Raw genomic sequence first — 121,896 nt, 5'->3', positions numbered from 1 at the left:
TTGTGACTATAAAATTTGGTCAAAATAGTAAGCAAATTAATCAGAACCGTGAACAGAGAATCCTGTCATATGCAGTGAATACAAACAACACATTTTCCAAAGTAATAAAAAGTGAGGATAAATATGATCACCAATAAATTATGACAATTTAATCCACAGATGTTTTGTATGTGTGCAGGACTAAAATAAATGTGGCAGTATTTCTCTAAGCTCCCAGCAAAAGGTACAGCTTACATCAATGTCTTTCTTGAGTTTCTGCAAATAATTATTTGTTGATTAAAAAACAACAACAACCTGTGAAGCGTTTTAAATGATATCGACGGATCTATTTTTCTGTGCGGCAGCTCCTCGATAGTTACGTCACAACCTCTGATGACGTTTGTGGCGCCAGAAATCAGTTTAGAGAGGAGCTTGTGTGTGTCAAGCTGGAGGATATTTGCCGTTATCTTTGCTGTGCTGGCGGCACTGTGAGCGTTAGGACACTTTTTTAAGGGGGGATAGTGGCTGATTATCCGTCGTTCATGCTTGTATAAGGTCAGTTTGGAGTCAAGATGGTGATACTACGCAGCAGCGGCACTGTCGGAGCTGAGTCGGTGGCGACAACTCCGAAGCGGAGGTCGATGGAGTTGGACACAAGCTCGGAGTTTCTGTCGCTGCTTCCCGCCTCCCAGAGAAAGTCCGCCCGGCTGACCCGGTCCTCCCGGCCCTTGGATGATAGCTTCAGCAGCCCGGAAAACAACACGACGAATGTAAGCGTGTACACATAGACAGCTGGTGTTAGATCACCACTTGTTTTGGTGGATAAAGTAGCTTCAAACGCAAACTTTGCTGTCATATATCTGCTAGCGTGCTAAGCTAACTACCCTAGCTACCTTGTCAGCTTGTCACTGACTGATAGAGTAGTAATCATCACTCAAAGTTTCCTAACATTTGACTCAACTCGTGTCTCTCTTTGACATAGATTTTTTCGTGTCATGTATAACGCTCACTTCTGAACTCTCCAGTTAAAATAAACAAATCCTCTAAATATTAATGTTTTGTTCAGTGTTGTTGTGCGTCATGGTCCTATAATAATAACGTTTGTAAGTTGTTAGACCAGGCTGTAAATTAAAAATGTCAGTACGCTAGATGTTATAAATGTCTAAGGTGGTGTGTTTTGGTATTTCTGTAAGGCAGTGGTTCTCAAAGTGGGGTCCGGGGACCCCCTTGGGTCCTTGAGGGGATTCCAGGAGGTCCCCAGCAAAAAAGGGAATAATTTATATTCACTATAATTCCATCCATCAGTAACACAATGACAGGATGTATAACTATTGTGGTCATGGGTTTCATACATTTTCTGTAATGAAACATCTAAAAGAAAAAATCTTATCAAATGGGGGTCCGTGGTCTAATTTATTTGTGTCAGTTTAGGGGTCCTTGAAGTGAAAAAGTTTGAGAACCACTGCTCTAAGTTGCAGTTGTAGGGATTTGATTGGTCGGCAGGGGGATGTGTTCATTCATGAATTCATTCTTTCGTTGAGTCATTCAGCTGGGAAACAAAACAAAACAAAATGTGCTTAATAGACTGTAACCAAACTTTTCACAGAGTCACTATTTTGTGAAACCGCACTGCAGCTTTAGCATGATTAACCTCTATTCTACAAACATATACTTTATCTAGTATATGTGCGTGTGCACGCTTGACATGAATGTTCAGTTATATGGGTCATTAACTGATAGTTGCATGACCTTCTGAGAACAAACTAGTTTTGAGTAATGTGTTGCTTGAGTCTTAGGACATTATTCTTATTCTAAAAACAACACACTCCCTCACAGACAGAGACGGATAACAAGAACCTTTATCAGATTGAGTGCAGAGGCAGTGGTCAGTAGCAGCACCCATGGGGCAGATAGTGTGGTAGTGACTCAAAAGTCAGATATTACCGCATTTGCTGCTATGAGGAGCTGGTCTTTAGCTTCCAGTCATTCCAGTCATGGGACAGTGACTGCTACCCAGCAGCCCTATCTTTGCGGTTTACTACAGATAGAAAAACTCATTGATTTATTTTAAACGACTAATCCACCTACTTATACATAGCTCATGTTTGAAATGTATGGAGTTAACATGTTGTAGGAACATTTACAGATTGTAAAATAGAATTTCAAATCCAAGATGCTAAAGCTGAAGCAAGTTAACTGAAGTAAATGTGGTTACTCATAATTTCACGTGTAAACTGACCTGTTGACTCAGTAAACATAGCAAAGTAGGGAACCTCCTACAAAGACCTGGAAGTTAGGCAATAAATATACTTTATGTTATGATTAACTTGATTTCCTTATTCAATATAGTAGACGCTCTTGAACTTCTGCTGTTTATACTGTAAATTATAAACCCATAATGTGACCGTGCCAGGGACACGCTGATATGAAGCAGCAGGAGGGAAGTGGTCTCCATCACACTCCGAAGACCCGAGAACAAAGAGTTAAACTGGAGGTCTCCTTTGCGGACATGGAACCAAAGACCAGCAGCCCTGTGAATGAAGACAAGGCTGGAGGCTGCTGCACCAGGTAATACAGTCAGTTTAATAACTGTTTGATTATTAGCAATACTTTTAACAACCACTCCTTAAGGGGTCATGGTAGGGGTGTTTGTCCGCAAAGTAGCGAGGATTTTCAGGTTAGATATTACAAGTGGAAAACTTATCACCCACATAAAGTGATCAATGGCCATCACAGAGGGGTGCAGAAATAAAGGCAAACATGTTTTGTCTGTAACTTTGTAACACTTGCATCAAACATTAAATAACATTTAATATCTCTGTTCTTTACAGTCAGCTGGATTTCCTCATATAGGACAGTTTCCACTGATTATATATGTATTCTTCCCCTGCAAATTTACCTCACAGCCTACTTTTGTAAACAAGTCTTATTATGTTTTATTTTATTTATTTATTTTTTTGGACAGTGTTGATGTCAAAGAAAGCAATACATTCTCCAAATTAGGCATGCAACTAACAATTATTATTGATTAATCTGCTAATTATTTTGTCAGTTAATCATTCGGTCTGCAAAATGTCAGAAAACAAAGCCACAAGAAGCAGGAATTTTTTGCTTAAAACTGACTTAAACGATTCAGTTATTATCAAAGTATTCAATTATTTTTTTGTTGATCAACTTATTTTTGATTTGTATTTGTCCTTTCTCTCTTCAGGAAATCCTCCAGGCTGCAGAGAGAGGGGAATGCGTCCAGCAGCAAGCAGCAAGCAGGTGCGGTATGCTACCATATCTTTCTATAGTTACACAGCACATGAAGCACGTTAAACAGAAATGAGTATTTAGGAGGGCCTGTACTACTAACAGGCTAACAAAAAGTGTTTCTGTTCATGCTCAAGATGTTCCAGATGAAGTGGAGGGGTCCTCCACTCCCAAGAGGAGCCGCTTTAACCTGCAGAGCCGAGAAGTGGAAGAAGAGGAGGAGGAGGAGGATCGCTCCGTACGACGTAGTTCCCGAATCACCAGATACAAACTTGATTCCCGAAATCAGTCAGTGCTCTACGACCGCCTCATCACCAAGTGAGTTCAATAACATTCACTGCAGTGTCTTTAGTCTCCCTCCAACACTGTGTCAGTTTTGTATCACCATAAGTAGTATCCAGCTCACATACGCAAAGCTAATGAGTAATCTCAGTGATGAATTTTGATAAAATCTGATGAATTCTTCCTCCTCCCTTAGCACTGCTGAAGCTGTTCTCCAGAAGATGGACGACATGCAGAAGATGAGACGCAGACTGAGGAGCAGAGACACTGAAGAAGAGGTAATAATCCACACTCCTTATTCAAACATGGCATTATGTAACGGAGGGGATTTTGCTGTTTACTGTGCAACATGTTACAAACCTCTGTAATCATAACGTTAATCGGAATTTAACTTGTTTTCTGTGAGCAGCTGGGAGTGTACACCAGGGGCAGAATGGGAAGGTCTCTGAGGACAGACGTGGAGAGTAAAGACACACAGGAGGAGAACCAAGGTGAGACAGATTAGATTTAACAGCCACTTCATGCAGGCAGCTTGGGATCGAGATCAAAATATGCTTTATTTGTTTTGGGGAATATAAAGGCATGTTGTTCCTGCTCCATTCAGTGCTGGAGAGAATTCATTCAGCTTCATTCATCTCAAGCCCCCAAGTTGCTACTAAACGTCTAACAGCCAAGTGTGTTTTCTTCATCTTAACTTCGATGGGCTATCATATCATCAAAAGCAGAATTGTTCACATTTTGTTTTAAAAATGGCAATCAGCAATATATTTTGTATAATCATTGTGAGGCTGATGTCATTTTTATTCACTGGCAACGATGTGATCTGTTGTTGAGTGGTTTAATTATTCGTAGTGTCTCTACACTACTGCCTGGACCTCAATGTGTTCAAACTTTTAGCTTAAACTTTGTATGTAGATCACATCTTAATATCTCTTTTCTTTTCTTTTCTTTTTTAATTTAAATTCACAGCAGGGGATGAGGATGATCATGATGAAGAGGAGGAGGAAGATAGAGAGGATGATGATGATGAGGAGGAGGAAGAAGATGACGACGACGACGACGATGATGATGAAGATGGCGAGGAAGAGGAAAACCAGAAGCGTTACGACTTCAGACAGCGAAAGACTGTGGTTCGCTATCAGGCCCCACAGGATGGTACTGCTTCTGTTCAGCTCGATCAATGAAACAATAGACATTTTGATGTGTAACAGGTGTGAATAATAAAATTTAACGATGGCTGCCTCAGTTTCAGGGTCCTGGTACCGTGTAACGTGCTGTCATGGGACACTGGAATAGAACCGAGCCATCGTTAATGTTATTAGTAACACTTGTGCTTTTCCTACTATGACTAAGCCTGCTGTGAAAAAGCCCTATTGATCATTAGATGGATCGATTCAACTTTATTGCCATTACACACAGAAGGCACCAGTACAAATCCAACCAGACCAGCAAACAATAGCAAATTTGGCACAGGAGAAAAAAAAGATTATTGACATTTACAGCTTAGTCTTTCTCTGTCCTCTCATACTCGTTACATAGTTGAATATTTTTGCTAAGTTATAAGCATGCCCTATTAAATACATTCACCTGAATATCTGCTAGCTTTCCACTAAATTTGACATTTTGATTAAAATGTTTTGTCAGAACCCAGAGAGCCCAGGAAGCGCAGCATGTACTTCAAGGACCACTCGTCTCCTACCAGACGCAGGTTCAGATTCAGCTCCACGGCCCCCAGGAGCCCCTACAACAGAAGAAGAACCAGCCTGTTAGTATGACAACTCAGCCACCAACCATTAAATATGAAAGTATGAATGTGAGAAGTAAAACATCCGCTAATAAGGGATTTGTTTTCTCAGTAACCCTTGATGGTCCGCTTAATACCACATAAAATAGTCTTTCAACTTACTGTAGGACACATTTGACTTATTATCTTGAAACGTGACTCACAGTTAGGTTTATCAAAGTTTATTCTGCAAGAAAAAAACATTTACGCAATCACTTCTGAATGGCCTGATAGCTGTTACGCTTACTCATATCTCAAACACACACACACACAGAAAGAACATGGGCCAAACATTAAAAAAGTTATTTCTTTGATCTGTCCTGGTGTCATAGTGCTGTCTCTAATAGGCTTTAGTATCATCATTGCATGTTAAATCCATCCCAAAATTCCCTTTTTTCCTCTTTTTTTTCTGATTCTCTTCCTCCCACCCTCAGGAGTAGTTCTGAGAGGTAAGATCCCAACTACTTATCTTTTGTTGGTGTTTATTAGTCTGTAGTTTGTTTTTTGGGATGCTGTCTGTTTCTGCTAACACCGTGGTTGTGGTGGGGGTGGGGGGGGCACTATGGTTGAAGTATTGGGACGGCGAACAATGAATACATTTGTTTTAATGCTTAAATGAAAAGTCTTTCAATTAGTTGACATGATAGATTGCAATGTCTCTGTTGCAAATCTGAAAATGTGGAATTGGCAGCCTTTCAAAAGTTTAAAAAGGGGACGCTCTTGATTTTGTTGTCATCTGTTGATCTTCTTTGAATCATCAAACAGCAAATATTACTAACACTGTATTCCTATATTTCCATTTTTGACTGGACACCACCTTTTCATCATTTTGTGTTAATTGATATCTTCCTTTTTTGAGTTTTTATTTTTTTATTTTTATGTGCATCTAATTAGAAGTTTCCCTCACATTTAAAAAAAAAAAGTTGATTTGTCAAAATAACCATTTAAAATCACTTCTGTAAATCAAGCACCCCTTACGTGTTGTTCAGATAGTATGTCAGTGTGGTGTCATGAATGGTGACGGTGTCATTCGAAGTGGTTGGATGAGTTGCCCCTGTGTTATTGTTGCACATCATACATAATCAAATACTGCCTTTCTACTAAATCCATGCATTGTTACTATTGTTTCAACAATGTGTATGTTTGTGTGTATTTGTGTATTCATGAAAAACAGTGATACTTTCTAATCAGTGAGTAGTAATTGTGGTGTGTTTGTGTGTGGAATATGAGTGTCTTGGCTTACTAGCATTGATTCCTGTGTTGTTGCAGAGAGTGACATCTGTTTATGATAAACTGATAGTCACCATGGTACAGATTGGATTAGAGCTAATGGGTCTTTTGGGTGGGGGGGGGGTTTTGCATCTTTTGCCATTACAGACGGAGACACGCCATCCACAGTAGCGACTCCACGTCCTCCTCTTCAGACGATGAGAAATTCCAGAGGCGGAGAAGTAAGAACAGGAGCAGGTCGGTCAACAGGTGAGAGCAGCAGCAGCTGTCATAAACACAAGTACAGGTAGACAACAGCGGTGTTTTGAACACAAAGGTGGGCGACAGATGAATTCGCATGATAATTCCAATCGGTCAAAAAACTAATGTGACAGCAAACTTTTTCCCAAAAAGTTTACTTTCACAATTTTATTAAATTATATCTTAATTACTGCACTGCAGAAAGTGGGTGAATAAAACACATAAAGCTTGCAGATTTGTATCTTAAAGATAACTTTTATAGAAGTAAATTACACTTAATTACCGTTGTGACCTCTTGAGTCCCTCAGTAATAATATTTTACATATTTCCACTACCCATCTTTTCAGTTGACCAATGATTTTCTACAGTAATATATACAGATAGATCAGTGGGATCACTGTCTTAATGTGTTTCATACAGTATATTCTTATTTTTGTACAAATCTCTCAGGACAATCCATAAGCTTTTGCTGTAACAAATCAAAACTGCCGTATAATGAGTTGTGATTCTCATGTGTTCCCTTTTTCTCGTGCAGATGTCTGCCTATGAACCTTGTGAAAGAAGACCTGCTGGGGATCCACAAGGACAGAATGAAGATTGGAGCCAGCCTCGCTGATGTGGACCCCATGCAAATAGACAAGACGGTAAGCTGCATGGACACAGACAAAGATGAAAGATTAGTTGGACAGAGAGAATAATGAGAAAACAATCTGACATAACAATCTTTGCGACCTCAGGTGCGCTTTGACAGCATCGGAGGTTTAAGTAGACACATTTCTGCGCTGAAGGAGATGGTGGTATTCCCTCTGCTCTACCCAGAAGTCTTTGAGAGGTTCAAGATACAGCCACCCAGGTAAACTATTTGTGTTAGTCAACAGGAGGAAGTGTTGATGCTTTGCAAATTAAAAATGTCACCAGTATGGGCTTATAGTTTTATGTGTTAACATCTGTATATTTTACATGCCTGCTATTTATGTCTTTTCTGTATTTCTCTCGGTTTTTAGGGGCTGTCTATTTTACGGTCCTCCAGGCACAGGGAAAACCCTCGTAGCCAGAGCGCTGGCCAACGAGTGCAGTCAGGGGGAAAGAAAGGTGTCGTTCTTCATGAGGAAAGGAGCTGATTGTCTCAGTAAGTGGGTGGGAGAATCTGAGAGACAGCTACGCCTGCTGTTTGACCAGGTAAACCAAAGTGGTGGTTTCGATGTTCTCAGTCAAATCCAGTCAGAGATTTTCACATTTTATTTGAATGTTTTTGTATCTCTTAACCATACAAAACCAAAAGAAAGAATTTCATAAAGCAGATACTTTGAAACCAACACACTATACTGTATTTGGACACTTTATTAACAGAATAAATCAAGTTAATGTCTGTTCCTTTTTAGGTATGAGGTCTGAAAATAAACCAAATTCTAACTGATTGAATCTGTACTGAATTCCTCCCAGGCATACCAGATGCGTCCGTCTATCATCTTCTTTGATGAAATTGATGGTTTGGCTCCAGTCAGGTCCAGCCGACAGGACCAGATCCACAGGTGAGCAGCTGTTCTTAGCTTATGCAATCCGTGTGTGTTACTGAATAGACCAACTGCATGTGTAATGTTGTTAAATGTCGTGCTCCAGCAGGGATTTGAAACAACTTTGATGCAGCTGCAGCTCAACAAATTCCTTTTAGAACTAAAAGTCACTACTTCACCCTGTATTAAACCTTAATTTGGCTCAGTGTATTGCAGTCATATCCTCTCTGTTGCGGTGAGTGAGAAAAACTTAATCACAGTCCGCTTCTGTCTCTGTAGTTCCATTGTGTCGACCCTCCTGGCTCTTATGGATGGATTAGACAGTAGAGGAGAGGTCGTAGTGATAGGAGCCACAAACAGACTGGACTCCATCGATCCAGCTCTCAGACGACCAGGACGCTTCGACAGAGAGTTCCTCTTCGGCCTGCCGGACAGAGAGGTGAGATACTGTAGAAGGATTGCGATGCTTGGCAGAGGCCATAAAAGAGAGAAATGACATGTAGGTTATAGTCAAATCATCAATCTTCAGACACACATTATGTTATGGCAAATGCAGTTTCTGTGAAGTTGCACCTATTACTCCTGCTTATGAGTAAGTATTTTTTCTATGTAGTATTTTTGATGTCATATTTTTATGGCAGGCGAGAAAGGACATTCTGAAGATCCACACCAGACAGTGGACTCCTCCACCTACTGACACTTTTCTGGAGGAACTGGCGGATAAATGTGTTGGTACGTTTGCACATTCACATCTGAGTTTGTCGCTAAGCTTCCTCTACAAATAACACATTAGGTTGCAATTGTTCATACTGTATAATAACATCTAAGAAGCCATTTTTATTTTCTAAGAACATACCCCATGTTACCATAGAGTACCATTTACCAGAAATGATTATCTACTTCAGCTCCATTCAGAGAAATTCTACAGGGAACACTGCAAAAAGCTTTGTACACTCAAGACTACAGATAAAAGTTTGCTAATAGTCTTAGTGCCGTTACCAGCAAGCTGATTGTCTTTGCTTGGTAGGTTATTGCGGAGCAGACATCAAGGCAGTGTGTTCAGAAGCAGCCCTGTGTGCATTACGGCGCCGCTACCCACAAATCTACTCCTCATCTCAGAAACTTGTGCTTGATGTCAACTCTATCGCCATCACAAACAAAGACTTTATGTCTGCCATGTCCAAAATGGTGCCCGCTGCCCAGAGGTATGTCCAAGATAACTTACTTATTATTTTGCTTTCCTTTTTTATTTTTGAGTGTTAATATTCTTACAGCCCCAGGGTTGGTTTCTTGCATATGGTTGTTGAATGAACATGCTGATTGTGATTCACAGAGCTGTAGTGTCACCAGCCAAGGCCCTGATACCTGCCATCCGTCCTTTGCTGAGCGCCTCCCTGCAGAACATCCTCGACACAGTCAGCAGAGTGTTCCCGCACGCTGAACAGGGCTTAAAGAGGAGGAGAGAACAAGGTGCAGTCCTGCTTCATTTTCTTCTCTAGTTCTGTCTTGCATATATTTATACTGGCCCTCATCTGCCCTGGTGTTCATGTTCATGCATTCTTTCATTTCATTTAACAAATTCATTGTCCCCCTATCTCCATAATTAATTACAGACTAGATCACACCTTAAATTGTTCATTTGCCAACCACCTTTGGTGCTTCAGTCAGACATCAGGAGTCACTGCTGGAGTGTGTGTGTGTATTTTCAGATCAGCCCTGTGGTTTGTCTGAGGATGATCTGATGTTCAGTGAAGATGAGGACTGCACCAGTGGACAGACCTCTCACTCTCAACTCAAAACACCTGCTGCTAAGGGACTCCTCAACCTCAACAGGTGCGTTAGAGATGATGCAGGAAGGAAATTTTGTGCAATTTGTTTACTTATTGTTTCACATTTTTGTTAAGTATCGTTATACATAATTTCTAAATTAATTCATTTTTTTTCTTACTGTTTTTTTTCCTTTACCGTTTTCAAAATGTTTAAGGTGTAAGAAACAGCTAAGAGGAAGTAAATATTAAAATAATGTATTGGCCCGAGTATAAGACAGGGTTTTTTTTCCTGGAAATACATCTGAAAAAAGTGAGGTAAATTTTTAAATATCAATATATGTTCACAACAACAGATGGTGCTAAAAATCTGTAAAACGAGTGTTCCCTTCCTGACTGAAGCGAGCCACCATCCCTCACAACTAGCCTACATTGCCGGGGATTTTAAAGATGAAGAGACACAGTGATCGTCTCGAACAAAGTGGCTCAATAGTAGCCCAAGTTAATCAACAACTGAGTAACAGTAATGTAATGAATGTTGCCGTCAACTTCACCACTTCACTGTCTCTCCTCTGCTCTGTGTATGTGGAGCGGAGAGAGGAGACAAACTCAGCGCGACCATAAGTGACAGCAAAGCGCATCGAAGTCACACACTGAGCTGAAATGAAACGAGTGCACATAAATTTGGTAAATAACATGAATGAACATAGTCTCTACTGCGTTTTGCTGTCAGTTATGGTCGCGCTGAGTCTCTCTCCTTAATCCAAGTTGTAAGTCTTTTTCCAAAAATGAGTCTTATAATCAGGGTCGTCTTATCTTTAGGTGAATACGCTAATTTAAAAAATCTTAAGTTGGGGCAAAAGCTACATTGGGAAAGATTAGTCATCTATGGAGGCTAACCCAGTGTAATCCTGGACCCTTTACATGTCTTACTTCATCTCCTTTTTTCTTTATCTTAACTTGACATCACAAGTTCTGTGAGCCATTCGTTGTCCCAGCGACCCAGATCCTTTTGAAGATCATTTAGGCAACTTAATTAGCCCTTGACTTCAGTTCAGTGAAAATAAATCTGAACTCCCCATCCACCTCACACATCTCTCTGCCATCTCTCCTTTTTCAGAAGTGTGTTGAGCCAGCCAACCTCTTACCGTCCCAGGATGCTTTTAGAGGGCCGACCAGGTTCAGGTCAGAGCTCTCATCTGGCTCCTGCTGTCCTCCACACTCTGGAGAAATTCACTGTGTACACACTGGACATGGCTGTACTGTTTGGAGCCAGTGCAACTGCACCAGAAGAGACCTGTGCTCAGGTAGACAATATACTACTGTTCTAAATAAGATAAAATATTGTAGTAACATAAAACAATTAATCAGATTTGAGTGGAATGCAATCCAAATGGATATTTACAATTCATACACCCAAGATCCATAAAATTAGACCTGACACACAACCAATTTAGACTAAAAACGCTGGAGTTTGCTTCTTCACGTCTCTTCTCTTGCAGCCTTGTCAAATTCAGTGTGTTCTTTTCAGTGGACCTCACTGGCCAAAGTGGCTGCCACAGAGAATGTAGTTCATGGGCCCCACTTCCTTCTGTCATGGATACTGGGGATAAATATGTACTACAGACAAATACTAGTATGAAAAAGCCATGATAATAGCAGGGATGAATGAGAATCAGTGTTACCAGAGCTTGAAGCTACGTCTTGAAATTACTTTTTTTTTTTTTTTTTTACCAGCAGTTAAACTACCCAAAGGCATTTAATTTATGATGATATTTCCACAGAAAAGCAAACAAATCCTCACTTTTAAGAAGCTGTCACCAGCAAATGTTTATAATTGTTACTTAACTTATATAACTGCAACAATCAAATTGATCCTGAAATCTACAGGACGTCTTTCAGCCTGTACCATCTTATGTTTCATTAAAGTATTATTCTACTACCCTTTGTAGATTTATGTAAATATCTTTATTATTTGTAAATATCTATTCCATAAGTTAATGTTTCCATGTAACATGTTCTGCAGATTTTTGTGGAAGCCAAGCGAACCTCTCCCAGTATCCTGTACATCCCTCACATCGGACAGTGGTGGGAAACAGTGGGTCCGGCCTTAAGAGCGACCTTCCTCAGCCTGCTCAGCTCCATCCCTGCCTTTGCTCCCATTCTGCTGCTGGCTACCTGCAATCTGCGATACGCCCAACTCAGTGCGGAGGTATGGAAATAAGAGTGATACACTGTTGGCTTGGCACAGCATTAAAAAAAAAAGTAGTAGTGGAGTCACACACTCATCTGCAAGAATGTCTTCTCTCACCTCTCACTTTTTCTTGCCACAGGTTCAGGAGTTGTTTCGGGTGGAGTATGGGGAGGTTTTCCTTGTCCCCGTCCCCACCAGCAGAGAGAGAAGAAACTTCTTTGAGGACCTGATCTTAAACCAGGCTGCTAAGGCCCCTGCCTCTAAAAGGAAAGCTGGTGAGAAATAGATGAGTTTGGAAACAAAATCCAAAGTAATTAATTTTTACTTAATAAATGATCTTGTGTGTCACATGACACCAGCATGGTTTGGTAACAGAGAAGGGTAGTGGTGATGTGTCATGTGATACACCCAGCACAACCATTACCTACAACACAGAACAGCACTCGGTGTGGTTAATGTGACTGTTATTAAAATGCCTGGCAAATGTTACTGAAACTGGCTGTGGGAAGAAGGAAAATATAAAGAGGAGTTACATTTCTTTTTAAGAAAGCAAGATAATGTGTTTATTAGACGGGAAGAACAAAAAGATTAAATAGTGCACAATACAGGACATTTCAGGTGCAGGATGTTGGAGAGTAAATACAGAGGACAGTGGAAAGTCTGCACAATGAAAGTCAATGTGATCTTAATGTTGTGAGAATAAATATGACTTTATTTTCAGTGTGTGTATCATGTCAAATTCCCAGTGTGAGTAGACAGCGAGAACATCTTCATCCTTAAAAAGAACCATAGTCTAATAAAATCATCGTCTGTGAGCAAAAAGTGTGTGTGTGTATACACTTATAAAGGTATTGAATAAACACAAATGTAGTGTGCAGGGTTGGAATTTCACAGCGGCCATGGCAGCCACGGCCGTCGTTGCCACTCACTCTGGCCACGATGCCCCGAAAATCATCGTACACCCTACGGCCACCATGGCATTTGTGCCCCTGCTACTGTCAAAATCTCAAGATTGCTTTAAAAGTGTTAGTGGTCTTTTGGAACTGCAGCAGTCCTTGCAGCTTGGATTGGTTGCACACCTCCTTTCCAAAACAAACAGTCATGGTGATTAAACCGGTAAAAACACTGAATAAAGCAGTTACACATTAAAAATCACACAAGACGTCCTTGGGGGCTGTGAGACAAGTTGCTGCTATTATTTGCTCAGCTTGTTCTTCCAGACGTCTGATCTGGTTAAAAGATACAGTTAAAATGACCAAGATCCAAAAGGTTTATCGTAAAAATGTGTCTTAAAACTTAAAAACACTTAAAAAGTTAATTTATGACAGAGTTTCTGGCAGACAACCACAACACAGACGTATTATCTTGTAGGTTTATACTCTTTGTTAGACGCCATTGTGGCAGACAACCACAATGCTGACGCATGCACACAAGATGATTATCATCTTGTGTGCGCATACTCTTTGGTTGAGGGAGTATGACGCCATTGACAGGCGACCAAATGAAACTGACTGTTACCTTGATTAAAATGACTGATTTCTCTGGGTTTGAAAATTGTAAACATTTGGGATAATGTAAGATGATGAGTCAGATTAAAGACTCTCTCTCACACACAGTATTGCACTCTGTTTATCGGACTCTGTTGGTCCCAACAAGATCCCTCCTGCTGTTCGGTTTCATTCCCTTATTTGACACACACCCTCCCTCCCTTCCTAGAAGAACAGGAATGGCAATTGAGAGTGGTCAGAGAACAAGTGGAGGAGTGCTTTACTTCCTGTTTTTTACTGTAGGTTTTAGTAAGAGGCATAACTTTAAAGAGACATATAATATGACGAATTCAAATGTTTGTTTTTTATTGATATTTATAAAGTGAATAATTTATGTTTTTTATGTCACTCATGTTTTTTTCTAATCAGAAAGTCAAGTTATTTATTTGTAGGCTCCAAATCCTCTTATTTCACTCAGTGGCCTTTGTGCCCTAAAAAAATTTGTGACACCAAAGGCCAAATTGCCCCTAAAATGAAGAAGTTCCAAGCCTTGTAGCGTGTACAAAGTGTAAGTTTGTGTGTGAGGTTCGAGTGCATCTGTTAACTCTTCTCTCTCCACAGTGCTCCATGCGTTAGAGGTGCTCCCCGTCGCCCCTCCGCCTCCCCCACGTCAGCTGACAAAAGAGGAGGTCCAACGATTGGAGGAGCAGGAGGAAAACACCCTAAGGGAGCTCCGCCTCTTCTTGCGTGACGTCACCAACCGCCTGTCCCAAGATAAACGCTTCAAGGCTTTCACAAAGCCTGTGGATTTAGAGGAGGTAGCTGTTCTATTATATTCTGTTCTCTCCTAATCTAACAATGCCTCACTTGAAGCTGACTCACTGTCGGCCAAGCTGAGAATAATATCGTTGTTGTACTGTCCTCCATCAGGCAAGCAAGTAGGTTTGTATTCAGTCTGCCAGTGTCTTCTTTTATGCTTCCACCGGGGGGCGCCAAAGTCAAGACATTTTAAAATCCTACAAATAAGGATTTTTAGAAAAAGTAAAATAAATGACTGATCTACAACACAGTGAGCAATTTATACTCACTCTGTTGCTCATATCAACAGATTTTATGCACTAAAAATTCAGTTTTATCCCTTTCCCCCTACAGTTGTACTCACAGCAGCCTCTTGGTCACGTATTTTAGGTTCCAGATTATGCTGAGGTGATCAAGAAGCCCATGGACCTGTCAACAGTTCTCACTAACATCGACCTTCATAAGTATTGGACGGTCAAAGAGTTCCTTCAAGATGTGGATCTCATCTGGCAGAATGCCCTCGAATACAACCCAGACAGGGACCCATCAGGTACACACACACACATACTCCCCATGCTCATGCAGAACATAGTGTATTATTATTTACAATAACTGATTAGATGATGTAACTGTTCTAATTTATTTTTGTTACATCTATATTTAGTCTGATGAAAGAAATGATTGTGTGTGTGTGTGTGTGTGTGTGTGTGTGTGTGTGTGTGTGTGTGTGTTTCTTCCAGACCGCCAGATCCGCCACAGGGCATGTGCACTGAAGGACACTGTCCATGCCATCATTACAGAAGAACTGGATGAAAATTTTGAGAAGATTTGTGAAGAGATCAAAGTGTCACGCAGCAGCAGAGGTGAATGCTGTGTGTGTCCTAGTTAAAAGGCAAACGTCACATGATTAACTTTGCCCTAGCCTCGGGGATAATTTATTTTATCACTGACATTCTGTGTTCAGTTTTAAAATATCAACCAGTGAAGATAATTTTAGTTACTGAGGGCTGACTTCACTCAGTGACTTATTTAGTAGTTTGAAATACTGTTATGAAGTATTTTACCAAGCTTATGTTTTTAATGTGGTACTACCATATTTGCCTTTTTTATGTCACTCAAATTATTATAGCAATAACTTAAGCTTGTACTTTTTCTCACCCCTCTCTCTTTAAATACAATTCAACTGTGATTTAAACAAAGGCTGCACAACTGCATCTACTGGTTAAATCAGGTCATCAGTTTCAGGATGTTTATGGTTTATTTGAGGTGGATGAAAACTGTTTCATAAAGCTTTTTTTTTTTTTTTTTTGACCACCACAGGATGCTCCACTGGGCAATTTGCTCCCACCTTCTACCATGTTCTTCCTAAACAGCCCAATGCTCCTGCAGAGGCCAAGCTCAATGACATGACCCCACAAAGCGAGCCAGCCGGAGCCACAGCTGCAGTTACTCCCAATGCAACTGCCTCAACTGTTACAACACCTAAACCCTCAGGTAAAAAGTCCCGTAGATAACAAAAAACTAATAATTTAGGTACAAGAATTACAACAAACAAATGTCAATATCTTTCCGTCCCTCCAGCCCAGAAGAAGAAACGTAGGAGGAGTCGCTGGGCCACTGGCGTCTACGCAAAGAAGAAGTCTTCCTCCTCTCCTCACGTGTCCAGAGATGATATTCAGTTAGGTTCCGATGAGGAAGAGGAAGATGGGGATGATGAGGAGGAGGTTGAGAAGGGAGGAGCAGCAGAGCATGATGAGGGGAATGGAGGAGAGGAGGTTGTTGATGTAGAGTCGGTGCCTGCAGCAGCTCACAAAGGTAGTTCTGAGTCCACTGCGAAGGAGCAGGACAGCCAGGAGGAATGCGAGGAGGAAGGGAGAGAGGAGAGGAGTCAAGCTGCTGAAGATGAGCTTATTGTGTGTGCAAACCAAAAACCAGAAAGTGACGAGCAGAGACAGAACGAAAAAGAAAAGGCGGACGAAGCTGTCACAGATCAGTCAGGGGAAAACCACCAGCACAGAGAGGAGGGAGGAGATGAGAGCAGTGAAATTACTGCAGTGAACACTAACAAGCACAGCCACGCTGAAATAGGAGAAAACCAGGGACAATCCTACACAGAGGATTGTGGTGAAACTCACAGTGAAAAGCAGACAGAAACTGAGGCTGAGAAATGTCAAACTGTAACACAGGAAGATGATAGGAGCAGCGAGGTAGCTACAGCAGAGGAGGCAGAGCAGAACAGCGAGGCTGAACCAATGGAGGTGGACGCAACAGAAACGTCTACCACAGAGCCCTCTGCAGCTGTCAGAGGAGAAGACGACACTAGCACAGGTTGGATATTAACATTGTTGTACACTCAAGGATATAGGAATTTATGAGTGGCTTGTATTTGTATGTCAAATGACAGACCTCTAAAAATGTAGAGAAAATATCAGGGGAAATGCTTCATTCAGTAAATCCATATTGTAACTAATAAAAATCATTAGTGTGATGACGACTCTTCAAGGCATAGCATAGTGCAATCACAGTGACTGTGTCGGCAGTCATTTATTATAGTGGGCTAAACATTATATGTCTTCCTGCGTGTATTTTGTGTCTCAGAGCGCAGCGGGAGGCGAATGACTCGGGCTCTAAAGAACGCTGTGTTGCAGCAGCAGGTGATTGATGTGGGGAAGGCTCTGCAGATCCTGGATCAGGAACCTCCTCCTCTGGTGGTGGACAGAGACAAATTAAAGGTGTTTGAATTTTTTCTGTTCTTCTTTCATCCTGTACTTTTGGGTTTTTCTTCAGATTAGAGTATGAAATGTGATGTTGTAATCTTCCTTTAATCTTTCTCTCCGTCATGTTTTCCTTTGCTTTCTCTAGGAGCTGTTGGAGAGCGTTGTGACCAAGACTGACGGCTACGAAGTCTACAAGCTGGAGAAACTCTACGCTCTGCTCTGCCAGAGCATCTATAGACACAGACGAGACTACAACAAAACTGCACTAATACAGGTTAGTATTACACTGTATTGCAGAGCAGATGTGATCTGGAGGCCTTTTTCAACGCAGACATTTGACTTGTCATAGCAGGAAAAGCACAAGTGTAACTAATGACCTTAACGATGGCTCAGTATTCAGTATTGGTTACATTTCTATTTCATGTTATTAACATGGAAGGTTATTTTTGCCTAAAGTACTTTCATGTTTCTAATCTATTGTCCTTTCCTCATCTTTTCATTGGATCAGGAGTTGGAACAAGAGATTGAAGACTTCTGTTGACTTTTCTACAGCCCATCCAGCCTTTCAGCTGTGTAAATATACAAACATTAGTTATATTTTGGTAGAAATACACAGGCACATCTTTTTGTGCACTAACTAAATCTTTGTATTACCTCTTTTGTTTATATTTAAATAAATAATTTTCCTCTGAAATGGTGCTGTGTGCCTTTTTGTGTGCTCAAGATGAACATCACACTACAACTGTAAGATTAGCAAATGTATGACCTTTGCCATGAATTTTAGCAAACCCTGACTCATTTGTCCACTGCAGTGATAATATCTTTGTACTATCTTTTTAGCCACTGGGTAGTTTACACTCAGGTAATAAGTTATTCTGATACTCCTGTGGTAGAAGTTGTTTTTAACCACGTGAAACTGAATGATATAAATATATTTTTACTGCAAAACTATCATGCATCTACAAAATATTTAAAGTCCCCTTTCACTCAAAAATGTGTTCTGCTTATTGTTATGTCTGTATGATGTTGGATGAACTTCACTGTGCAGAATGATGTATGTGCAGAGCTTGACACTGGAAGGCTGTTTTCACAGCTATCTGCTGGAAGTGGAAAGTTTCTATGCGCTCATTTAAAATCAGATTTTAAGGTGTGGGCCTACAGCAGGATTTGTGACATCATAAATAGTTTTGGAAGCCAATCCTGGTCAAATATTAAATTTATACAAGTGTGATGTGGAAACTTGAAGCCTCCAGTGCACAAACACTGAGAACGGACTTTACAGTTAAGTAGGATACATCTTGTGTCCAGCAGGAGAATTTCTGAAATGAAATATATTTGCATATTTATAAATTCTTGAATTTATAATGAGGAAGGAAAAGATTTTTTAGGGATTTTAACAAGATAATTGAACTTTTAGGGGGTGGAAAAAAACAGACATTATTCAAACGAGTATTTTATACAGATTTTAAAACATGTCTGGAGGGGCTCTTTAAACTGCTTACAATTACTTAAATTAATTTTCCCACAGGTATGGCGTATAATACAGCAATAAACGGCACTGCAGTGTAGCCTTATTAAAAAGTAAAGTAAAAACGGTCGATATGATGAACAGAAAAGCTAAACAGCCTTAACACCAGGTGTAGTGATGCAGGGAGAGTTTGCAGAGTTGTCCTCAAGTAGCTTCATGCTGCCCTGACAGGTCATGTAAGGACATATTGGCAGACAGCCTGCTCGGGAAACGCAGAGTTTACGGCCTTCTTTACACTATGTTACGCGCCATATTTGTTTCTAGACACTGTAATAACATTTCTTTCTAGACCACAGTAACATATTCTCCGAAAATACGTTTTTGCTTTAATTTCCTAAAAAATTTGAGAGCACACACAGCGAGAGTCGCCGAGGAATGACGTCAGGACGTATCACATAGAATGATGACGCCGTTTGATCATTATTATTAAAAAAAAATCAGCCGTTAAAAATATCAGAGAATTAGGTCAGCAAACTAAAACAGCACCAGCGGACAGGTTATCAATGTAACAGCTGTGCTTTTGTTCAGGTAGCTTTGTAAAAGACGTGACCGGGGCATGAAATAACCTGTTTCCAGAAGAGGAGAGAGAGGTGTCCGGTGTTTTCAGCATCTGCAGCCGGGAGCCGGAGCCGTTAGACCGGTCCGTCCGTCTGTCTGCCTCCGCTGCGGGGTTCTTAGGAGACCCGTAAGCCCAAATAACGTAAACGCTGCTCGGGCTGGGGCTGAATGGTTTAACCGGGGGAGAAGGAGAAACCTCGACAGATACTACCAGAGGCAGGAAATTACTCCTCGCCTCGTTTCGTCTCGTCTCGACAGCCTGGTAGCAGCACAGTCACATTTCTGTACTTCCAGTAAGTTTACCGCCAGACATGATCAATAGTAATGACCGGCCCGGCTAACACTGGCTAGTTGGCCCCAGCTCATACACATGCTAGATGCTGTAGAGCTATGTTAGATGTCCTTAGATGTGTTAATTTATTGCTTTAACGATACTTTGATGATAATAATGATAATAATAAATCACCGTAGCTAGCTCACACCTCCAAATGATTGAGCTGCCGACTGTTAATGATCTCATGATGGCAGTGCAGCATAGCATACTACTGTACAGAGTCACTGTTATTGTTAACAGGTTTAACCAGCAGTAATGAGAAGTTGACCACACACATATTACACTGTCATACAAGTGGATATTTTGGGCCTTTGTTGTAGCACCTGTGTCACAGTAAATGTTATAAATAAGGCGGTTAGCCATCAAGTTAAACAGTGACCGTCACTGATTTCCTTTAAGACACAAATGCAAATTAAAATCAAATATTTTCATTAACCAGACAGTGTATGTAATGGTGTAGAACAACATTATTATATGATAATGATTAAATTATGTTGGTGGTATTACAATTTGAGCTCCACTAACATTGCTGGATGAACCTGCTGGGCCCCTACCAACCCCCCAATTCACTCATTTGTTCATTATGTACAGTATTCCTGTGCTGGACTTGTACCTGGGCCTGTAGGTTTCTTGTTTGATTAAACAGGGATTTATTCAGGGATATGCATAATGTATGCACAGTATCATCTAAAATCATTAATGTCTTTAAACCAGATTTTGACACAGGACTACTTAACAAGACAGGGCCATGGACATCAAGGGCCTAATTATGTCACTTGATATTGTGTTTTAGTAGTACACCTTCCCAAGCAAATTACCACAATCAAATTACTTTAAACCAGTTAACACACAGTGAGCCTTGGGCCTTCCTCAGAGTGTCTGGAGGTTTTGCCTTCTTTGCCTGGCTTGCCAATGTAACAGGTCTCTATGTGGGGTTACCCTGTGATACACTGAAGTGCATGGTTGACAAGAGGGGATTAGGACATTGAGGGCTGCGACAAACAATTATTGTTATTATCAATTAATCTGCCGGTTATTTTTGTGATTAATTGACGAATCATTTGGTCAAGAAAACATCAAAAAATGTGAAAAACACCCATCACAACATCCTGATGATGTCCTTAAATGTCTTATTTTGTCCAAACAACAGTCCAAAACCCCAAAATATTAGATTTACAGTAATGTAAGACCAAGAAAAGCAACACATTCTAAAATTTGAGATCCTTGACCTAACAAATGTTAAACTTACTACTTAAACATATGTATGATTATTAAAATAGTTGTCAATTGATTTTCTGTCAATCGACTAATCATTACAGCTCTAAAGACGTGCATCAATGTAGGGTTGGGCGCTAATTCAATATTATTGTTTACTTTAGTCTTTTAGTAAATTCGTATTTTCTCATGGTTTAAGAAACTTTTGTAATTTCAGGGATGCAGCTAATAGGATTTTTTATTATCAATTAATTGATTCATCATTTAGTCCGTAAAATGACAAAAAACACAAATTTCCAGAATCTAAGGTGACAACGTCAGATTACTTGTTGATTTAAGATTAATTGATTATTAAAGTTGTCGATTAATTTTCTATCAACCGACTAATTAATTGCATTGCATTGACCTTAAAGTTAATGTCAGTATTAATAACCTTTCATTTTGCATTCAGTTGCCATATCATGTGCTGTACTTAATCAAAGTTGGGGGGGAATCCTTGTCATATATCTTGTAATGTCACCCATCACAATGTAAAACTATATTTATCAAAGTTTTTATGTGATGATTACAAATCTCGTACCACTTGTTAAATCTGTTTACAGACCCACATGACTCATTCTGTTAGTCATCATACTGAAGTATATAATTACATTTCATCCCCCCGAGCACTTCATTTAATCCAGTCTTTTGTTTACTCTGCAGTATGTGTTTGTTTAGCTATATGAACGCCAGGCATTACACATGACATGTGGCTCTTATATGACAGTTGAATTGTGAAATACAGTATTATGCATTTGAGTAGGAACAAGATGCAATTTGTTGCGTTTTATATTAATCCTTTGTGGACTTGGTATGTGCAATATTTGTTGAAGTACAGAAATAATTATATACATACTGTATGCGAATGTGGTGTTGTCATTCTGTATTATGGTTATAAGTAGGGCTGCAACTAACTTTAATTTTTATTTAATATATATATGTCTACGACAGAAGTATTTAAGAATAAAATGTTTTTGTACAGTTTACTCTTTTTTTGACAAATTACTTGTATGACATTTGCATATTTGTTCTGTTTCTTCCACCAGAAATTCCTAATTCAAGGACTCTATCATGTAAGCACAACCACCTAAGACATGTGAGCCTCGACACTTCTGTCACAGATCTTCTTTTGACCTGAGTAGAAGTTACCAGAGTTGGGTTGACAATGTCGAGCCGTCGGAAGTCAACCACACCTTGTATGGTGCTGCCCTCTGATGTGGTGGAGCAGGAGGAGGTGGAAGAGAAAATAGAAAGGACAAAGGAGGAAGAGGCGGAGGGGGAGGAGGGTAAGGTGAAGGAGGGAGCAGAGGAGGGGCCAACTGCTGAGGAGCTGGGTCAGGCGGTGGTGGTTGTCCCCACCCCACCAGACACAGGTAAGATTCTTTTTGTCCCATTCTCCCATCGCACAGTCACACCTGATAAGCATGAAATAAACATCAGCTTAGTCATAAATTCACTGTAAATTTCAATTAACGTGAAGGAAATGAGAAATATCTGTCACAATGAATGTTGTATTATTATTACAGATGAGCCCAGTGTGTCCACCATAGAAGACAGTGAAGTCCTTGCTCCCTCGCTGAAGCGCAGCGCCACAAACCCTCCTGAGGATCCGAACAGTGACCAGTCGACCCAGGACCAGCAGTGTGATACCCCCGAGGAGGGAGGAGCAGACCCCGCAACTGTAGCCGCCATCTCTCTCAGCAAGACCCCCATCATGAGGATGAAGACCAAATCTGAGCCCAAGAGGATCGCCGTGTCCTTGAAATCAGCAGATGAGGTGGCGGAAGGTTTTGGAGGAGGCGGTGAGGGAGAGGTGGGAGGAGAGCAGGAACCCATTGAAGCTCCTCTGGGGCCGATGACGCCTGTGGAGATGCTGCTGCATGATTCCATGAAGCTCGGAGGAGGCGGCTTGCTGGTCAGCCAGCCCTCGGAGCAGCAGAGGAAGTCATCCATTTTAAACCCCACAGTTCTGCCTGCTGGCCTGGCACAGGTAGAGAGGCTCGATCGTAATGTGAAATTTCCTCAACAGAGACGTTAGATGTCAAATTCAGCTACAGAACAGCAGCCTCGCAGCTTATAGATATTCACTGTCTTGTTCTGGGACACCTGAGCAGGACAGCAGCTTGCCAAATAGAGCTTTTGCCACAGTGTACGTATTAACAGTCTTTCTCATCTCTCTCCATCTCCTCCTCTATTCCAGGTGCTTTCTGCTTTTCAGGCCCAGCAGACTGCAGCAGCAGCTCAGCCCCAGCTGCTGATCCCTCTCAGTAGCATCCCGTCTTACAGTGCAGCTATGGACACCAACCCTCTGCTGGGCAGCATGTACAAGAAGTTTCCCTACCCCTCCATGGCCGAGATCAGCAGCCTGGCAGCACAGACGCAGTTCACGGAGGAGCAGATCAAGGTAGATGAAAGTGGGCTGAAGTAGGGATGGATTACCTCAGCTGACGGAGGATGTTGTGGTTTCACCCGTCTGTCTGTTTGTTATAAAATATCTCAAAAAGTAGAAGCTCCTTACTCTATATATTTTATTGGATAAAAAGCCCTTCAATCTTATTTTAGAATCTAAGTCTGAAGTGTACTAAAGAAAGACTTTCTCCTAATTGTTAGATACAGTCAAACATCTGTGATCTATGCCCAGGTATGGTTCTCTGCCCAGCGGCTGAAACATGGCGTCAGCTGGACTCCAGAAGAAGTGGAGGAGGCCAGGAGGAAACAGTTCAACGGCACAGTGCACACGGTGCCTCAAACCATCACTGTCATACCTGCTCACCAACTCTCAGCAGCTGCCAATGGTCTGCAGTCAATTCTTCAGACCTGCCAGATAGTGGGCCAGCCTGGCCTGGTGTTCACACAGGTAGGTAAGGAAAGAATATGTGTTATGTTTGGCAAGTATCGGCTTTGACTTGCCTCACTTTGAACCCAGTCAACTTAAAACTAGTTGACGTCGACAATAAATCAACTAGCATTGCCTGCCTTGGTTTGATTAATGACTGAAGTCAGCTTGGCTTAAATTTAAGTGACTTTTATTTAATAAACTTGAAACAATTTGATTGTATTTATTGGACATGGACATGATTTTGACTGTCAGAATGTTAACTAGGCACAGTGCTGGAAGATAACTCTAACTTTGATTATGGGCCCCACTTATACCTGGTCTTAGCATCTATTCAGTATCTGGAGACCTTATTTTGATAATGACATCCAATCCCTGGACCGTTGCATTTACACCTGATATTAATAAGTGTTCTCGTTATCTCGATCCTGCCCAGATTGTGGTCGGATTTAAATATGCAAATTAGTTGGGTGGGGCAGGCTGACTTGTCAAAAAACATGGCCTGTGCATTTATGATTTACACCTCCATCAACACATGTTTTCCTTATCAAGATAAAATATTATAAGTGTAAAAAGGGTCTTAATTATTCTGCAGTAGAGCCGGATGAAAGAAACAAATAGTTAATCACCTGCAGTGTACCAGGTAATTTAACATAGGTAATATATTGATATTTGCTATATGGTAAAAAGAAGCTTCTCTTTTGAATTTCATTTCAGTTTATTTTTAATACCAATGCTGATAATATTATTGTACATGGTAAATATTTTCATTCAACAATCTCTCAGACCATGCCATAAATACTGGATATGTCTCTCTCTCACTCTCTCTCTCTCTTTCTCTGTCTTTGTCTCACTCTTTGTCACTCTCTCTCACACATACACACACACACACACACACACACATAAAATCGCATCTACTCTCCCTCATTGAAAAATCCAGAATATTCAACTATTTTCAGTTTCAGAAGTTTAACTACTTGACACAAGATCTCTCTTTCTCCAATGTAAAGTCCATTCTCAGTGTATGTGCATTGGAGGCTTCAGGTTTCTACATGTAAGTAGCATACTTGACCACAATTGGCTTCCATACTAGTTATGATGTCACAAATCATGCTCGTAGGTGCACGCCTTAAACCCAAATTTAAGGTGAGCACAGAGAAACTTTTCTACTTTAGCAGAAAAATGTGAAAACAGCCTTCCAGTGTCCAAGTCTGCACATACATCATTCTGCACAGTGAAGCTCAAACATCCAACTAAAGTAACAATGAGCAGATTTTGAAAAACACGCTTTGAGAGGAGGTGGACTTTAAGCTTGCCAAGAAAGTATACAGTGACACAAGTTCAGTTATGCACCTGAAGCCAGTTTTAGTTCCCTACCCATAGATTAAAGCATTTAAAATAAAAACTACAGTTGGCCCGGTATTTGTCTGATCTACACACTCTATCTATTGTTCCTAGGTTGGCCCAGGAGGGAACCTTCCAGTTACCAGTCCCATCACCCTGACAGTGGCAGGGCTGCCCAGCCAGTCCCAGAGCTCCAGCAGAGTTTCCTGCCAGCCCACCCCGACAAACAGTGAGCTCAAACGGGCTACCACTGTCCAGCCTCCCTCCCTCTCTCCACAGGTGGGAAAAAATCTAATTTATGCCTTTCAGACAGATTATTGTTTGATGTTGTGCTCTTGTTGCTGTCAAGAAGCAAGTTAAAGATATCTTGTGTTCAGTTTGTGCACAAAGGTAGCACATGGTGTGTCTCTCTACGCATTCAAACACAGAAAAGTTTCACATGTCTCATCTCTAGCCATTTTGTCTTCCTCCTGGCAGGTATTTGGTACTGGCACTGTGAAACCCATGTTTAATGTATAACTCACCCCTTCTCTCTCTAAGGAGAACTCAGCCCTGAGCGCTGACACATTCAGTATGCGGCCTAAGAAGTCCAAAGAGCAGCTAGCAGAGCTGAAAGCCAGCTACCTTAAAAACCACTTTGTCAGTGATGCCGAGATCGCCCGTTTGATGAAGCTCACCAACCTGACAAAGGGAGAAATCAAGAAATGGTTCAGTGACACGAGGTACAACCAGCGCAACTCCAAAAACAGCCATGTCATCGTTTTCCATGACGGAGGGGGCAGAGGAGGCGGCAGCTGTAGTAGCACTGCTACCACCACCATTGTCATTGACTCAAGCGACGAGACACCCACATCTCCTCATCCTCCCCGCACGCCTCCCGTGAAGGAGAAGGAGACGCGACCCAAAACATGGAATCCATTCCCAGACTTCACTCTGCAGAAGTTTAAGGAGAAGACGCCGGAGCAGCTGGTGGTTCTGGAGGAGAGTTTTGAGAAGAGCAGCACCCCATCAGATGAAGAATTGAGCCGCCTGAGGACAGAGACTAAACTGACACGCAGGGAGATCGATGCCTGGTTCACCGAGAGACGAAAAATGCCATCTGTGAGCACCTCCTCCCCAGATTCTGAGGGAGGAAAGATGGAGACAGACGGAGGAAAAGCAGGAGAAGGTGGAGGGAAAGGAGGAGTTGCCTCTTCTTCTCCCTCTGCTTCCTCTTCTCGTAAAGGCAGTCAAACTCCTCCCGGTGGGCGCAGTAAGCAGCTGCCCACCACGAGCAGTACCAACAGAGACTTAAAAGATAAGAGTAAAAAGTCTCCGGAGCAGCTTCATATTCTGAAAAGTGCCTTCGTGCGGACCCAGTGGCCCACTCCAGAGGAGTACGACCAGCTGGCAGAGGAGAGCGGCCTTACTCGGTCCTACATTGTCAGCTGGTTTGGGGACTCTCGGTACTCCTGGAAAAACGGGAACCTGAAATGGTTCTTCCAGTACCAAAGCGGCAATGTTGAGGGGCCAAATGGTGGAGGAGGCAATAAAATGGGAAGCAGCGGCGCTCGAAAAAGACGGGGCCGTAATCGTGGTTGGGGGCGGTCCCGAACCCGGAAGCAGCCAAGGAGGTCTGCCTCCTCCTGTGCAGATGTAGACAAATCTCCCCTGTCGAAGAAATTCAAGACTGGGCGGGAGTTCCTGAAGGAGTACTACCTGAAGCACCGCTTTCTCAATGAGCAGGACCTGGATGAGCTTGTCACTAAGACCAACATGAGCTATGAACAGGTAATGGAATTATTTTTATCCACATGTGAGAAAAAACATATACATATATCATTGTGTCATGTTACAATCCACGACTCAAAAGCTTATAAGGGCGAAGAAGTAAAATCCATTTAACGTACCTTCTATGTTTCCCAAAAGCATCGTAACTAGCAAGTTGGCTGCAGGAGTAACCTCAAACTACATTTTCATTCAAGTTTATATCGTTAACCTTTAAGTTTAACCGTTATCATGACCAACGAAGCTCTCTGTGAAGTGACTTGGATGAATAAATAAAACCCACACAGGAACAATTGATTTGTGCAGTTTATCTGCCACTTTCTGCTGGAACCATCCTCCTCTCCCTCTTTTTAGCTAATACACCGTTCTGGCCTGAAATGCCAATTTCTTAATGCCTTGATGCCTTTATTTGATAGTACTTGTGGAAAGATGACAAGAAACACAAACCGTGTATTCATGTATTTTTTTGAGATGTTGAACAGCTTACAGATAGAACGCGTGTTCAGCAGTCTTTTCAGCGCCAACAAAAGTCGACAATAAGAAGCCCTTAACGCTATGCGAGTGCACTCGCTCTTAAGTGTTACTTTGGAAAACGTGTAAGAGTGTTTGCAAATAGGTTCTTAGAAGCTGGACCCAGGAGTGTAACTAGGATTTTAGAAATGCTGAGTGCAAATTCCCCTAGTAGAACCTCACCCACCCAACAAAATTTCACATTTTATGTGTTTAACCATTCATTCATCTCCTTGCATTATGGTCTAAATGTTGTGTCAAAGTCATCTCTACAATGTCAGGTGTGTACTTCAGGTGGCAAAAACATTTTTTGCCTAATTAAAACCTTTTAATTTTAAGACATTTAGTCCAAACAATGTCAGAATTTGCCCCAAAGAATCCATGAAGTATATATGTGTGTAATCGTAGAATGTAAACTCATCTTCATGTCATTAAAACCACAAAATATTCCAAAGGACGTGACCTTGGTGTCCTCAGTGGCAGCTACAGCCCTGCTGTCAACACGTAGTTAAGGTGTCTCTCTCTCTTTAATAAGGTGAGGGAGTGGTTTGCCGAGGTCCAGCGACGCTTGGACATGGGGTCAGATCCCTTCCTGGAGCCGACTGTAGGGAGGACGGACGGAGAGGAGGGAGGTGAGGAGGAGAGAGAGGAGACGCAGGGAGAGGCGTCGACGGCCACCGAGGAACAGACCGGCACCGGGATGGGAGATGAGGATGATGACGAAGAAGATGAGGAGAATGACGGCGATGATACAGATGACAGTGAGGTTTGGGAGCCGTCACGCAGCGTCAGGAAATCCTTGTCGGTATCTGAAGACTAGTGAATGTGGAAAGCGCAGAATGTTACACGAGAAATACTGTTGTGATTAATGCTGGAAGAGCTGTAACAGTTAGCTGAACCAAGTCTTTGTTGCCACTGATTTGCATGTGTACTCATCTGTAACATTAATTCACTTTATTTTTAATATTTCTAAATCATGTCTACATGAGAATAACAGATGGATTATTAGCTTCAGCTCCCTGTCTAAATACTTACCTAACTGACGGTATGTAAGGTGTAACATTTGAGAAGGAATCATGGTAAAAAGGGAGTTTTTAGCAACCCCTGCGAATCATAAATTACACATCAAACATAAACAAAATAGCAGTTCACCATATTTTGTCAAAAGGAATACCATGAAGTGCAGTCCTCATCCACACACATCCATACATCCTTCTTTAGAAGCAATTGATGAATGCTGACTGTTGTTAAGGGGAGACCTTTCGGAGGAATTGACAGTTTACATGTCCGCCAAGCCCCTTGTTAAATTTGCACTCATTTTTCACACAGTGATGCTGCATTTCCTTGAGAAAAAAAGTGTTTGTTAAATGTATGTTGTTGTGAGCAAAGGCCTAAATTCAAACTCATATCTCCAACGTTACAAACGTTTCATCCCTGCTCCCAAACTGAAAAAGTGATCACAGGAAGATGTCACTGCCGAGCGACGTCCCCAGTGAAACACTTTGTCCACGTCTAGCGTACATCTGTTGTGGAACTGTTTTTTTCTAGCACCTGTGAAGATCATCACAGTTGTTGAAAGCCACATTCACCCAACAGGTTGTTTTAGCTGACATGGATGCATAATGACGTTGAAAGTTTTTATCTCTGAGATAAACTGTGATATAAGACAAAGTACCTTAATGCAGAATGAATGCCAATGATGTGATACTTTTAAATAACGCAGGATGTCTACTCAAGTCTTCCCTTCATAGCCTACAAATGAAACACCTACAAATGAAAAAAACTGATGGAAAAAGTCCACGGTATGTGTTAAATATGCACTGAAAGTGATGTTTTTAAACCAATTTCACACCTTTTTGATAGAACACATCCTGTGTTATTGTCACCTTTTTAAAGGAGGTTATGTAGATTCAGACAGTTTGAGACTGTTGTGCCAAAGTTGAATGTGTTGTCTCCTGAGCAGTGAGCTACAGTCTGAGGCAGAGGCGCCGTTCGTGAACTTAATAATGGCCACTGTGAGGCAGACTTCGGTCCACTGAAACGATAACAGAGAAAGAAATACAGTATTTCGCTGCAGTGATTTTGCTTCAAATGTGCTCTTGGTGGGCTTCTGATGGGTTGAATGGATGAATTTAATTATGGGGAAGCAACAATAGAGTTTTCCCCAAACCATGTAAATGCTACTGTAAGCACCAGCTGCAGCTCCGATGTAAATTTAGAGCAAATCAATCCACAAGTTCATTACCAAATCACCAACACCTTGCCTTCAGGCTCAGTGGAACCCAACAGTTCATGTAAAAACTGAGGCCTGTGAATCATTTTGGGTCCTGACCTGTACTTAAAGAAACGCTGTTAAACAGTATTTCAAATATTTCAATGATTTGACTCCAGTCTGCACTGAAGAGAAAAATCGTGAAGCACCTAAACTAAACTTTTTTTTAAAAAAATGCACTTTGTCCACTACATGGTGGACTGATTAGGCACCTTAATCTCTTATTATACCCTTAAATGGCTCTGAGAGACCAAATCTGTTTTATATGACTACAAACTGAACCAGTATTTTGCCTTTTTAAAAATCCTTAGTGTGTTTTCAGGAGGAGGAATCTTACCAGTTTATCCACTTTTCTAATAATGTCTTGTTCGAGAGTTGGATGTTTATATGGCTCGAAAAAACAGAACAATCACCCACCGCTTTCTTTTGCTAAATTGCACAATTTGAGCCCCATTTTTAATCTCTTCTCCTTTTGAAAGTGCGCATGTGTTATGTTTTGTATTGTTGCTTTAAATCATGGTCTCCCATCTCTTCTTCTCTGCTTCCACATGATCCTGTTTGATTCTTCCCCTCTCCTCCAGTCCACTGTTGTAAAATGAATGCCTAGATTCATGATGTGCACTTCCCAAGACATGTTTCTGTGTCCTGTTGGTTTCTCTGTCTCAAGCAGACAGACAGACAGAGCTATAAGGACATCTTCAAAAGACTGAAACTATATGTGTTCAGACAGTCTTTGGATATTTAGCTTCCTGTCGTTGAAGGAATTGTTGTGATGCCTGAAGAAACAGCACAGCATTCCCTCTGTGGTGGGAAGTCTACCAAATAACGTTCCTCTTTCCAACTGTTCTCTTCACGCTTTACCGCATTAAGATGGCAAGGACAAAACTGTCTCAACTACAGTTCCTCACCGATAGGAGACTTTGATGAAGCTTTGCAGATAAACCTATGTGCCTACATGGCTCGTACACTTGTTTGAACAGAATTTCACCAACTCTTGACAGATAATGACGAGAGAGAATATGTGAAAGCTTTGGAAATCACATACTGTCGAGTGATTCTTAAGGAAGGCTTGTTCAAACCAAGTTGTGACGCATGACCGAGCTCTGCTTTCCGCTGATGCTAAAAGATACTTAGATACTCTGAAGTTGACATTGGAAACTTCTGTTCTAAGTCCTCAAACAAATACCTTGGTGTTTCGAATTTTATTGTATTTTGTCACCAGGCACTTGTCACAGTACATGTTGGCATCTTTAGCTATCTGAAAGAGCAGTTTCAGTTACCATCTTTGAAACAAATATTGTCTGCTAGCTGTAAGCTAACTAAGCAAGCTAGTTGATAGCAACTGAAGGAGAGCTGAAACCTTTACACATTTTGCCGTAACGTGACATATGCCTGGCCATGAAAAATAACAAATTCAAAGATATTAAGGTATACCTTTTGTCTAATACTGCATGCAATAACCAAGACGAACAACTGCTCATTTTGTACATACAATATTTGGGTTGGTATACTAGTTGCCTAATCTGGGCTAAACAAGTTTTCTTGGTGTAGCTTTGATAATACCAGTTAGTAGTCAGTACCAAGGTGACTGCAACCATGGACCTGTATTGTTTTGTTAATGTTTTTCAAACTTTTCCAAATCATGGACTCATTTATTTAAGCCTTGCGTCACCTTTATCCTGGAGAGGCTTACTTCAATTAGCGAGCTCCATTTTAGTCGGAGGTCTTTGCTCTGAACTTATCGCTACCAACTGCAGTCATTCTGCGGCAGCCACTTTGAACCCCTCAGTAACCGTTTGGTTTGAGGTGTTTCATGTGTTAATTTCAATACATGCTACAAAGTGGCTGTCCACGATTAGCTTGTTTTAGTCCACAGGTTAGGCTTAATCCTGCCCCTGAGTATCCAGCCCACAGTCTTTTACAGTGTGCTCTTTCTTTACTATAGTCGGTCTGTTTTGAATGGTTTTATATGTTTCTATCTATGAAAACTGTGTCTTTACAACTGTGTCCAAACATCAGTGGATTGCTTCTTAACAAGACAGACTCATACAATATGTACTATAGAGTAGTGTTTTTGAAATAGAATCAGTTTTAGAGTTCAGCCAGTGTTTGGTTGCAAAAAATATAGAATCAGAACTCAATAGAAAAGACATGCACTTTGTTGAAGGAAATACAAAAACTAAATGCCTGCTAGAACCTTAGAAATATTTTTCCTTGCTAATAATGTATCCATGCTTGAGGCTCAACACCAAATTTGTTTTGAAAAGATACATTAAATGCCACTGACAAATTATTTAAAACCTTATGAGCAACACTTTTAGTTGTTTAAAGGGGCACAAGTACGATACTACTTTGAAAACGGTTGTATAATGTCTTCTGTGGCTCTGGTGGGAACTTTCTAAAGTTTGAGAAAACAACCCCAATGACGTCATCAGTTAATATTGTCCCCATATTAGGTGAATGATAGGGATAAAAATACCATTCTGTTTTAAATATTTATCCTCTAATTAAATAGTTTTCCCAGGTCCGCTGAAGTGCCACGTCTGCTCCATGAGTTGTGATTTTATATCCAACACTCATCATGTATCCCAGTTAACGTTGTGCAGTAGAGCTAAGAGCTAACATTGTGATCTAAGTAGTTTACCTGCTGTCTATTATTGCACATACTGTATGTCATAACTGTATCCTTCGCTATACTTCTGCTATAGTCCTCACTTGTTGTCTGTATTTAGACAGGTAGTGGTTGAATGTTTCTTACAGCAGTCAGAGATTCAAATGTTTTCACTATACAGCAGCCAGCTTTTTTTTTCGGCAAAAAAATACACCATGTCAGAATTGTAATATATAAATGTGATTTTATTTACAGTGGAATTTTCACTTTCCAGTTTTTCTGATCTAATCCTTGTCTGTTGACAGTTTTAACCCAAGGTTGTTGCTTCTTATGGGCGTGCTTTGCTTTTAACTGTAAACTGAACAGCTTTCCCTTTGTTCCTGCTTCAATACAATTTACATTGCCAGACACGTTCCACTGAATGATGACCGTGATCTCTCAGCTCTTGCGTTACATTACAGTCGGGGCCCTGTGGAAAGCAGACACTGTGGAAAGAATACCACGATCCAGCTGTGACTTTCTACCTTAAATAAGAGGTTCAGTGTTAAAGATATAAAGTTGAGAAGGATGACACTATCATTTCAAAACTCCAACAAATATTTACTGTGTCATTGTAAAAATGTCATCCCTGACTTTCAGCCTTCAATCTGAACTGTCTGAGTGGTTTTACTTTAAGTGTCTGCCTCTACAGCCCCCTCTGGAAGACAGTTTCTGCCCCTTAGTCCCAGTTTTGTTTTTGTCTGTTTGTTTGTTTGTTTTTTAAATAAGCTGTGATATCAGCCCTGTAAAAATCCACCATCAGCTGGTACACCCGGTGAATGAAACTGACTTACTAGAGGTTGGACTTTTTCGTAGGCTGAAGACGATATTTCCATCTCCAAACTCCACAACAAAACAGCTGAAATCGGTGTTATACTGTGTCTACGGAAAAATTCCTTTTGTGGCCCCTGCAATCGTCAGCTTGTAGCTACCAGCTGTGAGGCAGACAATTTGTGCAATGTTAATTTAAATCCCAGCTGTTATTGAGGCTCTGGCTTGATTTCTAGCTTGATTTAGAAAAGATTTATATTTTATACTTGTTTGACGACAAAACCCAATAAATCTTGGTCACAAGATGTGCACTTGCGAGCAGAATGATGAGTGTTTTGTTTTGAAGAAATGTCATATGGACCAGTATGCCAGTATGGATATGAAAACAAAATTTAGATATTAGATAGATATTTAGATATTAAAGTTCTCCTGTTGAAGAGATATTGAGGAAATGCAGGAATATTTGCATGCATAGCAACACTCACACTCTTACTGTTCAATATCCTATCTTTGTAGTTCAACCCCAGAGATGGTATCGCAGTCATTAAATGTTGACAGATGCAAATAGTAGTCTAGGTGTTTTGACTATTGAAAGAACTGCTGAACTTTGAGCGGCAACCAGGAGAGATGACGCTGCTTGGGGTCAGTGTATTTTCATACAGGCAGCTGTAAAGCAAGGTAGCTACGTATAAATGTACAAATATAGCTGTACCTGCGAGAGGGCATCATATCAAAACAGAGACAAAGGTTTGGACGGAGACAAAGGCCGACAAGGTGAGTGATACCAGTTCAGCCTAAATTGTTCTCACAAATTCTGTTCTTTAGATGTAGGATGATACATTTGTGCAATTTTAGAGGAACTGAAAGCTTTATTCCTGATCTTCATTCACTGGCCTGCGGGCAGTTGTTTAAAACATCTTAACTTGTCTCTAGTCAACTGATACCATGTTTTTTTCTTCCAGAGTAAAGATGCTGTGTAATCTATTTTTCATCTCTCTGATCTCTCTAGGTAAGTGGGTCATTTTATGCATGTGCACGTCTGTCCCTGCCTGACATTGTGATCTATTAAAAGATTGATTTTGATTTAATTTTGTCATCCTGTTTTTCCCATATACTACTTTTGCTATCTTGGTCTATTCTGACAAAATCTATTGTATGTCTGTCTGTCCTGGAAGAGGAATCCCTCCTTGGTCGCTCTTCCTGTGGTTTCTTCCATTTTTTCCCCATGAGTTGAATTTTTCCTTATTTGAATTGAGGGTAAAACAGAGGAGAGATAGAGGATGTTGGATGCTGTACAGATTGTAAAGCCCCTTGAGACAAATTTGATTTCTGACATTGGGCTATATAAATAAAATCAAGTTGAGTCAAACTTGATTGATTGAGATGTAGAACACATCCACAAAAATGTGAATCATGGATAAAATAATAAAAAGTATATAATACTATTACTTACTGTATTTTGCTCCTCACTCCCCAGTCAAGTTCTCACTCAAATTCCATATAAGCTACTAATTATTGATGGATGGGTAACAGAAAATTAAAATAATTACACCATACCAGTTTTTGCATGTTCTAATGAATTCAGTACAAATCTTGAATACTTAACATTACTGCCTGTTGCCCACATTTTCCACATAGTGTTGTAGATATATGAATATATTGTTTATACCTTCCTGTTATTTTTGATTCATCTCAACACAGTATGAGAATAAACTTGTAGAAACCTTATAATAATCCATCACGTCAACTTTTATTCTGTTATGTTGTGTTGTGTTAACGCAGTACAGACTTTTCAGAGTATTGTGTGCATTCATCAGACAATTCTTCCTGACTATAAAATTAAAAACGGGAAATCTTATGTAATCCTTTGGGTTTTTTTTTTTTTACATTTCACAGGAAGGTTACACTTACATGCAACAGGTAGGACTAAGTGCTTTCAAAATGTTTAAATTATTCATAACTTTCATTTGTCTTTCAAAGGCATAAATAGATATTTCTACGCTAAATATGTAAGAGACAATATTTTGAATTGAATTGTTCTGCAATATTTTTCTGTTTTCAGCTATAGATACCTGCAACACACAAAATGAGATCCCGTTAAGAGAACTTAACACCTCTCAGTCATCAAACTACACCGATGGAGTCCCATACGTTTCTGGAAGAGCTATTGATGGGAATGAGACACAGTGTTCTCACACAAAAACAAAGAAAAAATCCTGGTGGACAATTGACCTGGGTCGTGTCTACAACATTTCCTGTATTTCTATCTACAACATACAACAAAACAATATTGTTATGAATGATGTTCAGATCCGCATCGGGAACTCGTCGGTGAAAAACGGCACTGAAAACAAAGTGTAATACCTTCATATTATTTTGAAATGCTTTATTTCACATTTTCAAGCTTCAGCATGTCCAGTATTTTTTAGAATTTTTAGAATTGACAAATAAATTAGAAGACGGTTTTGCTCATAATACACTTAGATTTTCATGCTCCCTGTGACATTTCTAACTCAGCTCCAATGTCAAGGTGTCTGTAGAACAGACACAGGCATCCTCTCAGAACCACAAACATCACACTTCCCATCCTTTCTTCCCCTCTCTGAATTTCTGTCTGTCCATTTTTTTTTTCTTTCTTCCAGGAGGAAAAACATCACATCCTTCGAATTAGACAAGTACAATTGCTTTAAATTTGATCCAGCCGTGTCGGGGCGCTACGTCACTCTGTACTCTCCAATAAAGAAACATGTAGTCCTGTGTGAAGTGAAGATCTACGAAGCCACAGGTACAATAAATGTTCTGTTACGCAAAGTGAATTGTTTATTCAGCGCAGTGCTCACATACAGTAACAGACTGAGAGCTGCAGAAGAGTTAATACTTTACTGTAATATCTCCTTCACAGTTAAATGTGGACAAAAAGCATATTAATGCAATAGCAGAAACCTCCTTAAACTATATGCTCAGAAGAATTGAAATTGACGCCTGTAAATTGAGATTGACAATGTTGAAGCTAATCATGGCAAAGGTTCTCATTTTTCTGAATTGCGATGGCCACAGGGCTGAAGTATCAAACCACAATAAAATCATTTGATATTTCTAGTTATGTCACTCCACAAACTTCAGGCGGTTCTACAAGGCAACTGACAGGCTCTGCTGTAATTCATAAATTATGTCACATGGAGTCATTTTTATATGCAGTTGCAGAACAACAACAGGTAGTAGGGAACTGTGTTTTCTCAGATATTCTCTTTCAGAGAAATCTTCCTATTTCATAACCTGTTATTATCTATTATCTTTGTTTTATATTATGAGACTTACAAAGAGTAAGCATTGAAGTGAATAACAGCTGGAAGACTTAGTGAGTAGTCTACATCTTGAGGATGATGCCATTATCACAGAAAGTATTGTTTCTCCTAGGTGACTCAGTTCATTTGTTGGAACACACAGTTTGGATATTTTCACGTATTTGTTTTCATTTCAACTGAAACATTTCACGCTGTTTTTGTTTTCCTGGGTTTTTTTGTTTGTTTGTTGTTGGGTTGTTTTTTGTTTGTTTGTTTTTATAGATTCAAACTTTAAGCTGGTCGAGGAGAGCATGACGTGGGAAGATGCTCTGTACTACTGCAGGGATCATTACAGCGACCTGGCTTCCATCCTTAACAACAAAACCCAGACTGAGTTGGCTAAGTTGGCCAAGAACGCAACCACAGACTTCGTGTGGTTGGGCCTTCGCTACACCTGCACCCTGAATTTCTGGTTCTGGGTCGATGATAACCGCTTAGACTTCGAACACTGGGATGAAAATAATAAAACAGAAGAATGTGACATGAGTGCTGCCATGGCGAAATCAGGGAACCAAAGCTGGATCAGCAAGCCTGACTACGAAACGTATAATTTCATCTGTGCAAAGTAAGAAAAATCAATGGTTGGACAGGTGTCGGTGGTGGCATTATTGTGTTGCGACAAACTCTCCTCTAATATGTGTCATAGGGCCCAGTGCAGCAGCTTTCCAAATAAAGGTGATGGTGATACTCTGTCTTTAACCATCTCAAGCAGTATATTTAATTCACTGTTTTCACTCTATATGTTAGGCCATGAATGCACTCTAGCTCTGTGACATTTTTGTAGTATGTTTAAAGTTGTGTCAGTGTATTCTTCACTTGTAAGTCATGATTCTTGGATGTGATATTTACATGTTACTAAAATTATTGCTTGTGTTTTTTTGTGTAATGTAATCGTGTATTTTTGAATATTAGAATGACTTTGAATGGGCTGTCTACATTTTGTTGGTTACATCTGACACGAAAAAGAATTAACACATCAGAAATGTTTGGGGTGTCTCAAATTATACAGAAATTGAAAGAAGGCATTCGTGTATCATCAGATTTCCATTCGTGTTAAATACATTTTACGTGGTCACATGCTTTGTACATCTTTCCCGATATATAACACTTTCATGTTCAGCCTTCAATGTGTAGCCTATTTTTGATTGAATCTCGTGTGTTGTGTTTATATTTGCATTTTTGCAAGTGCATAGAAGAACTAGATATATTCATATAGGCCTATAGATTTTTGAGGTTTGCGGCATTATGAAGGCACTTTAACAATGTATATTTTTGTGATATCAACGGCATGTTTAAATAAAAGTTGGGATATATTTAAAACAATTTGTTCGTGTCTGTTTGATCGATAGGAACCTTTGTGTCCAGGAACTATAGTCACTGCATAGTGTAGTCGTCGTGCATTTTAAAGCAAAGGACTGTGCAACCGCGGGATATAAACAATCCACGCATGAGCCGAGCTACAGCTTGTTGGACACGTTTATACAGTGAAATTGTGTGATTTAGTGGCATTTCTCGGCCGCCTGATGGAGATATTAGGAAGCACGTTTGATGACTCGGTGTTTTCAGAGGCGAGAGACCGAGTCTCTGTGTCTTTGTCCTCTTACAAAGCCAAAGTGTGTGAGCCGGAGGTGAGTCTGTTCAAGAGCAGCTAACTTCACCACAGCTGACATGACTGACTGACGTTTTCTGGAAAGAACAACGTAAATACAGCATTAGTAGTGACTGATAATATATATTTTTCAGTTTTCCCTATAATTACACCGAATTAGGCTATACTATATATTTCCTATTTTCACGAAACTTCCAAGTAAATTATCAGGCAATTACAGACCCGTAAGATATATACACATACAGTAGCTGTTATACTTTACATGCCGGCTAGTAAAATATATTTATCTTAAGAATAAACTTAAAAACAAATCTATCCAAATTAGGGCTGGGTGATATGGACTAAATTGAATATCACGGTATTTTTGACCAAATACCTCGATATTGAAATTGCAACAATATTGTTGGGATGATTATTGGTGCTTTTACAAAATATTTACACAATGAGGTTTTTGATAAATAATCATCAGTAATGTGGATATAATAACTAAGTGGCTAAAGGCAAATAATTGAACAGCTAAAACAGTCTGGTAAATTCGGAAAATTACATCACTTTACTGTAATGCAGCCTTTGAAACCAGGAAAAGACAACACTTATGCCATATCATAATATTATGATATCCAAAATCTAAGAAAATATCAAGTGTCATATCACAATATTGATATAATACCAATATATTGCCCAGCCCTAATCCAAATGCATATTTTGTCTGCTTACATTTTCAGTAAATGATATTTCCTGGATATGTAATGTGTTTGCATCTGGTTTCAGTGAAAGTTTTTAATATTGCTTCACAGTTTACACTCACCGAGCACTTTATTAGAACACCTGTGCAGTCTAATGCAATCCAACACAACAGCTCTGCCATCAATTCTTTTTACGAAGCTTATACATTTTCAGTTTTTGTTGACATTATCAGAAAGGTGATAGATAATTCTACTTTATGTATTATTGAGGTTTAAGTGGGTGGTGGTGGTGTACTGAAGTGCATTATATTGAAAAGTGTTTTGTCCACCCCATTAACCTACATGAAACCACCCACTACAACCTCAATAATAGACATAAAGTAGAATTATCACCTTTCTGACAATGTCAACAAAAACTGAAAATGTATAAGCTTTGTAAAAGAATTTATGGCAGAGCTGTTGTGTTGGATTGCATTAGACTGCACAGGTGCTCTAATAAAGTGCTTGCTGAGTGTATATGTGGCTAAGTATCCAAAAAAAAAGTCTCCACCAGTCATTGAGTTGCTCCATGAAGGATTTTTTAAAATTGTTGTTGTCTTTTCTCCTCCTGTTTCTCTCTGCAGTGGTTTTGTGAGAGCGCCGCTCTCGATACAGACGATTCTTTGGAGAAGCAGAAAGTCCACAAGTTTAGAGGTGACTTGGCTGTGAGGCAGGGCAAATATCAGGTAATTAAACAGCAATTCAATTCAATTAATCATTGCTTGTTTAAAATATGCACCAAAGGCTATTGTGATTCTCCAGTCCCGGTTACAAATTTCCAGTGAAGTTGGTGACATAATTTCAAGATACAGAATAAAATAATGGAAGCACATTTACATTTTATTACTCGGCTTATTTATGGGACTATTATGCAAAACTGTAGCCATGAACTGGTATTTGAATGTTTCTGTAGAGTTACTGTGGAGATAAGAACAAACAGGACTTATTTATTTCCATGTACACATGAACACTTTCCAACAGAACAGAATATCTGTTGTTCAGTTTTTTTAATTTGGGTTGCCATTACTTGTTAGTACCTTCCATGTTCTTGGTGTAATATATTTATAATAGCCAGCAGTGTGTGCCACAGAGACATTTCCTGACAGCATGGAAGGGTCTCAGGAAACACATTTAGCTACATCACACCGGAAATCTTTTTGAAATTGAAACATTAAATACATCTGTAATCTGCTCTATTTGAACAACCCACTCTCTGCTATCATGGTATGTAATAATGATATGATGAAACACTTAAATAGAAATAAATTAATCAAGTTCCAGTACGTTTATATTAACAATAGCACACAACAGAGGCTGCTTGAGCTTTTACATGTCACACTTACATGTTTTTTTTTTTTTTAAGGTGTATAATGTTCAAACTCTTCATTTTCTATCCTAATGGTGTGTGTGTGTGTGGTGTAGATAGCCCTGGATGCGTACAGCAGCTGCCTGGAGTGGATTGCTGACAACAACCTGACCATCAGAAGGGATGTGCTGGAGGGAATGGCTCGATGCTGCACCAAACTGGGACAGAGAGAAAAGGCGTTGGACTTGGCTGACTTACTGGTAATTCAGTCAGTTTTTCATGCTGAACAGTGTCCCACACAGGTGACTGTACCTGGAACAACCTGCTGTCGGTGTGACACCCTTTGTATACCACTAGGTGTTCAAAAATCTAAATTAATTACACTGATTGCTAGAACCACCAGTGCATGATAACAATATCTTTTTTTTTTTTTTTTTTGTACTTGATAAATAGTCATTGCAGCCACCTTGCTTGCATAAAAAGGTTGCCATCCTACAACCATTAAAGACAATGATACACCATTGTGGACTTTATGTTGTCTGATTTAGATGAACAGTACTCAATAAGCTAGATTCCTTTTAAGAGTGAATTTTAACAAGAAGCATCGCCCAAACAAAAAAATATATGCTATAAGAAATTTAAAAAAAAGGTAAACTTCACTATTGACATTTCTTTAAGTGCACCAAGGTTTTAGACATTTAGTATCTTGACCTGTGGTTGATTTTCACTCACCTTTCATGGTGTGAAAATCAGAGTGTTGAGGCTTGAAACTTCATTGAGACAGTTTATTTCTGTCATTTAATTCAGCGTGAAGTGCTAATGAAGTTTGAAAATTTCGAATGATTCGGAAAAAAAATGTCTCTTAGTGCTTCTAACATCAAGAGTTGGCTCTCAAACAGAAACATCTTTAAAACACAAACCCACCGGAGTCCATGTTTACAGATTGTCTTAGAGGCTAGAGTTTCCCTACAGCACATGAACACACCACTCTGGAAGACTTCAAATCAATCCATGAAATAAAACCATAACTTTGATAAACTGAGAGCTGACAGGCTCCTTTATGTCTCTGTATGTGTCTCTCTCTCTCCAGAGCAAAGAAGCCTCCAACACCTGTCATCTGATCGGCCTCCTGCTGCTCAAGGTAAACATTGACCAGAACACACACAGCTGGGGATGTTTTTATATTTGTACTGCTTTTATTGGCGCTACATCGTTCTGTGGAGATATAACATATTTTAATAAGCTAACAAGCAATGCAAAGGGAGCTTTATTGATTATATGCAACATACTTTTTTTTACTAAAGGTCAGCATCTACCAGCATTTTGGAGCCATAGGATCAAAGGTGTCGTCTCTGCAGCAGCTGTGCAGCCTGCTGCCCTTTAACCCTTGGCACTGGTGCACCCTAGGACAAACGTGTCTGCAGCTGCTGGAGAGGGACAGAGCCACAGGTAGGATGGAGTTCACTACCTGTCTGATTTAAAACCAATATAATATATATTGCTTTTTTTAAAAAAAATCTGCTTCAATGACTGGACACTGATCTTTTTCTGTAAGTTGTATTAATGAAGACGTAGATGTAAATGTGATTGATTTGTCCACATGACCTGAAATGATCTCTCCTGTATTTACCCTTTACTAGGATCCTGTTCTCCACAGAGGTGTGAGTCAGCAGGAGAGCAGAGGGATGGAGAGACTGCGGAGCAACAGGAGGAGGCAGCAGAGCTCGATGAGGACAGGATCTGGCTGAAGGCCTGCACGAGCTTCATCAGGACAAGGTACAGCTCAAAAAGGAGAAGAGCACTCTGTAGAGACAGACAGACAGATCTAGAAAGACCAGTGGGCCTTGATGTGTTGTGCGTCGTTTGTACAGAGAGGAAGTATAAATAATAAAGTGTATTTGTTTCTTTGATGTCTGCCTTCAGACTCCTGTTGAGAATCCTTCGGCAGCAGCAGTCGTCCTTTGTGCTGCAGCGCAGCGAAAGTGCCCTCCAAACAACAGAAAAGGCGTTACAGTGGCTAAATCCCAAAGAGACAACTCTGCAGGCCATCACTGAGGTGAGCCAAGAGCTCCTGGTTTTGTGTATGAATGCTACGTAAAGGGTTGATTCCCAGAAAGTTTTGGGTTAGCGAAGGCGAGGGGCTGAGTCACTGGATAATTTTTACACAGCTTTCAGTGTGCCTGTTCCTTTTGTTTCACTTCCCAGGTGATGTCAGAGGACCTGATCCCAGAGAAGATGAGGGAAGACTACCAGGACGGGGAGAGTTTGGCTACCGTGTGTGTGCAGAGCTTCAGAGAACGCTGGTGGAACAAGATCTTACTGACTGGAGTGCTAGAGACTGATGGATGTCAACATCGGACAGACACAAAGTCCTGATGCTCTAGTGTTACCTGTTTACAGAGAAGTTGGTGGGAAAAAAAATCACTGTTCAGATCCCATCTAAGAGCAAAGAAAGACAGTGACGAACCAGATCCACCTCCAATGACATGACTCCCTATAAAGTACATGTCTAACTAGTGACGTTCTGTTGCATAATCAGGGAACAAGGACTGCATTTACTAAAGAGCCATTTGGTAGAACTTCACACATTGTTCCCTAAAACGTAACAGATTATTTTAATATGTGTCCCTTCATGTAAAGCACAGTGAGAACTGCACAGTGGGTACAATAATAGTTAATCCCACAGTACCAAACACTGAATGTGTCACCTATTTAATATCGTGGTATGTGTAGTTGATGACTGTGATCCTACTCTGCCTTGACAAAGGTCACAAAAGGAGACAAAGTCAGACATTTTAAATTCTTTAATGTTCTCCTGAAATCTAACTTATGTCATAACATGTTCATATCTTTAAAATCATTTTAATAAAACATACATATTTTGTTTTTACACTTCTGTTTGGTTTTGTTCTTGTTGCTGAAATATTGTCAACCATTTTACAGAAATCAAAAGTGTTTCATAGCAGATATTTGTTGGACATGTGAGATCAGGAAAAGCACAGGTGTAATTAATAGTAATAATAATGGCTGCATCCCATTTATTTGTACCAGTGTCAGGTCCCTGCTATGGTGCAAATTGGGTTACTAAATGTAACAGTAAGGCTTTTAGTTCCACCTGTGTTTCTCCTGATATGTTGTGAAACAGGCCTGTTGTTTTAGATGCAGGCACTTCTCATTTAAACATTTAACTTCACAGTTCAGAGGCAGTCTGCCTTCATTATTATCTGTACTCAGAATTGATGCTCACAGCTGGCACTCCCCCTCTTAGTAGTCAGGTGTTCTTGGGTTATGTAGCAGAATATTAAAAACGTAATTTAAGTGCAGTTGGTAAGTACTGGATTCACATGATATACCAACGCAGGTGTTTTCACCAAATTGCCTGATTAGACCTCATCAGGACTGTGGGTGTGTACAGACTGTGCTTGATTGACATCTTCTGTTCTGCTGTATCTTTTACAACGGGACACTCAACACCTTTAATCCCTCTAGTTTTGTGACATCACATACTGTATCTCCAACCTGAGCGGAGATCTAATCAGCCTAATAACTGAGAAAAAAACTGTGTATGCAGTAGACACTACAAAATCATGTGACTATTCACAAGATTAAACCAATATTATGTTTTTAACATGAAAAAATCTTTTTTTTCTAAGTACTACACACAAAACAGACAAAGGTTGATGCTCCTACACACTTACCTACTAGTTTAGTACAGTGTGATACACTATATTTCACAGGAACAACTGAATACACCATGCTCCACTGACCTGTATGATTACATCTTCTCTGTGCCTGTGCGTGAAGGTGAATTTAGATTATACCACCAGATGTAAAACCTGTTTGTCCACAGTTTGTATATTTCTGTCAGGTCTTGGTTATGTTTGGTTCAGGCCTGCTGTGCGTCAGTCACTCAGTCATGCTCTTGCTCCTTCCCAATGTTGTCATCCCGCTGCTGTGAAACGCCCTCCAGCCCAGCTGTCCACCCATCTCTTGTCCAATCCCGTAGGCGCTGCCGAATGAGTTGTGTCTAGCCACGGGTCTGGGTCTCCCAGTGTGATTCCAGTTTAGTCTTGCAGACTGCTGGGAGGTACAGTGCTGTAGGTGCAGCTTGGTTCCTGTAGCTGGTAAGAACAGCTTGGAATCTGTCTGGAGCTGAACCTTAAGATGAGTCTCCATACCTGTTGATGCTGACATTGACCCTGGTGACTCTGTGGATAAATGACGGTGCCTCTGTGGCTGATCTTGCCTCCTGGTTCCAAAGGACCAAAATTTGGTTTCTAATCCAGATGTGTGGCCTCTTGGATGGGTTAAAGGGAACTGAAGCCCTGTGTTTGTTTGCTTTTGCTGTGACATGGAGGGAGAGAAGACATTAGGATTATCAGACAGAAAGTCCACGTGTTGTTTTAAGTTAAGTGTGTAGCTCCATTGTCCTCTTTGTGTGTTTAAACCTGCAGCGATCCCTGAAGGCTGTGTCATCCTGTGTCTATGTCTTTGCTGAAAGAAAAGTGTTTCAGTACCAACATTATGGTAATCAAGATTAGAATTAGTCTTGAAAGGGGATTGATAACGGACAGTATTGTGCTGTGTGTGTGTCAGGGAGCCCAGAGTGTTTGACTCTTGAGGCTTTGCAGCATTTTCAGCTGCAGTGGTGGTGGTGGTGGTGATGGTAAGGCCGGTGAGCTCAGGCTGACTATATGAGTCGTGGGTCTGACTGAGAGGATTCGAGTGACTCTGGATCTGGTTTTGAGCTGGATCTTGTGTCTGGTTTTGATTCTTCTCCAGAGATTCCACGTTTATTTTTGCGTCATGCTGGGTTAAGACTGCTTCCACTGCATGCTTCGGCTTTTCCACGGATACACTCTGCGGTGTTTCTGCTTGAACCACAGTTTTCGAGCACAGCTGTGTTTGGATTTGGATCTGTGAAAGAGGTTTTGTCTGCGTTTGTGTACCTGCAACATGCAGAGGGTGTGTATTACCATCGCTGCACTCAAACTCTGCACTGAGTTTAGATAATCCACTACTTGGGACATCTGCGGGCATTTTTGCTTTTGTCTGCGTGTTTTGTGCATCTTCAGACCAAGCCCGGCACATTGTTTTGTTCTGGCTTGATTTCGACTGACTGAAACTGTCACTGTGAGTGTGAGGCACAGTAACGAAGCCGGGGACTGGTTTAGAGCTGCAGTACAGCCTGTGGAATTCCTGATGGAAGGGTGTGACCGCGCTGCCCTTTACAAGAACAGCAAGACTCCGATGGACCTGCCAGGACAGCCAGGAGAAACTGAGGAGACGACACACACACACACACACACACACACACACACACACACACACACACACACATATTAGAGGATTACTGAGAGCTCTAGTAAAGCTGAAAATCAAAGAAAGCAGTCTAGACATGCAAATACATACAAATATATAATTCGAGCACATTATCAGATGCGCAAACACACTCACACACAATCAAAACTCTAAATGAGGTATTCATGTATGTATGTACCTGTATGAGCCAGTCAGCGCCTCATTCCAGTCAGTGATGATGAAACTTTCAGCAATTTGGCCAGTCAGCTTCCTGCCTGTCTTGGCACAGTAAGTCTGTCCATCAACACTGCGAACTGACAGCTTCTATACACAAATATGGTGGAAAAGTAACACACACCAAGGGTTGCAGTGAAGTGCTAATCACTGGAGGTAGACTTGAGAGTAGGAAAAAAGTGCCGCACATTCTGGCTCCATATGCTTTTCTCTTTTATTCAGAAGACATTTGGGCCCTCAGGTCTTCTTCTAGATCAACAATCACAGTAGCATACAGGCATGCGGGCCACACCCTAGTAACACATCTGATGGTGATAATCATGTTCCACCATTAGGGTGAGAAAAAAACAATCAAGAGGCCTTCAGCGAATCAAAACTTTTAACAAACAGTGACAGGAACTACAACCAATCAATTCTCTTCAAATAAAGTGACCAACATGTTTCATACCATATATAGAGATTTAAATTCACTTATTTTGGTTAAGTATATTCAAATATGTTAAAATACATTTACATGAATATATTTCTAAAAGATATACAGAAAAAGTTAAACCTCAGCTCTGGATGAACATCTGGCTTGTTCTAGGAGCATCTGGATGTTCATCCAGAGCTGAGGTTTAACTTTTTCTGTACATATATTAGAAATGCATATGGAGCCAGAATGTGTGACACTTTTTTCCTACTCTCAAAGCTTCTATACAAACACACAAACATTTTATATTCATTTTTCCTTTGCTCGGCTATGCAGCCAGCTAAAAGCTAAGAAGTTGTGATGGTTTTATTTGTTAACTAGGATAAATTATGATGGACATTCTCTTCATTGCAACATAAGATTAACTGAGTGGCACTTTAGGACATGGACGAAATGTCTGTCTGAAAAAGTGATAACAAGCAGACATGAAAAAATGTCTAATACAGGTTTTTGTAGCACTGCTCATCACTTGTTGCAGTTTCTGTTGCTGTAAATAAAAAAGTACATGAATAATAGCAAATAATTATCTTACAATATACAGTAGTGTTTATCACAATTCAGTTATTTTTCAACAAAGTGTTAAAGGATAGATTCACAATTTTTCAAGTCTGTCTTAAAACAACAGTCAGGTGTCCATGTGAACACTGAAAGAGGTTTTCCTCACTGTAATCATTCCTCTTGTTCATACTGACCATTAAAAGATCCTCTTCAAATGCACTTTCAATGTAAGTGATGGGGGCCAAAATCCACACTGTGTCTACACAGTCATTTAAAAGTTGATCTGAGCTTATATGAGGCTTCAGCAGTCTGAGTTAGTCATATTAAGTTGATATCTGCCACATTTACAGTCTCTTTAGCATCAAATTCCCTCTTTGTGTTTCCTCAGACAGTGTTTTTGAACTGTGGTGGAAGTATAGTAACGAGAAGAGTTTACCTGAAGCTTCATATCAGCTTCAGGTAAACTTTTAAATATATTTTTGCACAGAAGGAGGAATGTGGATTTTGTCCACCATCACTTATAATTAAAGCACATTATGAAGGGATCTTCTAATAGTCTGTTTGAGCAGGAGGAATAATTATGGGAAGAAAAACCTATTTTAATGTTGATTTGGGTACCTGACTGTTGTTTTAAGACAGACTTGAAAAAACGTGTACCTGTACTTTAAAAATCTGGTCACTGCAGCAGCAAATTAAACAAAAGAACAAAAAAGATTTAATGTAGAGCTTTACCATGATGTTCTACTGCACTGGATCATGATAAACACATGCTTATTGTGTGTTGGATTGTCAAGTGACACATTTAGATCCCAATTCTCAATCTCATTATTCAAGAAACCCCAACTGGACTGATGAGCTCCTGACAAACTACTCCTGCTGTTCTAGGCATAATTTAGGATTATTAGGATTAGGATTTGATCCAGGACTGACTCTCCAGAAGTCCCCCGCTTTTCCAAACACTTGTAGGGTTGTGCATAAAACCCGCTGGGCCCTTGTTTACAGTCTGCCCAAGGTGCTTTCCATGTTCACTATGAGTCTAGTGTTAGCATCTGGCAGGCAGCCAGACATCTGTGCTGTGTGGTGCTGCAGGGAGAAGCTGTGGTGCTTTGGTTTATGGCTGAGTGGTTACAAGAGGAAGAAGACGACTAAATGACACTAATGACAATAATAATGATGCAGCAGGTTTTAGAAAATCAGCGAACACAAGACTTTTTCATTTTAGGTAAACAAATCTCAGGTTTATATTTGAACTTTTTTTTTTTTAGCTTTTAACTCAGTGAGGCTATAAATAATATAAAAATAACAGCAAAAACAGAAAGAGGGGGCAATGTAGACAGGCAGGCGGTGAGACAGGAAGACGGACAGACTCACTGGGAAGTTTTTGCTGTTGAGTTTGAGCTCTTGCCACATGCTGACAAACAGGTTCAGGTTGAGATGATCCAGCAGCAGATGAACGGACACATTCCTTCTGCTGGCCTCAAGAAGATCACACAGCAGCTCCACGTCACTGAAGCTGTCCATCACTATGACCAGGGCCTACACAAACACACACACACACACACACACGCTTGCTCGGTGACAGATCACTAAAGGCATCAATCACCTGCACAGACAGATATCACTCACTGTGTATCTGACCTTTCAGCACACAAGATCAAATATTGACATTTTTCAAATTCCCTCACATGTACAGCATGTCATGGTGTTTTTTTTTTCATGTAATGACACCTCAGCGTACCGTTCTGGCCTTTCTGATGAACTCCCTCACCACGTCTTTCATGCCGGCTGCCTTGCTGTCAGACTGGAAATAAACCTTGATGCTGGGCTTGTCCAGGACAGGATCACTCCACCTCACATCTGGAGAGAGTAGAAATATTTGTTGAAATTCTGATTTGCCAAGAAAAAGAGTCTATATTTCACTAGTATCAGAGTAGTATTATTTTTCTGAGAAACCTTTCAGTCTGGTCAGGTCCAAGGCAGCCACAGTAGTATCACTGTCTGTGGACACTGCAGGGCATTGTGTGGGCGACTGGGAATCAGCACATGAGCTCTCCAACTCTGTGTCATTATCAGCAGATGCACCAGGATCAACTGTTTAAAGCAACAATAAAAAAACTACTTTAACATGCTGCAAATAGCGGGACAAAAATGAGAAAGTTACGTATAAAAATGCAAAAACAAACATACCTGTGTCAGCATCCCTCACATTTTCCTTGACGTAATTCTTCTCCACATCTGACAGAAAGTCCACTTCTCCCTCTGTGTTTAACATCTCATGGTATCCCTCTAAGCCCTGGTTGAGCAGGCAGTCCACTGCCAGCCGAGCGCTCTCGTTGTGGCTCAGGTCCAACGTGGGTCTGCTGGCTATAAACTCATTGTAAGAGGAGGAAGAGATGCGGAGGTCTTGCACCCGTTGCCTCACCTTCCCTACAGGTTTTGACCTCCTGTGCCACAGCACAGAAAGAAAGCTGGCATCCATGGCAGGCGGATTCAAAATTCAAGTCCTGTTTTCTGCAGTTCAGTTAGGGGAAAATATTAAATGCCAAAATCTTGAGTCCTGCACACCCATATCTTATCAGGGAATTAGTTAAACCACAAACCGGCTGATGATACAGCTGTGCCTGCTCCTCAAAGCCTGAATGGAATAATTCTCTGAGGCAGAACTGCAGGTTAAAACACACAGTAGTAAAGAGAGTAAAGGGAAAATGGGACCCGCCCAAGCTTAAGGCAAGATAATTACTTAAAACATGATGAGAGGTGACAGGAAAGAACTGAGAGCAAAATTCCTACTATGTTTTACACAATGACCTCCAGGATTTTAAGTTAGAGAATACACAGAAAATATTGTCTATGTATAAAGATAGATAATATGCATTTGAGGCTAGATGTTAGCAGGTGAGAGGTGTGTTGTGGCAACTAATAAAGTGAATAGCAGAATGTGTGAAGGAGGTTATTCAGTAAAAACCAGCCTCAACACACGGTTCGACGTTTCTCTGAGGCACTAAGTTTGTGTTTTTGCTTGTTAATCAATTAGGTCAGCCAAGACAGAACAAAATAAGCTCTCCAAGGATCTAAGACAGGCTGATTCAGATAAATGATGGGTGGAGGGATAGAAATGAATGAGTGACAGGTATGGGGATGGCTGTCATTTCAGCTCATGTCAAACAACACCTGGATGCTTACAGGACCAGAAACAAGGACAGACAGTTACAGGCACGCCCATGCAGACACAAGTCCTGATCAGTTCTTATAGTGAACTTCTGGACTTCAGTCGTCCAACCTGATCTATCTGTCTGTCTCTTTCCCACATACATATTAGTTAAGCTGTCTTTACACAAGCAGAAACAGACCATGAGCTCCCTCAAACAAACTCCCCAAAACATGATTCATCTGATCTAACTCACCTGCAGTGATGGCTCCTTAGGAACCCAAGTTACATGTGGTCTACTTTGTGATACACTAGCTATTTGATGTATTCTGTATATATGGAATGACAGCAGGAGTGTAAATTAATATTTTCATACATACTGAACTGTGATAAATGGATATTTCAAAAAGCACAATGAGACAGCAGTTTTAAAATCAGGATTTTTTAAAAACATTTTTATCCAAAACAGGTTTTAAATAAGCGAGGTCATACAAAATTCATTACATTAAAAATTCAAAATGGAGCACTAGTGCAGGTATTGAATAAACATACTAACACTGTGTCATTGTCCATATAAATTCCAATGAAAACCATGAACCGATGTTTTCAAGAGATAGTGGTTGATGACGTACAGTTGACTTGTTTGAAAGTAATAAAGTAATAGCTGCTAGCTAGTACGCTCTTCAGTCTGAGTCATCCTTCCTGTTGTTCTAGTATAGTCGAGACAAGAATATGTTGACTGACGCTGTGAAGCACTTTGTGGTCACTGGGAGACAGAGGACAGCGTGTGGACAGACTGTGAGGAGGCAGAGCTGCTCTCTCTGGCTCTGGCTGCCAGCCTCTGTCTCAGTTCTCGGACTTCCTTCAGCAGTTCTCTCTCGCTGCTGTCCAGCTGGGCCCGGCCTCGGTCCAGAGAGACTGACAGGAGACAAAGCAAGAAGGACAAGGACAGGAACATTATTAATACAAAAACCGAGGAAAATGATCCTCATGCTATAAATGAAAAAAATATTTTTATTTCACTTTATAGAAAGAGTGGAAGAATCTTCTACATTCACTTTTTGGTCTCTGCAATTGAACAATCTTGCTGTGTGGAAATCAGGACAGCACTCTGATCACTATCTTTCCACACTGCCACTAATGACATACTAAATCTGAATGACTTGCATTTATTTGGTAAACAAATACTCCAAACCAGCATGATTGCAACAGCCAGAAACCAAACAGAAGCTGTCTTAAATGGGGAATAAATGAGGAGAAAAATACATTTTTAAGCCAGCGGTATGCAGACTTTAGTTTTCATCATGGAAACATATTTTCAGTAACTTACAGTTGGTGGAGGTGCTCTCTGAAGGTGAACTGCTGTTCAGACACACCATGTTGGTGGCAGCGTTGGATCTGACTGCTGGACCGGCAGCAGTGCTACCATCATGAACACCAGTGGTGGAACTTTGTCTATGAGGAAGTCCTCTAGTTGAACACGGTGACCTCATCTTCATCTGTTTCTGGCCATCTGACACAAAGTAAACACTTTTTTTTTACACTATTCCCATGTCTGAATAACAGGCAGATCAGCTCACAAGCCACAAACAAAACTGGTGTATGTGTGTGTATGTGTGCGTAGTGATACCTGTGTGTGCTGAACACCTGGGCTGTCTCTGCTCCTGTAACCGGGCCCTGGTACTCATCACTTCATCCCACTGCAGCACAAAACCACACACAGGTCAGACACGTGGTTTCTTAATGAATAACACAAATAGAAATTGGTTTTTTTTATTCTTAAGATCTATTTTGTGAAACTGATGGTAAATGTAATAGAAAAACCCATAAATCATGTCATAGTACTTTTACATGTAATAGTGAAGCCAACACATCCTGTAAATTGATCTGTTGGCAAACACACTTATGTTGTTCTCACCTTCCTTCCAGCCACATCTCTCATGGTGTCAGCCAGTCTCTCCTCCTCTGCCAGGGTTTGCCTGTGAAGCTCTGCCAGTCTCTCTCTTTTCCTCTCCTGCTCGGCGTCGACCTGCTGCAGGCGCTCCGCCACCTCTCTCTGCCAGTCCGACTCCAAGCCCAGCTGGCACGCCCCCGCCAGGGACTCCTCGAGGGCCTGTTTGAGTGTGTCGGGAGAAAGTGTGGCTTTGATAGTTTCTTGTAAATATAAGAAAAGTGCATCGAGATCAAGTTGCTAACATATGCCAAAATTATAACATTGGCTCTTTTCTCAGAGTGCTGTTGGTTATGTTCGCTCTGTGTGTATCGCTGACCTGCATGTTTGTCTCTGCGCTGTGTAGCAGCTCTGTGTAGCCCTCCTCCTCTCTTTCTGCCTTCCTCATCCTCAGCTCCACTTCTTCCTCAACCTCTCGTCCCATGCGCTCCTGCTCCTTCAACAGGGTCTGAAGGAAACAAGGTCAAAGAAAAAACAATTAGAAGAATAAATATCACCGCAATTGAGAAGTAGTCAGTGATGTTATAAAAAGGTGGAAATTCACTGTTAACAGTAAGAAATGATATGAACATCAATGAAATTACACATGTAAATAGAGGAAGGTGATATTATCAGCAGACAGACATTTACTTTACACAGAATATGAATGTTTTTCATTGGTTATGACAAAAAGTCAAGTCTCAGTTTTAAAAGTAAGCATTTAAATCTATTTAATGTCCAGTAAGAAAACAGTGGTAACCTTTAAAGCTTCCAGATCTTTCAATGGCAAAATGTTTTCTCTGTTGATGAACGTCATCAGTGGAGAACGACGTCACAAAAAGAGAGGAACAAAAAGTAGAAGCTGCGAGAGAGGAACGACGGTTAAATACAAAATGTTTGTCACCTGTTCAAGTCGCCTCCTCTGAACCTCCAGCTCCATCTGTCTGACTTCCAGATCCTGGACCGCTGCGGCCGTTTCTCGCTCACGGAGATCCATCTGCAGCAGAACATGGAGGTTATCATCGGGTAAGTAGTCAGACATGTAGGTTATTACACCCAAGAAAAAAATATACCAAAGATTTTTTAGTAGGGAAGCACATAAACCACCAGTGTTCACCTGCCTCAATTGGGATCACAGCCCTGTTCTCTAACATGATCAACCTCATATAGTAACCTAATAATACTACCATTGATTAATTATGACACAAACACACAGTTAAATATTTTAAACACTCAGAACAGTTATGACTGAACTCAGTTAGACAAGTCAAATTAATATCTTCCAAAGTTACTGTTTTTTTAGGATCAAATTTCCTCTTTTTGTTACTATCCCTCCTTTGCAGCTCAACAAAGAAATAATGTCTGGGAGGAACTGTGTACTACAAAGACTAACAGTGGAAGATATCCACATCATTTGACTAACTTTTTGCATGGAGCCAGAACTGGATTTTGTCCCTCAATGCATTGGTTGTATGTAGAGCTATATACATAAATAAAAGAACAAGCTGTGCTGTGTGATATATGACCAGTGAGGAATGCTGTCGTTACCTTTCTACCGATTTCCTGGTCTAGTCTTTGTATCTGCGAGGCTCTCACATCCTGCTGCTGTTTGAGGAAACGTCTTCTAGTTGCGTCTAGCAGCTGTAACTCCTTCACCTTCAGCTCCCTCTTCATGGCTGCCAGCCTGCAGAAGACAGAGCGGTGTCTGTAACTAATTCTGATAAATCCCATCGTACTTTTTTATCACTTACAACTTAACTGTGGAAGTGTGTGTGTGTTGTGCTTTTACTTTTTCCTCTGTTCTGTTAGTTTTTCCTCTTCTTGTGCCAGGATGTTTCTGCGCTGCTCCTCTGCCTTTTGCAGAAGATCCTGCGTTCAAATCAAAGTAGTAAAGGAGGGAAGTATTCAAAGACTGTGTTTCACATATGGGTGATCTCTGAAAAATCATTTCTACCTGTTGTGTATAATAGGCGTCCTCTTCAGCTTGGCGACGCACAAAATCTGCACGCAGCGCTGATACCTCCTGCCTGATGAGACGATGCATGCGCACACTTTAATCTGTTGCATCTTTTGTCCCTGCTCGCTTTTAGTTGCACTATCTGACATGAATTTTAGCTGAATAAAATTTGTTTCTGCTATTGTAACCATCGATACGTTATCTGCAATCTCACCTCTCGCGGAGGTACTCCATCTCCTGCAGCCGTATCTTCTCCCTCTCCCGGCTCTGATATTCCACTATGAATTCTGGGTAGTGGTTGAACACAGGGTACTGGCCCTTGGTCAACGGTGTGAAGTCAGAGAGCATAGTCCGGGGATGGATGTCAGCCGGCGTGCTGCTCATCAGTCGGTAGGCCTCTTTTATCATGGCTCCCACGTCCAAGTTGTTACGATGGTGAAAAAAATACTGAGGAGGGGAAACAGGAGAGAAGAGAGAGGATTTTATGAAGGTGAGGAGACGGAAATGTTTTTTGGCTGACTTTGTTTAGTTTTACAGGTAAGGAACGATGAGGAGAGTTACCTCAAAATCCTGTTTCTGGGCGCAGAGAAGCAGAGGTTCACGGCAGCAGGTGACGTAGGCCACGCAGGCCATGAGCAGGAATGACGGATGGTTGGAGAAGACGTTGTCAAAGAGTCTGAGCCACTCATCACGAGTTAAAACCTCTGAGAATAAGGTCTCCAGCAGGGGCCACACGTAGACCTGTTCCAGACAGAGATGCATAAAATGTGTAAACTTAAAAACAGTGCAAACATGCAGTCACCTAGATGTGAAACTGTGAGCCTGCAGTTCCAGGAGGACTCGTCTGACCACCTACACCTCCAGGGTGTGTGGAGCTGCTGTTACCTGTGAGGTGATGCCGCAGTCCATCAGGTGCTGCAGCAGCTCCTTGTCATGGTGAGCCAGAACGTTCTCTGCCATGCTCAGGATGTTCAGAGGAGGGTTGGGGAAGTACTCAAACCAATGCTGACACCAGTTCACTGTAACACAACAGATCTAGGTCAACAAAACTACTGCTAGAATCTTTATTAAACTGAAAATACACTGACATTACCACACTGATTTAAATCAACAAGTACCTATAACAGTGGCCACCACCTCGTAGCAGAGCATCGGATTGTTCTGGAAGAGCTTGACGAAAGGGAAGGCTACCAGTGGAAGGTACTCCACCTCTCCAAAGATGGATGCCCAGTGAGCTAACGCAGACAAAACCCTGTGGAGGAGAATAGAGCACTAAATCACTAATGTGTTGAAATTTTTGTGGTTAGAACCTCAAAATGTTGCAGTGAAACTGTGAAGTGGTGTGGTGAGCAAGTACCTCTGCAGCCCCCTCTGTAGCTTGTGACTTTTGATGGGGTACTTATCATGCAGAGTGAGGTAGGCTGAATGCAGGCCTTTATCTGTCAGACTGCTGTATGCTGCATGGTTCTCTGGGAGACACAACAAGGACCGCCACACAAACATCCTGCAATACAAACACACACACACATTCAAATGTATCATGTAAATCTTTACAATGCAGAGATAACAATACGTTTTAAAAATAAGTTTGCATACACTTATAGTCATGAGATAAATGCAGGAATCCTCCACTTGTGAAAGTAATCTTTACCTGTATTTAGCAGGATATTCTCCAAATGCTTTGAGCAGAGCCACCAGTCGCTTCTTATTCAGACCAGCAGGGAGCTCATTCTTTTGAAAGAAAGATAGAAACATCTTTATAATGTATAAATAAAACTTTACATCATTCTAAATAAAGAAAATGAAGAAAACACTCTAGTAAAAATAAAGAAAATGTATATGAACGGTGGTGTACGTTTCTGTATGTTGCTCCTACCTCTTTATCCTCAACTGTAGACCCAGCAGGGGGTCTCAGTATCTTCACTTGAGTCCGGCAGCCTGAACTTTTGGCTGGTCTCTGAACAACCTCTGACTTGACCTTGACCTTAAGGTTTGACAGTTGATCAGCTTCAGCGTCTGAGACTACTGCCACCTGGGAGGGAGGAGGCTGAGGAGGAGAGTTAGCTACATGTTAGCATAATATCCACCATATCTTACATGCAGACACATACAGAACACGCTTAACAGTGCATCATTGTAGCAACTGTTACCTTGTTTAATTCCTGTGTGAGACTCTGAACGCTGTACACATTGATGCTGCCGTTATCCATGATGGCCACGACATGTCGGCCGTTGGGGCTGACTGACACTGCGGTGATGGCGTCGTCGTGGGAACCAATGTGGAAGAGCAGCTTGCAGGTGTGAATGTTGATGAAACGCATCACGCCATCCTGGCTCAATACACCAAGTGTCTACAAAAAAACCATAAAACAAATGAGATTCTGTAACAAGAGAACAGAGGAGATAAGAGGGGAAAACAGAGGTAAACTGATCCTGCTGTGTGTGTACCTGGCTGGCTCCTCCGTCAAAGCTGTCGGGCAGGAATTCTAACTGTCTGACGGTTCGAACCTGCGTGGGCATCTGAATCACCCTGACCAGCTGCTTGTTATCCAGACACCACAGGTGCAGCAGGTTGGAGCGCCCACCAGCAGCAAGGCTCTTTCCATCGCTGTCAATGTAAACCAGTTATATTAGTGTTTTGGTAAAGTCTTGTGAAATACAGTCATGAAGAAATACAATAAAGAGCTACACAGTCACTGGTTGGGATGTAAGAGACCCACCGTGTAACAGCAAAAGCCTTGTAGGAGATTTTGGGTCCACAATCAGGGACAGGCAGCTGGTATTTGCAGAACAGTGTGTCACTCTCCCAAGCAAAGATGGAGTCATCGCTGAAACAGCTGAGGATGGTGTTACTGAGAGGCAGGAAAAACACCTGCAATGCAGCAACAGAGTGCCATGAGCACATGACCATGAACACAAAGTACAAAGCCAAAATCAGTGCATACCTTAAGTTTAATAGACAAAAATCCTTAGCTGATGAAAAAACATTTACACAAACTGTATGAAACTTTACAGTAAATTACTTTTATCTTTAATGAAACTGGCAGTTTCCTTAAGCAGCATGTTTGCATCTCTACCTTCTGTATGCCGACAGACTGTCTGATGTTGAGCTTCCTCTTCCTCTGGAAGGTGTCCAGGTCCCAGAGCTGAGCTGTGTCTGAGGACGTGGTGATGGCGTAGCGGCCTGAGCTGTGGACAGAGATCGACGAAACTGCTCCCTCGTGACCGCGCATCCAACTGACCAGCTGCTTTGTGTCTAAGCAAGTAAAGAGAAGGCAAAATAGCAGAGAACAAGTTAACGTAGTGGTGAGTGATAGACAGAAGTGAATGACACACTCTTTCTTGGCTATACAACAAACTGACCAGCTGTTTTGTGTCTGAAAGAAAGATAATACTGATTGTTGTTTGTTGTTACAATGGAGAATATGTTAGGAGTATAATTTTATCTAAACAAGAGAGCGTCAGAGAACAAAAGAAAAATAAAATACATAAAAATAGCTATTTTTATTCAAAATTAACTTGTGTAAAAAAAAAAAAAAGTCTTGAAAGCCTAACAACAGAGCACACATCTAATAATTGCAATTAAAAGAAGGAGACAAAGTTTTGTGTGGATGCGTCTATCTTACCTTTGTCAAAGCACTTGATGGTGTAGTCAACCAGAGCCACAAGGAACTCTGTGGTCCTGCGGAGGCTGAACGCCAGAGCGGTGCAGGCCTGTCCTGTCTTCTGCACCAGACGAAATCTGTCCCAAGAAAAAGGAAATGAAAAAAAAAAAAAGACAGTAAGACTTTTTATGATTAAACATTGTCACGTACATGGAGAGGAAAAGAAAAAGTTTGACAAAGTTAGAAGTGTGTGGATAATTTTTGTTTTATGTTCTCTAAACAGAAAACATTGAAATGACTTTAACTAGCATTAATAGGACATGTGGGCACAGTAATGACAGAAAGTGGACTAGAAGATTTGTGGAAACGTTCCCATGTAGCCAACTGTCATATAGTAAATCATACAAATAAAAAATAATCCAAGCATAGAGTCAATCACCTGTTTCTACTGATGTCAAAGACATAGATGTTGCCATGGTGATCGCCAGCCAGGAAGGAATCTCCTGTAGTGTCAAAGGCCACATGGAGGAAACGCACTGTCTTGGCCTGCTGAGCAGTGCGGACCACCGTCACTAACACACTGTGAAAGACAAACAGCAAACATTAAAGGAGAAGCATACACTGACACTGTACTCGGATTAAAAAATGACACATGGCTGCTCTCTAGTGGTTACCACTGACCCTGAGAGAAGTGTCAATGAAACACTGTTAATAAACCATCTGACCTCATATCCATGAAGAGATACACATAGGTGACAAATTAAAGGAACAAACAACATGAAGTGTTAAAGTAAGGTGTTCAACCAGAATGAACCTCCAAAACAGCTTCCTTGCACCAGTTCTCCAAGTCTCTTGAAATCTTCTGGAGGGATCGACACTATTCCTCTATAAAGGATATTCCCTCATGTGGTGTTTTGATGTTGGTAGCAGAGAGTGCTATCTTACACGCCAGTCTTATCTCTTATAGGTGTTAAGTCGGGTTGAGAACCTGATATTTGACTGTGTAAGCTGTGGCATTAACATTCATTTTCATACTCAGTAAACAATTTAATGACCTCCTGTGTCCTGAATGGAAGCATCTATCGGTTTTGTATTTTTTCCTTTAATTTGACACCTGTCAATTCAAATATCAAAAGTCAATATCAATTCAAATGATTTTAGGACTTTATTTGACTGGTATACCTGAGGTGCAAGAACAAAGCTGCTTGGTTATTAAAACAACCTTATTTATGATTTCATAAGGACAAAATTACCCATCACTATTTTAGACTGAATGAAGTATGAAAAGTACTAAAAACCACAACATAATACTGTCATGATGAAGAAATATTACAATATATTATTTCATTTTATTGAAACGTATTGACGAGTTCTAGGCCAACTGCTAGACAATTGGTTCTTAAAGTGGGTTATAATAACGAGGAATATTGAATTGACTGTATGAGTAGCCTAATATTTTATTGATTTAGCTACGTTAGATGGTAAGATATTTTTGCTGGACAGAACTTTGATTTACTCCACCTTCCCTTCTCAGTTGTAAGTGCTGCATGTGCTAAAGGTGAAATTTAAAAAAATAAAACAAAACAAAACAATGAATACTGTGCAGTTGTGGATCCGAGTTGATCACATGACCTGTCAGTGTTTTACATGCCAAACTCAGCTAGCACTATGGATGTAAAAATAACGATAAGAGCAACAAGTGTGACTAATCTAAATCTGAATCTAAATAAATTGCAATGCAGTTTGCCACAGTGCAAGGTTATTTTAGGCCCAGAAGTATATCATAGAGACATTTTACAACACCTCCCTGCAGCATCAGGTGCATACAACAAACTAATCAAGCAACATATACAGATGAGCTCAAACCAAGCTACCTTTTCCCCGGTGCTGGTTTTCGATGCCAGACTTTCCCTTCCTCTTTGTTCCCGATGTCCGTCACCTCCATTTTAGAGACGTTTGTGGAAACTCGGATTATAAAATTTAAAAGGTGATTCACCTTAACCAATGTAATGTTTCTGCCCCAGTTTGGAGCAACGTGGCTAGTTAAAGTGCTAGCCGGCTAATCTCTTTACTGGCGGAGCGAACAGCGCGAAATTTGAAAAGGAAAAAACGCAATATTTAGTCTACTTAGCTTAATGTACAAACACATATCCTGTAAAGAGTATCGATAAAAGCTCAGCAACGTTTACTGCTCATCACAGAAGTTCAGCAGTCCCATAAAAGTTTCACATTATACTATCAATTTTCTTCAACTTCAGTGTTTTCAAGACGGTTATTTTGACGCCCAAAGTCGACGTAAGAGGTAAACAGAGAGGTGCATCATGGGAGTTGTAGTTCACAACCTCAAACTTTCTGCGAGGGCGTCATATACGATTATATCTATGGAGGGCGTAAACTAAAATTTCCTCCATCTCTTTTCTTCACTACAGTCATTTAAAAGAAAGATAAATCAGTAATTAAGTCCTCAAGTGGACATAAACGCAACTGCTTCTGGCACACCTCTTCCTGCTGTTGGCTGCGTCTGGATGGACAAGCGGCGCTTTAACAAAGTTCACAGGAAGTACTAAAATAAACCAAAGAAGATGTTAATTTGTTAACTAATACGACTACATCCGGTTCTGGCATTTTCCTTCAAATTACGAGCATGATATAAGTCTTTCATATATATTATTTATTTATAAATAAATATATGTACAAGCCCACTACTTGTTCATTGGTGTTTCTCTAAAATCAACCAACAGTGTGTTTATCAAATCATAAAGTATTAATTTTCTAACTATTCAAAGTATTTTAATATTTGAGTGATGACATTAGTTGTTAATGACATTAAAAAAAACTTTCTTTTCTTATTTTTCCTTACAAATAGAAGTTTAGTCATCCATCTCTTCTGAGAAACATTATTTAGGCATGAATGTTCATGGCAGTGGCAATTTTATTTATATAGCACATTTCAATACAAGTAAGCTCAATGTGCTTTACATTGAAAAACAAAATATAAAAATATGGGCATAAACATGAGGTAACATAGGTAACATAGGTGACATAAGCTATACAAACATAAGAATATAAGCATGAAGCATACACCCAACGTACATTAAACACACCACACAGCAATTAAAAACCCCAAAACATCAACACAACACCCCCAAATCAACACTACACAAATAGAAACCTCTGCCCTACATATAGCTGCACATGTAACCAACTGTCAACATATCATCCATATCTTAACTAGCAATAATTCTCCTTGAAATGAAAAAAGTGTTGATCTTTCAGTTGTTCGTTCTTTGTAAATTTATTTCTTGCCTGATGTCACACATACATAAGCACATATATTTCTACATACACATATAGATATTTATTCATATATATAGGTAGGACACATACTCTTGTTGTTTATATTCTTATCTATTACTGTTGCTTTTACTATTTTAAGTTTTTTTTTACTGCATTGTTGAGGACCAAAGATTTTTACTTTTTTATACTTGTGTAATGAGACGTAACAATAAAGAATTTGAACTTGTTTGTTGGTTTCATTGTTTAGCTGGTTTATACACCTACAATCTTCTTGTATTCTGGTATTGTTTGCACCAGTATTGTTGTACTTGTGGTATGTGTTTACATAGTATGTGTAAATGTATAGATGTATATGTATGTGAATGGTTGAGTCATTTCCTGGGTCTCTTATTTTTGATCAGCTGATAACTTCTAGCAGTAGTACTGTAGTATTATATTTGGTTTTACTTTGAAAAGCTGATCCGGATGTGTGTGCTCTCCTCTCAGTAACATTTTAGTAAAACTAGCTCCTCATGATTAGCCACGTCATGTAAACTTAGCAGTGGAGCATTTCTGGTTTAAGAGCAACGAGGGGTCGCGTTTTTGGGGGGACATTAGTTAATTCTAAAGCGTATTTCAGGGTTATAATCTATCAGAAACCCTATGGAAAGATGTCAGACATCGGTGACTGGTTCAGAAGCATCCCGTTCATCACCCGGTCCTGGTTTGCTGCCTCGATCGCTATTCCCTTTATAGGGAAATTTGGGCTGGTTGATCCCAGGAACCTCTTGCTGGCGCCGGAGTTATTCTTTAACAGATTTCACGTGAGTGTCCCTTGGCCTGTGTTCGCCTGTGCGTGTCGGAGGAGCCGCTAAAAACTGCGGTTGTTGTGTTTTGAATGTGCTGGGTTAGCTAGCAGGTGGCTAAGCTTCAACAGGCCTGAGCTGACAGCCAATCAGAGAGCGAGACGCAGCAGGGTAACGTTAGGACTTTAAAATTCAACAAGACCTCCTATAAATATAACTGAATAACAAAAATAGTCATTTATCTAACAAGAAAAGGTCGTGTAGTCATAATGTTAATGTAAAATGTTAGATTGTATTATTAATAGTATTAGTATAGTAGTAATAGTAACAGTAATTGTATAGTATTTGGCCAGGCCACGAATATATTTCAAGCTACTTTATACCTCACTACATTTCAAAGGGGAATATTGTAGCAGTAACAATAACCCATAAGTATGGCCTTCAATTTATACAAGAGTGATGTGGAAACTTGAAGCCTCCAGTGCACAGACACGGAGACTGGACTTGACAGTGAAATAGGAGTCATCTTGTGCTCAGCAGGAAAACTTTTGAAATGATAAATATTTGCATATTTTTAGAATCTGGAGTTTTTAATGAAGGAGAAGATGTAGTTTTACAGATTTTAATAAGATAATTGAACTTTTTTTGTGGAAAAAACACATCAAACACAAATTATTATTCAGAGTATTTTATATACATCACATAACAGGTCTGGAGGGGATCTTTAACTAAGCCTTTGAATGCAGGACTTGTGGTATTTTTACACTTGTATTGCTGCTTTTACTTTGTCTGAATACTTCTTCTGTTACTGGTTACTTGAGCTGTTTCAGTGCACCTATTACACTCTGTGCTGTTGAATGACAAAGAGCAGTCTGCCTGTGTGCTGTTTAACCTGCCAGAGAGCAAGCTGGGGTGACAGTTACAATAGGTTACTGATCTCAGGCAGTGCTACAGCTCAATGGCGTATTATTGTATCCTATTTACCTATTGTTAAGTTTTGACATTTGGCAACAAATAAGAGACTGACTCTCGCCTTGTAATTTACTGTAGATTATCACAGTTTTTCACAATTGTTTACACATGTTTTCCGAATCTTTGGCTCATTTTCTTAAAACTCTGAACACAAAAAGACAAAAAAAAGCAAAATAATGTTCCATCCCCATCCCTTTCTTTTGGCTAGGTTAAAGCCAGCCTCGTCAATAAAAATATAAACATGCTGAATTGCAGCAGCATCCAGCTCCAAGACTCTGAAACAGATAAGACAATATGAGAAATAGCCTAGATCTAGATCAGTCAATATGGTGAAACACAAATACACTGGATTACAGTACTATAATGTGTCTACACAGTGCTGATATGATAGTAAATTCACACCATAGTACTCACTTGCACATATTCATAGTGCTGTTCGTAAACCCTGTTGTTTTGCTCAAACAGCACCCTGTAGACCTGTTTCATCTGGATGTGGTTGTGCCGTAATACACAGCCCAATGTTCACAAGCCCACCTGGTGGATGTTATTGAATATTGTGTTGTCTGCAATTACGTAGATCTGGATTTCTCATAGTCTAATTGTTTGCCACCACCATGTTCACAATAGCGGTCTTCTGTTCTGGTGTGAACAGCCGGTGTCTTCACCGTGGCTCGTCTCTCATTTCTGCAGAAGATCCAAAAATATGATGTGATTGGTTACAGTAAGCAGTATGTATATATGTATATTTTCAGTATGAAATGGCATTACTGTAACATTGACCAATAATCACTGAGTAACATGGGCCTACTGATATGTCTGACTGCAGTATAGTACAGTATACATGCATAAAGAGCAGCAGCATGATGTAGATAGTAGGTATTTCTGAATGTACGGATGACAGATGCAACCATGTAGCAGCTCAGGTTGGGCTGAACTCTTCTGTCCAGCCTCCCTGATAATCAATGGAAAAGCACATGTTCAACCAATGTAGCCCTGATCTCATCTGAGACAATTGTCCTTCCTCGTCCTCCTCTTCCTCTCACTCCTTGACCTCTAGCTCTTGCTTCACCATTGACTTCCATTTCCCACCAAAACAGGAGAGCTCATCTGTGGCCTTTTTATGTATTTCTTTACACATGTGAGTAGTGTGTGTCGCCAATTGGTTAGTAAAGGTTGGCATTTTGATCGGCGTTTCTAAAGGAACACAAGAGATTTGAAGTTTTAATGTTGTTCCTAATGTAGAGAAATGTGTATAGTGTTTTGCAAAAAGTGTGATTTAGGATTGAAAACTGAGTGTAAAGCAGACATGTGCTTGCAATTTTGCAGACTCGGTTGAGGGATTTGGTACGTGAGTTTCAGGTTTCAGTGATTGTGTTTCAAGTTCCACTTTTAGTGTGTAAGCAAATGTGAAAAACTGTAATCTGGATTTGTGGTTCCTGTTCATATTTGTGACACCTGATCTACAAGACAAGACCATGACTATTTGCATTATTATGAAATATATTACTACTGTATAACCACTTACAATATCCCTTCCAGACCCATGAGGTTTCCTCCACCATACACTGATTTTCAATAGCTGGCAAATCCTGCTATCTCTCTTGTGACAGATGAAAGTGAACCTGTCCTGTTTAATTTCAGTCAGCCCAATTAGCATCACTGTAACTGCTATACTGACTTATCATACGGGAGGAGCTGGTTGTCATAGAAGTCCATTTTTAAAAAAAAACTAACCATGGAAAATACATTCCAAATTCAAAAATCCATCTGTTGTGGAAACGTGGACAATATCAGTACATATTAATGAATACTCAGTGAACAGATGTTGATGAATCTGTTGATTATTTTTTACAGTGAACTGAGACATCGTTTAGTCTATGTAATGTTACAAACATAGCGAGGAATGCCCATCACAAGGTCTCAGCAATCAAATGTTTTGTTTTACCCAACATCCAAAGACTTTGACAGAAAAGCATTAAATCCTCATATATGAGAAGCTGGAACCAGAGAGTGTTTGGCATTTTTGCTCGATTAAACAGCTGCAACAATTAGTCGTAGTCAATTACCAAAATTGTTGCGCTGTCGAGTGACTATTTAATTAATTGACTAAAGCTGTTGCTCCCGTGCAGCATATCTAGCTACAGCCTATGCACGATTACACTTTTATTCCACTCAACTTCAGCATTGTGTTGTTATTGTGTCCTGTCATTTTCCCCTTGATTAATAGTAATTTCACACAAAAGATGCTTTTGTCCTATCATCACCCTTAAAAGTCACCTCTTAATTACTGTATTGATCTGACTTCTGTTACCACCAAACCAAATCTTTGCATCTAATCACGAGGTAACCGACAGAAGTTATCGTTTGCAATCCACACAAGATTTCGCATGTGTTACTAGCAGAGTCTTGAAAGTCTGGATCAGAAAGATGAAGAAGTAGCTGATGATGTGGTTTTTGAAAACTTGGATTGCAGTGAGCTCTTACACAACCACTAATCAGGCTCCAGCGTGACAGAAGCCGCAGTGATATGGATAATAGTTGACCTTGCATTAAAGAAATCTTTTCTGGCTGGTACATGTCCCTTCTTGAGGCTGCTTCGTGTCAGACAAGCTGAAGAAATCCTTGACTGCTAAACTCCATTTCTGTTCAATTAATCTGTCTGTGTTCTGTTTGTTTCAGCTCTGGAGACCAGTGACAGCCACCCTATATTTCCCAGTATACCCTAATACTGGGTTTCTGTACCTTGTCAACCTGTATTTCCTCTACCACTACTCCAGTCGGCTAGAGACAGGTGAGACAGCAATCCTCAGTGGTTTACACACATGCAGTCACGTGCACCGAATGCTCTTTTTGTCACGCTAAGTGTTTCCTTGCTGTTCTTGTCTTCCAGGGGCGTTCGATGGCAAACCCGCAGATTACATCTTCATGCTCGTCTTCAACTGGCTCTGCATTGTTGTATCCTTTTGACCGGCATCATAAAAATGCCAAACCCCTTCAAACCTTCTATTTAAACTGGGTACATGATAAAGTGTTATCTCTGCTGCCTTCTTTGCCCCTTTTGAATTTCTCTTTCATCTGTCTTTTCTGTACCCCACTCTCTCGCTCTGCAGCAGCGTGCCATGTCAGGGTGGCTCTGTGCCAGTGGCCCAGTGTCGGTCTACCCCTGCAGAGCAGAGAAACCTAATCTAGGTCACATGCAGCACCGGCAGTACAGCTCGGCCCACATCTCAACACTTTGCTGTTCTGTCGGGGAGCTCAGCTCTGATTGTCAGCCTGTCTGGGTTTTTAGACGTTTCTTGTTTACGTGTACAAGACAAATTTAGGCAAAATCCTATTCTGCTTAAACCTCCTTTAAAGGACCAGTGTGTAGGGATGTGCATTTCCATCACTGAGGCCGATGTGATACACATCTCGATGCATCGCCAACAATCCCATACATTAAAGATATATATGAAGCAACTACCAGTGCGATACAATATGATTCACCCCTATTGCAATGCAGTGTGATCCGATGTGATTTGATTCAACACAATGTGATTCGATGCAATGCAAAATAATGATGCAATTCAATATGGTACAGAGAATTTGATTTTATTACTTAAGCATACAGCAGATCATAAATTAACTAAAAAGGTGCATTTTTTACTTTTCTCTAATACCGCAACTCAGTAAGCATCTCATTAATGCTGTTTCTTTTTTACTTCTTAAAAAAAAACACTTGGACCTTTCACAAACAGGCCTTTTCACAAGTCCTTTGTAGTGTAGTGTTCTCTGCCTCCAGTTTACATGCATATACACTGTGACTTAAACAATTACTGTCAAAATAGTTTAATAATCCACTTACTCAGACGTGCGGAACAATAATTCTAGAGGGTCGGTTCCACCCAGAACATTTTAGCAGCACACCACTTAGCTGTAGCATGCTAGCGCTCTTGAGAAACAGTTCAGAAGAATCAATCTACTACTGTAGAAACATGGCGGTACAACATGGCGGGCTCTGTGGAAGAGGACCTGCTCTCTATGTAGATATAAATGACTCATTCTAAGGTAACAAAAACACAACAATTCCTATTTTCAGGTGATTATACACTAATTAAAACACACTTATGAATATTATATTCCATTTCTGCCAATAGATCCCCCTAAATCTTACACACTGGTCCTTTTAAACAAAATGTTCAGTTTTTTGTGGCATTGGGTGAGAAAAAAGTGTCTGCCAAGGTCAGATGCCTTGCTTAAGGGGAGGAGGCAGAAGTGGCAGGTGAGAGTCAGCTGGTGTGGGGATTTGAACTGGCCACCTTCCAGTCACCAGCTGCTCTGATGTTACGGCTCCGGCTGTGATCGCTCTGAGCCACAAGGTTTTTGTCCTTGACTCTGTAGCTGTAGATAACTGGGCTGCTGATGAACATGCAGGTGAGAATCCTCCTCTTATTTTTTATTATTTATTCCACACCATGAAATTCAGACCGCTGTATAGTATGTAAAGCATATGGCAGTTGTTTGCAATCATCACCTTTTAGATCTTAGAAGTGTTTCATGAAGCAGGATCACCAGTTAAACCAGTTCAACCAGATTTAAAAGACAAATTTGACATTTAGAGAAATACAATTGTTCGCTTTCTTGCTGAGAGTTAGATGAGAAGATCGATACCACTCTGTACGCTTAGTATGACACTACTGCTGGATAACCAGTTGCCAGGCAACCAGTTGAGACTCCAGGAACTGGTCCCAACCAAGAAATAGTCTGGTCAGCCAGCAGATGTGCCTACGTACACATGTTGGTGCGTAGAATACAAAGAAAGTTAATATTACTCATTCGAGAAAAACAAGTCAGTTTTCAGTTTATTCATGACAGGATTTTCACAATAAGCCCTGCTTTCCTTCAAACACCCCTCAGATGTTATGTGGTATTGCACTTGAAAAAATCAAGACTGGTCCTGTTGTGACCATTAATCTAAATAAACCTCAAGCTTTGAAAATGATTGGAGACTCACAGGTTGTTGTTCATGTTGTTGTTTTCAGTTGCTGATGATCCCGTTGATCATGTCAGTTCTGTACATCTGGGCTCAGTTCAACAAAGACACGATTGTGTCCTTCTGGTTTGGAACAAGATTCAAGGTACCTCATGTTTTACTGTCAACACCCATTACATTACAGAAGGAATGATTATGTAGTATACAGTGTTAGGTATCTAACATGTCACAGTGATATCAGAACAAAATAGCAGTAAGCATAAGTTTGATGGTATAGACTGTCCTTGCTCATCAAATAATTGGTGTAAAGGAAAAATTGGCTCTTTTTTATTTTTATTTGACTAGTTATCTCCTGAACTGGATGTTTTAGGTCTTGGGTATTTTCACTACCTGGATGTGAAACCTTCTTATTACTCAACATGAAGATAATCCTGATGCTCATATTAATGATAGTCTACATATTCCCTGTCTTAGGCACATTATCTACCTTGGGTCATCCTGTTCTTCAACTTCATCATCGGAGGCTCGTAAGTAACTCCTCACTCTCGTGTCTCATTTGTTGACAGCAGTTTTATTTAGTGTAACTGTTATTACAGTCAGCTGAGTCAAAATCACAGTTTATAGTGATATCTTTAACACGCTGCGCTGTAAATGTAAATTCAAAGTAGTAAATGACTCAATAAGCAGCCGTATATATGTTTAAGTGTTTGAATTGAATGTGTTACACCAGTGATGACGACGTCTCTGTGAGGTTTGATTAATCTAACTCTTCTCTGTGCCGTTGTTGTGCAGTTTTGTGGATGAACTGGTCGGGAACCTGGTGGGTCACCTGTACTTCTTTCTCATGTTCAAATACCCCATGGACCTGGGAGGACGCTCGTTCCTCACCACACCAGAGTTCTTGTAAGTCTGTGCGTTTTGTGTATATGCACTGTTTTAGTCTTGCCTTGAAATGACGCCTTTCATGGTTTGTTTTCTTTAAGGAAGTAAGAATACATTTAGAGTGAAACTGGCTTAAAAGAAATATTTGTCGAGCGACTATACTTAATAACTTAGGTCTTTTTGGGAAGTGGGGGGATTTCTGGCCTGTATTCCTATTAGTGGTATCATATTACTCACCAGCTTCATTGCTGAGATTTTGCAATGTCGAGGATTTGTTACACGCAGCTTGAGAGCGAGAGCAATAAAACACACCTTTTCTCATTTCAGTGCACTCAGGGGTTTTGCTGCTACAGTTTTACATGTTATGATATGACCAAGGTGGCTAATGTTAACTTATGATTGCTAACTTAAGATAAATGTTGCTGTTTACTGACTTTCTGACTCTTCTCTATGTTTTTGCATTTACAAAATGTTAACATAAGCTGGCTGGCTGCTGCAACTAGTTTTTACTATATTACCTAAACTAAGACAGACAGACAAATGTAAAGGCGTCTACCCAAACTGATAATGCTCATTAGATTTTGTAGAACTACTTCCTGGTTCAACTTTAACCATCTGTGCTTTGTGCTGTTATTCCAGCTTGCAGTGTTACAAGGAAATGATTTGCATTCAGTTTTGGTTTCACATTCCTGCAGATATTGGTGCAGATATTCAAATAAAACTGGGGTTTATTTTAAACCTTTCTAAGTGTGTGTGTGTGTGTGTATTTTGCACCATTTGACTATCTTATGTCATAAAGCAAGTAACTGTGGTGCCATGTGCTCAGATCTCAAGAAAAAAAAAAGCCCCAAAAACAAAATGATTTTTTCTTAGAAATGTAATTTTGTTGCTTCATCACCAGCTTGCAAACCTGGGGGATTCTTAAGGATTTGAAATGCTCCAATGTTTTTTAAGAGCATTATTTCAACCCCTCCCTTCTCATCCCTTTGCACATCTCTCTCCTCACCCTCTCCAGGTATCGGTTCTTCCCTAACAGGAGGGGAGGGGTGTCGGGCTTTGGAGCTCCTCCAAGCAGGAGACCAGCTGCCCAGGAGCAAGCGGGCGGAGGAGGAGGAGGAGGAGGAGGAGGAGGAGGACGCCACAACTGGGGCCAAGGCTTTCGTCTGGGGGGTGAATGAGAGGAGGAGAAAGCTACACCCCCACCCTGTTTGCTCCTGATACAAATGGCTGTGCAGCTGATATTTCAGGTTAAAATGCTTGCTGCTTCACATTCTTCCCTGTTTGAGGGAATTAAAAACCCTGACTTTAATTTGACTGACTTTAATTCACATTCACGTTTCGTTTTAAAGGATACAACAAGATGAAATTTGAGGAAGCATGCATTTTAACCACTAAAGCACAGCAGGACTCAAGAGTCTGGCTCAAGTCACCAAGTAAAGCCAGCTATACTATTACTACTACTGTCCATGTGAAGCAGATAGAAGGAAATATGAATAAACAGATTTTTTTTTTTTTAATGCGATGATTCTTGAGCTTTCCCCTTTTTCTTTCTGTCTTCTCCTCCAGCTACCCTTCCCCATTTTTTTCCCCGCACCCTGCCATTGGACTGTCAAGGCAGGAGATGCTGCAGCTGCACACCAGCACTCTGTTGGTTTCAGCTCTTGTGTTCCTTTCCCTCCTTTCTCTCTCTCTCTCTCTCTCTCTCTCTCTCTCTCTCTCTCTCTCTCTTTGAGGCCGTATCAGATTACTTTGTAATTACCAACGTACTGGGAGTGTGCTCTCAGACATCCCTCTGCAGAACATGGGCAAAGCTATTTAGAGAGCGCTGTTTCCAGGTCTGAATTTACATGGGTGTAAAATGTTTTCTAAGCCTCTGTGGCGCAGACCTCATCTTTCTGTCCTATGATCTGATCTTCAACAAAATGAGGTAAAGATGGGGTTTAGCTCCTTTTTGTTTTTGTAAATATAACAATTGTTTATTGAAAGGATGATGGAGTCTGACTGGTTAATTATCTCACACTGTCCACGTCCGTCCTGTCTGTCGGTTTTTGAATTCTTTTTTTTCAAGCCAATTCACAAGTGTTTGTGCTTCAGAAAGGTTAAAAATTAATGTTTTGTCACTGAAAAATTGCAACATACAATAACTGATGATGGTGGTATATACTAATATACAGACAGCTGGAGTTTCCATTTAACCTGCAATTAGCAACATACCAAAAAAAAGTGTGCAATGATCTCCAAATGTACAGTATTAAGTGTTGCACTAACATGTTTCCTGTCATCAAAATCAAGTCCTATTAGAGAGTCTTGGCCAACAAATTGTGAGATTATTTTTTGGTTTGCTTAAGTGTGTTTAATAAAAAAATGTCCTCCAATGCATCACATCATAGAAGGGGAAAAGTAACCCTCAAACAGGCCCGAATGTAAAGTTGTAAAAGAAAAAAAGTGACCTGACAAGCCAGTGTACAGTCTAGCAGTGATGTCTCTGCACTGTTTCACTTATTTTCTACAAAATCATTTTGTACTTGAGTAAATAAGAAATCATAACCAGTCTTCCTCTCCAAATCCAGCTTTATGTTTCTATTTTTGACACATGCAGTTTATACTGGAGGAACAAGACGTGCTTCTACAGTTTGGTTGTGTATTTATTGAGTTACAGCAGACCTAAAAGTAGAAAATGAAAATGCAAGCGGTATTCCATACAAGCCAACCAAATGTACAGTATCTCAGATACTTGTCTGAACATGAAACTAAAACAGCAGCAACAGACATTCAGCCAGCAAACAGCCAGAAACCTGCTCTTCAGACCAGGTCGATTCAAAATGACAGTTCAATTTCAAACTTTTAACTCTGTGCTTGCACAAAAGGATGCGAGGGGTTTGCAGTTTAACCGATAAAACACAGATATCCCTTTAAATCTTGAAAATTTGCTGTTTTAAGAAATATGAAATTGTGAAGCTCATGCAAGCAGTTAACGATTATTTGCCAAAGATTTCAAATTCTTTTGCCGTTTTCCGGAAAAAATCAGCACAGGTTTGATCATTTATCTCTGTAACCTAAGAATTCATGAACCATCTGAATTAAATGAAGGAGCTTCAGTTATTTTAACATGCGTGAAAAACATTTGCACCACAATGTTCTTGGCGAGTCCAGTCAAGAATATTTCAAGTTTTTAAAACAAAGAGCTGATGAGCTGAAACCATCATCATCATCATCATTATCAGCTTGTACTCGACCCAGTTCTGAGGCAGGCAGGACATGTCAGATAAAGAAAGCTGAAAAGGCAGCGTGGTGCAATCGAACAGACACTCTCTTCTCTATGCCATTCATCATTTCAATATCAGAAGAAAAGAACATTCTGTACTGTTTGAGCCTCTTGAACATGCGCCCGGTACTGATGCAAGAGCACACCAGCTGATTAGAAAAGACACTAGAAGTTAGGACGTACAGTGCATTAATTCATTCGTTTGTCCTAATGCGGTTTGTCTTGGTCTGCGCATGTGGCTGCTTGTGTTCATTCTCTGGCCGTCGTGCGCTCTCAGCACATTCATTCCCTCTAACTGCCCCTCTACAACTTGTGAGTGATTTCTGTTCCATCACCAGCACGTTTTTATGAGGGCGAGTCAAAGTGACGCAGCAAAAAAAAAAAAAAAAAAAAAAAAAAAAAATTAACAGTTTCTTACCAGTTTGAACAGCTAAGCTGGAGATCAAGTGGCCTAGCATGAGAATATCTATTACTACAACGCGGATATATGCAAGTGCCATCAAATACTACTCACAATGAGTAGTGACAAATTATGATTTTCAAAAAAATAGGACTGATTTTCAGCAAATAACAGACTATTATACACTTTGATCTTAAAACAACAACGAAAACATTCCAGGTTTCGGGGCACCAGTCAGACTCTTTTTTTAAAAAATGTAACAAAACTTGCCCTCCCAGTAAAACTGTACAAACCTTTTTTTTTTTTTTTTTCTTCCTTTTTTTGCAATACAGAAAAATATTTACATGGATGTTTCTTTAAAAAAAAGAAAAAAAAAAAGTGTAGTAGTAGTAAGAACAATGCATCAAGTCCAGCTTTGGCACTCCTCTTCATGTCAGCGTCTGCACCACACATCGGTGCTTTCAACAGTGGAACTTCCAAAGGGCGCTTTGCGATGACATCACAGGCAGACAGTTACATCACTGGTTCCACATTTGGTCATCTTGAGTTGTAACGTGATGGTCGGTGACTCAGCAGTCAGTGATTTATCTCATCTGGAAGAGAATCAGATACAAACAGGGACTCAAATTAACACCTGGGCTCACCAAGATGCCAAAGCACATGACAGTGAAATGTTTTTATTGTGACTGTAAAGCATGTCGATCAACCTGTTTAACAAAGAAAACACTCACCCTCCAATCACCTTGAGCTACCCACTAAATATGAAGCACTTCATGAATGTATTAGGACTAGTAAATTCAAGACAGGAAATGGTTTGTTTCCATTTTCTTAAAGTTTATTATTCAAAGTGATTCTCTTTTTTCCAGATGTAGTGTTCTTGTCATTTCTGCAAGTCACTGCTTCACTATAAATTTAAATTAGTGTCTTCTCTAAAACAAGGATTATCTCATAAGAGATGGATTTCTGTTGAAACCAATTTAACTGTCATGTTCTCAGAAGCTCCCAATAATAATTAGACTACACTTGGCATGAGCAGAAGATATGAAAGTATCCCTAGCTAGTTTTTACTTATCAATTAATATATTAACAACTTATTTCTCTTCCCATGCTTTATTTGTATCCTCTTTAGAGGGTAGGTTGAGCCTTGGTAAAGCATTGTAAATTATTATTTGACCTTGTACCAGGAATAACTCACTCATCAAGTTTATCTGGTGTAACTGTGACCGAGTTTGGCAACAAAATATTTCACATAATTCCAAACCAGTAAGCATCTACAACAACAGGCCTTTTCCACAGAAGAGATTTTGACAAGTCACAGTAGCACAGGTGTGAATAATAAAATGAATGATGTCTGAATTCCATTTAGCTGCTTCAGTTTCGGGCTCCTGGTATTGTGCACGCTGGCTCACTGCTATGTTGTTCAAAAAAAAGGTCCGTTATTTACAGGCTCTTTCTCCAACAGTTGTTGAAAAAAGGTATCGTAAAAGTTCCTCCCAAGTATAAATCAGCAGTTGTCTTAACCAGATTTCTCAACTTTAAGTGTGTTATCTGAAGTAAACAAAGAAAAGAATTTGCTGATATAGGAAGTGGAAAGGATATTTTCTGAGCTATTAAAAGTTGCTTTTAACTGTTTCCTGTGAACTATAGGATTACCTTTATCATTTGATTTTCATACAGAGGTGGGAAACAATGTACACATATAAGTACTTCTTTACAATTTAGATTAGATTAGATTAGACAACTTTATTAATCCCCAAAGGGGAAACTCATTTGCCACCAAATCAACTCATGCAGACAACAAACACTATAGACAATACATTCACGTTACACAACAAATAAATAACATCATAAATCCATTTAGACATGATAGACAGCTGAAAGGTGCTATGGATCTAAACCACATCTAAAAGTGTTCATTAAATAATTGCTGCTGGAACAAAAGACTGTCTGAGTCATTCAGTAGGACACTGAGGCGTCACTAGTCGCTCACTGAATGAGCTTCTGACATTAAAAACACTATAAAAAGTTCAAAGTACAGAACTGATTTTAGTTTGGCCCTTGTTCTCTTTTCTCCAGTGACCTCAAGTGAGTCTGGGGTAAGACTAATCACTAAGCCGGCCTTTCTGATCATCTTATTGATCCTGTTTTTATCATCCACAGTGATGCTGCCTCCCCAGCAGAGCACAGCATCAAAGATTCTCTGGTAAAAAACATGAAGAAGCTTCTTGCTGATATCAAAGGATCTAAGCTTCCTCAAGAAAAATAGTCTTGACTGAGCCTTCTTGAGTACAACCTCAGTGTCCGAGTAGACACCAAGATATTTATAAGACTGGACAATTTCTATCTGCTGACCCATAATTATCACTGGGAAGACATCCTCCTTCTTCCTCCTGAAATAAATAATTAACTCTTTGGTCTTCATAGCAAAAACACAGTTCTCCCTCATATGAGCAGAGGAAAGGAATGCCACTATTTTATTAATATTGTTTACAGATTATATTTTAAATCAACCCACCTAAATTCACTATCAAGCTTTCTTGTTTATTTCAAAACAAATAAAATTTGGAATCCATCTTAACGCTATTTTTGTTGTTGTCAAAAAATACACAGCTGCTTTCCCCCTTTTATTATATGAAACTCAGATATGAACTGCAAATGTGATTCTTATCAAGTGAAAACAAAACAATATTGGCTACACAAGTGAAATTTGTCTACATACACTTAGTTCTGCCTCCTGCGACAGTAACACTGTGTGTGTGTGTGTGTGTGTGTGCGTGTGCAAGCATCTGTCTACATCTTCGATGCTAATGATGGTGTGGTCCAAATATCATCCTGCCATCCCAGCATGCCATTGGTTTGAAGGACCAATCGGAGCTAATTACACACTAATAACTTCCTAGGTGGATGGAGGCTGCAGCTGTGGCATCTTAAAGGAACAGTTCACCATTTATTCATGTATTTATTTAAGCCAAGTCCCACAGTGAACATCATTCATCAATCTATTCTCTATAGCCAGTTATTCCTGTTTAGGGTCACAGGGACCTGGAGCCTCTCCCTGCATGCATTGAGCCTGCACAGCAGCAGCTATGTCTAACTCATCTTCTTGGTTTCACTCACAGTTAACCCTTTTGTGATCAGTACAGAAGTAATAAAATCTCTTATCCTTTACAGCTGCATGAATCATCAGAGAATAATCACCTGACTCCGCACTTCCCCTCGGCTCAAGTGAGCTTTTTAGCATCTCATTCAGCTCATTGTTTTGGTTCTATAGGCTGCAACTTTACTGTTTTGGTTCACTCTCACAGCACTCAGTGTTGTTTCAAGATGCAGCAGGCAGCTGTTTTCAGATAAAAAAAAAAATTAAAAAAAGCTCTGCTGATAAACCCTCTGGATGCTACTCTCTCTGCACCCAACCGGACATGCAGATAGATGTTAGTCAGTGACTAATCTAGAGAACATAGATAAGTATATCAAGCTGAAATGTGTTTCTCAATACATCTGTCAGCTGACCAAATGGATGCTAATGCTGCTCTGTGCCTGCTAGATGTGTTAACAAGCTATACTTTGCTAACATGCTAGCCAGATAAACTTCACAAGGTCATACTATATCAGGTACATGTAATATTTAGCTTGTTATGGAGCTCTGTCCCTACATGGCAAAAGAAAAAAAAAAGATCTCACCTACCATCAACCAGTGACCCTCCCAGGTTGCTCCAAGGTCAGAACATCAGTTTCTGTTGCCAGCCGCTGTCTTTCTAATCCTCCTTCACTCTCCTCCCCCACCGCCACGGTTACCTTTACCCACCTGCCAAACAAACAGACACAAAGTTTAAACACAAACAGATTCCTTCTAGGAACTGGAAACTAGATCAAAAGAAATATTTTTTTTTATGTTTTGCAGTAATAATATTTCTGTGAAAGATGCCATAAACCATGCATGAAAATCTATCTGATGCAACATTCAACAAGTGCAAACAATGGAGTAATTCAGCATCCACAAATCAATTTGATATTATTTCGGTCACATGTCACAATCCCTCCTGAACATTTTCTTTAAGTAAACTTGATATGTCCAAACAGTGCTGTGTTTTTAGACTGCTTTCACAAATGATCCTTTGAAAATCTAAAAATTGGCAGTGAGCTGGCCTTTATTTTGTCTGTATAACATATTTATCACACCATAAAATAAATATAAGACAAAAGATCAGTTCCTCTCCTTCTTTTCACCCACCTCCCTTTGTCAGCAGTGCTAGAACTGGTCTGGTCTGGTCTGGTACGGCTCAGGTCCGTCACGCTGTGAGCTAGTCTGTCTGTCAACCACTGGACTTTGTCTTGGTCGGACAGTTTTGAGTGCTCTGTAGCAGCTGCTGTGTTCTCACCAGCCTCCTCCACTACACCGAGGTTTGTGGGATTTAGAACAGAGAAAGCACAAGGTCAAATAAGGATAGATGTATAAAACATATGTATAAAACATATAATATGAAACATATGGTATATATAAAAAACACTATTTAATTTTCTCCTCCAAAATCTACCGTTTACAGCTTTGGCTTCCAAGGAAACGCTCTGGATTTTCTCAGAACTGTTCCCGTTCTGCTCCTGGCCTGCTTTCTGCTGCTCAACAAGGTTTTGGTTTTGGAAACCTTCCATCCAGTCCAGAGTTTCACCATTCCTCAGTGCCGAGCGGTGGTCCTTGAACCAGCGGACAATGTCAGTACGTCCCAGGCTTGTTTGGACTTCCAGCTGGCTGTACTCTTCAGGAGACGGCCACTGGGTTCGACAGAACATCTGTCAAGATAGATCATGGGACCAGACACGAAATGTTAACATCATAAAAAGAATATTTAATTAACTGATATATAAACAAAGTGATTTATTAAGACTATGGAATAAACAAACATGCAAACATCAACAATCTGGGAAAATCAAGAAGTACAATACCAGTCAAAAGTCTGGACACACTGTCTCATTCAAATGAATGGGACAGTGTGTCCAAAATTGGGCTGGTACTGGATGTCCAAATTTTGACAAAAGTGAACCCGAGGCCCACCTACTACCTTTTTTGGAGATTTCAACTACATCTCATGGTCTTCCTCACATGTGAGGAAAAATGCCAGATGCAGTTAAAAACTCCTGAAAAAAGCAAATTAGTGGACCTTGAGTTAAGATGTTTCCAGTCTCTACTGTTTTTTTTTGGAAAATATTGTTTCCAAGGTAAAGATTTAACTCTCAGACTAATGTCCACATATGCGTCTCATTTTCTATAAAAGGGCATGTATTTGCAAAGCCTTTTGATAGAGTTTATGTTTCAGACACACTTATAATTGATCAACAATATGAAACTTCATGCGTACATTTTTTAATTAATTAAAAAAGTAATTGATTAGATTAGTAAAAGGTTAAGTATATAGCAGACTTTTTTGGGGGAACTATTCACTGACAGCATGTGCTTGTGCAATATGTTACACAGTATGAAACAACTCATCTGCAGTACTCTACTGAGGCTTTTCAAGTCATCACATGAATGCACATTATGTTCCATTTAAAGGCTTTCAAGTCCTGTTGGAGCAGTATTGTGTCTAGAAAAGTATCCAACTACTTCCTTTAGTTTGTCAGATCTGACCTGGTGGTCACCTACTGTCTTATCTCACTTGTGATATTCAGGTGTCAGCCCGTCTTATCATGTTATGTCAATCACACTGCTTTTCTTCAAGCACCATTACAATACTGTCTCACAATGAATCCCTTAATTTCACACAACATCTCACTTCACATTCTATTAAAAAGGTGCCATCTCATTGACTAATCTCTTTAAAAGTTGCAACTCATTAATCTCATGATACCATTACCAACCTATTTGCAATTAAAAGAGTATTCAAGTTCTACCTTGTGGTATATTTTAAAACATTGTTATGTAATCTGCGGTGATGTTGACCTCGCCTTACCTCTCTGAGCAGGGTGAGGGAGCGGCTTGTGATGGGAGCCGGGCTGGTGGAGGCGGACAGGATGGGAGGATGGGGAGAAGAGGAGGACGACGAGGTGAGGATCGGAGGAGATGCAGAGGAGGAAAGGGTTGGGGGATGAGGAGAAGAGGCTGCGAGCACAGGGGGGGAGGAAGACGAGGAGGAAGAGGAGAGGACAGGCGGGTGAGGTGAGGAGCGGAGGGGTTTCCCGTCCTGCTCGCGATGAGAAGCCCCGTTGAGCAACGTTCCCGGTCGGTCTCCTCTGTCCTCGGTGTTCTTAGAGGCCATGGTGAGTAAAGCCTTCTCCATGTTGTCCCTCAGTGCTCTGCGCTCTGAAAACCAGCAGTCCACCTCAGTCTTGGACAGCCTGGTCTCCTGGGCCAGCTGGTCTGCAGCGGAACAGAGTTCAGTGGATCAGATGAACAGTGTTACCTATAAGTGGATGTTTTTTGGAAGCCTGGGAATTCAGTCTCCCTCTAGGGGACTTCAAATGGGCTCATTAAAAACATTTCTGCTATTCTTGTCATGCAGGCACCCTCCAGAGACAGACCAGCTCCTTTTGGGTGAAAGAAAATTAAGTCAGATGCTGTGAACTTGTATAAATAGAAAAAAAACACGACTGAATTTCCTTAAAGTAATTTAACATCTAAGTTACAAAGTGAGCATTTCAGACTTGGCAAGAACACAGCCAACTGCTAATGCGACCATTGAGTCTTACCCAATTTGTCTTACTTCAAGAAGCAAAGTTTCTGATGAGTAGTTTGAAAGTTCTGTAATAATCTCTCAGCAACTTCACAACATAAACTTTGCCTTAAAAAGAGATATGTGTGGAGAGCTGCCGGAGTGCAACACGGTTGACAGAGGCAAATATTATGCCCTCACATAGAACATCTGAATTTAGGACTAGAGAGGAGTCCATCAAGAAACTGTTAAGTAAAAAAGATATTTGTTTGAATGCACAGATAAACATCCTGTACATAAACTCCCATGAATTGTTTCTCCTCTAGTTAGTAGCAATTTACGTTACATTCATACATACATGCCAGTACTTTGCCAGTTTAGTATTTCTGAAAAGGATATTGTTTCTGATGCTGTAGTTTCACATGTTTAAGTGACTAATATTTTATTACTCCCCTCTGGCACAAATAAAAACCACAGAGCATGCACAATGAAATATTTTAAAGATTCACTATTTATCTTTTTTTTTTTAAATCCTGATCTGCTGATATCTCAAAACTGTCCCAGTCCTAGCCATCACTTTTCTTTAATGACTTCCCCGTCTCCCATCTTTCCTGCTACCAAGTGTTGTAAACAACAATCCAAGCTAGCAAAAACAATCTAGAGTACCTAGCTCTGTCTCAGTTGGAGAGCTGCTTCTCTGGAAACTCTCCTCCAGTGCTTTCAGCTGTTCCGATGACTTCCCCTTCACCCTCTCCAGCAGGGGAAACTGGCTGGGGACCGCCTTCTTTACGGAGCCATCTTTAGGTGTTGGCGTCACTTCTGCTTTCACCAGCACAGGGGGTGGAGGAACACCTTCAAGAGGTACAGAGGCAGAGGGAGACTTTAAGGACCAAGAATGCTTTTCCAAGACAATACGTGTGTGTGTGTGTGATATTATTAAAATGACACAGCAGCACAAACACAGATCTTAAAAATCATTATTAACCGACTACTGACCATGATTAAGCACAATTTGCTTTCTCAGTATGATTTGTTTGTTCTGATATATTTTGCAGAGATTTAAAATGAGCTTGTTTTTCATCGTTTTTGATGTGTAGCACTGATCACACCAAATACCTTTGAGATTAAGGAGCCTCTGTTCACTGAACCACTTCTTTATCTCTCCTCTGGACAGCCCCGTGGTCTCTATCAGCCTGTAGATCTATCACATGACAAGATGCAACATAAAATAAAACAATAACCACAGGTGTTTATCAGTGACAGTCTTGCGTTTTAAAAAAAGGCAGCAACACTAAATTAAAACATAAAAGCTGACACAAAAATAACACTGCCTAGAAACCTTCTATGTTGGACTTATATGGCAAGGCACAAAAAAATATCATTTCACTCACTTATTCTTACCTCATCTTCCTCGGGGAAAGGACACTGTGTGTAGCTGGATCTCAGCACCGATAGCTGCTCAGCTGTTTTATTGGGGTCAACTGTGAAACTCAGCACTTTAGGTGACGCCAGCTTGGATGTGGGCATGGGCGCAGAGACAGTTTGAATGATGGATGGTCGCTTGCTCTCTGTGGCGATCACAGGAGACGCCAGGGGTCTTTTGAGCGACTGCGCCACCTGTGGTAAACAGAAATTTGTGGAGAGTTGATGATGGAGTTTTGTAAGTTATAGGTCTATTAAGTTAAAGCAAGTAACTCCATGTTCTATTCAGTTTACATGAACGTTTACTGCAGGAGAACAGAGTTGTGTTCAGACTCTTTACCAGGTCAGATTAATCTAGATGGGCTGTAGATTCTAACTAACTAATCTTGGCCCACAGTTGGATAAATGCCCAAATGGTTGTTTTTTGTTCTGTTGTCTACAAGAATCAGGGTTTTGTACCTGGTTAGCCACGGTGAGTGCCAGCGGCGCACATGTGACAGTGGAGCCGTTAGCTACAGGAGTCAACACCAGGCTGGTCTGTCCCAGGAGCTGACAGGGGAGGGACTGGAGGACAGAGGCTGCAGACTGCATGTGTTTGGAGGCTGTATTGGGAGCAGACGGGTTGGTGGATGATTGGGAGTTGAGCTGAGGAGTTACGACGGTGAAGGTCTGAGGCACAGAGGAGATTGTACCGTTGAACATTTTCTTCCTGGCTTCTTCCACCTGTTATGGGAGAAAAGTATTCATTATACTTGCATGTTTAAAATGTGTGTGTATGACTGCTAAGCTGCACAATTCTGGATAAAATGATACTATGATCCTGATGATTGTTTTGCATTGTTGCTTCATGACATTCTGACAATTTTCAGTCACATTTGATAATCAAAAGGTTGCATGTTTACAAATGGACAACATGGTATAAATCATATCTTACACTGTAATCTCATATTTATTTCATTATATATTGCAGGTCTGTTGTTTGTTTTTGTTAAGTGACATGAAAAGTGAAAATGATCTATAATTTGATCAGTAATCAAACAAAAGCTTACTCCCTGATTGGTGGTTATTACAAAACAATTCATCTACTTCTGCTTTGAGCAATAAGTTGCTTTAGAGTGATGTAGTATGGCACATTTCCTCACCAACCTAATATGCAGCTCAGGATAATAATTCTCAGTGTCTGGATTCTGAATGAAGAGCATTTCAAACATAAAAAGGTGCTAGACGCACAGTTTCTATCACCATTATCATTTCTTACTTGTTTGGAAACCTGCTGATGCTCTGTTTGAGCAACTGAATGACAGAAAAAGATCTGAAAAAATACACCAAACAACACATAGGAAAAAAAAAACATTATTATTACTACAGTTCCTACCTCCTCAGGTGACCAGCTAATACCCTGTTTGAGCCTCTGTGTGGTGAACCAAACTTTGATTTGCTCCTCTGGATGTTTTGAGACAGCAGTGAGCCAGGAGAGCTCAGCCTGTGTTGGGTAGGGGAACTTGTTGAAGGAAGAGATGAGTGTCAGGTTGTCGTCCAGCGAAGGATTGTATTTGGTTGTGTTGAGGGGCACTGCAATCTTCGGCACCTGGAATAAGAAAGTCAGCAATGGCAAATGAATGGTGTTTTTTTGTGTCCCAGAGAAGATTAATGACTTCTACAGGCACTGTTTTGAGTTACTGTGTTCACAGGAATGCATTATGTCTCACATGGTACATATTAAAAAACAAATAAATAAATAAAATAAAATAAAAAGGTAGTTCTTTTTTTTTTTTTTTTTAAATAGGTTTGTAATTTCCAAAAGACATTTATTGAAAATAACTATATAATTATCTTCCAATTATGCATTTCCTACAATACATATATGCTAATTTTAGAAAATACTAAATTTTCCACTTTTAAAATCTGACTCTCAATAGAGTGCAATAATGTAAAGGAATAGTTTGACACTTTGGGAAAGACACTTATTTGCTTTATTTTTATACCACTCTTGTTTCTGTCCGTTAAATATGTAGCTAGAGCCAGGAGACGGCTAGCTTAGCTTAGCTTAGCCTAGCATAAGGATTAGGAGCAGAGGGAGAAGGCTGGCCTGGCTTTGTCCAAAGGTAACAAATCTACTACTACTACTAGCACATCTAAAGCTCACTAATTAATATGCAATGTCTTGTTTGTTTAATCTGTACAAAAAAATGGTAGGGGTATCTTTTTTTTTTTTTACCTTTGGACAGAGCCAAGCTAGACGTTCCCCTGGTTCCAGCCTTTATGCTAAGCTAAGCTAACTGCCTGCTAGCTCAAGCCTCATATTTGGAGAGTGGTATTGATCTTCTCTTGGCAAGAACACGAACAAGCACATTTCACAAAATGATTCCTTTATCTGCACAGGAATAGATGAAAGAAGAATGCCTCCATTGTGTCCCACCTGGGTGTAGTTTAGAGGCCGCTGTAGTGAAGGCATGATGTGAGAAAGGCTGTCTGCTTTGAGCAGAGTGGACTCCGGGATGATGACCGTCCCGTTCACATTGACCGCTGTGATTGGTTTCTTGGCCAGATCAGTGGTCAGTTTACCCAACTGAGACTCTGTCCGTTTATTATCCGATGACATTATTTTTGGTTTACCGATCTTGACTGTGGTGGGTTTGCTGAGTGGCAGAGTGCCCAGTTCCTCTCCTTTGCCAGAAATGTTGCTGGAAGTGTTGTAAATGACTGCATTGTTACTGCACCCCTCTATCGTCTGTTCCAAGATTGTCTGATTGTTCATTTTGATGCGTTTGAATTTAAAGTTGCTCTCCCCCGGGTGACACCTCTCGTTGTGTTCTGTCAGAGTGTCGAACTTCTTTGTGTTGAAGTTACAGACAGCACACAGGTACAGGGGGTTGAGGATGACGTTAGGGTGGTTGGCGTCTACGTGTTCTTTGAAAGTGTTCAGGTTCTGTGTGGAGAAGGGGCAGTACTTGCACTCGTAGCCCCCCTGCTGCCTCCGCTGAGGCTTGGAAATGTCTGGTGGCTCAGTCACTGGGTTGTCTGGAGCTGCAGGGGGGTCAGAGGCCTTTCCTGTCAGGTCCAGGTCCACAGATGGTTCTGCCTCTGTTGAGAGATCTGTCTCCATAGCACCCTCCTCAGTATGGTTCTCTGTTGTTGTCTGGCAAAGGAAGACGGCAGTTTTCAGATTAAAAAGGACACATCTGGAAGCATTATTCACACATTGATATCCGAGTTGTATCATTCCCCTATTTTTATGAATTAAATACATATGAGATTCCATAGAATCCATGGAAAACTGAAATCAACAACAATTAATTTACCTAGGACAAGAAAAGGATGAAGATAAATGAAACGGTGTGGCATAACACACAAAAATTGCTTACAATCACAAGGTAGAAACTTTTTTTACATGATTTTGGTCATTAAAAATCCACCTTTCCACAAATTGTTCAAATATTGATTCATTAATTCTGTCATATATAAAAAGTAGAATATATATTTATATAAAAAAATGAAAACAAGCCATAAAAGAAATAAATATTAGAATTTAAGTATTCCATCTCATTCATTTAACTCTAATGTCCCAAACATAATGAAAGTGTACCTCCATGTTGTGCGATTCCTCGGCCTCATCATCCAGCTCAACCATGGTCTGCTCCGGTCGGATCATACAGGGAATGGAAGCCTTCCGCCGACTGGACATGATGATGGTGGATAATGGGTTTGTCCCGGTGGACAGCTGTCCTCACTTGGTGCTTTTGTTCGGCCAGGGATGTTGTGAAGGAGACTATGGCTGATGAGCCCAGGATGCAGGAATACTGTCAGAGTAGTGGGTGAAAAGTACAGTCTAAGGTGCCAAAGATTAGCCAGGGGCACTGGCTTGTACTGGGACACAAGCCTGGACTGTCTTTTATAAACAGGAGAGGTAGCAAGCACAGGACAGTTCCTGGGATGGGGCTGAGCAGCCAAGGAGTCAGAGGAAAAGTCCTCCCCTGTGGGCAGGATTAGTGGCTGGAGAGAGAACAGGGCAATGCGAGGTGAAGGTCTAGTAGAGATGGGGCTGTTGTAGTATAATGCAGGCTGGGCTCGCTGACAGTGTCAGCTCCAGTGCTGGCTGACCTCCTGGAAATGCATGACAGGACACTACCTAGAAGGGAGAAAGGAGGAGTAAAAAAGATTTTTTTTATAAATATCAGAAAATAATTCTTATTTTCATTTTGTTTAAAATTTCTGCTCCTTCACCTTAATGACTTCTACTTCTCCCATTAAAGATTGAAGTGGAATTAATCAGTAAAACCAGCAAGGGGTCACAGCTCTTACATGGATTTACGTGGTCACTCAATATAAATCAAAGGAATACAGATGGACTCAATATTTTGTACCATGTATGTAATTATTGTCCAAAAATCCATGTAAAAACAATAATCTTTGATTAATTTCACCAAATAAATCCAGAACTAGCAAAAAATCTAAACATTGGTAAAGAAAAATAGATACCCCTTTCAAGTGCCTTTGAATAGTTAATACTGCAGGTACAAAACAGGCTGGTTTGAGTGTGTGAAGAACTACAACCTGATGGTTTATTTAAGCTCAGCGGTGTCCCATTGTATCTGCAGAGAGCCACAACACAAAAAAAAGGTAGAGCCAACTGCTGCCAGCGGGCAAAAATGTCTCAGTGATGAAAAAAGGTCAAAGAAGGCTGACAAACAAACAAACAGTGCAGCATAGCAGACAGTCTACATGTGGTCAACTGACTCACAACACTGCTGCTGAGAAGAAAGTGCAGCATAGGCTTGAACAAAAATGTTTTGTAGCCAAGAATCTTACAAAGAACTAGAAGCTAATAGCAGTGGGTTAGACAATGAAATCATCAGACACTGGAGGACTGAAAAAGCCTTACGAGTTTTTCTGTTTCATGCTGGTGGAAGGAAGGAGCAGCGTGTGGATAGATGGACTTGCTGGCAAACCAGCAGAAAGCTTTTAGCACTGTGATGAGTCTAAAACTAGAAATATCGCCTCATAGTTGTATGCCTCCGCCAACCAGTCAAGTTACAGTTTACATCCATGTCTGTCCAGACTCATATAATATTTGTAGTGAAGACTGAAGGAATGTAATAAAAGGTGTTAGATGTATTTTCCTTGTATGTGTTTACATGTTCTGCCAATAAAGCTGATTTTGACAGAACACAAAGTTGTAGCCATAACAGTAGAAGATGCTTCAGATATGGATATTGTAACTTTTATAGATATTGTAGCTTCTGCATGGAAGCTACAAATTCTATAACGTGGATGCTTCACACACATCTTCAACCCGGCAGCACAGAAGATCTAAACAGTCACCACAGTTTCAAGATGGGAATCCAAGATTAGTGTCACCAATTCAGTATCTGAACAAATGTAAAATATGGTCACAATCTCCCCTTCTGTTCCTGAGTTATAGCGTTGGATAATGGCCAAAAAAGTGTTTTTGCATTATTGCAACATTATGATATCACAGTGAAGTTGACCTTTGTCGTTTTGGATATAAAATGTCAACACTTCATTTTATCCTATTAGACATTTGTGTGATACTTTGTCATAATTAACACATGAATTCTTGAGAAAAACTTGCTTTGTGAAGTCACAGTGACCTTGACCTTTGACCTTTGACCACCAGAATCTAAATCAGTTCATGCTTGAGTCCAAGGGGACGTTTGTGCCAAATTTAAAGAAATTCCCTCAAGGTGTTCCTGAGATATCGCATTCATGAGAACGGGACGGACAGACGGACAACTCGAAAACACAAGGCCTCTGGCCACAACTGTCATCGGCACAGAGGCATAAAACCCCCAAATTTGGGCTTATGTTTGTTTTAGGTCATTCTCCATCCATCTCTCTCTTTTTTTCTCCCCATCATTTCCTGTCACGTGTCTTCCGTCGGCTCTATAATGAAGGCATAACATTCCCCCAAAACAAATTTTAAAGAAGTATGAGTCAAGCTATAAAAAAAACACACTACATACTACAATACCCATAATGCAACTCAATAGCACATTTAATTTGACCTCAACTGCCTACAAAATGCTCTAAATGCTCTCCCTCCAGAGTCACAGAAGACGGTACATAACTGTGCAGGCTGAGTCGGACTTATCGTGTAAACTGAATGTCTGCTGTAAAATTGGTGGTGTGCCCCTTTAAGCTGATATTTGCTACGAACCTCCCAACACTGAAAAATGTTTGAGTGACACATTGAGTGTGTATGTTATCATGCCGACTAACACTACACGCATTTACAAAAACACACACAGTATGCATACAGGTCTGCAGCTGTCAGAAAAACAAGTTGTTCTGAGAAATATTGACTATTTTCATAAATCAGATCATGCTGCAGAGCGTGAACAGAGTGAGAAACCACAGACAAAGCAGCGTTAGATGAGCATCTTGAAAGCAGAGAGCAGCTTTATTTGGGGTTTAGTGAGATGACACCGCCGTCGAGAAAAAGCAGTTATGAAAAACTGAGGGAGAGTGAGCAATGGAAACTTTCCCAGGGTAATATTATAATGAGAGGAGAGAGAGGGAGAGAGGGAGAGAGAGAGAGAGAGAGAGAGAGAGAGAGAGAGCAAGAGAGAGAGAGAGAGAGAGAGAGAAGCTTATCTGACTGAAAACAGTCGATTGATATTCTGGACTCATGCTGAAGCTTCATACTCATATTCACATGAGTAAAAAATCAAATAAGTCGATGCGGCGATGGTGCTCTTTTATCAGGACATAATGAGGTTCCATAAAACCAAGTCAGCAAAGAGGGCAAGGGAAAGTCCTTCCAATTTAAAATCTCCTCTATACAACGCTACTTAAATATGTTATGCTTATGAGTAAATATTGACAGAAGAAATTGGTTTAACCCCACCAAACACCAACGCTATTTAACAGTCTGATCAAACTCATATTTTAAACCAAGTTACAGTGCAAAAGGGTGGGACAGCAGTTAGTATGCGAGGAGTAAGACCTCGGCTCAGCAGGTTTGGACTATACTCTGCAATCAGTGTCACATATTTAATCTGGACCTCTCCAGCAGCGACACATGAATCAAATCAAGGCTTGAAGGCTGTCATTTGTTAGTCTTCTTATTGTCCCGAGATATCTCAACTCCTCAAACAACCCACTGAGGCATCATTAGAATGCAGACTCATTACCATGGTGTCGCTATAGCAACTGTGGATGTAGAGCTGTAATCAAGTAGCTGCTACATCCGTATTACTGATAGAGACTGTACAGTGATGACCCGACTGCATGTGGGACTGTATTTGGTGTGAAGAGGACGGCAAGATAAGACAGAAAAAAAAAATGAAATCCTCTGGTAAATGGGAATCTTGCAAAAATTACTGACAGGGTGTGTGTCTTGAAAGCCTGAAAAATCTCATTCCTGCAGGATGCACAGAGTGGTACATACTCAGCTTCACTCACTGAGTGTTGACGGGGAAGGTCAAGGAACAGTCATGAGGAGAAGAAAAGACTCCACTCAGAATAATTAGTTAGTCATGGACAGAATGTAGAAAAGATGTCTCTGCTAGCGGGAGAGGTTACAAGGAGGTGTGAAGCTATCTCATTATCCTACTAACCCACACACGTGATGTAAACACGACCGTGTAAAGCACGGTGGCGTTGTGCAGCATACCGGTGCGCACACTTGCTCTTCCATTCGCTATCACTCTGTCTCTCAGAGTCTGCCATTGCCCCAAATCCGGCAATGTAGCCAACATCTGGTGAGAAGGGATTGATAGATGCATCTGCCAGCTGCATCTGAAGTGCCACTTTATGTGACCTGCTGAACTTCTGCTCCCTCACTGCTGACACAGCCTCAACACTTTTTAGATGTGCTGATGAGTGATAGCGGCAGAACAGAAACGGAGAGACAGCGCTAAGCTGTAGATGAACTCTTTACCTCCCACTGGTGTGTTGAACCCACACAAGCTGAGCAGAGAGCGGATGAGCAATTCCATTTATGCAACATCCATATTAGTAAGCTGTAAACACAACCGCTACAGAACTTAATAAAGTCGGTGTTGTCAACTCTGGACAAGGAGGACATCAGACACTGGTTTGCATTACAGCCTGACTGATATCTTGCTCGGCTGATGTTATCAGCTGATACCGGCTTATCCCAGATATATCATTATAGGTGTATTTTTTTAATTATAGTTATTTATATTTATTAAATTCCTAGTTAAGTTTACTGTTTCACTGCACTGATGTCATTTTGGTCAATAAAGTTTAACTGTAAAATATGCTGCCTCCATTACATATCTTTGTCACATTTGAGGGATCATCATCTAAAAAAAAAAAATCAACATCGGTCGGGCTCTAGTTTGCATATTAATTATGCGCTTATTGAGTCATATATAGCTAAAGTGAGATGGGGAATTTTGAGCAGAAGCTGACTCAGAAAAAGGAATCTCTTACACAATATAAACACAAACGGCTCTGCAGTTTGAGTTGTAGCAGTTGAGTTGAACTCGTGTGCGCCGGCTGACTGAAACAAAGAGAAAAGCCTGTGTAAAGAGTGCTGAACACTGAGGATACACTGGCACCAACAGCCTCTTCCTCTCTCCACTCTATCATTTCCAGCGGAGGAGGGAGGGGCTGCTCTCTTGCTGCCTTGACTGCTGGCTGCTTGGGAGCACCGGCCACCATAATGGAAAAAGCACTGGTACAGACTGTGAGGCTGATTAAAGGTAGAGTCAGTGATTCTGGAGAAAGATTGTTCAATACACTTTTTTGTCAAATTCAGCAAATATCTCCTCATAGTCTGCTAGCTGTCTGTTCTGTGTGTGCACATTAAAAAAAAAAATCTTCATAGGAAGCGCTGGCTCTATAAATGGGAAAAACAAACAAAGTGGCTTGGACTGTGCCACACAATACCATTCCAGCCAATCAGCAGAGGGCGTTCGTGCTCGTGCACAGGACAGGGGGAAGTGATCAGAGCAGCTGTCTGTGTGAGGACATGACAGTTTCCCGTCCCCAGCAACCACTGAATGGTGAGGGAGGACTGGCGAAATGGAGAGAGGCCATGACCATTTCACACAGAAAGTGTTTTTTTACACTCCGAGTCTATTTCTGTCACGTTTAGTGAGGCGTAGTCTGAGCAGGCAGCTGTTTAAAAATCACACAAATTTCTCTCTGTTTATGTGTTGAACTTATCAACTGTATCAGTGGAGCCGTGGAGCCGGACATGCAAACTATTTTGGATCAGTACATTTCTGCTGTCAGTCAGCCTGGTGAAGGCAGTTTGTCCAGCCGCTGTCCTCTCAGCTGACAGACGGCTGCTTCTGTGGACGCTCAGAGACGCTGAACGGTCAATTGAGAAGTGGGAAGGCCGCAGAGAGGCGGGGAGAGTGCGGACGGACTGTTGTGCTCAAATGAAATGAAATTTTTTTTTCTGTTCAGAGGAACAGAAGTGACTCTACAGCTCACGCATCGCTCTGGATTCCACCACATTTCTCTTTTGGTTGTTGCCTTGGCAATGCCTGTCCATGACTTTGGGGGACAGAGCTCCTGAAGGAGCACGACAGGAGGGGTGCATTTGTTTGGGTGTTTAATTCAAACATCAACAATCTTTCTCCTGAATGAACTAACACTATCTTTAATAACCATGGTAATGTGTAGCAGCAATTCAACTTTATCAACATAACTTGTATAATACCTTTACAATAACCTCAATAATAGGTTCCGGTCTCGTGAACTAAAGAGCACACATTTGGTGTCCTTGAGAGAAGAATTATTTCTGCTCTGAGCTGCTTGGCTGTGAACATCTCAGCTGTAGAAGTGAAAGAAATGTGCTTAAACTAATGTGTCAGACTGCCAGCCAACCGTTTGAGCTTTCCGCATAGTAAATTTTACTTAATTTCAAACACAAAAAAATGTTAATTAATGTAGACTTTGCACTCAAACTTGGCTGCTTTGGTAACCCGGGTAAAACAGTGAGTCGACCACCTGTTCGTTAGTGTGTCTAACCTCGTCAGCCAGTTGGCTTGTGTGTGCAGAGGGAGCTCCGTGCTGGAGCCATAACTCCCTACTGTCTGGATGCTCATTAAACTTGTATGAATAGTCAGCCTGGCAGCCCCTTGCCTGCCCGTCTGTCTGTACTTGCCTGTTGTCTGGCTGTGTGTCTGTCTGATTGGTGCATTATATTAGTGGAGCCATCTTTCTAAAGGAGTTACCTTTGATGCTGCCAGGCAGCAAATACATTTATCAGCCCTGGCAGTAATCAGTTTAGACTACACACTGGCATACATATTGGAGAGGACGCAAGGAAATCAATACAAATCCTCTGTACCACTGAGCCTGTCCAATGTATGAAGACCGACGGGTGATATAATGCAACAGAAACATACTGTAGTGGTGCTATAGGAAGGAGATCTATCCAAACGGCTGTGAGAAGAGAACGACACTGAACAGATGAGTCACAGCAGCACACTCCACTGCGATCCTATTTCTGGGTATCATTAACGTAATTTAAACGTAACAGGATAAAAAAAAATATTAAAAAAAAGATGGCTCAGATTCTGCAAAAACTGGAATCAGAAAAGCTGTGTCATGGAGCTTTCTGCTCCAGATGTGAACAAAATTACCGTTACCTTACATGCCAACTTCTCAGCACCTGAATTTTATATATTTGAAGTGAGCAATTTACTGGGAAACAACTTTGTTTACGGATCCCTGTGGTCAGAAGTTAACACTTACCCACTGTTCAGCTCAAATTTGACCAATTTCTACATTTGAGAGCAGCAAAAACACCCTAAACACCATTATATTAGCCTGAAATTTTATGACTTTTCCTAAAGTCACTCAGAATATACAATGGAAAACTTTTTAAAAATTTTGTGCAGCTGATACATATTTGTGGGTGTTCTGACCCACAAATTTGACCCATATTTATTCAAAAATTTAAAAAAAAATTGTATTCAAAAATGTTGCATTCTTTACATTCAATTAAATTCATATAAATCACAATGGCCATTATGTTTTTCTGTTTTATGTAACATAGAACCATAATATAGTGAATGTGAATGTTTTTCTCCATAAATAAATAATATAAAACCTAAAGACACTCTCTCTGCTCTCTAAAAGCTTTATTAAGGATCAATCACCCATTTATTAATGTTTTTATGAATGAATATGTGGCTCAAAAAATTAGTATAGAGACACTGTAAGGGGTCACAATATGTATATAGGGGTCACGGCTCTGTTTTCTGTAATAGAGAAGAGGGGGAAGTGCATAAGTGAGGTTTAAGGCTTGTTAATGTTTCATGCAGAAGTCTATATCATAAAGTGCATATAGCTGTATCATGTATATAAATGATATGAAATTATTTAAAAAGGCAGCCAGACTGATCAGGTGCACTGGAGTCTCCTGCAAGGCCACACGCTGCCTGAGATATGAAACAATATGCTCTTTCCGAGACAGGCTGAACAAAGACTGAGCTCAACAACTGGCAGAGTCTGTTGCATCTTTATTGTTGCTGAAGAAGGTTGGAGAAATGAATCCTGCAACACAGTCAACCTTAGTGCCAGACTCTTCATGCATGTAGTCATGGCAAACACAAAAGGCGTATGAATGGCAACCTCTACGGCTCCCGCACTTGAAGCCATGCATGAAGTGCAAACCTGCCAGTTAGCTCTAAAATAACAAGCGCAAGACAACGAGAGAGCATCGTAAAAAACAAAGCCACCCGCCGAAACGAGGACTGTAACAGTGACTTGACTTTGCTGTTACATTAGCTGAAACTTTGAAGCTCCATCACACGTTTATATCAAAAACACATTGCACAGAGAGGGAGTGCACACACACTGCTTTGCTGGCATCGCTGTACAGGGTGTGTTTCTCTCTCTCTCTCTCTCTCTCTGGCTGGCTGTTTTGGGTGCGTTTCCCTACTGACTGCTTGTTCCACAAGTCAGCCACTGCAGTGAGAAGGACAATGTGAGTGTCTGAATTGTGTGTGGGTGAGGAGAAGCACCACCACCATCATCAATACGACGTGTCCCAGCGAGGGTGTATGAGGTAGAATTTCGGACCGTCGCAGAATTAATTTAAATCTCATCACGCTGCTCCTCTAGAGCAAAGCAAAGTGCTGCACTGTGTTTGAGTGCTGGGTATGTTCTGCATGGCAACAGAGCAGAGATACTTTTGCTAGTCTGAAATAAAGACCAAACATGGATATAATGATGAAGATGGTCATTTTGCTGCTACAACCTGATGGATATTATATTTTTTAGACTGATGACGACATCTACATTTGTCTAAGGATTTTTTAAATGTAGTTATTTCAGAGTTGTGGCCAAAACATATAACGAGTGTCATATTTTACAGTTGAAGAATAACTTGTCAGGTCTCTCTAGTGGACAAACTAATGGCAACAGTTTCTAAAATAACTTAACTATACTGTTGGCATGAATTTTAGCAGCTGTAAATTGTGTACAAAGCAAAATCTCACTTTCTTCAGCACTTTTTACTCAATTCAATCTAGTAAAAGTTGCAGCGACTCGGGAGGGGTTTTGCCAAGTCACACACCCCTCAGCTTTTGTGACAAGTTGCCTCATTTTTCCATGGAAGTCCCAGAAAACTAGACTGAACGTCGTAAGAGACACAGTGGCCTATATAGCGAATGATGGAAAAACTGTCGAGCTGGCTACAGTGCATTCGATCAAGGATCCAGTCTTCCATTTAATCTGCTTCACGTAACACGGTACGCACAATCCTCTCACATTGCAGGACCTGTCTCCGCACCGAACACACACACACAAAGGGCGAGCTATAAAAATATCCAAGTGTCACCCACTCTGCGGCTGATGGTTGTGTTACTATGGTTACAATGTAACCAACAGAAAGTGTGTGCGCGAGTGTGTGCGTGCTTGTATCCAGGAGCAGAAACGCTGCAGAGGTCAATCAGTGTCACGACAGAAGCGGGGTTAAAAATCCAGCTCAACAGCACTTTTTTTTTGGTGCAAACATGACACAACTATTCCTCTACATGCAGACAAACATTTTAGTATGTCTGAGAGAGAAATTCAAGGGTAAGAAACCTTGTGTTCAGAGGGCTTGAAACATTTTTTTTTTTTTTTTTTAATAAGTGGCAGAACCAATTTTCTGGATATTTCCAGTCTAGCAACACACATCAGTCCAGCTGCAGTGGGTTCAGACTTTGCATTGCCTGTTGAACATCAGGAGCTGACAGTGCACGTACTGTTGTGGAACACCTACAGTTGTCTCAGTTCTGTGAGTTGCTGCCGTCCCTCCATCACACAAAGTGACCCCGATGACCAGAAGTGGTGCTAGGACATCATGCTTGGGGAGGCTAAGGGTCAGCAACAGGACAGAGGTGTGGGAGTGGGGGGGGCAGCCCTGGGTGCTGGGCAAAAATCAGAGGAGCAGCTGAGATTGTCACTAAAATGAGAATAGCTTGTCCACCTTAAAAAAGGTCAGTCCACCTTAAGTGAGCCTGGTCAGGATGTCGCTAACTTTGGGGCTACATAAGGAGTTGCTGTCTTTTCAACTGCTGAAGGCTGCCCCCCCCCCCCCCCCCCCCTCAAAAAAAAAAGAACCATGATTTTGTTGAAGGTTAAATGTTTTCAGTGATAATTTAGCCTCTCAACAGCGCCGCCTATAACGATGACGAAGGTAAACACGTCAGTGAACATTCACTTGGTCCAGGGGCGAGCGGGAATGAAAAGCAGATGGGGGTGCGCGTCAGAGTTTCATTACAGCAAATGCAGGGTAAACTGTCCCTCTTAAACATTTTTATGTAGCTTCCATAATGGCCTCCCCTTGACTCGGTTTTGCTGTCCCACTTTCACCCCCCCTCCACCTCACCCCTACCCCAGCCCGTCCAGCTCTGTGCTCATCTCTTTCACTCTCCCTTATGGTCTTGCGCACAGGCAGCCAGCCACACTTATAACAGCACATTACTCTCCCACAGAAACCTTGTACTACTCCACAATGTCAAGTTTCAAGAGCTTAAATCACTGCTAAAACCGCTCTGGTATCTTTTTGTTTGGGCACAATGTCATGAATGCTCTGTGAGATGGGGGAAAATATCTGTTTCTAGTTACGGTAAATGAATGCAAACGCTGCAACTCTGGGACACAAGTGGAGTAGGGGAAGGGTCATCTTGCACCCAACCAGCAGCCTGAAAATTAGGTCAAGAGGCATGGGATACACCGTGCACAATTTCAAACAATTACCACACACGCTCTGCAAATGGTCTCACATTGTTCTATAGTCCTTTATATGTGTGTGAGCATCAGTAGGAGAGAAAGATTTATATCTTAGCTGTCTCCCAAAGTCCAAATGAGAAAACCTGAAGACTTTGGAGCTCTTTATTTTGTGTTTGTTAGTCTCAGCGATCAGTCAGTGTTCCTACGCGGCCACATTTCCCACCTGTCAATCTCTGCCTTCCCTGCAGTGGGTGTGGCTTGTGAATTGCCTCCAGCTTCTCCTCATTGGTCTCAGGCTGGCAGGAGGGGGCGTGTCTGTGCTCTGCTAGTGGCTGACGTGGTGCAGTGCAGAAGGCCTTTCAGTAAGCTCTCTCTCTCTCTCTCCCTCTTTTCCAAACTTGAGCTTTGGAGGACACAGTGGGATGGGAGAAGAGGAGCAATCTCTACACGCACGCTCATAGAGGCATGAATGACCTACAAGACATACAGACACTGATTGTGTGCAAGGGGAAACCAACTTTTTTTTTTTTCTCCCCCAACATCTGACTGTTAGATACAGAGTTTCACCAGACAACTGAATTCACAAACCTCAGAAATAGTTCCAAGTTCTGAGAAATGAGACCTGTGACTGGAGGATGATGTACGCTGCTGAGATGAATACATGCTTAGACATGCAAAAGCACACTGCTGTACAAATTGCTATGCACCCATACGCTTAAGTAATAATCAATGCAGCAATGAAGCGGTGAAGCCTATAATAAAATCCACAGTGAGGCACTGTTTTTTTTTTTTTTTTTTTTTTACACAAATACACACATGTTCATCTTGTAGTCTCTCACTGCTAGACCTGTCTCCTGTTTCTTAGTCACACTGCTTAGACATCCTCCAGTGGCTTCTTTCTTTCTTTGTCACTCTCTGGCTCGCTCTGTGTCACCAGACATCTCCGGGACACCTTTAGTTCTGTAAAGTCCCAACAGAAGTACCTTCAGTTCTTTTTATATTCGTCTGCAATTTTTCCGATAAGATTTCCAAGGGATCTATCTGGCGACACCGTCTCCAGTATAACACCAGAAAAGAGGATCTCCTTAGAGGACATGTGAAACCCATCATACGGAAAGGTTGTGAGCTTTACCTGGAAATGTTGCCGGTTTACTTCCCAATAGAGTTGTGGTGGGAAGATTTCTAGGAATCCAACTAGCCCCTGTGCTAGCAAACGGCTTCCTTTAACCCCTAAAACTGATATGAAACTAAAACAGAAAGGTGCTTTTACAGTTCACAGTGCGTGAGGGTATGAGGGGGGCTTCTGACTTTCTCACTTCTTTCTTCCTGTCTCGTCACTCTCGTGCTGTGTCACTCAATTGTCTCTTCCTCTCAGACATCACACGTACTCGCACATTCAGCGTTGATTTCATTTCTCCCCTCTCCTCCTGTCCCTATGTAACTCCTCTGCTCTGCCTGTCTAATTGCCTACTTCCCTCCATCACGCTCTCCCTCTCAGCCCCACCTACAGGTGATGAGCTCATCTCTGTGGTTGCCTTAGTCACCTAACAACACGTCTGAGAAGCCGGCAGAGGCACAGCAGAGAGGACCTGAACCGAAAAAACACTGGAACAAAGCGTGAGCGTGGCTGTCGGTGATGTCATCACAGAGCCAAGCTGAGCACGACAGGCCGTGATGACAGCAACCTCCATCCTCCATTCCAGTGTTTTCACCAGGAGAACGGACGGCCATTATATAGCTGAGGACTGGATGTGGATGTGTGATGTGCAGTCAGGAAATGCCGGAAGTTCCTGATGAATGTGGAAAATGTGTTGAAACCCGCTGTAGGTCAGCTAACGGGACTCTATAAACAACAGCTGAATATCACAGAATAAATAAGTGTCAGTGCAAGACAAACACATAGAAATACAGGACCAATAAACTGATGCAAAGCAAAGCCTTAACAAGGAGTAAAGTTTAAAAAAGGAACATGGCTTCACTGCAATAGAATCTCATAAAACTACAAAAACAAAAACAATTTCTCTATAAGAAAAATGTGTGTTACTGTCAATCTTGTGTTCCAGGTGAGTTCCAGTGACTGACAATCAGATTTCAGGTGCCAAATAATATTGACTATCCTGCACCGTTTCTCCTTTTTCAGACATAAAAAAAACTTGCTTTGATGCTACTTGAAGTTTGATTTTTGAAAAATATAAACCATTAAATCTGACGTTAACATTCTAAGCCTTTGGCTTTGATCTGAAACGATCAAATGCTAGTCTAAATCAATTTAATAAAAAGATCTTTGCGTTTTCATTCAATTCTTGCCTCACAATACGACATCCGTTCTTGATACGCTCGCGATTCTCTATTTAAATGAAATGTGACAGACTGAGTCGTGTTCATTTTCCACCATCTGACTACAGTAACAGCTAAAACGCCTCTAGGAACAAATAGAGCAGATCACCTCACAGCTGGATGTTTTTGCTGTGACATTCTAAGAGGTCGCAGTGTATTGAGAAACACGGCACAGTTGGGCAAGACTCAGAAAAATTCACTGAAGGTTGAGTCATTTTAAAAAAAATAATAAATAAAAAAAAAAAAAAAAAATAGCTTCCAAACTCCTCATTGTAAACAAACCAAATTATTTTCTGCTCTCTCTCTGTATTGCAGTCACAGTGAAGTGATGATGTGACAATCGCTGATGTTATGAACAACAAGGTAGGGCGGTGACATCTGTGCATTTCTCTAATCCCTTGAGCAATACTGAGAACGACAATTTCCACAAAAATATATTTAAACACAGACTTAATCTTGCATCTGTCAAAACTGTAAAAACAATTCAGTGATGCTGTCCTATAAACCTGACACCAGACAACAGCAGGGACAGGAAACTGTCATCCTTTATTCACCTCTTCTTTCTGATGGTAGCTGTTTAATTTACACGCTGTTAGATGAGACAAAACATTTAAATTCAAAACAAGTCTGGTGTTAATCACAGTGGGAAGTTAGATACGTCTCATATATATATATATATATATTACTAAGATAAGAACCATGTCCTCTGATTTAACTGTATTCTCTCCATTGTTCTGCTACACAACACGAACAACTGCATGATATGAAATTTACAGGTTTTCTTTGATCAACAGAGGCAGGTATACGCTTTGATTGTTCAAGGCATTGATAAAAAAAAAAAAGAAACAAAAAAAAGGAAAAAAAAACGAGCCGGTTGTCATTCCAAATTATATAACATTATCTCTGATTTGGCAGATCACAAGTGGAACCCATGTGAAGAACAAACATGAGCCAAATTTCTCTTCACATGGAAAAGAGCAAGAGTGCGTGGCTTAGTGAGCGAAGCCAAGTTTATACCCAGAGGAATTACTGGTAACGGGCATGACAAGAGGGGGGTTAAATGCACTTTGATCAAAATCGCTTACATCTTTTACTGATCTGGGTAGCAGTGCTGAACAGAGAAATGTTTAGAAATACAAAACATCACGTCATCCCAGTGCGAAGGGGATGTTGTCTAATGATCTCGATATTTCATCAGAGGGAGATTTGTGAATACCGACAATATTCCAAACGACTGGCTGACAGCTTTACTCGGAAAACCAGTATGCAGAACAGAGAGTAATGCTTTTCAATTAACCGGCCCACCCTTAGAGACTGTGTGCGTACACCTGTCAAAGGTCTGAGACTGCACCCTAGTGAACAGGTGCATTGAGTTACTGCATAGTGAATCTGGGTCAGGGGCTGTTTATTATAATCAGCACTGTGTTAAGATATGAAATGTTACTTTAATATCAACCGCCACGCTGACACAGACAATATCCAGTCGCAACTGCCGAAGGGATTCAGCCGGTGTGTTCCTGCCTAACATCCCCGAGTGTCTCGGTTCTTGGAAACGTCACGTTCATGCCTTATTTTTTCCTTCATCATTACCATCATCATCAATAAAAATCAAAATGAAACCGTTGGGTCCATCCTGCAGTGAGAATACAATTACAGAACCAATAGATGACACATGTATGGCAGTTTTACAACAAAAACGAGAATGTTTAGTTGTACGGAGTGTGAATGCTGCCCAAACAATGTCATAATACTAAAAAGCAAGGAGACAAAGTCAGATGGGGACTCCTTTATGTACAGTTTACAGTGACCTTGGATAAACTTTACAGCACGGTCTCCTAGGGTCTACCTAAAACATACCTGTATGATATTATGTGTGTGTTATGTGGTTGTTATTATCACATGATGATGGAAATACAAAGCAGGAGATGATATTCACTTTACCCTGGGAGCAAGCAGAATTATTTGAACTGTATGCATCTGTTTATATATTTTGTGTTTACTATTATGCCATGCGCTGTGCTTAATACTTGTCCTCTATATCTGTTTGTGTACACAGTGACTTCACGAGGGAAGCAAGACCATGAAATTAACAACCACTATCCCTCCTGAACGTATTACAGGGTGCACTGAGGACACATTTGTGTTGACTCCAGAGCATGGCTGCACACAGTCTGACTACATTTACAGTCTGGGGCACTCTCACGACCAAAGTTAATATCCTGAATAAAAAAAAAAAAAAGGACCACGCCTGACTTTTTTTTTTTTTTACAGCAGTTACAGGCCTACTGCAATGAGAGGATAGAAGAAGTGAGCTCCTGTGCTACGGCACTGTCTGCCCATCTGTCTGCATGCAGTAACAGCGGCGGTCTGGGAGGGGAGGAGGCATCACCAGGGGTAACGTTACGCCTACATCACGGAGTCGCGCAAATCAAAGTCTATAAACAACGTCGGACTCCCAAAGTTGCACTCAAACCCCGGTGCCGCTGAAAGCTGTGAGCGGAGACGGTGGCAGGCGGTGCGGAGTTGAACGGCCGTTTCCACCGGGCCAACCCGAGATGTGACAGAGGGGCGCAGAAAAAAAAAAAAAAGAAAAACCCCTCTCCCCAAATGTTCCCCCTCTCGCCATCGACGTAACAACATGTCGGCAAAGGACGGCCATGTTTTGCTGGTTATGTCGACACGGGGAGGAGGAAAAGTAGACACGGTGTTTCTCCTCTCCGCCGTCTCCCTCCACGGTCACGATAATGTATCAAAGTGAAACTTAAACGCGGGGGGGCGAAAAACGTCCAATTACCAACTTGGCGGACACATTGTCTCAGGACGCAGGTGTAAACGGCAGCGGCAGGCAAAGTTCATGCGGCTAGACAAGTTAAAATATTTATACGGAGGCGTGTGGGTGTTTGGGAGCCACGCAAAGGCAGGGCAAGCCATGAGAGAGGCACAAACAAACAACTACATGCAGTTTTAACTTGAGGGACTTTTGAGGAGGAGGAGGAAGAGGAGGAAGAGGGGGTGGAGGGGGGTAGGGGGGGTGGGAGCCGTTTGAAAAACAGAGGAAGAGTTGATCCGTTTCTTACCTGCCCACCGTTTTGGCGCGATGCTCAGGTAGTGCGGTACAATCCCAAAGCGACTGCTAACCCGACAAAACGAGCCGAGGCTGTTTTAAACACCACAACGGCGGTCCAATAGCCGAGCAGACAACAGGCGACAGGAAAGGAAAAAAATTGGCGATCACAAGGAGGATCTACGCCAAAAGCCACATGATCGCCGACGTCAGAGTACGTATTTGCATGTCGTACCGGAGCGCCGGTGTCCGTCCACAGCGGGTCCATAGTGTTACAGCCGTGAAAAGTTCAGAAGCAGACAGAGGAAAGTGGAACAACTCTGTGTCCAGGCGGCAAGAGGAGTGCTGATGGCTCCATGAAGCATGCCTGCCGGTGTAAAAATGAATGAACTGCGTGTTGTTGCCGTCAACTTGTCCCTGTGCTGATGCCTGCCTGCGTCTGCTTGGAGCTAATTGGATATTAAAGTATCATAGGGGGGCGTTTGTTACCCCTCTAAAGTCCCACCCTCCCTCTCTCACCCCGCCCACCTCTCTCTCTCTCTCTCTCTCTCTCTCTCTCTCTCTCTCTCTCTCTCTCTCTCTCTGTGCATGCTGTTATGTGAGGTGAGGTGTGCGGTTGCTGCAGTGCTTTCTCAAGTGGAAGCTGTTGTGTCTTACGCCAGTGATTCTCAAACTTTTTCACACCAAGGACCCCTAAACTGACATAAATTAGACCACAGACCCCCATCTAATACGCTTTCTGCTTTTAGATGTTTCATTTCAGAAAATGTATGAAACCCATGACCAAAATAGTCATACATCCTGTCATGTGTTACTGATGGATGGAATTATAGTGAAAATAAATGATTCCCCCTTTTTGCTGGGGACCCGCTGGAGCCCCCTCAAGGACCCCTGGGTGTCCCCGGACCCCACTTTGAGAACCACTGTCTTACACAGTGGGGAGAACCTGCACACATCACTGGCTCTCACACTGGAAAACACACACACACACACATCTGGATACAGGTAAGTCTAAGGTCAGCTGATACTCATGGTTTGTTTTGGTGAGAAACACTGCCCTGAATGACACAGACAGCTCAGTGAACTCACACACAACAGTGACCTCCACTGGGCGCATGCATGCATGCATCACGTCCCTCGTGTAGCTTCCACAAAACTCAATGTCGGCCAAGAAAAGAACTGATAAGAGTGATATTTCACTAAAGTGGGATGTTTGTTTTTACCTGCACTCCTGCACAGAGGTCAGGGTGTTGGTTCAATAAACAACAGAGTAGTGACCCTGGAGTTAGGAGGTACAGTCTTAAGTTCACAAGCTAATGTCATTTTATTACTTTAGAAGTACAGGGATGTCAGTGGAAAAAACAAATCAACTGATTTCTCTCAGTTTCAGAAGTGTTTTTTGTGGAGATGCAAGGCTTTGAGAGGACTAAGTGTGATAAATATATATGATATATATGAAAGACTTTTAGGCTCAGCTGGGGCTTTTCATTTGCATGTTTGTTTGTATGGACACTTTCACCCAAAAACAAAAGACATGTATGCCAGGTATTAATAATGATCAGAGTCACTCCCCTCCCCTGCACTGCTCCTAAATAGTAATGATGCATCAAATACAGGATACAAACTGTAAATAAAGTATAATTAGGTATAATTATTTGTTGTTTGAATTGAACATAAGTGACAAACATTTGGGTATATTTTATAATATAAAATGTTGGTGATGTCAGATAATGCAGTTTTTACTATTGAAACTATTATACAAAGCTTGCTTCTGTATTTGTGTGTCATTGTGACATCATGTCTCGGTGTGTGTCCTTGTGCAAATGAGGCAATAGTGTATAACTGATACATGATATTACTTAAACAGACTGGCCAGTGAGTGAATCCAGGCAAAAAATGAAGTTTCCTAATTGATTTCCCCCAAGACTACTGGCAGTAACAGAAAAAGATAATAGAGATAGATCGAGTTGAGACATCATTCATGCAAAAGGGAAAGCAAATTAGCTTCATGAATGTGTTGCATAAAATGTTGTACTGTTGTACTGTTTAGGCTAATCTAATTTAGTTTAGTGTTTTTGTACTAGTCAAACCTTTTCTTCACAGAGCCTACAGTCTCAGCAATGTCAATGCAGTCTCCATTATTTAAAATGATCAAAATTATTTAAAGTCCCCCTCCACTAAAATGTGTTTTGCTTGTCACTACATTTGCAATGTTTGGCCTTCACTTTGCAGAATGATGTGTAGTTTGAGACCAGAAGGCTGTTTTCACATTCATCTACTGAAAGTGAGAGGTTTTTCTGTGCTCACTGAAACTCTGAGTTTAGTGTGTGTGTGCCAACGACCATGATTTATGACATCATAACTAGTTTGAAGCCAGTCGTGGTCCAGTATGCAACTTACACAAGTGTGATGTGGAAACTTGAAGCCTCCTGTGCACACTGACTGTGCACTTTTCAGGGAAGCAGGAGACATTTTGCATCCGGCAGTTAAACATTTGAAATGAAAAATATTTGCATATTCATTGTTTCTGGATTTTTTTCAATAAGTGAGAAGGAGTAGATGCCATTTTAAGAATTTCTAACCAGTTAATTGAACTTTTTGTGGAAAATAAAGACATATTATTATCCCAAACAGAGTATTTTTTATATGTGTTAAACATTTCTGGTGGTGGTCTTTTATTCATTATTAGCAGAGTTAACCATCTCTGCTGGGAGGTTTTGGGTTCATTAGTAACAGTGAAGTTTGCTGGTTTTGTACTGGTTTTTATTCTAATTTCAAGCACAAATCACATTAAATAACTCATGGTCAGGAATGCCTGCTGCCTATCACAAAAAAGTGATAAGATCATAAAAGAAACTGTGCAGGAAAACCATTTTTTAAATAAATCATTGTAGTTATTATGTATCTGGTATTGCTAATTGTTCACTAATATAATAAATGAGTATGTTGTTGATATCCTGCTTGAGTATTTTTAATACTGTCACTTTCAGTCTGGAACATAAAGACAAAGACTCTTGTCTTGGCAACAGTAGATGAAAATAAATATAACTGGCAAGATGATATATTGCATGTCCCCAATAATATTATAAAGTGAAAATGCTGAAACATCAGAGTGCTATGGATCAAGAGCAGTTTATTCCTCCAAACTTATTTTGACAGACTATTAAATCCAAGATTCTTTACCGTGTTATTGATTCAGGTTTTCACGTCTCTTCTAGTCCACACAGTAGAGCCTCCTAAAGGTTAAGCATTATTGATACTCTTCACCAAACAGCTACAGGGTATACGATGCTGAAAATAAAGTTGTGCCTCTTATGAAGTTGTCTGCCTGTCTGTTCAGATCTTGTTCAAACAAATTTCCCTTACAAACTATATTTAAATGACTTACAGTGAGCAATTTATCTGTATCACTAAATGTCAGTTCTCTGGTGTTTTTCCCAATCCTTGCAGTGGTCTTATCTCCTGTAAATCCTTTGATTCACAAAGGTGTCTGCTTTGATCCTCAAACGGGCAGAGCTCAATTCATCTCATGTAGACCAGTCTTCTCTTTTTAAAACTCTGGGTACACCATGTGAGACTTTTTTAGAGGTAGGTGAAAGCATTTGAGCAGACAAGGTGTCTTAAGAAATACTCAATAGGATCCTACAATCAAAATATTAAAGGACAAGGTTTTATCTTGGCAAGAAGGAGCCAGCACCACACAAACTTCGATCTGTTCCTCAGAACTGAGACCAGACAGAGCATGGAAAAGCTGTGTGTTTCACCAATTTTGAATCACAATGGCTTTAATGCTCAGCAACTCACACTGCACCAGGAATATGTTACTCTCAATGTCTCAAGTGTTTTATGGTTCCAAAGCACATGTTGAGGGGGAGACATGTTCTCAAAAGCTTCTGTAACTCAGGCTCATTCAATAGTTTGGCAGCATTACAGAGATATGGTGTTAGGGATTGGGAGGACGTATTTTGGGTGTTTAGGGGTGTTAAAACATGTTTCAGATTTCCATTAATGCAAATTTTTCCCTGATGAAAATTACACTCAGTCATCCAAAATTTACATTCAACCTACAAGCTGATGAAACTTTATTACTAGAAAATACTGATGAAGGAAGGAAGCATTAACTTTATTAAGATAATGATGGGCTCAAAGGCTGCATGCATTTGTGTTACCCTATGGACTGACTGACTTGGTTGTATCTTTTTGCCTGACGAATTTGATTTTAAAAACATTCAACCCCTAAACCCCTTAACCCTGAATTTCCCTTAAGGAGCTTTGGGGCAGAACAAGATATTTTCTACACTTTGTTATCACATACACAGTATATTCTGTATCCGGATCGGAGGAGCATGGCCTTTTCTCTGGATAAATGTGATTGAAATCAGAGGTCACTAGATGGTGCCAAATGTCTGCATGATCACTCCTGTGTAGAGTTCCTAAACCTCTTAGATGGGAGTCAACTGAGCACATTGTATGCTTGGTATTGATGTGCATGTACATACATGGTGGAAGTGCTACCGACTTTCAGTGCATCTAATAATAACTATGCTTATAATACCATCCTGGATCAGACTAATAACTACAGTCTTCAAAGGTAATTATCATTTATATGTTTACAATAAAGGGGAATGAGTCTTTAATCTTAATTCATCCACTATGTTTACTTTTGTAAAAACAGCAATGTGTGATATTTTACTTATTCCCTTCACTTAACAACATGGCAGATTCTGACAGGATTAAAAGCACTGGATCAACTGGAGAGCTGAGAAGAGTTTGTGAATAAAGGCGGGAGAATCGAGGGGGGCAATAGAGAAATATAGAGACATAGAGAAAGAGGAAGGAAGAATCAAAGAGGCTGAATTAAAGTAGAAAATATTCACAGTTGTTTTTAAGTTAAATTGTCAGTGTGTGTGGCTTGGCCCATAATGGATGGCATGCACATGAACAAACTTGACTCGAACAACTTCTCCTCTGCATTCACTGATACATCCCAGGATGACATCAGTGAAGGGCTTTCCTGCGGTTCATTTGTTGAATTATGTGTTTGTCCAAAATGTGATTTTTTTCCCTCAGACACTACTGATCAGATTTTGACTAAACTTTTCATGCTACTGTGATAAACCCTTCCTGGTACAGCTGATGTCCAATCATATCTCAGCAACTGCAGACAAGTCTGTTAAACTTTGGATTTGTGAACATGTGTGCATGGGACACTGATAAGCAATATTTGGTATAGAAAGAGTGTGGAGGGTTGTGTCATTTTTTTCCAAAAACAAAAACACAAGAGTAAAAGAAACTGTGTTTGTCTCATGGATGTATTATACATCCATGATTTGTCTGCTCTGTGCTAACTTTAGCATTCTGGCTAACAAATGGACACCTGCAGTAATCTAGCATTACTTTCAGGTCAAGAGGTAACATTAGCTGTACATTTTCAGGTTACGTAAGAAAAAGCACCATTCAGGACTAGTTCTAGTACTACTTAGTGACTCCTGAACACTCTGCACCGACATTTGGTTTACCCAAGATACATTTGCCAAGCATTTACTCTTAAAAGTGAAACATATTCTTTGAAAATACTACTAAATACAGGATTAGGTTACAAGAGAAATAACAGTCTGATCTTACTTTTTTCCTTATAATACTACGCTATGCTATAATACTACGACAATCTAGCTCTAACTTGCAATACAAAGTCTTCTGCATGGATCATCAAATCATGAGGACTGACTTTTTGCCCGGACCCTGTAATAGTCTTTATCGGATCATTACACAATGCTGAGTTAGCATGATGTCATGTATGAAGCCAAAAAATACCTAATTTTTAAAAGATTTTTTTGGTGCTTTTTGCCTTGATTCAACAGTTGAACATGTAGAGGGACAGGAAACAGGGGTACTGACAGGGATATGAGATGCAACAAAGGTGTGTGTCTGTAACTGTACCACAGACGGACGTTGCGGTAATGTGGTAGGCAACTGGGACACCGTAACAAATACCTACTTAAAATGCTTTTTCAGGGTTTTCATTTTAAAACGAGTCAGTCAGAAGCATTGAAGTCAGCTAAAGAAGGTGGAGTTGTTGTTAATTAGCTAGCTACTTACAGCTGATACAATCTGACAACATCTGCTTTTTGCTACCTGTTTGACATTAAAGACACATTGTGTCAAAAACAACTATGATATATATTGATATATGATATATATTTGGAGTGGCACCTGCAGTTACTGTAAACTGCATATGTGCGGGGCTAAATGGCAAAGCTTGATAGGCGTAGCAACAGTAACCAAGGGGGACGGTCAGTTGACCTACTGGCTGTTCTACATAACAATAATAATATAATATAGTTAAATATTTGTTGTTTTACTGTTGCCTTGATAATGAGTTAGATTGTTACAGTAATGTAATATTAGTGGAGGTTCTGTAGTTCAAATGAGTTCTAGTGAGTGTGTGCATGTGTGCGTTTGTGTGTGTGTGTGTGTGTGTGTGTGTGTGTGTGTGTATGTATGTATGTGTGTGTGTGTGTGTGTGTGTGTGTGTGTGTGTGTGTGTGTGTGTGTGTATGTTTGTGTGTGTGTGTGTGTGTGTGTGTGTGTGTGTCTGCAGGTGTGCATTTACTTCCCCCGGCGAGCAGTTTTGGCCCATTCAGACAGTAGACTGTTGGAATGTGGTCAAGAAGCTGTTTGGTAAAGATGCATTCACAGACGACTCATGGGGGTTTATAAATCCTGTTATCACCACAGAAACCTAAAACCGACTTCCATTCCCACGTTCAGGTTCAATGATGACTCCGCTGTTGATTCAACCATGATACAGCAAATGAAGGGGAGGGGAGAGGAAGTGCGGGGAAACTGTAAGGAGGGGAAGAATATCAAACAGAAGAGTAGGAGAGGAGAAGCGATAGGAGAGGAGAGGATTATCATCAGGAGCATGATATAAATAATTGTGACTTTTCTATTAATGTGTCATGAGAGTACAATATGAGGGAAAGGATGATCTAATGCCTGCGGAGACAATCCTGTCACAGCTGTGCTCCAGCTTACTGAGATGTCTGTGAGCTAGACACCAAACATGTTGAAGAATAGGGTAAAATAGTACAGAAGACTACATTTTGGAGATGTAGTCTGGTGTACAAACTCTCTCAGTCATTGGAGAAGAAATCTTAATTAATTCCAGAGATTCTGGAGGTCAATTAAGTTCACTTTGCTGGTAGATTTAGTAAATACACAGGATCACTAAAGGCTAGTTTTACAGAGGAGGACCCAGCCTTGTGTTGGATTAAGTTATTTTACAGTGGAGTTCTGCTTTTTAAACAATACTGAAAAGCCTCCTGTTGGCTCAGAAGAGGAGCTTAAATCCAACTCTTAACTCTTGGGCACATTTCTCTGTTGTACACTGTTCAAAGAGGTTCTCAGTTCATTTCCTCGGGTTCCAAAATGATTTCATATAATGTGAGAATATACAAATATACGATTACAAATGTGATTTTGAAGCATCTCTTTCTATTAACTCGAGGAGGAAAAATGCATTGTTCCTCAGCCTGACAATCCTACAGGTCATTACGAGGAAACCAGATCATTGTTCTTCCTCTTCTCCCACTCCTTCTGCTCCTACCTCTCTTCTCTCTTTGCCTCAGCTTTCTTTGATTTCAAATCTATCTAATTCTTTTGTTTTGCAAGACAAAAGCAGCATTATTTCTAATTGAGCAAGGCAGCAGCACAATGCACAAAGCTTGGCACTGCTATGTTTTCCCAAGGCACACGAAAAGAGGAAGAGGGCCATTTACCCAGCGATTCATCACCCCATTTCCATTTCTGTGAAACACTTATCCTTGTGGTTAAGGGTATTGTCACTTCACAAAACCATAATACGAAAATATTTACCACAATGACATGGATTGGGAGGAGAGTCATTGAAATTGCTTCCTTTTTGTGTTTGAAATGTGCGTCTTCTGTCTGGAGTGCTGGCATGATGCAAGTGTATTTGTGTGTGTGTCTACCACCTCTATGTGTTATAGTCAAGTTTCTCAGAGTCTGACAGAGCTACCACTGTAATCATCAAACACACACATGGTTATAATTAGACCATATGGCTTCAAGTAACAGAAGGAGAGAGAAAAAGGGAAGCGAAGAGACTGATAGCGAAGGCAAAACAAATTGGGTGAAGTTAGAAAGGTAAGCAGAGGAAGATGGAGAAGAGAGTGGAGAAGGGGAAAGAAAAGAGGATGGAGGGGTAGAGATGAAGACATTGGTGTAGAGATAAAATTAAGAAGTTAGAGAAGGACAATGTTTAAACAGAGAACAAAAATAAAAAGAGAGATGTGGGAAATTGGAGAAAGTGATTCCAGGCAGCCTCTCTTTTAAATCCACTCTTTGCTTTCAGGTGTGGGCAAATGTAAAAATCTGCTCAATTTGTCATCAAACATGTTCTCAGTAGAAAACTGTAAAACCATCAGTCTCTCTAAAAGATGATTTACCGACTACATCTGAAAAACCCAGAAGGTTGCTTAAAACTTTCCAAAGTCCCCAAAGACTCTTCTAACCATCTGGATGAAAAAATATTCCGTCCACTGGATGATAAAAAAGATTTTAAACCTGTTTCCCAAGTTTCCAAATCAGAGCAAACATGGCAGCCCACCGGCTAACTGGATAGGACACAGAATCGTAATTTTTATTGTGCTGCAGATGAAATATTTTTTCATCCAGATGATTAGGAGAGTCTTTGAGGAGTCTGGAAATACCATCAGCACAGTGGCAAGTGTTTTAAAATGACCTTCTGAGTTTTTCTGAACTTGGCTCGTTAATTACCAGGGTCACCAAGGTTGTGCTTCGTCACCAATTCTATTTGCTTTATGCGGATGATGTGGTTCTGCTGGATTAATCAGACCGTGACCTCCATTGCACACTGGAGCAATTTGCAGTTGAGTGTGAAGCAGCAGGGATGAGGGTGAGCACCTATATAAGTCTGAGGCTACGCTACACTACTGGAAAACTGTGAATTGTTCCCTTTGGGTTGGGAGTGAGTCATTTGAGAGCGAGTGAAGGAATTTGTATTTTGGAGTCTTGTTCACAATTGAGGGTAAAATAAGGGCCATGTTGGAATCGAACATGTTCCTACGAAATGTTGTCCAACCATGTTGGAAGGCTAAAGTGTTTATACAGAAGCCGTTCAGAAAATCCACAGTCAAAAGTGGAGTGAAAAGCCGGCTGTCAAAGAGCAGGGTGAGACATAATAATTGTTCAAAAGGGGATAACGATGCACACTTTTGTAAAGTCTTTCCTGGAAGGCCTTTGTAGAGTTGCACTTGTTTGTAAAAAGTTATAAAAGAAGTTCTGTGAAGAAAGAAATAAAAGAGCTTGAGACAGAAGTTCAAATCCTGTGTACTTTTCCAAGTTGAAACCCCCATTTGAACATCAGAAAGGTGTGGGGTGGGGGCCTTTTAGATGGTTTTTGACCATCTGACAAGCATAATGGATCATCCATTGTTTGAGCAATTGATTCCCTGTGTAGGCATTCTAGGCATGTCCAGCAAGGAGGAGATCCTGTGGCAGACCCAGAACACTGAAAGGTCACGGGACTGATTATATATCCCATCTGGCCTGGGAACGCCTCGGGATCCCCCAGGCAGAGCTGGAAAACATACAGGGAGAAGGATGTATTGCCTACCTTGCTTTAGCCTCCTGGCACAGTGACCTGTATCCACATAAGAGGCAAAAAATGGACAGATGGATGGACAAAATTACTGTCCAGTGTTTGTTTATTCAAAATAATGAAGAAAGGATGAGGAAACCACAGTGAGGAAGGGGAAGAGGAAAAAGAGAAAGAAAACAATGATGAAGAAGAACTCCAAGAACAGTAATATTCTCACACTTTAAAAAAGCCTTTATTTACACAGTGTGACAAGAAATCTAACACAAATGATGTAATTTATATTTAAATGTATATTACAGGGACTCCCAAGACCTGGTTTATTTAATATACGATTTACTGAACAGCATTTAACTTAACAGCATAATGTCAAAATAGGCTGTAGGTTTACCTTAGTATGGGTCTAAGTGCAGGAGGAAAACAACCTGCTGCACACAGTAACAATGCTCTCCTTGTGTCTCTTATCCAGTGAAGTAATATAGAAACGCTTGACAAAAAACAGTTATTGTTTAGAGTGTGTTAGAACAAATCCAAGTGGGCACATTATTCTGTTGCGCAAGTATCCTTATTGTCATTGATACCTTGTTCCCTGCACTTAGTCAATACACTTGGACGTGCATATACTGTACAGTATCCCTCTCTTCCCAGTGGTTTCAGTGTCTATCTGCCTGGTTTACATATGCATGATGCGCTTGGGCTGTTGTTCTGTAATCAAAGTATACAAGACCAACAGCAGTGCATGGTTCCTCTTTCATTTTTGTGTATACAGTGTTTCAGAAAGCCTCCTTACTTCACTGGTAGGAACTTAACATGCGTCCAGCAGTAAAATTAAGGCAGGGCTGTAAACAGTGCCATGGATACAGTTAGTAAATAGAGCTCTATAGTTTAGATGAAGTTTTTATTGCGGAGCTATAATCTCTCAGAGAATACTACATCATCATGGCATTTCTCTGTGTTCTGTCTTGCTGTTTCCGCCTCTCTTCGTATATACTATATGTCTCATTGGGTCATAAAAGTCACCATGTTTAACTCTCGCTCTCTTCCTCTCTCCTCTGTTATTTAGAGGCCACATCATTTTTGAGTCATTTATCTGTTTGTCTGTGTCATCATTTTTGTCCCTGATTACAGATGGCTTGACTCTTTTTTACAGTTTCAACTTTCACATCCTATTTAAGTGATGTCACTGCACAAGATGTGAGAAAACTGGAGTGTAATTAAACGCAGACAGACAGACGTACCGACCTTTCACTCTTTATGTCTTGTAGATATTAAATGCTGGTGTTTAGCAGTTTAGGAAAAATCCCCCAGTAATTACTGTGGGATAAAGATTGAAAACAACACCAACGTTCTGCTTCACTGCCTCACTTCCTTCCCTCTTCCTTGCCCACTCCTCCCTAACTCACTTTAACTTTTTCATTCTCACCTTACCTGACCTTTCTCGTCCTGTGTTCCTTTTCATTTTTCTATCCTTCCTTTCACTCCTGATGTCTTTCTCATCTACAGCAGGCAACACCACAGCACAAACAGCAGTAACCTCTGCACCAAAATGAAAAAGATGAAAGATGAAAAAGATATAAATGTAAAAATTAAAAGAAAAAAACAACATCTTGTTCTCCTTACTGTCTTCCTCTCCTTTTCTCTTTCTCTCTCTTTGCAGAAATCCAAACATGAGCCTTCCAGCTGGGTGTGTTGCGTGTAAAAGAAAGTTAATTGGCCTAAAGTGGCTTAACGACCTTACCGGCTAATGGTGTCCGTTTACAGCCAAGTGAACCAAACCCAGCAAACGAGTGAATGGGGGCACTGCTGTGACCGCAGTCTGTGCCGGTCAACTTGAATTGGACTCACCTGGGAAGCAGGATTTATTCCAGCTTGATTCACTCAGATTTACTCGTTTAATTGAATGACTGACCCATAGTCGCAGACATGGGTTAAACAGCTTCCTCGAATAATGGTCGAGAACAGGATTGAATGGATGTGGGGTCACTGGAGGGGAAAATTGTTTGAACCCTGAGAACATTGTTTGATGTCCAGAATGGGATCTGGAGTGCTACCTGACTTTGCTCTGTTTCCTCTTGGTGTTTTGTAACAAGTTCAGTTTTGGCTAGTCATTCAGGAGGTCATCACAGTGTATAGCTTAGAGTTTAGGTGTGCACTCTTGTGATGGGTGTTTAACACTTACCACCTTAATGTGCATGATGGTACAGGTTTTAAATCTCAGTGGCATTTGATTGTGTTAGGGCAGTCACATTACAACAGGCTTTTATTTGTACAATAGGTATGATAGTCATTGGTATGATATGGTCAAAAGTCCTAGAACAAGCAAGTAAGTGGACCCTGATTGGAGACTATTTTGTCTACTACTTAAATGTCAAGAATGATCTATCAAGCTCAGCTTTTAAGCTAACATGATAAAAAAAAAGTCTTAGAAGTGCTCAAAATAAGGGAAATTTCAACATCTACATTTCCATGACAACTGAGCAAACTTCATCCACTGATGAAGACCATGTGACAAAGCTGAAAGCCCCGGGACACGCGAATAAGTGGACATTGAATGGAGACTATAATGATGATGCTATTTTTTTATTCCTTCATTCATGATTAATCTTTCAGCCCATTTCTGCCTGAACAGATTTTGTGACATTTTGATTTTCTTGACATAACTTAGTTATTTTGATGAAAAACGTTATGAATTTAATTTTTATATGCTCTGATACTCTGTAATTGGTTGTGAAATTTAGTCTGGGCTTTTTGACATAAACAGCCATAACTGCACTGCACAATTGCAACCAGTCCTGCAAAATGTGATTGTTTTTTGCCAATATTTGGCATATCTGCAACATAATGATTATTGAGAAATATAATACTCACAATACTTACAGAGCTCTATCCTTGGTGGAAGTATGTGACCTCTGAGTGTTCTCTAGTTTGGCTCTTGTGCCACCATATTTTGGTGGGCCAAAGGCAGGGGTGCTGCTTGAAATCTTGCCCCCCCGAACACATCTTAACAACAGCTGTGACATAATAAATGTCTCTAATTACTGACATGTTTCAGGGCCCCCTGTCCAGTTCTGAGCTCTGAGGACCCCCTCCAACAGTGCCATTGGCCGAAACACATTACTGCCTTCATGCTGTTCCTTGTCTATCATTTATGTTCCAATTATTTCCTTAAAGAACATATCCACAAATTTGTGACAGGATCTGAGTTATTTGTACATACTACAATTTTTACTAACCCAAAACTGAAATATAATCCCTCATAAATCTGCCTGGGAAACTGAGACTGTAGGCTGCTGTTGAGTCTTCTTGTAAATGTGACCACAGTCAGTCCCCTCCTCATCACTTTTTAGTGGCATGTATGTCAGCCCTGTATGTATGTGTGTGTGTGTGGTGCAGCCTGGGGAAGTTGAGTGGCATTCTGGTTTCCTTTCCGCAGCTCTATAAAAGCTGGGAAACCATTTGTTAACTGTCAGTTGGTTAGCCTCTGTCCCCACTCTACCCCAAAATAAAAACCACCGGACATCTGTACCAGCTTTGAGAAGGTGAACCATGCTGCTGTACCTTCACCATGTGCAGGCTGGAGCATTTTATGCCATTTTGGTGGTTACTTTGATCCAAAGTGCTTTCTCAACAGTGAATTACATCCACAAATGATTCCACAGTTTCTGAATGTTAAAACAAGGACTGAACATTAAAATACTGAGTGATTCACATCCGTATTTGGTAAAAACTATACTCATCAGCCTCTTCATGTCTTTGTGCTTATTACCAAGCATGAACTTCAGACATATTTCCGGTCTAAACCAATCAATGCTCATTGCTCATTGTAGGAATGTTATCGCTCATTGTAGGCATGTTACTAGTTTCCTGTAGGAGTTTACTGCTTGTAAAGTACAGTTTTTGCTGAAGTCATTGCCATGGAAGAATTAGCTTGAGAAAGACGTCATTAAAAATAGACTGTACATATTATTGACAGTGTTTTCCTTTAACTAGTCATCACTATGAACTATTTCTTTTCCTGACTAACAAACCTAAACCTTGCTGGGCTTTCATTGACAAAACATGGCAACTGTTCTGGAAACACTGTCAAATTCCTCCTATGAAAAATGATTTACATATTGTATTGAAATAATGACACCATTGGCTGTCTGGTGCATACATAAATCTAAAATTCTCTAGCAATGCATAGTACTGTATGATTTGCAATGTATGACTTCAGCCATGCAAAATAAACAGCATTGCCCTGATAGCACTCATATATGATATAAATCAATAAATTAACTGCAAAATTCATAAAATTCAGAACTCTGAGCACAACTTGGGATTTATGCCCCATCACTTATGAATTACTATAACCTAGCGTGACTGTATGCCCCACCTGCCTCTGACCAACTAAAGCTGGGTTTTGTTTAGCGACTGTTCATCTTGTTGTTAGACACCGCTGACCTCTATAACCTTCTCCACAGCTGTTCTGTCCCAAACAAGATATAGGTAAAGGCATCATTAGACACAAATCCCCAAACCAGACACACCAGACAAACACTTTGTAACTCTTACCAATGACAGTGACACAACACACCACAGTATAGACATTGGAATTGGAGAAAAACGCTGTAGTTGTAAAAAAAGATGTATGGAACAGACCCACTGTGCAGTGGACAGAATTATAAAAGGGGTGATGCAGTTTACCTCATCTGTATCTTGTGTAGAAGTTCAAAGGAAGCATCCACATCACATCCTGTTCAGGGGTATACTCAAGAATGAACGCACAGTCATTCCTTCATAGAACATCTGACTGAAACATCTCAACAACTAATGGAGGAATTGCCATGTTTTGTACAGACATTCATGTGCCATTAAGGATTAAGCCCATTGATTTTGGTGATCTCTTGATCTTTCCTGATGTGCCACTATGAAGTTGACATTTTCAATCTTTAGCGAGATTTGTCCACATCTATTGAGTGTATTGGTATGAAATTCAGCACAGAGGAAAGAAAATTTCGCTCAAAGTACGCTAGCGGCTGTTGACTCTTAATCTTCTTTACTCTGCCTTTATGCTTCTACAAAGAGGGCCCTTTTCATCCTAATAAACAAAGGTAAATAAACAAAGGTAAGTAGGTTTAGCACCCACATTCCTCTTTCGTGTTAAGTCTGTTTTTGTGACCCTTTCTGGTAATATTAATTATTGGATGAGGAGAAGATACAAGAGAGGGAAAGGGCGTGATGTGCAGTAGGAGTCAGAGTTCATGCACAGTATTCATCGTTGTGTGGTCTGACAGTATATGAACTTCAAATGACTCAATAAGAACCCATCCAGAGGGGACCCCAGGCCAATCAGAGTAAGTGCAAACACCAGCGACCAAGAGAGAACCTGAATTAATAACTGGACCACAAATGTGTGTATGTGTGTGCAGGGTGATGTCATCTTTATATGGAAGGTCACAGCAGTTAAAACAATCACTTGATGTGTCATGGAGTCAAGTTCTGTAACACAAACACATTCCCATACACTCACGTGGAGAAAGGTATTTGATATTTTAACTGAGTATGATGGCATAATGACTGACCACATGTATAAACATGTGAAATGATAATAGTGGAACTGCAAACTTTTCAACTTGTACAAAAAAGCAATTGAGTCAAATTAATGAAGTGTTTTTCAAATGTAAAATTCTACCTTTTAATAGCATGGCAAAGGATAGTGCTATTTCTTTAATGTGAAAATGGATCCCCATGGAATGGATGTCTTGATGTAACATGCTGAAATCCCCATAAATACTCATCATGCCCATGCAGCTAAGGAAATATGTAACCATTTACAATCCCCAACCCCACTGCAGCTCAGTGGACTGCCTGACTAACTGTGGGGGCTTTGTTCAGTCTCTGAGTGTGTGTGCTTCTGTCTTAAAACAGACAGGGGGTCTGCCTTGGTGGTGGCCTGTTATGGAAAAAGGCAGCGGGAGGCTAGGCACACACACACACACACACACACACACACACACACACACACACACACACACACACACACACATATTATGTACCTCCAAATGTATGCAGATGCACATGTGCATCTGTGCACGTACTCTCCCTGTTCTCTTGAACACAGGCAGCCTGATCCGAAAGGCTACTGGAGGTAATTGTGTCAGAGATGTATGGTGTAGGAAGCAGAGCGAAGGGGGGAGCTGGAAAGAGAGAACAGAGGAGGCAGGGAAGGAGGGAGGTAGAGAAAGAGGAAGCTGGAGCTAGAGGGGGCTGCATGCTAATTGGAGCCAAATGGGCAGCAGATGAACTGAAGTGTTTTGCCATGTAGCCTGGACACTCACTCTCTCACACACACTCTTTCCTCATCGCTCCTTCTCTGTCTGTCTTTTTCAATATATTTCTGTTGAATTAGTCTGAACTTTACAGTATATCTACATTTCCTCTCTCTCAGGCTCTCTCCACGTTACTGAGCTACATATCACAGCAACATGAAAGCACCTCAACCTTGGCTCAGTTTAATTCAGCTCAACATATACTTTCAAGAAATATTAATTGATTTTTTTGGCCACTTGGGGGCAGTGCAACAACCTGGCGAATGTAAGTCCAATATTCACTCTCCTTTGTGGCTCTGATTTGTTCTCTTACTCCTGTGGGGAAATATCTGTCTTAAGATTTAGCAGCTAAATGCTCAAATATGGTCACCTGGTAGTTGCTAGCTTTGTCTGCCGTTTGGTGCTGGGAAGCTAGCGCACAGCGGGTTTGTTGGCGCTTTTTCATTGCTTGCTGCTGCTGGAAACCTGACGAGAATGGTGAGAGTGAACCAAAACAGAGAGCTGAAAGACGCTAAAAAGCTCTGTAGTGCTAAGGGAAACTACAGAGAGAGGGATCATTTTCTGTGATTTTCTCTGACACCTTTTACTTAACACAAAGTAATTTAGTCCATTGTTAATATAAAATGATTGTATGCTGCAGCTTTAACTACAGCTGCGATGAGTTCCTGTGAAAAATTTGGAATTAAATAAATCACCTGGTAATTAGCCTACTGTATATCAATTAATTCTTTATTATTTTGTGTTTTATGTCCAGTGGGACATTCGATTATTAAACATTTAGTAACTAACTGGACTGCTTTGGATAAATTAAAGTGATACATCACTTTTTATGTTACATTGCCACATGTAGTCTAAAACACACAGTAGGTTAGGATCCAAAATGTATATTGAATCAAGAATCTCAGGAAAAATGTTTGCAAACCACTGATAAAGAGATAATTAGATGTCTTCAAATAACAGACTGACTGTATTGAATTGCCAAAATACTTGACAATGTGTTTAAGGATGTTTTTTTGTATTTTTTTATAAGAATTCCTAAAACATACACACAGAAACAGAGCAGACAGAGGAAGCAAAGAAAGTAAGGGAATAGTGTTTATTTAAGAGAAAGAAATTGAAGAAGAGTAAAAACAAAAACATGAAAATCTAGAGGAAAGAAAAAAGGAAGCCGGGGGGGAAAGACCACTAAATAGAAGGCATCAGTAAGGGGTTGTAAAAACAGTCAAGACAGAGAGGTAGTGAAATATTTGACATGTTGGTTATGAAACTGGAGTTGAAACAGGATTTCCTATACACCTCAGCTGTCAACAAAGCACTTAACTGACTCTTTATCTTAACTCCCCTTAAATCTCTACTTACCCAACATGTAAAATTATAACTTTCCGCAAACCACATACAGTACCTTATCATCAACTTGAAGTATGGCCAAAAGTACAAGAATGAGATTTAAGTCAGAGATTACAATAGTACATGTGTGTCCATAAGATTGTGTAGATGTGTTTGACTGCACACATGTATGTATATGTATTTGTATGTAGTCTGTGTGAATGCATTTCAGTTTATGTGTGTGTTTTCATGAGGTTCTAATGAAACTTAGCTGCAATTCAACGCATGAAGAAAAACCTTCAACATGGTAAGAATGTGACTAACTGTGTTGATCCAATTAGCTGCTGGCCTGCCGTGTCAGAGCCAATCAGGACAGAGAGCGCCATGGGGTCGTTAGAGAAAAACCAAAGGCCAAATACTAATTAGCCCATTAGCTTTTAATTCTAGCAGTCTCTGTGTGATGAGGAAGAACAGGCAGCAATGCTAACATAGCTGATATGCACACGAATAATCAAATAACAGACACACTTCCTGTTGCACACAAACGCACACACTTAAAGCAGCAAGTGCGCCTGCACAGCAGGTGATTGCTGTGTGATTTCTGAGAAACACGCACCTGTTAATGCTTGACTTGATGATCAAGGTGAACAGCGGAGTGCAGCGGCCAAATCAAACAGAACATCTATACAAAATACCCCACTGTGGCTAAATGGAAAATGTCAAAATTGTATAAAAGAGGCTGACCTTTTCTAGGTGTGAGAGTGTAAGCAGATCCTAATGTTTACTGTGTTAACAGATGCAGAGTGCAGAGCAAACTGAAAGGACGACATGTAAGTTCTTTGAACATGTTCACAGTCTTGTGTCAGCTGATGCTGCTGTTTGTCTACTATTAATAGTCATATTGAAACCAATATAATAAATTCATTTACAATTGAATACATTTAAATTGTGATTTAAGTAGCCTAATCTCCAAATCACACAACTTTCACTGCAGTCAAAAGCTGAAATGGCACTGAGATCAAACGTTAATTAATCTTAGCAGGAGTGTAGCTGGGTTTTTTTCTCCATCATGACTGGAGTTACTGGCTCATTTAATAATGTGGAATAACTGACTGAATTACTAAAACGTTTTGTTCATTTACAGAGATCAGCTAGGGAATAATCAATAAGTAAATTTAGTTTTAGCTTTAGCTAAAGCTAGCAATGGCTATCTCAGCAGCTAAGTACAGTAGCTGTCACTTGATACAGCTCTCCTACAGTAGCTGTCTGGCTGTGGCAAAGTGTGATGGCAGCTTCTAGAGTCCAGTTATCAACCAAGCCAGAGTGCAGTAACTACAGCTTGTTATTGTGCTCTGTTTTGTAGTTACTGTAATCTGTTTTCAAATGATACATTTTTATGACAAAACATAAGTCAAAGTCAGATTCAGGTCAGTTTTGACTTACTATATGGTTGCTGCATTTTGCCTTTGTAGGGCAGTATTGCTCAATAGCACACTGCAATGCAGATGGGACCTGATACTGTGGTTCTTGATGGAAAATGCAAAGTTTTTGCCAAAGTTTCAATTCTCCCTGACATAGAGATCTAGCTCTAATATAAACACCTATCCATCCCCTGCAATGGGGAACAGCATGAGAACGGTTGGCTTGATCTTCAACATATGGGATATATATTTCTTACTGTGACATCAGTTTCAAAATCGTAGCAAAGGTGACAACAAAAAAATGGTCTTACTGATTCATATACCCTCTAGCTTTGCAGGTTAAGTGTGTAAAATGTAAAATTATTCACAAATCTTAAAGAATCGTTGGGTCTTGAGTAACAGAGTATCTATTGTTTTCCAGCTCCTGATGTCCTGAATGATGAGGTCAAGACAGACTCTGGCATAAAAAAATCAGAATGAATATATAATCATTTAGACAACGAAGCCAAGTTAGAAGTTCAGTGTTTCTGGCAGGACTGACTTCATGTTGGAAAAGTTCTTGAAAGCTTTAAGTGTATTATTAGTGATTGATTAGTGTTGACAAAAACAAAACAAAACAGATGTAGGCTACACGTGTATGTCTGTGTTTGTATGTGTGTGTGACTGTGTCACATTGTGATAAGTGTTGATGTTGCAATAGTTTTGATTTATAACAAACCCATCAACTCATCAACAGTTTTCAGCAGATGGGTTATTCATTTTGTGATACACAGAGGCACTTATAATAAAATCATTAGTCATGAGTTTATACTAGAATTACATTTTTAGGTCATCACCTGTGTGTTATTTTGAAATGTTACATATTAAACCTGCATTAATTGATTTTTGGCCACTAGGGCTCAGCTCAATAAACTGTAAGGAACCTAGGTATCCTTGACTTCGCACTTCGCACAAGCAGTAAACACAACACTGACATATTATCAAGGTATGAAGTTAATATTGCAAATATCTTAGCAAACAATTGCCTATTTACACATCAAGTAAACAGCAACACTAGCATTAATTTGTGTTCAAAGTCCAATAATCACTGCCTCTTTTAGTTCTGTTTCACTCTCAACCTAAATTTGAAAGAAATGTGAGTAATTTTAAAATGTAATAAGTGGTTAAACCTCTACTTTCTATTCTTAAATCCAACCAATGACTGTCTATAATATTCCCCTAAAACAACAGTCACTTCAGGGCCTTTTTTTTCATCTTGCTGGGAAGTACAATGTGGAACGGATTCAGTGTTTTATGGTATGTATGGCTGATAACTGGTAATATTCTGCTGCTCCAGTGCTTGAATCCTCAACATGAGCTCTGACCTTACACTTCCCACCACTCAGCAGGCAGGAGGTGGCAGGTAGATGCCACTGCTGATATTAAATGCTATGATAATCTGAAGCTCTCTTTGAATAGGTGCCAAGCGGAAAACCTCTGGGTCTGAAAAGTGAAGCCAATGCATAAGTGCCTCAAACCTACATTCTCTCTAATGGCCAGCAGGTTGCTGGTTGCAAAAAGAAGTCTGAATGGAAGTCTATGAGAAAATGATCCTACTTCTCACTTGATTTATTACCTCAGTAAACATTTTCCTAATGAGTTTATGGTCTCAATCACTAGTTAGAAGCCTCCTTCAATACAGCATGATGTTCATTTCGTGAATTATGGTCCCATTTAGAGCGAAATAGACAATAAAGCAGCGTATGCTTTGGGGCGTGGCTACCTTGTGACTGACAAGTCGCTACCATGGTGACACCGTTGATAGCGCAACGTAACCATGGCATCACTACATGGTGCTAGCAGCAAGTAGCATTAGCATTATCACAGTTAAAGACAGACTGTAAATGTACCATGCTAACCAAGCTAGCAGCTAGCGCTAGGGTCTGCCCCACCCTCTTGTCCAAATATGGTCACTTCTGGCACCAAAAATCAAAGATGGCGATGGTCAAATTCAAGATGCTGACGGTCAAATCGCTAACTCAAGGCTTCAAAACAGCAGTCCCCAAACCAATGAGTGATGTCATGGTGCGTCCATATGTTTTTACAGTCTATGATAGGTATGCATTTGATTTAAAGGGTCAGTCCAAAAAACATATTTTACCACTTACCAATCGTGGTATTTATAATCGCAGATAGATTGCCATTCAAATAGAAATGAACTGTTTAAATGAAGAATCAACAGCAACATGTCTATTCAGAAACAATGTCCAGTTACTCCTTGTTATCCACAGAAGTCACTGTCAACTATTTTTTGGAACTATTTTCAACTGAAGAAATAGTCCAGATGTAAACTGCCCACTTCCTAAATGATCTATCTGGCTACAGTAGATATCTCAAGGGATAAGTAAGAAAATATGTTGTTTAGTGATATGGGAGAACGGACCCTTTAAACAGTGCTGGCTCTGTCCAACACGTTACACTGCACTTGTGTGCTTCACTTGACTAAAAGCCTCCCTCTGAGTTCACTGAGGCCACTTCGCCTCTACAGGGAGATCATTAGTGACAGTGCCAGTCTTTTTGTGGATACATTTTCAGTTTGAGCATTTTATGAAACAAAATATATCACTTAGGTTCAGCTGTTCACAGATGACTCTGGTCGAGTTTTTACAGTGGTTAAAAAATTGCACTGGTTGAGGCAATAATGAAATCCTTCTGTGATTGAAGTAGCATAATAAATCTCAATTCTCAGAATTTTTTGGATACAAGTAATACAAGTATTTTAATCATTTTCCCTCTCAGTGTCTACTCTGCAACACTTCTACATGGTTATTTGCTAAAAACTGTCGTTGTGCACACTAATGTTTTGTGTAGCTGATGAGTAAGTCCCACAGCTGTCATTTGTTTACGTTATCAGCCCTAAGCTTCACACGCAATATCAATTGTGGCTGGACACCACCAGGACACTTTACCACTTAAAAATAATAATCCAAATTATGATGGTGGTGATTCCATCTCTTCCTCTTTGTCTCTGTTTCTCGCTCTTTTTCATTGTGTCCTTTGATGTCTAAGGATGCATGACTGGCTCTCTTCCCCAGTGTCTCAAAGAAAACATCCAGGACACTTAAGCCAATTACATGCTCCCTGACTTTGAAACAAAGATACAGCCCATGGAGGAAGCGTAATAAATCAAGTTAAATACTCAGAATTCTTAGACTCTGGACAGAAAATACTTTGATTCAAAAAACAAAATAAATCACAATGACACATTAGCAGCAATATGAATGTCTATCCCCCCTGTGGTAAAATTTGAGTCTAATCTTCCAGAACCTGCAAGCCTCCTCACACTATTATTAAGACCGACCAAGCGTCGCCTTTTGGGCATTAGGGTAAGTTACATACACAGCAAAATTTGTATTTGCTACTAATTCATATCTGTAACCTTGGCTTTGTCCAAATGTGTGTGCATGTGTCACTTTTACAATGTTTAACAGTACCAAGAAACATACCAAGAGATATGTTGTGGACCACTATCTCTATTTAACTTTCCCACTCATCTGTGTCCTGATCTCACCATTTAATCCCAGGAGGCTAGTGAACAAGGTAACTGAAAGACAGAGGTCACTGTGGCTGAAGCTTTGAACCTCAAGTTTTATGGCAACATGGATGAGAAGTCCACAGAGAAAAATTAATAGTAACACTACTTTTATCCTGGTAGGAGCACATGCCTTTTCTGTCAATAACCCAAAAACAACCAGTTTTTTATGTAATATCAAATGAGACTGTGCTCCCAGGGTACATAGCGGGTG

The 121,896-nt window shown here is 40.5% G+C and overlaps 8 protein-coding genes and 1 non-coding gene across 14 annotated transcripts; 6 read left to right on the top strand and 3 right to left on the bottom strand.

Annotated features, from left to right (window-relative positions):
- Nucleotides 1-372: 372 nt before the first annotated feature.
- LOC122986887 (ATPase family AAA domain-containing protein 2-like) lies at nucleotides 373-17,939 on the top strand. 2 transcript variants are annotated; one of them, XM_044358377.1, is made up of 30 exons: nucleotides 373-749; nucleotides 2,393-2,547; nucleotides 3,191-3,246; nucleotides 3,372-3,552; nucleotides 3,713-3,794; nucleotides 3,926-4,007; nucleotides 4,486-4,671; nucleotides 5,161-5,281; nucleotides 5,734-5,748; nucleotides 6,677-6,778; nucleotides 7,305-7,413; nucleotides 7,507-7,622; nucleotides 7,774-7,948; nucleotides 8,213-8,301; nucleotides 8,563-8,722; nucleotides 8,925-9,015; nucleotides 9,311-9,488; nucleotides 9,617-9,753; nucleotides 9,993-10,116; nucleotides 11,170-11,356; nucleotides 12,076-12,261; nucleotides 12,383-12,518; nucleotides 14,352-14,548; nucleotides 14,919-15,078; nucleotides 15,269-15,391; nucleotides 15,849-16,022; nucleotides 16,110-16,856; nucleotides 17,127-17,260; nucleotides 17,391-17,519; nucleotides 17,754-17,939. In XM_044358377.1, the coding sequence occupies exons 1-30, from the start codon at nucleotides 552-554 to the stop codon at nucleotides 17,784-17,786; spliced, it is 4,563 nt and encodes a 1,520-aa protein (XP_044214312.1). In that variant the 5' UTR covers nucleotides 373-551; the 3' UTR covers nucleotides 17,787-17,939. The 2 variants fall into 2 exon arrangements, with proteins under 2 accessions (XP_044214312.1, XP_044214313.1); XM_044358378.1 differs by lacking the exon at nucleotides 5,734-5,748.
- LOC122988271 lies at nucleotides 11,547-11,681 on the top strand. The gene has a single exon (XR_006404758.1). It is a non-coding gene; the product is annotated as a small nucleolar RNA SNORA5 (small nucleolar RNA).
- An 820-nt stretch (nucleotides 17,940-18,759) lies between the features above and the next one.
- LOC122986936 (zinc fingers and homeoboxes protein 1-like) lies at nucleotides 18,760-28,295 on the top strand. Its single transcript, XM_044358474.1, has 8 exons — nucleotides 18,760-19,624; nucleotides 21,966-22,292; nucleotides 22,446-22,909; nucleotides 23,120-23,323; nucleotides 23,561-23,776; nucleotides 25,214-25,378; nucleotides 25,640-26,869; nucleotides 27,912-28,295. Exons 2-8 carry the CDS (start codon nucleotides 22,085-22,087, stop codon nucleotides 28,194-28,196), a joined length of 2,772 nt encoding a protein of 923 aa, XP_044214409.1. The 5' UTR covers nucleotides 18,760-19,624; nucleotides 21,966-22,084; the 3' UTR covers nucleotides 28,197-28,295.
- Nucleotides 28,296-33,472: 5,177 nt separating this feature from the next.
- Nucleotides 33,473-37,732, top strand: LOC122986938 (fucolectin-5-like). Of its 3 annotated transcripts, XM_044358479.1 has the most exons (6): nucleotides 33,473-33,843; nucleotides 34,032-34,078; nucleotides 34,966-34,989; nucleotides 35,132-35,426; nucleotides 35,712-35,854; nucleotides 36,636-37,732. In XM_044358479.1, exons 2-6 carry the CDS (start codon nucleotides 34,039-34,041, stop codon nucleotides 36,980-36,982), a joined length of 849 nt encoding a protein of 282 aa, XP_044214414.1. In that variant the 5' UTR covers nucleotides 33,473-33,843; nucleotides 34,032-34,038; the 3' UTR covers nucleotides 36,983-37,732. The 3 variants fall into 3 exon arrangements, with proteins under 3 accessions (XP_044214414.1, XP_044214412.1, XP_044214411.1); XM_044358477.1 differs by having other exon boundaries at nucleotides 33,473-34,078; XM_044358476.1 differs by lacking the exons at nucleotides 33,473-33,843; nucleotides 34,032-34,078 and having other exon boundaries at nucleotides 34,431-34,989.
- Nucleotides 37,733-37,786: 54 nt separating this feature from the next.
- Nucleotides 37,787-42,945, top strand: zgc:101716 (uncharacterized protein LOC492784 homolog). The gene is made up of 8 exons (XM_044358475.1): nucleotides 37,787-38,041; nucleotides 39,332-39,433; nucleotides 40,170-40,313; nucleotides 41,144-41,194; nucleotides 41,358-41,502; nucleotides 41,694-41,829; nucleotides 41,977-42,109; nucleotides 42,259-42,945. Exons 1-8 carry the CDS (start codon nucleotides 37,937-37,939, stop codon nucleotides 42,427-42,429), a joined length of 987 nt encoding a protein of 328 aa, XP_044214410.1. The 5' UTR covers nucleotides 37,787-37,936; the 3' UTR covers nucleotides 42,430-42,945.
- Nucleotides 42,946-43,031: 86 nt separating this feature from the next.
- LOC122987240 (protein FAM83D-like) lies at nucleotides 43,032-49,037 on the bottom strand. The gene is made up of 6 exons (XM_044359024.1): nucleotides 48,746-49,037; nucleotides 48,512-48,649; nucleotides 48,297-48,415; nucleotides 47,930-48,094; nucleotides 45,554-45,678; nucleotides 43,032-45,331 (listed from the first exon to the last, which is right to left on the bottom strand). Exons 1-6 carry the CDS (start codon nucleotides 49,035-49,037, stop codon nucleotides 43,960-43,962), a joined length of 2,211 nt encoding a protein of 736 aa, XP_044214959.1. The 3' UTR covers nucleotides 43,032-43,959.
- A 1,101-nt stretch (nucleotides 49,038-50,138) lies between these two features.
- Nucleotides 50,139-59,707, bottom strand: tbc1d31 (TBC1 domain family, member 31). The gene is made up of 23 exons (XM_044359993.1): nucleotides 59,073-59,707; nucleotides 57,638-57,778; nucleotides 57,220-57,335; nucleotides 56,671-56,849; nucleotides 56,314-56,465; nucleotides 56,042-56,201; nucleotides 55,744-55,944; nucleotides 55,470-55,640; nucleotides 55,245-55,324; nucleotides 54,951-55,097; nucleotides 54,712-54,845; nucleotides 54,479-54,612; nucleotides 54,155-54,334; nucleotides 53,808-54,040; nucleotides 53,591-53,663; nucleotides 53,426-53,505; nucleotides 53,185-53,320; nucleotides 52,541-52,633; nucleotides 51,977-52,105; nucleotides 51,625-51,819; nucleotides 51,337-51,406; nucleotides 51,037-51,219; nucleotides 50,139-50,624 (listed from the first exon to the last, which is right to left on the bottom strand). Exons 1-23 carry the CDS (start codon nucleotides 59,141-59,143, stop codon nucleotides 50,470-50,472), a joined length of 3,213 nt encoding a protein of 1,070 aa, XP_044215928.1. The 5' UTR covers nucleotides 59,144-59,707; the 3' UTR covers nucleotides 50,139-50,469.
- A 1,251-nt stretch (nucleotides 59,708-60,958) lies between these two features.
- On the top strand, nucleotides 60,959-70,094 carry derl1 (derlin 1). Its single transcript, XM_044358082.1, has 8 exons — nucleotides 60,959-61,298; nucleotides 64,932-65,043; nucleotides 65,143-65,207; nucleotides 66,639-66,665; nucleotides 67,274-67,369; nucleotides 67,699-67,751; nucleotides 68,017-68,127; nucleotides 69,122-70,094. Exons 1-8 carry the CDS (start codon nucleotides 61,146-61,148, stop codon nucleotides 69,282-69,284), a joined length of 780 nt encoding a protein of 259 aa, XP_044214017.1. The 5' UTR covers nucleotides 60,959-61,145; the 3' UTR covers nucleotides 69,285-70,094.
- Nucleotides 70,095-70,733: 639 nt separating this feature from the next.
- On the bottom strand, nucleotides 70,734-99,853 carry LOC122986746 (zinc fingers and homeoboxes protein 2-like). Of its 3 annotated transcripts, XM_044358080.1 has the most exons (14): nucleotides 99,424-99,852; nucleotides 94,233-94,483; nucleotides 83,424-83,966; nucleotides 82,257-82,976; nucleotides 81,213-81,425; nucleotides 80,297-80,560; nucleotides 79,817-80,032; nucleotides 79,532-79,616; nucleotides 79,082-79,267; nucleotides 77,717-78,123; nucleotides 76,307-76,559; nucleotides 76,003-76,162; nucleotides 75,457-75,576; nucleotides 70,734-72,364 (listed from the first exon to the last, which is right to left on the bottom strand). In XM_044358080.1, exons 3-13 carry the CDS (start codon nucleotides 83,520-83,522, stop codon nucleotides 75,459-75,461), a joined length of 2,721 nt encoding a protein of 906 aa, XP_044214015.1. In that variant the 5' UTR covers nucleotides 83,523-83,966; nucleotides 94,233-94,483; nucleotides 99,424-99,852; the 3' UTR covers nucleotides 70,734-72,364; nucleotides 75,457-75,458. The 3 variants fall into 3 exon arrangements, with proteins under 3 accessions (XP_044214015.1, XP_044214016.1, XP_044214014.1); XM_044358081.1 differs by lacking the exon at nucleotides 94,233-94,483 and having other exon boundaries at nucleotides 75,453-75,576; nucleotides 99,424-99,853; XM_044358079.1 differs by lacking the exon at nucleotides 94,233-94,483.
- Between the last annotated feature and the right edge of the window lie 22,043 nt (nucleotides 99,854-121,896).

This window comes from Thunnus albacares, chromosome 8, assembly GCF_914725855.1.
Source record: "Thunnus albacares chromosome 8, fThuAlb1.1, whole genome shotgun sequence".
NCBI lineage: Eukaryota > Metazoa > Chordata > Actinopteri > Scombriformes > Scombridae > Thunnus > Thunnus albacares.
Note: the sequence above shows the minus strand (reverse complement) of the source record. Positions and strands in the feature narration are given on the sequence as shown.

Excerpts from the sequence above, each read along its gene's own strand:
- derl1 (XM_044358082.1), top strand. The coding sequence starts at position 61,146 with ATGTCAGACATCGGTGACTGGTTCAGAAGCATCCCGTTCATCACCCGG. Across the intron at positions 61,299-64,931 it reads TATTCTTTAACAGATTTCAC|CTCTGGAGACCAGTGACAGC; the intron begins GTGAGTGTCCCT and ends TGTTTGTTTCAG. Across the intron at positions 67,370-67,698 it reads GGTTTGGAACAAGATTCAAG|GCACATTATCTACCTTGGGT; the intron begins GTACCTCATGTT and ends TCCCTGTCTTAG.
- LOC122986887 (XM_044358377.1), top strand. The coding sequence starts at position 552 with ATGGTGATACTACGCAGCAGCGGCACTGTCGGAGCTGAGTCGGTGGCG. Across the intron at positions 750-2,392 it reads CGGAAAACAACACGACGAAT|GGACACGCTGATATGAAGCA; the intron begins GTAAGCGTGTAC and ends TGACCGTGCCAG. Across the intron at positions 9,016-9,310 it reads ACTGGCGGATAAATGTGTTG|GTTATTGCGGAGCAGACATC; the intron begins GTACGTTTGCAC and ends TTTGCTTGGTAG.
- LOC122986746 (XM_044358081.1), bottom strand. The coding sequence starts at position 83,522 with ATGTCCAGTCGGCGGAAGGCTTCCATTCCCTGTATGATCCGACCGGAG. Across the intron at positions 79,617-79,816 it reads CTTTCCCCGAGGAAGATGAG|ATCTACAGGCTGATAGAGAC; the intron begins GTAAGAATAAGT and ends GTCATGTGATAG. Across the intron at positions 75,577-76,002 it reads AGCACTGCTGACAAAGGGAG|GTGGGTAAAGGTAACCGTGG; the intron begins GTGGGTGAAAAG and ends TTTGTTTGGCAG.
- LOC122986938 (XM_044358476.1), top strand. The coding sequence starts at position 34,830 with ATGTTGTGTTGTGTTAACGCAGTACAGACTTTTCAGAGTATTGTGTGC. Across the intron at positions 35,427-35,711 it reads AACGGCACTGAAAACAAAGT|GAGGAAAAACATCACATCCT; the intron begins GTAATACCTTCA and ends TCTTTCTTCCAG. Across the intron at positions 35,855-36,635 it reads GAAGATCTACGAAGCCACAG|ATTCAAACTTTAAGCTGGTC; the intron begins GTACAATAAATG and ends TTGTTTTTATAG.
- tbc1d31 (XM_044359993.1), bottom strand. The coding sequence starts at position 59,143 with ATGGAGGTGACGGACATCGGGAACAAAGAGGAAGGGAAAGTCTGGCAT. Across the intron at positions 55,641-55,743 it reads TCACACAGGAATTAAACAAG|CCTCCTCCCTCCCAGGTGGC; the intron begins GTAACAGTTGCT and ends TCTCCTCCTCAG. Across the intron at positions 54,846-54,950 it reads CTACAGAGGGGGCTGCAGAG|GGTTTTGTCTGCGTTAGCTC; the intron begins GTACTTGCTCAC and ends TCTCCTCCACAG.
- zgc:101716 (XM_044358475.1), top strand. The coding sequence starts at position 37,937 with ATGGAGATATTAGGAAGCACGTTTGATGACTCGGTGTTTTCAGAGGCG. Across the intron at positions 41,503-41,693 it reads GGAGAGGGACAGAGCCACAG|GATCCTGTTCTCCACAGAGG; the intron begins GTAGGATGGAGT and ends ACCCTTTACTAG. Across the intron at positions 42,110-42,258 it reads CTCTGCAGGCCATCACTGAG|GTGATGTCAGAGGACCTGAT; the intron begins GTGAGCCAAGAG and ends TTCACTTCCCAG.
- LOC122987240 (XM_044359024.1), bottom strand. The coding sequence starts at position 49,037 with ATGGATGCCAGCTTTCTTTCTGTGCTGTGGCACAGGAGGTCAAAACCT. Across the intron at positions 48,416-48,511 it reads GGACCTGACCAGACTGAAAG|ATGTGAGGTGGAGTGATCCT; the intron begins GTTTCTCAGAAA and ends TACTCTCTCCAG. Across the intron at positions 48,095-48,296 it reads TCATCAGAAAGGCCAGAACG|GCCCTGGTCATAGTGATGGA; the intron begins GTACGCTGAGGT and ends GTGTTTGTGTAG.
- LOC122986936 (XM_044358474.1), top strand. The coding sequence starts at position 22,085 with ATGTCGAGCCGTCGGAAGTCAACCACACCTTGTATGGTGCTGCCCTCT. Across the intron at positions 22,910-23,119 it reads TGCCTGCTGGCCTGGCACAG|GTGCTTTCTGCTTTTCAGGC; the intron begins GTAGAGAGGCTC and ends CCTCTATTCCAG. Across the intron at positions 23,777-25,213 it reads CTGGCCTGGTGTTCACACAG|GTTGGCCCAGGAGGGAACCT; the intron begins GTAGGTAAGGAA and ends TATTGTTCCTAG.